The sequence below is a fragment of the Mixophyes fleayi genome, chromosome 1 (genome assembly GCF_038048845.1).
Source record: "Mixophyes fleayi isolate aMixFle1 chromosome 1, aMixFle1.hap1, whole genome shotgun sequence".
Taxonomy (NCBI): Eukaryota; Metazoa; Chordata; class Amphibia; order Anura; family Limnodynastidae; genus Mixophyes; species Mixophyes fleayi.
In genome coordinates this window covers 428,329,462-428,473,640 of record NC_134402.1, presented here as the reverse complement: position 1 = coordinate 428,473,640, position 144,179 = coordinate 428,329,462, and the positions used below count along the sequence as shown (strand labels likewise).

Below are 144,179 nucleotides of genomic sequence, written 5' to 3'. Positions count from 1 at the left end.
GACACAACCCTGGGGCAGGGACAGGTGTGGAAGTGTCTTAAAAAACTGAGACCAGTTACAACAAGATGTCAGTTTCTTGGGAATCAATCTAATTGAAGGACTGTCCCACTTTTCTGCCTGCCCCAGGCATACAGATTATGATAAGTAAGTTATGCTCTGTACTTTCATCCCATTCGTTTTTCTAGCTGTTTGCAAGTTTTTACTTGTATGTCAAATCTTTATCTAACTGTTTTTTATTCTCTGTAAGCATTGTACTTTTTCTATATTAAATCTAACAATTTCTGTCCTTATTGCTCTAAAACAAATGCATTGCCTGTTTAGAAGAGACAGATTGCTTGGCTGGATTAACTCTTTAGAAACCAGTGTGTGAAGGGTTAACTGTTTAGCTTGCAGAGCACAGAGTGTGCACAATTGGGTGATTAAGTCATAGGTTTGCTACGGGCCTTATACATAGCTGGTGGCAGTTGCTGAGAGGTGTGAAGCATGCATGTGTGTTGGGAATCTGTAGCCTTAGAGGGAAAGGTGAATGTGAGGTTTGGGCTGGAATCTTGTGTGTTCCCTTACAGTAAGCTTCCAAGTCACAAGTGCGCAGAGAGCGGTTTGTGACCGATAAAGGGGTTCAGGAGCGGTTTCCTGACAAAATAGAGGTGATATATTGTACGACTGTTGGAATATATGATAAGATATCTAATCAGGGAGTAGCTAGGGGGGGCTTATCTCTAACATATATCAATAAATAATGTTTTTTTTTCTCTTATCCTCATTGCGCCTCAACCTATTCTGATTTAACCAGCAGTAAAAGTTTTATGAATCAATTCAGTGAAAATAGAATTATAGCTCCAATATCACAAGTAATTTAGTAAACCATGGGAGACTGGACTGACTGTAAATTTCATCAAGTACTCCCAAATGTACCTTTTCTTTTTTCTTTTTCATCCATACAATAAAGTTGTTTTGAGTTAACGTTAACCGAGGTAAATATATCTGAACTAAATTCCTTAAATGTATCTTAGGGTCCTCTTATATACCCCATGGTGTCATACATTTAGAAAACCTGCTTTAAATATACCTAAAATTAGATTTATTATTAGAATACATCAAACAGAGATCCGAAATAACCCTCATAAAACTGCCTGTATTTGGAATGTTTATAATAGGGCTGAGGTACAGCATATAAACCAGCACAGATGGAGTGTTATCCTGACAAAGTAATAGAGCTTCTGGGCCTGAGTAGAACACAAGTGTAACTGTCATTTGAAACAGTCTCCCACAAGTGTATGTCCGCCATATTCATCATCATAATCATCACCATTTATTTATTTAGCGCCACTGATTCCGCAGCGCTGTACAGAGAACTCACTCACATCAGTCCCTGCCCCATTGGAGCTTACAGTCTAGGTTCCCTAACATACACACACAGACAAAGAGAGAGAGAGACTAGGGTGAATTTTTGATAGCAGCCAATTAACCTACCAATATGTTTTTGGAGTGTGGGAGGAAACCGGAGCACCCGGAGGAAACCCATGCAAACACGGGGAGAACATACAAACTCCTCCCAGATAAGGTATTCAGAGCTGATGATGCGTTCAGGTCTGAATGAGCAGCAGAAGCAGACAATACACCCCTCAGACACTTATGTCCAACTTGCGAATATGTACAAAAAGTTTTTATTTTATATGTTATGAATGTTGCTATGTAGCATCAATTTATACTTGAATAACCTAGCTAATATAGTAGGCACAACTTCCCGAATCGCGTATGCACGAAAAAAAGTTATCTTTGCTTCAACACACTTGGCAAATTCTAATCTATGGCCACGCAACTACTAAGTTTCAATAAGTGTCTGTGAATCAGTAGCAAACCTCTAATTACAAGCAGTTCAATAATTCGGTTGTTTCTCATCATCATCCTCTACTTACACCAGCCCCTGACCAGCCGCAAATAGAAATGCTATAAATCCCATTCTGAATCCATAAGCAATTATACAGACACATCCTTACTGTACATTGTCTACGTCACAACCCTTCCCTCCCCTGTCACACCTCTTCAGGCATAAGTAGTCGTCTCAAAAAGTTGCAGGTCTAAATAGCCGTTGTGTACAGTGGCATTAGTCCAGATTAATAATGTTCTGTCTGTATTATACACAGGTAAAGTCTCTTTTATACTCAGATCAATACCTTGAATCAGGGGCGGATCTGGAAAAATGTTCTACCCGGGCGATATAGGGGATACGATTTAGGCCCCGCCCCCTTTCTGACTTCTAAGGCTGCCGGCGGCTGCACACTACGTGCAGGTCCGCTCGGCAGTGAGAATGTGCTGCCTGGCTGCTTTGATTGTGTTTAAAACACAATCAGAGCAGCCGGGCAGCACACTGTCACTGCTGAACGGACCTGCACAGTGTGCAGCTGTCGGCAGCAAGCCCCTGCTAGGGGGGGGGGCGATTGTCCCGATCGCCCCCCCCAGGATCCGCCACTGCCTTGAATAAACCCTGCTACATTGCTCACCACCCACTGTATTCTGTGTTGATTTGTGAAGTGGATATTTTAGAACTGATACCCAGCAGATGCCAAGAGTCTGATCCCAGCTCCCAGTGCTAAATAGGTTTCCCACCATATGGTGACAATCTGTATGATTGATGGTTTTATTTCACTTCTGCCTTTATAGTGTTTCTTTATAACACATTTTGTTATATTTTTCTCTTGTAAATACAATTACATTGGTCTCATAACAAATAAATGTCAGCATGTATCTTACAGTTATGAAATAAAAACCAAATATCTAATTTCTTTGGGCCACAATGGAGTTACATTGTAGCTATTTTATACGTACTGTCATTTACAAAATACATTAGAGCGGGAATATCACAATTTATATTTAATGGTTTGCAGTTCACCAGGTACAATGTATCCCTTAATGTGCAATTCCAATTTAAAATGATTGATCATTCTACAAACAAATTAATAAACATAAAACAAAAGCCTATATATCCTTGATTATGATTCATATATATAAAAAAAAAACATAGTGTTTTATTGATGTACTTGCTTAGCTTAAGCATGTATCCTTAGGGTGGTATCACAAAGCATGTATCCTTACAGTGGTATCACAATGCATGTATCCTTAGGGTGGTATCACAAAGCATGTATCCTTAGGGTGGTATCACACAGCATGTATCCTTAGGGTGGTATCACAAAGCATGTATCCTTACAGTGGTATCACAAAGCATGTATCCTTACCGTGGAATCACACAGTATGTATCCTTAGGGTGGCATCACAAAGCATGTATCCTTAGGGTGGTATTACAAAGCATGTATCCTTAGGGTGGTATCACACAGCATGTATCCTTAGGGTGGTATCACACAGCATGTATCCTTAGGGTGGTATCACACAGCATGTATCCTTAGGGTGGTATCACACAGCATGTATCCTTAGGGTGGTATCACACAGCATGTATCCTTAGGGTGGTATCACACAGTATGTATCCTTAGGGTGGCATCTCAAAGCATGTATCCTTAGGGTGGTATCACAAAACATGTATCCTTAGGAGGCACATGATGGAGGGGCAAATAGAAGAATAATGGATGGTACAGGCACAGTATCTAACACCGGGGTGGGGGGAACCAAAAGCATGATGACGGGGACAAATAAGATAATAATAAAGGACACAGTATCTGATACAGGGGCAGACCAGAAGTGTGATGAAGGAGGACAAACAGGAGCATAATGGAGGGTACAATGTGTGAAATGAAGGAGACATGAAAGGGGACAAATGCAGCTGATGTGGATGTAAGGGTCATATGGAGAGATCTGATGGGCATGTAAGAGACTTTTAGTTAGGTTTGATGTCATATGGAGTGGTGTTATAGGTATATTGGCCATTTGTGACCTTTTTTACCCCCACTTCAACAGTTCCCTCCACAGCGATTGTGAAGTACAGTGAAGAGACTATATGTAACACTTAGAACCCTCCTCCCCTGGATACAGCAGCGAGGTAAGAGTTCCACTGATTTGATGATTATTGTGAACATTTTAGCATTGTTGGATATTTTCTTTTTCACTTGGCAAGTTATTGTAAAAAATATTTATGTGGATTAATCTCTGTAGTACAGCATGTTTTTTTAATGTTTAAATACTGACTTTGTTTTGCAGGTAACAATAAATATAAACTTAATTTTATCGATAATTTACATTTTTATTCCTGTGAGTGGTTGTGTAAGTAGGGGCCCCAGTGCACTGCTGTGCCCAGGGGCCCATAATACTGTTAAGATGGCCCTGCATGGCTGTACTCCAGCATTCCTGTGCATCTTGTGGCTGATTCCTGGGATCTCTGACCTAGACCATTCCTGACCTCTCTTCTGCCTGTCATTTGGTACAGTGTATGTTCCTGATTGTTGATGACTTGGCTTATTCTGATACTCCTTTCTGTTATTAGACTTGACACTCCACAGTCCGTCCAGGTACCAGTCCCGGCTACATTGACGACTCAGTTCAATGCCAGCTGGACACACCTGGAGGCAGAGCAGAGGGTTCTGGTGAAAATAGAATGTTCACAGTCACCGCACCTCTGCTACTGCCAGCGCAATTAGAGATTGACGAAAAATAAATTCACTAAATGTGCTAGAATGCTGATCTAACACTAAAAGGGAGGTCCGACACATAAAAACTGGACTCCGGATCCGGTACATGAAATGGCTCCCGCAAATGTTATTCAATACTTTTTTAAGAAAAATGTACAAAAGTTGTTTGCATCTGAAAATGTGAAAAGCGCACAATGTAATAAGCAAAATAACTACTGAAGTTTAGTGTAGAGTTCATAAATACCACATAATCTATTCTTAAACTTATGAGAATTTGCGAAACATCTAGAATCACAGGCATGTAATATGTTGTAGTATTGTAATACAATATGTTGTTTTCTATTCCCACACAATTAGTATTACCCTAAGTATTATTCTGTGACTTCTTATGTTTATAGGTTTACAGAACAGGGGAACTAAAGGTTTTAAATAAAAGGTTTCATGTACTTTAGTTAATAATCATATGTGTGTGCATTTTGATGTATGTTTTTGAGGTGTAATTTTGTTGATTTTTTTTTACATTTTTATTTATTTTTGCTATTCTCCCTATCATTTCTATTATAATTATCTTTTTTTTTTGTTTTATCACTTTTCACAGGGGAGCATGATCTGCTTCCTGTTTTATGTGTATAAAAGCTATCAGAGATCGATTCCAAAATAAGTAGGCGGCGTGCACTTTAAGAGCCAACAGGGTTAATTCAACATAATTTGGGTCCTAAGGTTAAAAGAACATAACCCCCCACACCCAAACCTCCTCCCCTCAGTTCCATTTCTTTATTGTTTGAAACCATTGATTTTAAACATTACAAAATAAAGCCCTGTATACACAATTACCTATTGACATCTTTGGAATGAAATTCACACTCAGCCTAAATTAAATGTAAAAATATTAATATGGATATGCCAATTACATATACACCCTGAGGCCTAAGGCAATTGCCTCCATTCAATAGTCCTTGAGCCAGCCTGAACTTGAAATGATTGATTTATGCCTAATAATGCTTTGAATTTGGTAGCTCAGTGTTGCCTCTCTTGCTGATTCCCTCTCCAGATTTTTTGGTTCTTAACGACGAACAAGATAAAAATAAAAAAATACATTAAATAACTTATTTGTATCATGCCACAGCCGTAAAGGGCTACAGTTTTTTTTGTGCCAGATATTATTAATATAGAACTTTATATGGAAATGTGATGGAAATCTATGAATGAATACAAGAAAAGGCTATAAAATCATAGATTTTTTTCCTGCAGAGAAAAAAGCCAAATGAGCAAAACTCATTACCCCCCTGCCGCTGATGGCATTAACATCTTTAATTCCCCCGTAGAAGGAGCATAATTTAGAAAATGCTAATAGTATAGCTTCTATAGAATCCGTAAAAGCGCTAATGTAGAAAAATGCTGATTTATTCCCTGTATCTGCAGTTTAATTCGTACACATGTGACAATTTGAACTGTGCTCTATGATTAGAGAAAGGCAGAGAAGCACTTCTGTGAATACGCAGGTGGCTTTCTACTCCAGTTGCAGGATCGGAGATGCTTTTCCCAAGCTCTCTCCATCATGCCATGATTAATTTATACTAAAACAATCAAACACGAGAAGTCTACTCGAATTTCGGAATATAAAGCAACCCCTTTCACGTTCATTTAACCAAATTTTTTACGTGTTTTACTCACTGCTGATGGAAAAAAATAAAAAGACATTCTCACCTCAATGATTTCCAGAAATGGGATTAGTTCTTGCAGGGATTTATTTTGGCAGAGCATCATCGGAGACGGCCGTAGTATGCAGGAGAGGCTTCTGGGTCTGTGTGAAGGCCACATTGGTCCAGACCTAGGCCAACATAATTGATGGGGCACCCTGCTTCCCTCATTTTTTATCACTTACCCAATTTTTTCTTAGAGAATACACGTTTCTTTAATAGAAGGTGGTTGGGCCCATAGAGCTCTAGGGTGATGGGAGTCAGAGGGGGTGTCAAAGAATGCCTAGGGGTGGAGAAGACATGTTAAACCCAGGACTGAGGATGGCACCCTCAAGGAAACCAAAACCGTGGGTCCTAGAAAAGTATATAGCACCTGTTTGGTGGCAGCATGGCAACATCCCCCGAAAAATCTTGCATTAATTAAATTTGATTTATGCCAATTTAAATGAGATTGTTCATGTTGTAATTCCACTTAGCACTGTATGGGCACTGTGTTTGCGCTTTGCTTTATAAACTTGAGTGAAAGTCAATGGAGGTCTACAGGGGGATTAGCAGGATAAATACTCTTCCCTTCCACTATGTTTACTAGGCTTTTACAGATGAGTGCCAATACTGACAGAAGATGAAGTGTCCCACACAAAATATATGGAAGATCCTGTATGAGGTTACATGACTGTTACTATCAGGGCTAGATGTGAACAGTCACACTGCAGATTTCCCACAAGAAGGTGCATTACCTCCTGTAATAGACTATTAATGTAAACATGTGAGATGGTGCTACTAACCTTCTAGGGGAAACACTACTACAGATCCGTCAGTGAAAGTTCATTGACATTAAGATCACTCATTTACTACAAAATGATTATTGGTTTGGCACATTTGAATGTTCTGTGACGTCCTCTTAAGAGCTTCAATGTAAAAATCTATATGAAAAGGCTGCCAGTGAGCACACGGTATGGAAGCCGGTATGGGAGAGAGAAAGTTTGCCTTAAATTGGCCAAATTCGTAACAGAATGTGCATACCTAATAAAAATTATGTTTTGTGGGAATTACTTATCAATATCCTCTTTTATGAAGATAAAAAGGATACCAACTGTCCTGCAACATTTCCTATTTCCTGATCTCCTTTTCAGGAATCCATGATCTCTTCCTCACTCTCACTATTGGCCACAACATGAACATGCTGATGGCAGAGTAGCGCGAGATCCCCATCTGCTAGAGCCGCTTCGCGAGATGTTCACCATTAGCAGCCACCTTTCCAAGGAACTTGGAAAGGTGGCTTAAGACAACAATTCCTATAAACAATCCGGGTCAAACACTGATAGGAGAACAGGTCAGGATACAAGGCACCCTAGGTCAAGCAGGAACTATCACCAGTATTGGTACCAGTATTGGTATCCTGTCAGGAAGAGGTTTATAAAGGCAGCAGCACCAATCAGAACTGCAGGATAATTAGCTGCAGGAGTGTGGTAAGTGACTGCACGCCTGCTGTCAGACTGAGTGCTGAATCGAGCTTGTAACTATTTGCCTAGCGACCAGCAGATAGCAATATCAGAACTCAAATGCATACTCCTCTATGGTTGGTGTCACGCTAGCCATGAGGATAGACCCAACTTCTGGCATCGGCGCTGCTACTCCGAGAGGTGTGAAGTCTAAATGTGCCCCTTGTTTGGAATTCGCGGCAGAGACATGCAGGTGCCAGCCTTCCCAGGTAGCCACCAGAGAGGCGGAGGGAGGGATAAGCAAGGTCGTACTATCCAGGTCAGAACCGTGCAGGAAGATAAGAACCAATGGAGCAGACTGAGGCGGAGTCAGGGAATGCCGAGGTCAAAATAGGAGATCCAAAATATAGCCAAAAGGAGATTCTAAGAGCAGGGTCAGGAGAGCCGAGCCAAAAGCCAAAAGGACGGTCAGAATGCAGGAATGCAGGTATAAGTGCTGGAGCAAAGGAGGACCTTGATACTCTGGCACCAGAGGGTGCTAGAGCCTCTTTTAAATAATGAATGATGACCTCTCATTGGTGACAGCGGGATCGGCGGTCAGAATCAGCTGAACGCCGGCAGGAAGCTGAACCGAGCGTCCCGTTGCCTAGCAACGAGGATGCTGAAAATCCGTGAATGCGCCGGGCATAGACGTGTCCCGTTGCGAGGCAACGGTACACGATAGAGCTGCACAGAAATGCGCTTCCTGTCTGTGTGGGGACAGCGCCTGACAGTTGAGAGCAGTAGGGCATGACAACTTAATCATGTCAGAACGGCCCGCCCACTATGCACAATGCTGCGATTCATGCCATAACACAGTGGGGGTCGGTGGGATGTGATGACGTGTGATCATAGTCCGGACGGGATCGGGAATTGTATCCAGCTCTTCAGAGAGTCCAGTAGAACTCACCAAAATTCTTGGGTCTCCCGGACATTCGGAGAGAGCAGGCAAGTATGCTCAGCATAGTATAACTAGAACATTGCACTACTGAAAACAACCTAGTATGATGCAAAACTCAATTTAGGTGAACTTTAGCTGCCATTTTAGTAGAGGGAGAACCTTTCATGCAAAGGAGAGGGTGGTAATGTGTGACCCGTGCTATTGACCTTTCTCATCAGGTGGTTCTGTGGAGTGACATCATGCTAAAGGAGTTACTAAGAACCAAAATATGAAAGAGGAAATAAGCAAGGGAGAAAAGAAACATAGAACGCGATAAGCAAAGTGTCCGAAAGGCACATAAAAAATGTACAATACAATAGCTGATTTTTGTTTTGTACGATACAATGTCTTATAAATAAAGAGACTTTACAGTGATAAAATGCAATTATTATTATTATTATAAACCTTTATTTCTTTACTTATTATAAAATATTTTTTAGAATATATAGTTCTGGGTACAGAACAGCATTTGTCTCCTCCTTTAACAAATATATATTCAAATGTTACAGTATTTCAGCACAAACTCTTCATTTTGGGAAACAATTACGATAATCTTGGTACTACTGTCATTTCTGCCTATGGAGAACACTTAATATTACTTCTAATGAGACAACCATAGGGGTTCCATAATTTTGAAAGAATTGGTACGCACAGGAAGCCTAGATAAGAAATATATGAAATAATATCCATATTCTATTTTGTTGGGATGCTGCTCAACTAATTTATTTGGCACATATGACTTAATCAACTCATCAATATAAATGTTACAAATCACACAGGCTTGATTAATAGTGTATGCTGCAACTCATCATAACCAATCAAATGTTTGCTTTCATTGGTCTAATTTGCATTACAATAATGCTAGTATCTGATTGGCTGAGTATAGCTTATTTAGAGTATTAGCAAAATATAAACAAGTAAGCCATATGGGACCTGATACAGCAGTTCAGCTCATGGCTGGATCACTTCCAGCTCCGTGACGGTCTTTGTGCAATTGAAATTCACAGTAATTTTTAGAATAAATAATAGTTTAAGCTCAAGGCTGTTTGGGGTTTAATTAATAGATTTTCGCTGCAAATGCATAATTATTTTTGGCTTTGGATTGTAGACAAATTTGTGCACAAGTCACGAGCTGTAATTTCACCCTTTGGGAACAGCAATAAGAATCACTTCACTTTTCATCAACACTGACAGGTTCACAATCCAAGCATCATCCTTTATAATGCATCAGAAAGGGTGAAAACCCAGTACCAAGCCTCTCCATAGTTCGCCTCAAAAGTCACAAAGTGCTGAGAGGAAAAAAACACTGGACCGAGTCTAGAGGGTAAATGTATCAAACCTTCTAAAATGGAAAGGAGCCCCCGTAACAACCAATCAGATTCTATCATTTATCTAGTACATTCTATAAAATGAAAACTAGAATCTGATTGGTTGCCATGGACAGCACTTCAACTTTTCCTTCTTAGACAGTTTGATACATTTACCCCCAAGGGTCCAAATATTAATTGCCCATCTTAGTCATGTAAAATTCACTCTTAATAGTTTAAATAAATTGCATTTCCATGTATGGGCCAGTAATGCTTTGCTCCTACAACAGTGATAGTAAATTCCTAAAAAAAATTCACACAGTGTATCAGTAATGTTTCCTGTGTCCCACACTTATATAAGCAATACCCCAGTGTCCTACATATTACACCAGCCATGCCTCCTGCAGCCTACATATCACACCAGCAATGCCCCAGTGACCTACATATTACACCAACAATCCCTCCTGCATCCTACATATTACACCAACATTGCCTCCTGCATCCTACATATTATACTAGCAATGCCCCAGTGTCCTACATATTACACCAGCAAAGCCACCTGCATCCTACATATTACACCAGCAATGCCTCCTGTGTCTTACATATCACACAACAATGCCTCCTGTGTCCTACATATTACACCAGCAATGCCTCCAGTGTCCTACATATTACACCAGTAATGCCACCTGCATCCTACATATTACACCAGCAATGCCTCCTGTGTCTTACATATCACACAACAATGCCTCCTGTGTCCTACATATTACACCAGCAATGCCTCCAGTGTCCTACATATTACACCAGTAATGCCTCCTGCATTCTACATATTTCACCAGCAATGCCTCATGTGTCTTACATATTACACAACAATGCCTCCTGTGTCCTACATATTACACCAGCAATGCCTCCTGCATTCTACATATTACACCAGCAATGCCTCATGTGTCTTACATATTACACCAGCAATGCCTTAGGTATCCTACATATTACACCAGCAATGCCTCCTGTGTCTTACATATTACACCAGCAATGCCTCAGGTATCCTACATATTACACCAGCAATGCCTCCTGTGTCTTACATATGACACCGGCAATGCCTCAGGTATCCTACATATTACACCAGCAATGCCTTAGGTATCCTACATTTTACACCAGCAATGCCTCCTGTGTCTTACATATTACACCAGCAATGCCTCAGGTATCCTACATATTACACCAGCAATGCCTCCTGTGTCTTACATATGACACCGGCAATGCCTTAGGTATCCTACATATTACACCGTCAATGCTACTAAATGTACTAAATAAATGATAACTAGAATTTAATTGGTTGCTATAAGCAACATCTCCACTTTTTCAAACCAGCGGTTTAGTAGATATACCCCTTGGTCTTAAAATGAGTTTTTAAATATGTTCGCTAATTGGTCTTTATTGGGGAAAAAATTTTTTTTAAGAGTTAAAACTAATTTTCTTAAAGTGGACCTTTTTATAGTCAAAGAATGACATTTTAGATTACAATAAAATATATACTTTGCTCTTTCTTACAGGGCCGCTAAATCCCAAAACTGAAATGTTTTGATATGAACCATAAAGGTAAAAATACTTTGTTCAGTGTTAACCTGACATTCCAGTGCACCCGTGTACAAAGTAAAGTATTACCTCCATACTCCACTACAGAGAGCTGAAGATCTTACAACTTTAACATAAGTGTTAAAATAGTGTCTTGATGGGAACTGACTCAGGTCAAAAAGTTGAAACTGCAGTCATATCAGTTACTGTGACATCACAAGTCCAGCAGCAACCAACACAGCAAATCTCTACAAAACAATGCTGTGTCTGCTCTATTATTCAAACACCTTCCACCTATCATGGTAACCTTTGCAGAACAGCGAACGCAAGCCATTGGACATATTAGTTCTGTATTTCATGTATATTTCCCAGATCCGTGATACACAACATATATATTATTTATAATTTATTCCTAGTAAACTGATTCCTGCATACTGATTCTGCTTACAAAAGGGATGTCTCCACTGGAGGTAAAAATGACCTAGGTGCAGTATAGAATCAGCGTTGGCCCCATTGTACCACCCAGTTTGTGCAGGGCCTAGATCTTCCAAAGTGTATATGATTGTGCTGCAAGAGGGCAGCATCTGCGGAGGAGCTGAAGTTTGCACAGGCCACAGAGTAGGTGGAGCGATGGAACTATGACATTTCATTTGGTGGAGCGAGGTTATTGCAATGAGAGGGCACCCCCTTGGTTAGTTGACTCTTAGTGGACCGAATAGTTATGCACACAAACCTCAATTTTTAATCTCCCTCGGCTTAATCCATCCCTCAGTTCTAATTTCATTATTTTTTTCTTTTAAAAAGTTAACAGCAGGGAAGTAAAATGACATTTTCAAAAATTCCATTCTTAAGCTGCATTCTAATGGTTCCGCCCACAAAATGGCTATCTACAGAGTGCGGAGGCGACGGGTCTGGACTCCAGCATGTAAAATGTAACATGCAATAGAACGTTTATTTTTTGTGATAGATAATTTGAGGATGGAAATGCATGATTAAGCTATGCAAGAAAACATCTGTCTTGTTTTCCACAGAAAGCTTTGTTCTATAGAAGAAAGCCATACGCCTTTCTTTTATGTCTGCTGCTTATAATAATGCAGAACTAACATTATGAGCATTCACCGCAGTGATAAATATACACTATTAGAAGTGGAAGAGGCTGAACTTTGATCATTCCTTTCATTGAATCCCTATTCACATTCATTTCTGTTGTTCATGGTTTGTTTCTGTGCTTGCAGATCTGGTGACAAACACGAAACTAATCTGAGTTTTCACAATAAGACAACAAATCACCATAACAACCGACTCATACGAGCTTTGGAGCATAATCATTTGTTTTGCTAAATAATTCAAGTTTTACCCTTTTTGTTCTCTGAGATTTATGTCTGCAGTTGAGGCTATCACAGAGATATCAGCATTCATTGGGAATTTTTCCCCTATTGCAGACTAATAACGTAATATTGATATACGACATTGTTTAGAAAACAGGATTTTGAGCTTGTTGTTGAGTGATTAAATTCTGCTACTTTAGATGATTTGCATATTCATTTGCAAAGTAAATGAAACATGTCTGGAAACTGAATGTTACTAAATTGCGGACTGGGATTGCAATACGTTTATGGTTTGCTGGAGACAGAATGGCCATTTAAAACCTGCACTTGCCATATGTTTGCAATGGCCTTTCCCCAGGGGTGGAAATGGCCTGTCCCGCCAGCCATAGAGTCCCTGTGAGGCTGCTCCTCCCTCCTGATGCCCCCTCTCATCTCTTAATATAGCGGAGCAGGGGCTTCTCTGAGCATGCGTGGTCTAGCACATGTGCCACGGGTGTATTATCAGAAGAGGCCTTTGCTCTGGTCTATAGAGAACAGAGCAGGGGCATCAGCGAGGTTCTCAGGGGAGAGTAGGGGGCTTGGATGTGGGGTGACCCAGCATCCGGGCCCCATAGCTGCCACAACCATCATCAGGGGCTGGCTGGGCTGGTCCCATAGTGGGCTACCTTGGGCTCTGTCACTGGGCCACCTGCATTTTTTTTCCTTTAAAAATAGGCTGCTAAATTGAGTCTTGCCCCCGGGGCTAAAATTTGCCAGCTCCCCCCCCCCCCCGCCCACTATAGTTATGTCCCCGGCCTCTCCCTTATAATTTACAGGAGCAATAAATTGCTGCAGCGCTATGATTGAACTGGTCTAAAATCAGTATCAAGTCATTTTAAAAATGACTTAAGTTCAAGAGCACTTCTTGTCTATACACAGTGGAGGATGTAACCCAATATTGTTAAGAATGTAGCCTCTCAGATCGTACAGAGTGTGTTGAAGTTAAATAATTGGATGAAGGTAGGGCAGCACGGTGGCTAAGTGGTTAGCACTTCTGCCTCACAGCGCTGGGGTCATGAGTTCAATTCCCGACCATGGCCTTATCTGTGTGGCATTTGCATGTTCTCCCTGTGTTTGCGTGGGTTTCCTCCGGGTGCTCCAGTTTCCTCTCACACTCCAAAAACATACAAGTAGGTTAATTGGCTGCTATCAAAATTACCCTAGTCTGTCTGTGTCTGTGTCTGTGTGTGTGTGTATGTTAGGGAATTTAGACTGTAAGCTCCAATGGGGCAGGGACTGATGTGAATGAGTTCTCTGTACAGCACTGCGGAATCAGTGGCGCTATATAAATAAATGGTGATGATGATGGTGATGAAGGTGGTAAGCAATAATATCTGTACACTACAATCAGTTGCAATGCAATTAACACGCAACGTAAATATCATCACAGCAACATTTAAATATGTCTAACATATTTTCTATCTTTTAATATAAAATATAAAATGGTGAAGATGCTAATTAATATTTCCAACATTTAAATTACATTAACTTTGGTATCATTCAGTTTGCAATTGCATGAGAACGTTTCCGGTATTATTTATGTTGTACATTGTGAACGCTAGTTATAAATAATAGCACTTTTCATACAGCAAATAGCAAGTTCAGAGATGTCATAAAAGAACCAGTTTATAAAGGTCTAGAGGCGGGAGCCTGAAGGCGGACACCTGGCCACCTCAAAGAACAATGACCAGACGAATCAACCAATGGCACGTCAAGATCTTAGGAGGTCATGACACGTCGACCTATGAATGTGGACCTTAATACTGTAACTGTGTATCTTTGTGATGCTACTGCTTTTTAGTACTGTATGTGTATTAATTGCTCACCTCTGGCTTTGGAAATCAGAGCGTTCTGATGGAAGCTTGTGTTGGTGCCAACGGCGCAAATGTACGAATGACAAACTTTGTCTTGTATTATCTTGGGAGTAAAACCTTTTGTGCTTTGGAACCACAGCATCGCATCGGAGAATCTTTATTGCAAACGATACATACGGACGTAACAAGTGGCACACCTTGGAGACTACAGCCTATGAGATCGCTACAGAATGGCATAACTTGGAGACTACAGCCTGTCAGATTACTATGGAGTGGCATAACCTGGAGACTACAGCCTATTAGATCATTACAGAGTAGCATACCTTGGCTGCGGAATTAGTAGCGCCATATAAATAGCTGATGATGATGACTACAGCCTGTCAGATGACTATGGAGTTTCATACCTTGGAGACTGCAGCCATTCAAGTGAGGGCACGGCTGCATGTGACGGGAAGTGTCATGATGTGAGGAAGGAATGAAGGTAAGCAGGAAGCCACAGACTGAAAGTAGGAAGGTAGAAAGAGCAAGGTACCCCAACAGTACAGTGTAAAGTAGTCAAGCTCGTATCAAACTGGTACAAAGTGCAACTCTATATGAAACAAAGCTCATACTTTCCTTGTGGCAGAGAACAGGGAATGAACACACAGGAAAAACTGCTTAGTGAAACAATGGAGATGAGGCAAATGCTATTGTGCCATGTGTAGTTGTTGCTCTGAAATTATAGGTTAATTCTAGATAATTTATCTAAAATAGATTTTTTCTGATGTCATTTAAACAAATCTCATGGGAAAATATTGTCATACAAGATGTCTAGCAGTGCTCTCTTTGTACTGCAGCAATTTTTTGTAATTCACAAGTTATCAGCTGAGTGAACTGCAATTAGCTCTTAATTTTGAGAAAACATAACACAGAGCTGACTTATTGTTCTCAGTATTTGTATGGAAAACTTAATTTGTGACTGTAATGAGGCACCTGAAATATATACTTACTGCATTTAATAAAATATGAGCAAACAATCATTGCTGGCATGTCTGCTCTAATACTAGGTCCCTTTTATTACTACCCCAGAACATTTCTAACCTTGAATAGCTTGATAGATTTAATTACTGCAGTAAACTTCCCTCCATTATTTACATTCTGTGCCAATATGTGAGCTGAAACCATGCTCAGCCTATCAATTCACTAGACATGTCTGACATCACTGAAACATGAGGTCCATAAAATGGGTTTCTCCACTGTACTCTTAGCGGATAGGAAAAAGAGACATTACTATTTGTCAGTACATGGCAGGCAGAGTAGATCTCACACAGTGTAGAACACCCACATCTCTGAGGAAATTGCAAACATGCGGTGAAACGCGCAAGGTGATTCAGTATTCACGATCCTTATTGCTGAATATCATATTGCATAAGTGATATTCACCTCTATGTATAAGTAGATAAATGTAACTAGAAGTATGCCACAATCCCAGAGCCTGATCCTGCATTAATCTTGGATTACCCTAAACAATTTGTATGTGTTTTTGGTTTTTACAAACAGAGGTGGTAGAATGAGGTCCAGCTCAGTATCTTGCCTAGCACCAAATGGAGTCTTAATCAGGCTCCGCCCTGTACTGATATCAAACTTATTTGCAGTGTGGGAGGATGCCGCTCCTCATTAGATTTGAGAGGAGCTGTTTACACCTAGCTGCTGATTGATACATCGGGCTTTGAGAATGAGAGATTGAGGTAATGCACTTTGAGAACCGGATATGCATTCATTACTCTAGTGGACCACCGTGGACATTGACCACATGCATCATCACACAGAGGGCTTAAATCAATCCCATTTTTATTAAAAAGAAACAACTAAGGGAGCACACCTTATTATACAGACATATCAAAAGCAGTCTTTACGATCTTCGGCTGTGTATTGATGCATACTTTTGCAGAGTCCCAATTCACACTCTATCGTGACTATTTTAGAACTTTGGACAACTTTTCAGTGCAAATTAAGAAGCTGTGGGTTCCATGCACTCTGTGGTCTGCTCCACTTGATTTTTACTTACTAAATTATTACTATCAGTGTACAAGCACTTGCAGACTTACTAGTTTCATTGTTATTGGTTTATCCTCATCCTAAATTTTTTCTTTCTATTTTAGTACTATTGGAAAGTGTGGTGGAAGGTTTTAAGTTTGTAATTGTTTCTCTTTATATTTTACTCAACAAATGGATGTTTGTAACCTCTTGTGAGATACGTTACAAGTTATTAGATCATTTTACTCTATGTCCTCTAAACATGATTACCACGGAGTGTTGGCGTTTTACTCCCTGATTTTGTTTCTATTTAAAGGGGACTGCCAATTCTTTGGATAGAACTGTCTCTCTCTGGGGTTGTTTTATTTAAGTTCATTTAAATTGTAGCGCCATTTAGAATGGGCTGATATTTGTTGCAAGAAGTTTAGATACCACACACTAGTGCTGATATGTGATTATAGAGCGCACCACCTCTCACTTCCATTGCCTGTAATATGCTGGAAAATTGATGATCCTTGTTATAGAAGAAATAAGTTTTGAGATGGAGGGCACTACCCATTTTTTTATCGTTTATTATTTATTTTTACACTGTGCATTGTACATGGGTAATGTTTAATCCCATTTAAAGTATAGTACGTGATCCAATTTATGTTAGCACTGAGCTGGTGTAGAAATATAGGAACATCCCTAAAAATGTGCCCCCCTCTATCCCCTTATCTCATTACAGTCTAGCTCTGAAACTTTGTTTGTACGCTGCTTAAGAAACTGAGTAACACTTTCCCTCTACCCATTCTTCCACCGTATAAACTAGAGATGAGTGGTTCAGAGAATCAGACAAATCAGAAATTTGGGATTCCGAGTAGATACAAAGCATGACTCAATTCTTTGTGAAAAAAACGGAACCGAAAACGAGGCAAAACATAATTTTCAGGAAAATATGGATCCAAAGTGCATGTTATAGAGGAAGTGCATTTTTGTAATGCTTAGAGCTGGAGTGTGCATTTTGATAGTGGAGTTGCATTATTGCACTTCCTCTGTACATGTCTTAGGTACTCATGGAGAATACACACCTGCTAGGTAGGTGTCCTAGTGACTCCCTAGGAATCGCTGCTTTTAGTTGTTATAGTATCACATTTGTGTACTTCTGCTTTTGGCACTGTTTTAGGCATTCCAGGATAGAATGCATATTGTTTGGAGTGCTTCATAGAGAATACAAGGGAGCTATTGCCTCATATATTTTGCAATGATACGCAGACTATCACCTTTTGATGAATCATGAGCTGCAGCTGAAGACAATATGGGATTGCATAAGAAGTCAGGTAACTACATGATTGTTTTAAATATCTGTCTTTTCTGTTGTTCTGCGTGATTGTCTTGACAATGGTCCAAATGTAGGACCGAAATGTGAGATATGGAATTTAATTAAAAGAAAATGACAGCAGAAATGGTGATTGTATCTTTTAATATTCTGCCATGTATTTTGGCCGCTAATCTGTAACAAAAACAGCACAAAATCACATAATTTTACCTATTTTTCACAATTTTTAATTAAATCCAGATCCCAAACCAAAACCTTTAGGGTTTTGGGCAAAACCCGTAAAACAAAACCATTACAAAAAGATGTTTTAGAACCAAAACCACATCCAAAACCAAAATAAGGGGTTCAGCACACATCTCTAGTGTATAAACCCGTGTAGAGATCCAGGTGCATTGCGCAAGCTGTATTAGCACAGTAGAGAAATAGGGACACTTTAATATCGGCACAATGTACATTGTAAAACATCACACTGGATTTGTGGGAAGCAGTGATAGATTTATAAAAGGAAATTGATCTTCTGTGTAGACCAGCAAAAATCAATAATTGCTGATTTCAGTTCTGCTTTCTTCAACAAGATTAGGAAGTCACTGAAGGCTGCACAAGGATGAGACCCCAGGTGTCAGGCCCTCAATGGTACATCAGCTTATATCCATTATCTGTGAAACAAACAATCAGATGAACTATTGATATGTTCAGTTTAGTGACATGCACTGTATTACAGAGAGCATAACGTGAGTGTCGTAAGGCCTGTGTTCCATGACTGAAGATATGTTATGCCATTTTAATAATATACATTCCATCTTTGTACCATGGAAAGAGAAATTCTTGCACAAAATAATCTGTTTAAAGGGGCACACACCTTCATTGAAGTTTGTAATATTCACTTGGTAAATGCATAAGCAAAAAATTACAAGTTAAGTTTCTCTTGCTGCACTGTTTCCAAAGTAAACATAAGGTGGTATGACACTAGTTTACTTGTTTTTGTTTTCTTTTTAAAGTATTAAATCCAATAGTAATAAGGATAACAAGACTGATGACGATTGACCTTTTTGGGCAATCTACAAACATCCAGCAAACAGTGAAAGATATATATTGACCTGGCCAAAGTAGACCAGTACAACCAGATTTAGAGAGTTACCACTCTATTTGAGTAATACCATTAGTGTATAAATGTTGCTAAGTGAGTGTTTAAGGAGAGTGCTCTATGATGTGTGCTACTAAACTTTGCCTAGTATTTCCAGCAGTGATGGTTTATCTGCATAACTTTTAGTAAAATTATGTGTCCACTTATGAGAATTTATAGTTTGCATTGCACAATTGTCATCAGTTGCAGCTTCAGTCCCAGAACGATCAGCATGTAGAACATCATCACAGAACTGTAACTAGAGATTTTAGTGCCCTGGGCGAGAGAGCCCACTGCCTCTCCCCCCTATTTTATTTGGAGCAAATGCTGTCTCCCAAGGTGCGCACTGCTGGAAGAGAAGTTGGGGGTTGCCTATTCTTTTACATGTAACTCTGTCAACCCTGTACAACTTACTCCTACCTGTTCTTGTAGTTTGACTAGCAGGCGCTGCTGCTGGTGTTGGGGTCCTGTTTGGAAATAGATAATAATTATTCACCACAAGGAAAGCAAAGCAACTAGTGAACATTCTAGGACTCCCTCCTCTAACCAGCCCTGACATTAAATCAAAGTACCCATATTTAATAATCAGTTCTCCTTCCCAATATTAGATTAATATTATTCACATTTAAAAAATGGGCATATTTACCCCCTACCAGTCCCAACATTAAATTAATAGCATTCACATTTCACAAATAGGTCTTCTTCTACACCAACTCACGCCTATATTTAATTAAAAACACCCAAAACACCCCAGTACTAAACTAATAGCCCCCACCACCATCATTCCACAAGTAAAATAATAGCCCCTATTGATAAATGAATAGCTCTTATCCCCATTAAATTAATAGCCCCACTAATAAATTAATAGTCCCACCAATAAATTAATAGCTTCCACTACTACTAAATGACTAGACTGTACCCCCCATTAAATTAATAGCCCCACTGATAAATAAATAGTCTTTACCAATACATGAATAGCCTCTGCTCCCATGAAATTAATAGCCAGCGAGGATAGACAGAGAGACTCATAGGCTGAGGAGAAGACAGAGTGGAGAGAAGAGTAGAGGGGGGCTGAGGGAAGACAAACGGAAGAGAAGGAGGGAGAGACAAACTTACAGGTTGAGGGGGAGGCAGAAGGGAGGGAGGGGGGAAACACTCATATGTTGAGTGGAAGACAGAGGAAATGAAGAGAGATTCACATAGGGAGAAACTCACATGCAGAGTATTACTAACCGAAATAGCTGGAGTACAGACAGAAACTGGTTAGTTATCCAGGGGGTGGAATGCTCTTTGCTGAGTACTCAGCATAATCATGCAGCAACTTGCTGGGCTGCACTAGCTGGTGGGCTAAGGGGGAGGAGCGCCTTGTCCAGCTTGCCAAACAGCACTATGTTGGAGGGCCGGCAGACCAGCCTCAGGGAGGAGCACTCTGTGCTGCACTGCACAGGAGCTGCTTAGTCCACTTTCTTTATATGATGGCAACATCAATAGCAGACGGAGCACCTCTGCAGCTGGGCATCCTTCCCCTCGCCTCTCATACTATGATCCACCAGCTCTGATTCAGCAGCAGTCCCAAGTATACCTGGGGTTGTGATTTGTGTAATTACAGAGGGCTGTGGTGCTCCCTTGGCCTTGCGCCCTGGGCGGCTGCACCGCCAATACCGTCACCATCGACAAGGACAACACCGCTAGATGAACAATTAACATCCTAATTTGTATGTTTGGAACCGTTATCTGGCTTGTTAGGTCTTAGGTTTCAAGGAAGACTGTGATACCTTTGGAACAAAGCTGACGCTCCTTTCACTGGTGACCTTGATTAGCTTTTTGTACACATGCAATGCACAAGATATTATTATTATTATTATTATTATTATTATTATTATTATCTTTTACTTATAAGGCGCCACGTTTCCAAAGCAGTATACATAGGGGGTTAGAATAAACAATAAAATTATATAAATGCAAATAAAAAATTTCAATCATTATAAATCACAAATTTACATAACTATATAAAAAAAAGACTAGGAGAGAGGGTCCTGCTCATGGGAGCTTACATTCCATAGGGGATGGGTGGACACAGAGGATGGAACTGAGCGTAGGAGGCTGAGGTGAGAGAGTTAGGAGGAGAGCTGGTAGGCTTGACTGGAAACAGTTGTAAGATTGCATTTGATGGCTTACAGACAGGTGGGTAGTCTAACTGGGAAATCCTGAAGGCAGGAATAGGAAGAGGTAAGGGGTGGAAGGTGAGGTCATTGGCAGAGCGGAGTGTGCCGCAGTGTATGGAAGTGAGGTTGGATATGTAGGAGGGAGAGGTGTAGTTGAGGGTTTTGTAGTTGAGGGTAAGGAGTCTGAATTGTGTTCTGAAGTAGACAGGAAGCCAGTGTAGCGACTGGCAGAGACAGGTGGCAGAGGTAGAGTGATGAGAGAGATAAATGAGTTGAGCAGTAGCATTGAGGACAGATTGAAGTGGGGGAGAGATGGGAGAAGAGAAGGCCATAGAGGAGAATGTTACAGTACTCAATGCAACAAATAAGGAGTTAGTGGACAAGAGTTTTAGTTGCATCAGAGTGAGAAAGAGCCAAAGGTGGAGGAAGGAGTAAGAGAGGGACTGAATGTCGGGGTTGAAGGAGAGGGAGAAGTCGAGGATGACACCCATGTGAGTCTAGAAAAGTTCTCTCGTCATCAACACTTAATACAAATTTGCCTTTCTTTGCCCATGTCAAATTTAAGTTTATCATTTGGTGATAAATTTCCATTCTCCTCTGACCACCTTTGAGCAAAGGACAAGAGCAAATGTTTATCCTGATTATCCTTCATATACCTCACTTTGGGAGTACTTTTCACGCAAGTAGCCTCTCACGGAATTGCAGAGATGGACGCTAACCGCTATTGGCGCATCTGAACAGGGAGGCGCGGAGTCTAACGTACACCCGGTATTCACCAGGGACCCCCGCAAGGGGGTTTGGGCTTAGCTGCAGAGGGTACACAGGTTGCGGTTCTCCAAGATAGTCACCGGTGTAGAGACAGTAGTAGACAGGCGTAGTCTGGCAATCCAGGTCAGAGCTAACCGAGCGGTGGGGTACACAGGGAAGATCCAAAGAGAAGTCAGGTCAAGGCAAATTGTCAAAACAGCCGGGCAGCGAGGTACCAAAACGAAACACAGGAGAATAGTCACAGGAAGCCAAGTCAGAACCGAAGAACACTGCATCAGAAAACGCTGGAGAAGGAGTGAACCAATACTCTGGCACTAGAAATGTGTCAGAGGCTGCTTAATGTATCATAAGGTGCATCCTGATTGGGTTAGGGACATTTTGGTGGTCAGACATGCTACCTGCCGACAGGTGAGCGGAAATAGCGTCCAGCTGCTAGGCAACAGGACGCGGATGTCGAGAAGGTGCAGGCGTCTGTCACCTACACCAAGTGTCAGTGCGGAGACAGTGCCTGACATAGTCATTCTATAGAAAGTAACTGTAGACAATGAACAGACCAACTAGTGATCATAACAAGACCAGAATATATTTTGTGCCAGTCCGTGCATTGCAAAAATACACCAGTTGAGATGCCAATATATTGACCATGTATTTATATGCTTAAGTAGCAAATGTCACTAATAGCAAGTGAAGAAAAAAAACAGAAAATATTACACCATTCAGTGTGTCAGTGACGGCACTAATGATAAGTGGTGAATTTTATTTTTTTTTGTGCCAGTCAGTGTAGACAGAAAGCATTGCATTTGTTGGGTATTTGAACACCTATATGGGCACTGACAAGTTGCGGAACAATGGCCTTTGGATTTATTGCAGTACTGAATGTTATAAAAAGATATGGGCAATGTATAATTGAATGGCATATTTTTAACATGGAAAATAAAACTGCACAGAACTCTGCTGGAGCGTGAGTCACTTTAGGACTATCTAAATACAATGTAAAATAAAACAGTAAAATAAGCCAATGCTGCTATGTGGCAAGTGTGCTCGGAACAGAGGAGACTATGCAGATTGGAATAGGCAGAGGTCACTGGTAAGTCAAAGCTCCGTCACGTCACAAATAGTAGCATTTACAGATTGCCCTAATACAATCCAGTGGAGTGAGAATCTCGTTCAATAAAGCTGTAGGCATTTGGTATTTCTAAACCTGAATGGCTTCTTTACATTTCATGTACTATGATCAACCCAGTTTCCCAGCAGGCTTAAATTATTCTATGATTATGGGTAAATCTGGAACAATTCACTAATTTGCAAATTCCTGAAATCAATTAGCCCACATCCATTAATAACTCTTGCTCTATGTGTAGTTAATCACATGCCCTTGTCCTCATCAGATGTAGTCCACAGCAGACATCAATCCTCTCTTGATACAAAGTAGTCGTCCAATGAGAAATAAATCTTTCTTGAACCACCCTAGTCCATGGTACCATTAAAAAAAAAAACATTATGAGCCCCTATGCACTGAAAGCTTTCTGTCCCTGCCCCAGTGGAGCTTACAATCTAAATTATCTACCACACAAACACATAGGGCCTGAGTCATTAAGGAGAGCAAAGCATAAAAAAGGAGTAACCTTGAAGCCTGGGCAAAACCATGCTGCTTTGCAGGGGGGGGGTCAATTTATAGTTGGGATAGGACATGTCCTAGATCAACTTTAAATTTCAGTGTGAAAAAAATATCTAGCACAAATATTTATGTGCTAGATGAAAAAACAGCCAGTATTTTACTTATGTGCAAAATAATAAACTAATTTGCACCCCTTGCATTGTAACATGGTTTGTCCCCAAGAACATTTACTCCTTTTTTTGCCTTATTGACTCAGAGTTAATTTCACCAGAAGCCAATGAAGCTACCAGTATGTTTTTTGAATAGGGGAGGAACCAGGAGCACCACACAAAGATGGGGAGAGCATACAGAAATAGCGCCCTGGTCTTAATCAAGACAGCAATGCTAACCTCTGTGCCACGTGCCGCCTATGTGCACATTAGAAACAAAGCGATCACCACAGAGACATTCAAGCTGCCCGATAAAGGACGCACTTGTTAACCATTATATATTTTTTTTTTTTACAGGATCACAGGGGTATGATGTCAGATGACTATAAATATGGATCCCTGGGGGAAGAGGATATCAGAAGTTTCATTTGCTTTATCTAAACTTGCGTAACATCTTGTGTTTGTCAGCTAAGCGGCAAATCACAACATGCAACATCCAATCTGCTGCATCTGTTCACACTGAGAACGATGTTGAAACAAGCTGATATCTGCCATCTGCAAGGTGTAGGCTGAATATTTTACAATATTTATAGTGCTGCCATGACCGTAGCAAATCCAGTGGTTGTGTTATTATTCTAGTGTGGAGTGTTGTTGTTGTGATCATCACTAGGGAATCTCCTTTTGTGCCTGGTTTTATAGAATTACGGAAGTACAGATTTTTAAATTGTTGAATTATAACAAACAAAACACAATAAATACAGTAAAATATAAAAAGGTACCATAAACAAAACTAAGCGATTTCACATTAACTTTGCCTAAAAAATAATTTTCCCTTACATTAGCTTTCTGCCGAACAAGAAGAAAAATAATAGCAATCAACGCCTGTTCTCCATCAGGGGCAGGCTGGACTGGGGGGCATGGGGACATCTGCCCCACCGGGCTGGTTCCATAGTGGGCTACCCTGGTCTGGGTCACCTGCATTATTTTCCATTTAAAATGTTCCTAATAGGCTGCTGAGTCAAGTCGTGCCCCCTGGGCTAAAATTTGCCACCCCTCCCCTGTTCTCCATCACTTATTACCTTACAAACAAACCTCAAGAAAGTTTCCAATTCAAGGAATAAAAACCATACACTATGTAAAAAGCTAGTTGCCTTTGTACACCAAAAATCATCTCTTTTTTCCCCCAGAGTGACATAGGTAACATGACATTGGTCAAGTGCATAGTGCATTCATGTGGCGTTGAATGCATTTGCATGCTGAGCATATGCAAAAAAAGAAAGAGCTGTACAACACTAACGTTTGCGCCAAGTCGGAAGTAGCAAGTGTGTATACTTTCGCTAAATGTAGAAAGGTGGCTCGACAGTGGTAGTAGTAAATGTTGTACACAGTATAACAATGTAACAGAGCGTCACATAGACAAGAGAGTATAGAGTCTGGACACTATTAATATATTTGCACTAAGGTCTTAAACAACCCCAATTATCTGGTAGAGCTATACTGAGAATCTTGACACTCTCCCACTTAAAGAGAGGGTGTGCATAATTTGTGTCAACGCATTTCTACACATAAGTGACAATGATGCACAAATATACAAGCGCACAGATTTCAGCTCATGCTTCTATGTAGAACCCCATGTGTCAACAACATTCACTTTGCCTTCTGTCACCAGCCTTGCAAAAAGCTCTTACTCAAACTTCCAGAAGGTGCTCTCGCTCATCCCCGTGAAATGGACATCTTGAAACTTTGGCAGCTATAAATAAATTGTCCTCTGTTAATCGGTAATAACGAGGACTATGTATTTCAGTGGAAGTCACAGAATTCTTTTTTTTCCCCCACCAAAATGTGACGGTTTTAGAAATCATTTTGTGGAGTTATGAGTCACACACCTGCAACAAAATCTACAGAATAATGTCAGCATTAGCCATTGAGTAGACTATAATGACAGTGAAACACAACATCCACTGTCAGTTTCTGAAGCAGTATAAAAGGTGTAAGTGTCTATTGGAGAATAAAATACATATATATTTTGGATGAGTGGCTCAGGCATTGCATTGGTCATTTATTATTAATCTGCTGCAATTTTTAGCTGAGTGACAAATCTATATAAAGTACATTTCATTTTCTTTACAGAGAATTTTTAAATGACCGATTTAAATTTAAACAAAATATACGCTGAGTTCATATAGATGATATTATTCTTGTTTTCTTCTTGCATGATACAAAAATCGTATCTGTATTATTCTAGAAGGGAAAGAAACATAACTTTTAATGCAATGTGAGATAAACTAATTAGTACTGGAAGTCAGCTGGGACAAGTGGAGCAGCAGCACACAAAAAACACAATATAACAGTATTTTCTAAAAAAAAGTGGAAATGTCCTCTTCTGACTGATTGTGAATTCACCTCTGCAGCGGATTTTAGGATTTTTTGGGCGTTTTTTTAAATAATTTTTTTTTGCTACTTTCATTTGAACATAAGTGTTTTTCACTATCAAAACTAAAGTTAACAAAGTTTTCCTATGCTTATGACCTGGTTGTGTGTATGTGGGTGTATGTATGCCCAATGTATATTTGGTGCATATGCTACAGATGCAGCGCTGGACTCATCTTGCCTTGCGTGCTACTCAGCATATAGGCGTTAATGCAGTATTTTTTGGGTGGATTTTTTGAATGTAAAGTGCTGCCAGCAAACCTCCACCTCTTCTATATTTTGGTACTAAAAACCATGTTGCAATGCAAGAAGTACAAATCACTTATTCTATTTATGCATGTGTAGAAAATAGAGATGAGCGGGCTCGGATTCCGCTAATCCGAGCCCACCCGAACAGTGCGGATCCGAACGGGATCCGAGCACTGTTCGGATATTTCCGGCGGGCAAAAAAATGAAAACGAGGTTCTGTCGTCCAAGTCTCGCCTCGAATCTCGCGAGGGGTGGGAGGGAGGGCCCAGAACAATTCCATCTTGTACCTCTTTTTTTGCCCTCATTATGTGCTCAAGCTACCTCGGTGCAACCTTTTGGCCTAAAACAATATTGTGAGGTGTTCAGAATAGACTGGAAATTAGTGGAAATGATTGTTTTTGAATGTTATTGAGGTTAATAATAGCGTAGGAGTGAAAAAAAAAACACAAAACTGGTTTTTAGCACTTTTTATGTTTTTTTCAAAATAAATCCGAATCCAAAACCTTAAATCCGAACCAAAACCTTTCGTCAGGTGTTTTGCGAAACAAATCCGAACCCAAAACCTCAAACAAATCCGAATCCAAAACACAAAACACGAGACACCAAAAGTGGCCGGTGCACATCCCTAGTAGAAAATAATGTCTGCTTCTGCATGCAGCACACAGATACTGGACAGCTTTATTTTTATAATTTAGACTTGAGCAAGAACACGCCGCCACCTCCCTACCTCGCCCTCCCTGCAGTACAACATAATTTTGCCAAGGTGCAAAGCTGCTCCTTTTTTGCTTTGCTACTAACTCTATATGACGCCCATAGTGGCTACAACCAGAATATCACTTATTACTACATCTCTTTCCTTTACTATAGAAAATGCTGGAGTAACAAGTTAAACAAATCCCATATAACACATACACGCATAATGCCAGGGTGGTTAGCACTTCTGCCTCACAGCACTGGGGTCATGAGTTCAATTCCCGACCACGGCCTTATCTGTGAGAAGTTTGTCTTCCCCCCATGTTTGCGTGGGTTTCCTCCGGGTGCTCCGGTTTCCTCCCACACTCCAAAAGACATACTAGTAGGTTAATTGGTTGCTAACAAATTGACCCTAGTCTGTGTGTGTATGTGTGTGTATATATATATATATATATTAGGGAATTTAGACTGTAAGCTCCAATGGGGCAGGGACTGATGTGAATGCGTTCTCTGTACAGCGCTGCGGAATTAGTGGCGCTATATAAATAAAAATGATGATGATGATAAATGTCCTACTTGGTAATGTTATCCATCAAAAATAATACTTTGGTCTGGCTTCCTGATAATCCTGCCTGCTATGGACACATTTAGTGTTTCTTCAACCGCTTGTGTTATTCCTTCTCATCATGGCAAACTAAAGTCTATTTATTGAGCCCCACGTAGCCCTTAAATCACGATGTCCATTCTGTTGGTGCCTTCTGTTGTGGCATCATTTGTTGGACAGTCATTACCCGGTATCAGTCTGCTTTCCAGTCCTTCTTCAACGTCTCCTATTTATCCTCACACACATCCCTTCATCAGTAACAACATAATAGGAACAAGTTCCTGGGTTCTGCATAACTTTCCCTTTTCTTCCACTCTTTGCTGTTTGTCCATTGGTTGAATTAGCACAATATAATTTCTATGGAGAATAGATCAACTTTTTGCAGATTTCCTATAGTAATAGGTCAGGAGACGTTGACTCTCCTCCTGTTTGGTTCTGACATTATCCACAAACTTTAATTTTAATTCCTTGTTTGTCTTCTCATGAGTCTCTGTGCGGTTTAACTGTTCTGGCCTTGGGCTGGTGTGTTTCATTCATCCAGCAAAGACAGATACATATCTGTGGCTGCTCCATTTGTTTTTCTCATCAGCCTCTTAGCTGTTTTTACTGCCGAGTCTGTCACCGTTACTTTGACAACATCCAGCAGAGGAGGTGTGATGTTCAAAATCAAACACCCTGCTAAACTGTTTGAACTTCTCTGAAGATAACGGTGTTGTATGATCATAATACACAATATCTGGAAGTCATATCTTGAAAAGTGTGCTTTTAGCTTTCTAATCAGTCTTTTCTCTTGTATCTTCCAAATAATCCCCCTTCCAGAAATTGGAATAGTAAACCACTGTTTTAAGGAACTCTCTGTCATCCCATCTGTGCCAGAATTCCATGTGAATGTAAGATTTCCTTTGGATGCTTGTCATCAGCAGCTATTTATTTATCGCCACTAATTCCGCTGCGCTGTACAGAGAACTCACTCACAGTCTAAATTTCCTAACACACACAGACCGAGAGAGACCAAGGTCAATTTAATAACAGCCAATTAACCTACCAGTATGCTTTTGGAGTGTGGGAGGAAACCGGAGCACCCGGAGAAAACCCACGCAAACATGTGGAGAACATACAAACTTCACACGTATAAGGCCATGGTTGGGAATCAAACTCATGAACCCAGCACTGTGAGGCAGAAGTGATAACCACTGAGCCACCGTGCTGTTATATCAAGATATATCCATTTCATATGTCCCAATTTAGGCAGAACAGTCCTGAATTAAGGGCTCTGTCCTTCTGTCACGCCGACAGACAACATTGTCTCACAGATTGGAAATTTGGGAGCGTGTGTGGTGTTGAATGAGTGCTGTCAGGGGAGGAAGGTAAGAGACAGCCTAGCAGTACCTAAGCACTAGACAGGTCCCCAGGTGTGACCAGACTCCCATGGTGATGTGTAGAAGAACAGTTATATCGCACTAGGACAATCCTATATTATCCAGGAGATGGACTTAATGATAAACTTTTAATAATATGTCCATCTACCTGGAAAAGGTGCACTCACACATATTACTAAATGTAAACATAGACAAAGAACAAGTATGTGTATTAGGAGCACTCAAAGGATAATAGGAATATTATAAAATTTAAAGTTTATTGATATACATTAAAATAATCATACATAATGAAATGATGATAGGAGTAGTGAAATATTAAAAACTAGAAATGGAATAAATGACCAAAATACACTATATCTGGTAAAACTAGCAGACGTACTGCCAGAACGTGCTAACCCTCCTAGAATAATATATAAGTTGTCAATGGGTGCTGGATTTAGGATCAACCCAAACACCTAACATTCATAATACAATGAAAGGATTAATATACTCAAAAGGTTGATTCCATCTGAATAGAGTAAGACATTTTATAGGGACTCTCAAATCTTATAGCAGCAGAACTGTATAAGCAGTAATACTGATTATACAGTAATACTGATTATACAGTTCTGCTGCTATAAGATTTGAGTGTCCCTATAAAATGTCTTACTCTATTCAGTCTAGCATGTGATTCTTAGGGCTCTGGTTGTAAATCTTACAGGCTGCTTGACCTTGTCTTAATTCAGACCTGCTTCTGTGGTATCCCATTGTTCTACCCGGTGGTAGTTATATCCCCGTTGGAAATGCAAACACTTAACCTGTCGACACCATACTGTCTACAGGCTAAAAATGTAAACATTGTGATTGTCTATGGTAGAAATCTGGTGATGTCTATGCATTCCAGACTTCAGGCTGTAATTGACTGCATAGGATTTGCAACAAAGTATTAAAAAAGTGAAAGTTTGATGTAGGATTGTTTAGTTTGTCCCATTACTTTTGGTCCCTTAAAAAGTGGGAGGCACATATAGAAACCGTTGTAATTCCTACACTGTTCACCTGATTTGGATGTAAATTCCCTCAAATTAAAGCTGAAAGTCTGCAGTTAAAGCACATCTTCTTAGTTTCATTTCAAATCCATTGTGGTGGTGTATAGAGCCCAAAATATGAGAATTGTGTCGATGTCCCAATATTTATGGACTTGACTGTATATCTGCATACTGGAATTGTGGTGGCTAAAAATCGATTTTTAGAACTTGGCAAAATGTCAAGTCTTTATGATCTAAAACTGTACTTTTATAAAGCCCATAGTCTGCACTGATTGTACTCCCAGCAAACAGATTTTCTCATCTACTTTCACAACTATAATATCCAGTCTGCAACTTTTTTTATTACAAGGCTTTGTAATTTAGTCTGCATTTGACTATAGCTTTCAGCACTTTTTCACTGTACACCAACAGCACCTGGTCAGTAGGCTCTCGTAACCGGTTTGTTAATCAGAAGAAAAATAATCACACTGCAGACTACTCCACAATCCACCTTGAGACTAACTGGACATTAATCCAACAAAACAGTAGATGTTGCTCAATTTATAAGTTCATAGCAGGTGCTTGAAAGGGCAGGAATATCCTGAAAGGAACAAACACAGAGAAAAATTCCCCAGCACACTGCTATAACCAGCAAAGAAGCTTCTATTTCTACATAAAAATGCAGAAATCTCAGTTGTACACTTTTGCAAATGCATGATAAGCCACCCGCCCTGTCAAGGCGCTTCTGCTAATAGGGTGGTCCTAAAGCTAAACAATGAGAGTCCCTATTTTTGGGCCATACATATGTGTGTTTTTAAATTGAGAACTAACTTACCAAGAGGTACCCCAAACTCCTCCTGGACATTTATCTAGTAAGAAAGATGCAAAAACATCTAGTTGTAGAGAACATTATTATTAGAACCCTGGACCATTATAAACGCAAGTAATTAAGTGACTGGATACAGATACGCCTTTGGGGGGGTCAAGTTGCCTGAAATCCCCTCTACCCCAGCGTGGGGAATGGGGTGGTCAAGGACTCAGACCGGGGCACAGTTTGCTTCCTGGAGGCTGGTCTTTCCCCCAGTGCCAGTCAACTTTACTGTATGCCGCTGATCATCCTAATCAGTTCATCCCTTCTGTGTGTGCCCACCCAAGCCTCCCCATGCTGGACGGGATGAGCTCTGAGGATGACGGTCTCCTGGAGTAGACTGTGGCACACATAGCAACAGTTATACAGTAAAAAGTCACAGTCCCGCAGATCACAACTGGCTGCAGCCAGTTTTATTTAAACTTAGATGTAGAAAACAAATCATGAATCAAACCCCTACTGAACATGCAATTCTAAATCATGCAATCTTTGCTCACTTTGGAGTAACATTACACAATATGTAAAATAAGAAAATTATCCTGGGAATTTAATTTATATAAAAATGTACAAACCATTCACAATCATTTTATTTTACATTAGTTACCAGTGGGAATGCTTTTTTAACCATAATAAAGCAGGTAAAGATGCCAGTGTTGTGCGTTTTGGGAATGAAATAGATTGCATCACATGAAGGCAATGCAAAGCAGCATTTTGCTTTCATAAATCCTGGCTAATGTCTCCTGCGTCTGTAGTTTCCTCTCTGCCTGCACAATATATATTATCCAGAACTTAATCAGGAATGACTGCATCATTTTCCTACAAATAGATTCAACATGCAAGGAGACACACGCAGGCGGTGGTTTATTTTAATGCCTCCGCTCAACAAAGCCATCCTGTGGTCGTCTCCTTTGTTCTATTTACAGCTCACCTTGTCCTATAGATTACTGCCTGACTCTTTAGGAATTAAAGGACATGGACGCACGGGAGACAAGGTGACCTTATGTGACATTGACAGGCTTTGTTGTTGGAATCACATACATATCTTTGCTTCTAAAATGCAAGTTAAAATAAAAAGTCAGTACTATGCAATGCCACGGTCCAAAAGTGGACTTCACCTTTAACCATAAATTCAATTAACTGACAACATTTAGGCTTCATTCACATGGGTGGTTTTCATCCACCGTGGTGCATCGTGAGGGCTCTTTAATTGGAGATTGCTGATTTCTAAGAAAACCAGTGAGCATTCAATGCAAACAAAGGGATGTGCTCTGTCTTGGTCATGCAGGTCAGGTCAAAGCATCACAGGTGGGTAAACCATCTGTCTGTACTTACCCTTAGGTAGAAGTTCTACTGTCAACCAGGAAAGTAACTATCAGGAACAGGGTTTCTTCTCATATTGTGGTTGTGGCAAGAGCCGAGTATTAAAAATCAAGGTTAAGCCCATCTTGCATCCGCTCTCGCCAATACTAAGTAAATAGGAAACTTATCTTTAAATATTGTATTATTTGTTTCAAGATTTACCAGTATACGTTTGTTACATTTAGCCAGGTGGATTCTCTATGCACCACTAGATACTTTAACATGTCCCCTAAAGGATCAACTATTTGTCACGAGCCGCGGCGGCTGCTCGCTTCCTACCTGCTCCAGTGTCCCGGCCGTCACCATGACGACCGGGACGTCACTTCCCCTTCCTACCCGGCCGTTGCCAAGGCAACGGCCGGACGCCTGTTACATAGCGCTGCGTCCCGGCGCTGTTGGAAGCCGGGCTCATGCGCAAAAGTGGACACAGCCTGTGGGCTAATTAGGGGACTAGTTACAGGCATTAGCCTGCATCTGGGTGCACCTATCAGGGACTAGCCCTGATTGGTCTGGTGCTATGTTCTCATTAGTCTGCAGGGGTGCATGTAAGTTTTGATTGGGCCAACTATGTATTTAAGGCAATGAGGTCTGCTGCCTCATTGCCGGTTATAGCGTTCTGTCCTCAGTCCTGCTGCCTGCTTGTGCTATCCATTTAGGTTCCTGTTACCTTAGATTTGACCACCCGTGTTTGACCCCTGCTTGTTACTGGACCTTTGACCCTTCTCTTCTGACCTTGACCTTTTGCCTGGAATTCGGATTTCGCTTCTCTGCCTGTGAGTTTGAACCTTTGCTTGCCCTTGGATATTGCTTCTGTGCCTGTGACCTTTGGACCTTGGATTTCTCTTATACTACAGTCCACCAATCACTCCACTTCTGGGAAACTCCTTTAAGTCAGTATACGCTACTCGACCCTCAGTCGGCCCGCAGCCCAGTCTGTCCCCACCACTAGGGGCTCCAGCGAACACCTGGCCTTCTGAGTAGTTCCCGAGTTTCACTGTACTGACTTGGGAGTTCCTAACATTATAACCGGCCAGGAAGATTGGTATCGTACGGCCATGGACGGAGAGGAGTCGAATCTGTCCCCAGCCCAGATTCTGGCTAACCAGATACAGGCGGTTTCTCAAGTGGTGCAGGCTTTATCCCAGCGCCTGGCAGTCCAAGAAGAGGCTTCCAGAGGCCGGCAGCCCCAGCAAGTTCCCGCTGGTGACACACCGGAGCCTAAGATGAATTTGCCTGACCGATTCTCTGGAAGCAGGCCAGCCTTCCGTAATTTCAAAGAGAGCTGCAAGTTGTACTTTCGTCTGAAACCACGTTCCTCTGGTTCCGAACAACAGAGGGTAGGGATCATCATCTCATTACTCCAGGGCGACCCTCAGTCTTGGGCCTTCTCCTTGCCTTCCACAAGTCCAGCCTTACAGTCTGTGGATGCTTTTTTTCAAGCGTTGGGGTTATTATACGATGACCCAGACAGGGTAGCCTCAGCTGAGGCTCATCTCCGTACGCTAAGGCAGGGACGTCGCTCAGCGGAAGAGTATTGTGCGGAGTTTCGGCGATGGTCCACGGATAGCGCTTGGAACGACCCCGCATTGCGAAGTCAATTCCGCTTAGGACTTACCGAGCAAATTAAGGACTCTTTAGTCCAGTATCCGATATCCGACACGCTGGAGAACTTGATGCAACTTGTCATAAAAATTGATTGTCGGATCAGAGAGAGGAACTCTGAACGGGAGTCCTCTGTTCCGATGGACGTTTTCACTAGCTCCGATAACACTCTGCCCGATTCCTCTGAACCCATGCAATTGGGCGCTTACCGCTTGCCTCCGGAGGAGGAGCGCTCCAGAAGACGCTCACTAGGCCTGTGTATGTATTGTGGTCAGACAGGCCACTTAGTTCGTTAATGTCCCAATAAACCAGGAAACTCCAAAGCCTAAGTGCAGGTGAAGAGGTGCGCTTGGGTTTTCAGATTACCTCTTCAGAAAACTCTTTATTAGTCCCTGGACGTTTAACTTTCCGTGGGAGATCCATGGACCTGAAAGCTTTTCTTGACAGTGGTGCGGCTGGTAATTTCCTGGATATACATTTGGCTCAGACGCTTGATATTCCGCATATCAGGTTAGGATCAAGCATCACCACGTGTGGTTTGGATGGTAACCCCTTGCCTGGGGGAAGGATTCTCGCTAGGACTCCAATGGTTCGGTTGACTGTAGGAGTTCTCCATACAGAGGAGCTCTCCTTCTATCTCATTAGTTGTCCCTCTGCTCCTTTGATATTGGGGTATCCCTGGCTTCGCAGTCACAATCCCCTTATCAACTGGAAAAGTGGAGAGATTACTCGTTGGAGTCCCGAGTGTTCCACGTCTTGCTTGACCCTGCTGCTTAGAATCTTACAGCTTAGTCCAGACTTGTTGCCGGTACCCTACCAGGACTTCTCTGATGTGTTCTGCAAAAGAAAAGCTGAGTCCATTCCACCACATCGAGAGTATGACTGCGCCATTGATTTAGTCCCGGGTTCCAAGTTGCCCAAAGGGCGGTTATACTCCTTGTCCATTCCAGAGACTCAGGCCATGGAGCTATATGTGGAGGAAAACCTGAAAAAAGGATTCATACGTCCTTCTAAATCTCCCGTAGGCGCAGGTTGTTTCTTCGTGTCAAAAAAAGACGGCAGTCTTAGACCGTGCATCGATTTCCGTGGACTGAATAACATCACTATTAAGAATATGTATCCGTTACCATTGATTTCGGTGTTGTTTGATCAATTAAAATCTGCCACTATATTCTCGAAGATTGACCTCAGAGGGGCGTACAATCTTATTCGAATCAGGAAAGGGGATGAATGGAAGACTGCCTTCAATACCCAGTCGGGACATTATGAATATCTCGTGATGCCATTCGGGTTATGCAACGCTCCGGCGGTTTTCCAGGACCTGATCAACGACGTTTTACGAGAGTTCCTGGGTAAAACGGTAGTTGTGTATCTGGATGATATTTTAATCTACTCGGAGTCTTTACTTCAGCACCGTCAGCATGTTCGACAAGTTCTGCTGAAATTGCGGGAACATCACCTTTATGCAAAAAGGGAAAAATGTGAATTTGAGGTGGGCACCGTGTCATTTCTGGGATAGATCATCTCCTCAACAGGATTCGCCATGGACCCTGCCAAAGTTCGAGCAATCCAGGATTGGGTCCTCCCGACTAATCTGAAGGCGATCCAGAGGTTCCTCGGATTCGCAAATTATTACCGTAGGTTTATTGACTCCTTTTCCTCATTAGTAGCTCCTATCACTGCTCTCACTCGAAAGGGAGCTATCCCAGCGAAGTGGCCTTCGGAGGCATTGGCGAGTTTCTCGGCACTCAAAGCCGCGTTCATTTCTGCTCCAGTGCTGAGACATCCTGATCCGGAACTTCCATTCATTGTAGAGGTGGACGCTTCTGACATCGGTGCTGGCGCTATCCTTTCTCAAAAAGACCCAAGGAGCAAAAAATTATATCCTTGTGCATTCTTTTCTAAAAAATTTCTAGCGGCCGAATGTAATTATGATGTCGGCAATCGTGAATTGTTGGCCATTAAGTTGGCACTGGAGGAATGGCGGCATTGGTTAGAGGGAGCTACCCATACCATCACCATCTTCACGGACCATAAAAACCTCCAATACATTCAAACCGCTAAAACTCTGAATCCTAGGCAGGCCCGCTGGGCCTTATTTTTCACCAGATTCAACTTCATTATTACATACCGTCCAGGTTCAAAAAATACTAAGGCGGATTCCTTGTCCCGAAGTTTTTTGGCCCATCATCCTCAGTCTCCGGACCCGTTGTCTATTGTTCCTACAACTGCTGTTCATCTTGGTCTCACCCAGGACCTAGGAGCAACCATCTGGCGCTTCCAGAGAATCGCTCCAGTTCAGACACCGGTCAACAAATTATTTGTCCCCGTCCATTTAAGGAAATCTGTTCTCATTGAAGGCCACAACAACTGCTCTGCTGGCCATCCGGGAATCCGTAGGACTATTGAGGTTCTTTCTCGTTGGTTGTGGTGGCCCACCTTGTCAAACGATGTGGAGAATTATGTTCGGGCTTGTCCTGAGTGTGCTAAAAACAAGACCGATAGAAACCGTCCTTCTGGGCTACTGTTACCTTTGCCGGCACCGAGCAGACCTTGGACACATCTGTCGATGGATTTCATTGTTGACCTACCAGTATCCGCAGGACATAACACCATCCTGGTAGTTGTCGACCGGTTCAGTAAGATGGCACATTTTATATCTTTGCCCAAGCTACCGGATGCCAGGACCCTGGCCACCTTGTTTTTGACGCATATTTTTCGTCTTCATGGGACTCCTGAAGATATAGTATCAGATCGAGGATCCCAGTTTATTGCCCGGTTTTGGAAAGCCTTTTGTAAGTCCATCGGGATCTCTATCAGTCTGTCTTCAGCATATCATCCTCAGTCGAATGGACAGACAGAGAGGACGAACCAAGCTCTGGAACAGTTTTTGCGCATTTATGTGTCTAAATTTCACGACAATTGGTCCTCTCTCCTGCCCTGGGCAGAATTTGCGTACAATAATTCTTGCTATTCTACTATTCACACATCCCCGTTTTTCTGCAACTTCGGGTTTCACCCAAAATCCAATTCATTTTCTACTACTGTTCCCTGTGGAGATTCCGAAACGCCTGTTTTTACGGCCAGGCTAAGGTCCATTTGGAAAAAGGTGCACGCTGCACTAGGTCAAGCTTCCCGAAAATCCAAGATCTTCGCTGACCGTCACCGTAGACCCTGTTCATTGAAAGTGGGGGATCATGTTTGGTTATCCACACGGAACATCAAGTTGCAGCAACCTTGTAGGAAGCTGGGGCCCCGATACATCGGACCATTTCCCATTGAGAGGAAAATTAATCCAGTGGCATTTAGATTGAAACTACCCACTTCCTTGAAAATACCTGCGACCTTTCATTGTTCCCTTCTGAAGAAAGTCGCTGCTCCCAGCAAGTTTAATCAGTCCCTCTCTAACAGGCCCAGGCCTCTGATGGTGAACGGGGACCACGAATATGTTATTGAAAAAATCCTTGATTCTAGGAGGGTTCAGGGTCAAGTCCAATTCCTCGTTCATTGGAAGGGTTATGGCCCTGAGGAGCGTTCTTGGATACCGTAGAGACGTCTGCACGCTGGAAGACTCATTAAGGAATTTTTTAGGAAGTTTCCCACTAAGCCTGGATGTCGGGGTTCCTTAACCCCTCCTCAAGGGGGGGGGGGTACTGTCACGAGCCGCGGCGGCTGCTCGCTTCCTACCTGCTCCAGTGTCCCGGCCGTCACCATGACGACCGGGACGTCACTTCCCCTTCCAACCCGGCCGTTGCCAAGGCAACGGCCGGACGCCTGTTACATAGCGCTGCGTCCCGGCGCTGTTGGAAGCCGGGCGCATGCGCAAAAGTGGACACAGCCTGTGGGCTAATTAGGGGACTAGTTACAGGCATTAGCCTGCATCTGGGTGCACCTATCAGGGACTAGCCCTGATTGGTCTGGTGCTATGTTCTCATTAGTCTGCAGGGGTGCATGTAAGTTTTGATTGGGCAAACTATGTATTTAAGGCAATGAGGTCTGCTGCCTCATTGCCGGTTATAGCGTTCTGTCCTCAGTCCTGCTGCCTGCTTGTGCTATCCATTTAGGTTCCTGTTACCTTTGATTTGACCACCCGTGTTTGACCCCTGCTTGTTACTGGACCTTTGACCCTTCTCTTCTGACCTTGACCTTTTGCCTGGAATTCAGATTTCGCTTCTCTGCCTGTGATTTTGACCCTTTGCTTGCCCTTGGATATTGCTTCTGTGCCTGTGACCTTTGGACCTTGGATTTCTCTTATACTACAGTCCACCAATCACTCCACTTCTGGGAAACTCCTTTAAGTCAGTATACGCTACTCGACCCTCAGTCGGCCTGCAGCCCAGTCTGTCCCCACCACTAGGGGCTCCAGCGAACACCTGGCCTTCTGAGTAGTTCCCGAGTTTCACTGTACTGACTTGGGAGTTCCTAACACTATTGGGGTTGATTACCAGGGCAACACGCTGACTAAAGGCACCCAGAAAAGTTGCACTGACCATTGGCATAAGACTAAGTGGTACTTCCTACACTAGCGGTCAGCCATGTTGTTCCAGAAGTGGTGGTTAGTCCAAAAGCAGCAAGGCACAGAAAAGCTTACATAGACTTAAATTGGAGCTTGGTTGAAGATGTCCAGGGACTAATGTGATTATACGTTGTTTTTTTTGTCTGGTAAGGTGAGTGTCCATCATTTAATATCAGGTACAGCTAGACTCCTGGAGCAATTAACCGCAGGGTGCCTGACATCACCTGAGGGGAGGCTAAGTAACAGACCTTCAATAAGCAGATACCAATCCAGTGTAGGTTGACATTCTTATGATAGGATTGCCCTGCTAAAGCCACACCACCATGGGAACATTACTCAGATATCCCCAGTGCTCTCTCCAGCACCATCTTCATAACACTCATATGGATGTCTTGTATCCTACTCATTAACAGCTCTGTAATTATGTCATATGGCTTCCTACTTGAGAACAGTCTGGCATTTCTATAAAAAGTTCTCTTCTTACTTCTCGCAATAGAATAATAGCAAGTCTCTAACGCTTATACTTTCCAGGTCAAGCTGTTCGCTTGCTACAAGAATTTCTATTGAAGTCATGGAACATTCATTCCATCTATACAGTTGTGGCAACAAATATTGGCAGCCTTACACTTTTTTCAAATAACTCATAATTTCCTCTAAAGAAAAGTTGATATTAAAAACAGTATTTGGTCTCTACAATTGTTATTATTAAAAAATCTTTGCATTTTATTCTGAACGTATACTGTATAAAGTGCCCTTGAATTTTAGAAAATGAAAATAAATAGCATTGACACCCTAGACTTCATATTTGGGAGCATAACCTTTGTTCAAAATAACTGCAAATCAGCCACTTCCTATAGCCTGGTAATATCAGGATGATGCCATGCAAATGTTCTAGACACTTAGCGCCACACAACAATAACAAAGCATCACTGAATCTCCTCCATGTTTGACTGCTGGGAAGGTGTTTTTTCTTTGAAAGCTGAATTTTGATTTCCGTAATTGGTCTCATCATCCACAGGATTTCCTACCAGAAGAAATTTGGCTTGTTCAGATGTGTTTTGGAAAACTCCAGCTGTGTCTGACGCAACGGGGCTCATGCGGTGTTGGGTGTACGCCTGTTTGCATAGCAGAAAGTATGCAAATTTGTAATGTGCATGCCACTTGTAGAAGAACAGTGAAGGAAGGAGCGTGCTAATGCAGACCAGGTGCAGAAAGGGCGCATTGGGAGGTAATGGTAAAATGCAGCATTCTCGCGTGGAGACACAGATACTTCCCCGATAGTGACCATATCACTTCCAGACCTGTGGGGGGGGGGGGGGGGGGTGCAAACACATGCCAATGATGATGGTGCCAGCACTAGCTAGCCAATTCTGATTGGCTGATTCAATTCTGAAGCTCATAGTGCTTTCTTCATTGCTCATCCATATATCATGTTTTTGTGGGGATATTTTATAATTTATTGCTACTATCATTCGTAAACAAGGGGAAAGATTACACCTGCAATATCATAGAGGTTTTATTTAAATCAAACCATTTCTTGCTCATGACCTGGTGAGGTGTAAGTGTATATAATGATGCCTGACGTAAACCTGGTGCATATGTAACTGGTAAATAACTGGTAAGAGCTGGATGAATTTTGAGGTGACGCTGACACAACATATGGGGCGGAAATTCACTATTTTTATCTGCAGCTTCTTAACGCTTATTATTTGGACATATATCAATTCAACTCAGAATGAGCCTATTTGTGCATCGCATTGAACACGTTATTTGATTAATAACCAGGGCAGGCAGCGGTCTTAGTGAAAAGGCAGAACGTAAGTTGTATCTTCAATATTTTTTGTAATACAAATTAATCCAAGCAGTAAGATTTCGGTAGAGCGCAATGGGCACAATAGGTTTGTTCGCAAATATTTTGCAGTGTATAGTAGAACCACAGATATCAAGATGTGAGGACCAATTAACCGTTCCATATTTTCCATTATTTAGAAGACTTCCAAGTAAATGTGTTATATGGATTAGTACCGGAATCAATTACTGTAACACCTACAAATGGCAGAGTTGGAGAAATGACTAGTGTGCTCTGTTCTGGGTTGTATTAATGTTCACAGGAACGCAGGCTACCAGTACACTAGGAAGTAGTTATATTATTGGGACATCATGAGCCAGAGATAACACAATGTACTAGTGCAGTGGTTCCCAAACTTTTGCCGTTCGCGGCACCCTTAGAGTCTTCATAATTTTTTCAAGGCACCCCTCCAAAATAATTACCGAACAGTCTCGTTTTATAAGTAGTTGGGTCAAAAAAACGTAATAAGTATTTGTCAGGACAGAAATACTTATTTAGTTGTATGCCAAAATAATACACATAAATCAAAGGGAAAAGAATATTTTTATATATTTTTTTCAATTATATTTCTGTCAAAGAATAATTTACAGCTAACACACTGTGCTCCCTTCATCCACATACTGTGCCCCCTTCATCCGCACACTGTGCCCCCTTCATCCGCACCTCTCACTCTGTGCCCTCCATCTCCATCCATCTCACTCTGTGCCCTCCAGCTCACTCCATCTGTGCCCTCAATCTTGCTCCATCTGTGCCCTCCATCTCACTCCATCTGTGCCCTCCAGCTCACTCCATCTGTGCCCTCCAGCTCACTCCATCTGTGCCCTCCAGTTCACTCCATCTCACTCCATCTGTGCCCTCCATCTCACTCCATCTCACTCCATCTGTGCCCTCCAGTTCACTCCATCTCACTTCATCTGTGCCCTCCATCTCACTCCATCTGTGCCCTCCAGCTCACTCCATCTGTGCCCTCCAGCTCACTCCATCTCACTCCATCTGTGCCCTCCAGCTCACTCCATCTCACTTCATCTGTGCCCTCCATCAGTGCCCTCCAGCTCACTCCATCTGTGCCCTCCATCTCACTTCATCTGTGCCCTTCATCTCGCTCCATCTGCGCCCTCCATCTCGCTCCATCTGCGCCCCTCACTCTGCCCCCTTGGCCAGGAAGAGGGAAAAAAAATACTTATCAATCCGGAGGCGCCCGGGACCCAGCATCCTCCTCCCTCCTGCCGCTTGTCACTGACTGCCGGGCGTGATGACATCACGCCCGACGTTCAATGAGAAGCGAGGAGGGAGGATGCTGGGTCCTGGGCGCCTCCGGATTGGTAAGTATCTTTTTTTCTTTCTTTTTTTTTCGCTATCTGGCCACGGCACCCCTGTGACAGCGCCGCGGCACCCCAGGGAGCCGCGGCACACACTTTGGGAACCGTGGTACTAGTGAATTAATAGGCGGAATACTCCACAGTATGCTACCGCCACTCTACGTACCTGCTTATGAAAGAGGACTAAGTGAGGAGACAAGGTTCTGACTGAACACCAGGGGACATATAAATATATAGTGCTAAGAATAAGGCTTTGACCAGATACAAATCTGTGTCAGATCATTCTATTTCAATGGATAATTTGTCGTTCAGACTTTGTAATGCGCCAAAATTTCCTTTTCTTTTTCTCAACAAAAAAAAAAAGTGATGAATGTTGACTTCTCAGATCACTTTCTTCCAGGTATCCTTTGGAAACACCCTTTCTGTAAAACAAATTCTTCAGCTGATCACTTTTCAGTCTTCCTCCCTCTAATTTAACAGTGAGAACCCTGGTTCTAGAAATCTTAAGACAATACTAACCCCTAGGACTACTCTATAAGGCCGATGCAGCTCTGCAACTCAGGTGCTAAGTCCACTCTTATACAGTGATCAACTTTAATATTGTCACCTCCTAATGAACTCCAACTGGCAAATAAACTATAAGTAGCCCAACAGCTCTAAAGAGCATTACTACAAAACACACACACAATATATATATATTTTTTTTTAAACAAACAAAAGATATTTGTGGTGTTCCAATGGGCACACCGTAAACACCCACATATGATTATGGAGGTCTTACACACTCTTCTATAAGCATGAAGAGAGTATAGAGCTATCTGCCATACACTGACTGTCAACCCAACATCATATCCATCCGGCAAGTACTCAAACACGCATACATATTGTGCATGGATGGATGGATATTCACCTTACATTTAGCACAGCATTGTGCAGTTGAGATTACAAGTGCATGAAGTGTGTTAGTAACTGATTTTTAAAGTGCAATCAGATCACATAAAGTCCCCTGTATCAGGGGAATATGGGGAAAGGAATAAGCCTTAATTAAATCTATCTAGAAGGGTGAACAACTCTTACATTCAACCCATCTCAGTTTTCTGGCTTCTGATGTTTTCAGAATGCAGTCCCTGGTGGAGATACTACAAACTGAAGAGGGAGAAGTAAGGCTAGATATTCCCACGGTTGCCTAGCCGAGCCCACAGCAACCAAACTAAACAAAATACCAGGCCTGTACTAGCAAATATATATATGTATGGGTCTAATATATTTAATGGAAGCCCTTTTCGTAAAAGTGGGAAAATTTAAGCCCTACAAACTCCCAGTACAGCATTGGCCGCAGGTGGATGGACAGACCTCGCAGTACAGACTCTAGTTGTCAGATTCAATATAAACAGTTTCAATGAGTACTCACAGCCATCAATCCATAAAGTACAAATCAAAGTTTAATCAAATATTTTGTTTATTGACTACTATGGCCTAACTCCCTGTAACAATTCATCAGTGATAATAAAAAAAAAGCACTGGTTGGTACAAATTCAATTTTTTAAAATAAAAAAAAATAAAAATCAAAGGCAAATGTTGTTCATTTTGCATCATAAATATCAGAGAGAAGAAATCTTAATCACCGATCTGCTGCAGCTGTTTGAGGGCCGGTGAAACCTGGTGGAAAAAAAACAAACCAGAGTCATACATTTCACATGCGCAAAACAACCCGTGTCACAGTCCAGAGCAAGTGTAACACAATTAAAGGTTAATTAATGTAGTCTTTCTGCATATAGGTTCATGCGGGAGATCATGTGACAAGTGCATGAAGGGTTGTGTAGACCATGGCCCTGCCCCCCTGCTATTAAATACCGAAATTCACAGCATTGCATAGTGCAGCTTGATGACGCAAATGGCATCATAAGCCCCGCCACCGTTACAACTCGGGAGGATGCCTCGAAATTCCGGGAGAGTAGGCAAATATGTTATATCCCTGACCAGTAGGAAAGGTAACTATCCACCCAATTCAGATTCTCTACACAGCGCTGCAGAATATGGTGGCGATATATAAATGATAATAAATTTGCGCCAATGGTCAGCTGCCGAGGTCTGGCCAATGTGGGACTGAGCAAGGCTCTGCTTTGAAGATCAGCACATGAATGTTCACAGCAGCCCCATAGTTAATATTCAAAACTAGAACACACTGGACAACAGATAGCAGATTAGATTTTCCTTCAATTGGAAATATATACATATTACCTTGGCCAAAACACCTGGTGGTGACAGTGTAATTGGACGCGTGCGGTGATCTGTAGATCATTTTTCATCCTCTCGAACCCCCACAAGTAGAAGCAATTTTCTCTTCCATTAGAAATGAACCCGATGCTGTTGTGTCATATCATGGGAAGCGCAGTAACAGAATGCAAGGTCATTTAACCCAGCGTCATGTGACTCAGGATGAGTCTACACTATGAGAAGCAGCTCCCTAAATGTACCGGTATGTTTACCAAGCGGTGGTGGGATGTACATTCTCGAGGCATAGGCGCCAGCTCTGTGGGTACTAGAGCACCCCCCAATATTGTGCTCCCGCAGGCCATGGCCCGGTTTATGCTTGGCATTTTTCAGTTCACATGGGAGGAGTAACATGAGAAGGGGGGGGGTTCTCATGTTACTCCTCCCATGTGACTGAAAAATGCCAAGCATAAACCGGGCCAGTGGCTGCGGGAGCACAATATTGGGGGTGCTCTAGTACCCACAGAGCTGGCGCCTATGCCTCGAGAATGTACATCCCACCACCGCTTGGTAAACATACCGTACATTTAGGGAGCTGCTTCTCATAGTGTAGACTCATCCTGAAGTCACATGACGCTGGGTTAAATGACCTTGCATTCTGTTACTGTGCTTCCATGATATGACACAACAGATCGGTCATTTCTAATGGAAGAGAAAATTGCTTCTACTTGTGGGGGTTCGAGAGGATGAAAAATGATCTACAGATCACCGCACGCGTCCAATTACACTGTCACCACCAGTGTTTTGCCAAGTAATATGTATATATTTCCAATTGAAGGAAAATCTAATCTGCTATCTGTTGTCCAGGTGTTCTAGTTTTGAATAATAACTATGGGCTGCTGTGAACATTCATGTGCTGATCTTGTGGGAGACAGTGACAGGTCCACTGATGTGATTATATTAGTGAGGACGGGGGTGCATGTGACAGAGGTAGGAGTCATGATATGAGGAAGGGACTGGAAACAAACCAGAAGCCACAGACTTAGACTGTGGAAGGCGCAGGGTCACCCTGTGTGAGGCGCCAACTGATGCAGGAGGATTGTGGGGGCAAAGCACACCTGTATAACAGTCCATGCCTCCTACACTACATTGCTCAATAGTGGTGTCCAAACACCAGCACGGCCGTGTTGAAGTGTGTGAAGTGAGAATATAACAACAAAACAAGGAGTCCCTTGGAGAAACGTATAGCGTCAGAATGAAAGTACCTCCGTTAAAGTACTATATACAGCTGGTATTAAGGGATCTCGATACATCTACAAACTATACAAAAATGGCCGTGCCTTAACTTGTTCCAAATTGTGTTGTTTTTTATTTTATTATAGGTGATCTGCCTAAAGACCCACATAGCCACAATTTAGATTTTATATAAATAATATAAGTAACTCATCCAGGTGCTGGATGGGGAGGAGCTCCCATACTATATTATATATATATATATATATATATATATATATATATATATATAATATATAAAAGCCTAGCGGCGTGTGTTAGTGTGTGTGTGTGGAAAAAACTACCGAGTGACAGAGTGCTCAAGATGCAGCGCCACCTGCTGGGCGGAGTTATATACTACACTGACCTACTAAATTCTTAGCATTATCTAATATATAAAAGCCTAGCGGCGTGTGTTAGTGTGTGTGTGTGGAAAAAACTATTTTCTCAGAAAGGGCTCATCCAATTGACCTGAAATTTGGTATACTGACATTATTTGACAAAAAAATTATAAAAGTGAAGTCAGTTAACTTCCATCATCCCGCCTTCCCCCCATGAGAGGGGTAGTAAAGGCTAAATTTATGAGTTGAGGGCTCAAACTCATTTTCGTGAGGTAATTTTACCTCATAACCACACATGCTGTGTTAGTGTATGTGTAAAAAACTACCGGGTGACAGAGTGCTCAAGCTGCAGCGCCACCTGCTGGGCGGAGTTATATACTACACTGACCTACTAAATTCTCAGCATTATCTAATATATAAAAGCCTAGCGGCATGTGTGTGTAGCGATGAAGATGACAAGAAACTTTTTAACACCTTAAATAGCTTTATTTGACTAGAATGCATGAGTATCATGCATGGGTTAATTTGTGTATATATATATATATATATATATATATATATATATTTTTTTTTTTTTTTAAAGTGTGCCCATACAGTGGAAGCAGCCAATATTGTTGCCTGAACCAATGCTCGGCCTATCAAATCACTAGGAACTAGTGACATCACAGAGGTACAGGTGCCTCAGGGCTCAGTGCTCTCAATGCTTGGGCTGAACATTGGACAGTCGTCTACATTTTCAGCTGCATTTTACCACCGAATAAAATATATTTTTTTCATAGATAATTCACCATAGAAATCTTCCTTGGCTGCCTCGGAGGGGTTATTAAAGACTCAGGCAGAAAATAATTCGATTATGGGGTTTGGGAAGAGAACATGAAATAAATAAAACAATGGTACTTTGTAGAATATATAAATTAACAACAGACATTTTAATTAACAAAAAAACGGTCAAAACGTTTTGATATGAGCAGACATTTCCCTTGTCTGCAGTTTATTACACGGTCGTTTGGGATAAATGAAACAAGCAGCAAATACAAATAATGTTAATTCCAGGTACTCACTGAGAAGTCGCTGCCGGTACATTTCTTGATGTCGTCTACAGATAGACCTTCTCCAACTTCAATCAGAGTCAGCCCATTCTTCTTGTCCACGTCAAAGACGGCCTATTAAATACACACATAGAGATACCTACTGGTTATGATCAGATTGGAAATGGTCAATAAAAATATATCAGCCAGACTTTCAGGAGGTCCATTTCCTTCTCTGTGAGCAATATTACACCGCACGCAGAACCATGATTCAATAACAAGATAATAATCTCACCCTCCTCACTGCTGGCCTGTATAGCACATTGAAATGAAGCCATTAGCATGCAGAATATAGCCTCTGCGAGCCAACATACACTGTGCCAATATCCACACTGCCGTTATGCAGCCTTGACACAAGCTTATCATTCCTATAGGCTTTTAGCATATCTGACATCTATTTATGGGTTATGTGGTGAAATAAATCTAAAGTTAGGTCACACACAGGGAAAGGATACACACTACAGTTTATTGTATTTCCTTCATTAAAATATTTCTATAAATGCAATCTGTCTAATCGTCACAATCACCCAGTTTTAGAGAAGCTCTTCCCGGAAATGTTAGTCCCTGATAATGTCCCTGTAACTGTGCTGCTTCTGTTCCCGTTATTGTGTTATCCTGTAATTTCTAAAAATATTTTCTAAATATTTATAGAAGAAAACCATAATTCCACTCAAAATTGGAAACATAAATCTTTTAGGTGCACTTCAAGGGGATAAAATAAAAAAGTAAATGTTCTAAGCTTCAATTACCAGGATCTATCTTATTCTTGCAGAAGTTTACTCGCCTCCTACCAGTCGGTCTGTAATACATTCCGTACACAAACACGAGAATGGGACGGTGAGTCCCATCAGGGACCCTGCTAGATCTGGAGAACGGCGCGTTAGTTTTGTCTCATCGATCTCCACCAAAAACAACATTTTAGTTTTAGCTGAAGTTATCCCTTATGATAGCTGGCAGTGGTGAAGGAGACCTTTGAGGGCTGGCATTGGCTTTCCACTGAACGCACCTTACATGGTGCGCAGAACTTCTACATGTCCAACGGCAAATTGTCTTTGAACATTGTGCACATGACTGCAACTGCGTAAATGATGATTAGAACACATGGGCATACTCTGCAATGACAACCTTCTGTCTCAGGATACTTACAAATAGGAATGGTAGTTCCCATTTGGCAGGTCTTTAGAGGTAAACTTAAATATTATGTAAACCTAATTCTCCAACATACCTACAGTGTGCCAAAACGATGCCTAACATGATAATATAGAGACAGCCAGCAGGGTGGGTATGACATGCCACCACAGTGCTGGGGGGAATGACATCTGAGACTGGTAGGATAGGATAGGAGATAGGAGCTGACAGTACTGGACACACCATACATGGGAAAAGGAGGTATTTATACTAAAAATACATTATTAAAAACATGGCTCTCTGCCTCATTCCTCAGTGAGGTTATTAGTTCCTAGTGAAACGACAGCCTTATCTCCCACTCTACTGCCCCCTACATCTCTAACCTCCTCTCCATTCACACTCCTGCTCGCTCCCTACGCTCAGCCAATGATCGCCGACTCTCCTCCACTCTTATCACCTCTTCCCACTCCAGAATCCAGGACTTTTCCCGTGCAGCCCCCCTTCACTGGAATGACCTCCCTCGTTCCATCCGCCTACCAACCATCCACATAACCCCCTCATCTCCTCCACTCGCTCTTCCTTCTCTCCCTTTGCCTCTTCCGGGTCCCCTTGTGCCTGGTTCTGTCTACCCTCCCTTAGGATGTAAGCTCACATGAGCAGGGCCGTCTTCCCTCCTGTCTCCTCACCTGTTCTTCTACTCCGTGCTTATTGTATTAACCTGCCTGGAGTTTCTGAAGTATTGGTATTTTTGTTTATTGTTCTGTACTGTTTCACCCTGTATAGTCTACTATTTGTACTGTGTACGGTGCTTCGGATACCTTGTGGTGCCTAACAAATAAATGATAATGATAATAATAATAATAATAATAGAATCAGCCCACAAACACGGAATGGTTCCTAAGATAAGTGTTCCCTGACTGCAATTCTCCTTTAAGACTCACAGATTGGATAACATTAACAAAGGTAAAACATTATGCATTAATCCACATACAAATGATAAATGACTGCATGCGGACTGTCACAGTGACTGGCCAGCGTATCCCACCCTTAGGACGCTTGTCATATTTATTTCCAGGGAATGTAGCTGACCATATCTCTGCTATTGATTATACAGCACAGGGATTTTAGACACTTTGAAGACTTAAATTCAACATTGCCAGGTACAATCCACATACTTCAGGATGAACGGGATGGTAGTAAGAACCAGAATAGGCAAAAATTAAAGTGTTTTACCTTCTCTGTAATGATCCGATCCACGCACTGCTTCCCAGTAAGTGGCAAGTTGCATTGTTCCAAGATTTTGTGCTTTCCTCCCTGTAATGAAGACGCAGAAGTGCTGGGGTTACTGTCTGCAAACAATTCAGATATTTTCAATGTAACACATTTCGAAACAAAGAAGTTTATTTTTCAACATGTTTTCCTTTTTAAAGCTGTGTTTTAATAGGGTCTGATCATCGTATTATACTACGATCAGCCACAATATTAACCCCTGACAAGTGAAATGAATAACATTGATTATCTTGTTAAAATGACACCTGTCAAGGGGTGGGATATATTAGGCAAGTGAACATTCAGTTCTTGACGTTGATGTGTTGGAAGCAGGAAAATGGGCAAGTGTAAGGATCTGAGCGACTTTGACAAGGGTCAAATTGTGTTGGCTAAACGACTGGGTCTGAGCATCTCCAAAACGGCAGGTCTTGTGGGGTGTTCCTGGTATGCAGTGGTAAGTACCTACCAAAAGTGGTCCAAGGAAGGACAACTGGTGAACTGGCAACACGGTCATGGGAACCAAGGCTCATTGATGCGCATGGGGAATACTGTAGCACATATTGCTGAAAAAGTGAATGTTGGCCATGATAGAAAGGTGTCAGAACACACAGTGCATCGCAACTTGCTGCGTACGGGGCTGCGTAGCCGCAGAACGAGCAGAGCGCCAGGTCCGGTGGTTTTAATGTTGTGGCTGATGGGTGTGTATTCTTCGCCTCCGGATCGTCTGGATGTCCGCCGTTTTACAGTGGATGGGGACAGAGCAAATTCTAACCAATCAAATTATCGGAATGGTCACAACAGCAGATGAGCGGAGTGTGCTGATCTTGTGGGAGATAGTGGCCTGTCCACTCTTGTGATTATATTAGTGAAGACAAGACTGCAGGTGACAGTGTCATGATGCGAGGGGAGGAAAGAGTAAAGGCAAAAAGTAATCCAGTGGAAGGTGCAGGGTCCTAATCAGCATAAAACTGGTGCAGGAGAACTGGTGTCAAATGCACCTCTGTTTAAAATGTCCATACATCCAACTCGTTTACTATCAATCCATTGTGTATATTTTTGTATTCGTTGTGGTGATGTGCTTCTTTGTGAACTATAAAATAATAATAAAAAAAAAAAAAAACTGAGGGAAAAAATCCAGAATGTCTTCAAAAGTATTGTTATAATTTAGTTACATCTTGTGGATCATGACACAAACAAATGACATACAATGATATGAAACAGAAGATAAAGATGGTACTTTATCAGTACTATATTTAAAATCCATACACGTAATAACTTGCTAAAAAATGCAATACTTGACTCCACAGCATTTAGTCAACAGGTACTCTCCCTTAAAAGAGTGTTTTATTCCCTCTCTCTATAGGTGTGTGTGTATATTAATGTGCATATATTACATTTCACAGTTATGTTATCACCTCCCAGGCTTTCAGGTACCCATCTCAGCCTGAACAGCTGAACAACAAATATATTTAGGGGAAATAGTTGCTGAGATGTGAACAAACAAAAAAAAAAAAACCTTAAGAGACACAAATTACACGAGAAGTTGTCACTCTTATCTCTACTCAATGCTGTCTGTCAGAAAGTAGGCCACATGTCACATAAATCAGATCCCAGCAAAGATTTCTCACAAATTAAGGTAATAAAACATGTCTTTCCATCGTAATGAGGCACTATAAATCATAAGGCAGAGGACCAGGAGGCCCTGATCTGACATTAATCAGTATTTCTTCATCTTGACAAATGAATGTGTATCACAGATGCCAATGCTAGATGTGTTAGTGTCTTAGATCGTCGCTTAGTGATTTGAAAGCTCCTCTTAATGTCGCATCAGACATTCTGTCTGATCCCTTGTTGACAGACGCAATATTTGTAAAAATAGCAACTTGATATTCTGGGAGTTTTTACACTTAATGAAGTTTCATTTCCACTTATTTGAATAAATACAACTCCCTATATAAACCCCAAATTCCTTTGGCCAAATATACTTCATGGGGTTTTCCACTTTTAGATATCTTTAAATTATTTTTGTTGCATACAACATAGAAACGCTGTATGGATAGAGTTGCGTTGAGTGCATAGAACAATGCTGATCCGTCTGCTTTACAAGTGTACCAAAAATAAATGACACTGTCTATATAGTAATATATGTATACAGTGTATTTAGCAGAAATTGAAGGAAGACATGCCAACAAATTAAAGTTGTACAAGTTGTTTACACATTAAAAGGCTTGTTGACGAGGGGTGGGCAGTTGTTGATCTCTCCCAGCCCTGTTGCCTCCACCTTTGAAATAGTGCTAGAATATGCTCTTTCCTAGCCGAGATGTAAGCAAAACTCTTATCCATTCTCTCATCGTCTCCCACATTGACTACTGCAAACACATATCTGGCATTCCCCCGCACCCATCTATCCCTGCTTCAATCTGCCCTAACTGCCACTTCAAGACTTATCTTCTGTTCAGCTGCTCCACATCTGCAGACCCAATCTGAAATCCCTACACCAGCTTCCTGTATCCTCCAGAATGCAATTCAAATTACCCACCTTCACCTACGGAACCCTCAGCACCACCACCCCATCATAAATCTCAAATCTCATCTCAAAATATTCTCCTTCACACCTTGTTAGATTTACAGCTGACCTGCTGATAACCACCTCTCACTCCCTCCTACAGGACTTCTCCCATGACACCATCTACTAACGGAATTCCCTACAATACCTGATAAGACTCTCACCCAGCCTTCAAACCTTGAAAAGCTTTCTGATACCCACCTGGTATTAGAACTTAGCCTACTCCCACTGGTTTACTATCACAACTGTGCCAATCTCCACTCTGAGTCACATTCACTGCTCTAGTCTCAGCTGTGTCCTTTTCCCATTAGATTGTTAGCTCTCTTATGAGCAGAGCCTACATTGTAGGTCCCTGCTTTATCTATGCCCTGATTTACCCACTGTCAAACATTGGGGCTCAAACCTCCCCAGTAAACAAGCAACCACTTTAGAACGGTGAACCTACATGCAGAAGATGTTCCTTCCAGCCTCTTACCACAGGACACTCCTAAGTTTAAACATTCACCATCTACGCCAATTCTCACCCATGATTCATGTTATGCAACATATGCTAGCTCTCTGATAATATGATCTAACTAGAGATAGGCTCCACACTGAGAAAACAGAGGAAAGAAATCACAGAATTGGGGGATCTTACAAGCCACAGTGAAACCAAGTTAGAAGAAATGGTCTCTTCTCAAATCAAACTAATATCCACTCATGAGTCTATCTATGAAGGCAAACTACTAAAATATACTTGCCAATTTAGAAAATAGACGTTGAGGTGGGTTCCTGCACTTCTGAGTTATTGGACAGCGAGTCAGAGGACCGTTTGACTTAGTTGGGAAAGTTAGGAACTGAAGTTCACCACAAAGTCCTCATTGTTGATTATGTGGTGGACGTTACAAATGGTTTGAAGTGTCTTCTAGAAATGGAGCATCTCCAGGCAGCACAGTGCAAGCTAAAGCATAACTATGACCACCACACCAGGAAGAGGGGAAACTGTAATAAAGCAGAAGGTGCTTGTTCTGGTGGCCACACACTTACATTGTGTCCTTTAGACCAACTGGTAAGACGACTCTGACCTACCATAAATACCTATCTGTTAAAGACCTATCTCAAGCACGAAACATCAGTCATGGCAGTTTTCTATGCGCTGATTGAGGATCCAGAAACAGACTTATTCCCTGACCCCATGAGGAGACCAAGCAGGACCAGGACTAACAGGACTAAACAGGAAAGCAACCTGACCCCCTGCAGAAGAAGCAGCTTCAATAGATTTTGGAAATCAAGTGGGGGTTCCCCTGCTGACCAGGGAAACCATTCTGAAATCTCCCATCCCATAGGTGATGCACAGGGGTATAGGTACAGAGCTAGAGGAGATGATCACACTAGGGGCAGTGGTCCCATTTCTTTGTTCCTGGGATGTAAAAAGGATAAGGTCACCTGGTTCTGTGTTGACTATAGGGGGCTCAATGAGGTGACTGTTCCTAATGTCTACCTCATGCCATTGTGCACAAGTTTTCTTTATACATCCTTGGATATAAGCAAGAAGAATTGGCAGTTGACATCAACCAATGAGACACATGGGCAGTAAGCAGTCACTACTCTATTTGAGCTTTAAGAGCTCACCTTAAAGTAAACCACAACCTAGTAGGAGAGTTCAGATGACTATTGTTATCTTTAATAATTCTTGGGCAAACTACCCGACATAGAAGGCTAGGATGCTAAACTGAATTCAAAATGAGGCATTACCATAAAGCATGACAAGTACCTGATGGGGATGGCTCACATGCAACATCTCATACATATGGTTGGGGCAGGTCAGGTGCGTCAAGACCCAGCCAAGGTAGAGGCCATCAAAAAGGGCCATGTCCCATTAATCAAAAGTAGATTAGAGACTTTCTAGAGACAATGGAATACTATAGTTAATGTGCACTTTAATACAGCACGCTGGTCAATCAGAGGCAAAAATAGTGCACACACTTTGGTACCGGTACCCACTGCTCCCCTCACTACCCAGATACATAAACTGCAGGAGTGTTGCTTACAATCAGAGCAGAATTGCCAAGCTCCAATCCTGAATTGGGTTCTGGTGCTGCAGCCCTCCAATCCCACTTGTGATAGTGCATCATGGGTTCCACTGATCCAGAAGTCTGAGGAGGCAAAGCGACACTACTGCGTATCGGCAGAGGGACTGTAGCCCTGGGACCAGCTTTCCAGTCTCCTCAAGATGACTTTGGCTTGAGGCTAGCACCTGAATCCATTGGAGACCAAGTCAGTTGGGTTAGGCTAGATAGGAGATTTAAAGACAAAATCTCCCAATCCAGACTTAGAGGCCATAGGGCAGTATAGTATTTAAAGAATGAAAAGATTATAATGGGCAGGTGCACTTTAAGTAATCATACAATTTCTGCAACGTCAAGGGGAAATGACAGATATACTTTTCCATCTGGTGGTATTTTATTGTCTGAACTAGAGATGTCATTAAAAGCGTATATGTTTGAGTATTTGACCTTAATAACAATGGTTTGCTGGCATTTGCTAAGCTCCTGTGTTATCGATTATTTCCAAGAAGTGGAAGACACATGAAAGCAGCCTAATCTTGAAATTAAAAGCTAATGCACACAAGGGGCATTTCCAGGGCATTTATAAGTGGTGTATTCTAATCTTTCTTTACTTATTTAATTTGTAATAACAGAGAAAGAATGCTTTAATTAGCCATAAAGAGTTGATAAATAATTGCAATCTGATTAGTTATGACCATAGAAATTTAGGTATACGTTGACCTCCCCATAACATCACTTTTCCATGTTTAATGAAAATTATAATTAAAATTAAACAAATAAAACAATGGTACAAATCTAAGGAAGAAATTTACTAGCAGCTCAATAAACTGAAGTCTGGTATCAACAGGGTTGATTAGAGAAAAACAAAGAAAAATGTAAAAAAAAATTAAAATGGTAAATAAGTATTTATCCAGCTAAGTGGTAAAAAGACCAAAGTAAAACAAACACTTCATTGAAGAAGCAGGCCGATCATGTTCCCAGCCTCCCACAAGGCACAGCTGCTAGTTACCATTCAGCGTTATGACCTCTAACTTAATAGAACCAACTATTCCCAAGATTCCAAATTTAGGTTCTTAAAAAAATAAAACACTGACAATTCTATTTTTTTTTTAAATAGCTGAAATAAATGCAGGAAAGAAATATTTTCACTGGCTACAACCTCAGTAAACACAAATTAAATGGTTTATTGTGTGTTTATAAAAAAAAAAAAAACCCTCATAAATTCTCCAGAAGTCTATAAATGACAATGACTGCAATTCAATTGCTCAAATAAAACTATAGTTTTATCAATCCCTTGTTAAGTGTGTAATTCATACATACAATTAAATAATTCCTCTTGCAAAGTCTATGTGGTCAGCAAGGGTATAATGAAAGGGGAGTGAGCACCGTTGCTGAATTTATAAGGGGTAACCTAGGTTAAAATACAATTCCAAGGCATACTACTTTTATTGCTGTCAAAATCTCTCCTCTCCACATTATTTACCCATTAATGCAGTCATTTAAAGATACACCATTAGTCAGAACGCCCCGAGTGTCTGAAGTCGGTCTGTGCAGTGCACACAAGCAACTGTGCACCCTAAGTGATTTATAATTGCAATAAATGGAAGTATTGGCACAAAGCATTCTGGGAAATTGAGGTTTTTAAGCCACATCTCCTAAAGAGATGGGACGATTAACTGGCTGTTGGGAGTTCAAAACAGAAATGTCAACCAGTGCAGGTTGTTCTAAAGGACCTAGAAAAATGTAGGTCAACCCTGGTCGAAATAACACGAAGGGCAAAAAATAACAACTTGCAAAGCGATAATTCAGAGAATGCAAAAAATAATAAAATGGTTGAAAAGACTTTAAATGAGCATAACAGATTTTGAATGGGATGCTTAGCAAGCAGAATATGAACAGATTGAGGACATAGAAAACAGGCCCCCGAGCACTTAAAAGTTAAAAATGGAACACACTAGAAAAAAAAAGGGACCAGAGTACAATGCAATACAATTATTCAATTCTACTATGCTTTTTTGTCACATATTGCCTTAAACCAGATTACAGGATGCAAAGATACAAGACAGGCATTCTGAAAATGAACCGTTTCCTTAGCAACAGCAATGGCTGTACCTAAATAACACATCCATCTCCGTTTAGCTATTCAAGCACTGGCCATTAAACACTGAAGCCTTAGACTTTGTGTTTAGATCTGGGTTCATTTTCCATTGTGATTATTTACTGCGTGTCACTTAGATAATATTAGCAGGTCAGCCCTCCGTGGCTGCAAAAACTCTTCGCATATGCAGTAAAAAGAAATAAATAAAAGTGTTTATGAAATAGAAACTATTCCAAGGTATAATAGAAAACATCACTGATTTGTGTCACATTGCAAAGAAAGTTCACTTACCATAAGCATTGGTTATGCAGGATAAAAGAAATGTATATTTCCCTTTTTACTGTATACAATATTTGTGCTTCTTTAAGTCTGTCACACTTAAAAATGTATTTCCATTTTATTAGACTTCTATGTAGCAGGTAGTAAGTTTTTATTCTGATACTAATAAGAAGATAAGATAAGAAAATCATCAAAATACATACTATTCAGTGTCATTTAAATATCCAACTGTTTTGCCCCAATAAATGTTGGTGTCTTATGGTATGAATTTGACGAAAGGCCCATTTAGTGACTAGATAGAGGGCATACAATAGGATGTCCCTCCGCATGCACTGCTAAATCCCTCTCCTCCACCTAACCAAGTATGTATGGGTTTATACACGATTCATTTATTTCAAGAATTAAATTAGTAATCTTCCCATACTTGCACATTGTATTTTGGGTTATGAATACAGAAGAGGCAAATCTTTTTGGTCTTCAGTATTAGGTTTGCGTGGGTTTCCTCCAGGTTCTCCGGTTTCCTCCCACACTCCAAAAACATACTGATAGGTTAATTGGCTGCTAACAAATTGACTCTAGTCTGTGTGTCTGTCTGTGTGTCTGTCTCTGTGTGTGTCTGTCTCTGTGTGTGTCTGTCTCTGTGTGTGTCTGTCTGTGTGTGTGTGTGTGTGTGTGTGTGGGTGTTGGGGAACTTAGACTGTAAGCCCCAGTGGGGCAGGGACTGATGTGAGTGAGTTCTCTGTACAGCGCTGCGGAATTAGTGGCGCTACATAAATAAATGGTGATAATAATAAATAATAAAATTAGGCTTGTGATCTTAAGTATTTAGGTGGGCTCCTGCCCCCACTGAAAGCATTGCTGTTATTACAGTATAGCACCTTCTGCAATATTGAGAGTAACATAATTTATGCATGTATGATATATAAATATATTGGATCATTACGGAAGAAGCGGGTGAGGGATCTCCTATACAACGGGTGTCCCGTACATCATAATGTAATAAAGTACTGCGGAATATATCAGCCTTATTTAAATAGAAAAAAAAATAATGAATGGCAGCTTAATTATAATGTAACATTTTCTCAAGGTCACAACCTAGGGATTAAGTGTTGTATGCCCCCAGCATCTAACTGTAAGAGGTCGTAGATACAGGACAACACGGATCAGTGCATGGACTGTCAGTGTAAATGTGCCCAATCACATACGTCACTGTACAGACAAACAGATGTGTCAGCAGAGTGAATTCTAATGATTCTGTACTGAACCACAATTAAACTGAATTCATATTATCAATTACAAGGACCCCTTTCCTGAACGGAGTGATCAAAATCTTATGTAAAAGAAAATAAAATCTTAAAATTGACAGATACATTAATTTTGTGAAATGGATGCTAAAATCCACTTAATCACATCATCAATATATCTGTTTTATATATTCAAAGGACAGATGTTTAGGGTTTGCAGGATGGGACATGTGCTCTCTGGTTTCACACCGCTGAAACCACCATCAACCTCTGTAAAATTCTGATAATACGGAGAACACATAAGGAGCGGACAAAAATTTTTTTTTCTGGGAAAAAGTTTAAATAAATCAATAAATCAAACACCCATAAACAACCATTCGGTAGGAAACAGAAAATAGGAAAACTTACTTTGGCCGAGTGTTCCATGGTGACAACGACTTTTGTTCCTGAGCTAGAAACCAAATCCATGGCACCTCCCATTCCTTTCACCATCTTACCCTGAAAGACAAAAAAAAAGTAATATAAAAAACATTCCAAAAAACAAAAAAATGTACAGAAAACGAAAAAAAAAAAGTGCTTTTAATTAGGATAAGTAGCATTTTTTTTTTTTAACCAAACCTCACCCTGTGTCTGATGACATCATTGGTTGGCTTTCTGCAGCCTAAATGATGAAAGCCTCATCTTTATTTTGTAGGCTAGGAATGAATGTGTAAAAGCTGAGGTCTGACTGACATTATAATAAGAAAATGACAGGTCAAGCATGTATAGTATCTTACCCAACTGTTGAAGTACGGAATCCATAGATCATGCGTTACCAAAGATTCAATTTGCATTGATTATGCTATTTAAATCAAGATAGTGCTACACCTTGCTGGTCCATAAAAGGAATAAGAATTTCATGGGGATCTTACAAAGTGGTTAACTTGAGATAGGGAGGAAAAAAAGTTATGATGGTAGATCTGCTTCAAAGGACCACTAAAACACCAAAATGGACGTGTCAGATATGAACCATTTATCAGTGTAAACGTGACAGTCCACTGCAGCTCTATTAAAAAGAATTACCTTTTCCCTTCTTTACAGATCGCTGAAGCTCTTCCCACCTCTTCGCGAGTGTCCTAATGAGGTCTGAGAAGGTTGAAAAACTAAGAGCGCAGTCATGTGAGCTGCTGTGACATCACTGCATTTGCTCCAGGAGTATGAATCCACATAGAGCAGAGGATTGAAATAGAAATGAAGAACATACTGAGTTAAGTATGAACATTCCAGTTATTTTGTGGCTATTATTCAGCTCAGCAATGCACAACCTTTCATAAAGATTAATGTCAAATAGTGGCTTTACTGATTCTACATTTATATAAAACTCTCTCAAAAATACCTACACAAACTGTATTAAACCGCTTTCACAATTACTTTATTAGTTGGTAATGTGCAACAGATTTTCAAAAAGAAGTTTAAGAAGCATTTAAATATTAAAACAGCGCAGGGACCCATTTTTGGGTTGCAACTCGCAGATTAGCAAATCCTGATTTGACCAATTCAATTTCAAGGCAGCTAAATTTCTAAACTATATATGACTAGCAGAAAATAATCAGTAACATTCTACTTTTTCAGAGGGATTTTTCCATTTGCAGAAATGTTAGAGCTTCGAGATTAGTGATACTGTATAACCAACAGGAGGAAACTATCCAATATGACCTCGTCGACTGCAATTTTCTGCAAGGTCGCACATCAAACCGTGACCTATGTTTTACAACCACTATTCCCAATACAAACCATTTCTAAGCACAAGTCCAGAAGGCTGTGTTGCGACTACAAGTCAAATCAGTCAGAAATCTTACAGAAAAAAAAAAGAACTTGCTGCTTTCTCTGAAAGACATAATCCTTCTGTTATAAGAGGGTCAACATGAATGTCGTGCCTCTCTTCACAATGATAGCTGCCAGCCATCAGAGACGGAATTCTGTAGAGGTTCCAGGCTGAAAAGAGCTAATCCCAAATACTGCCTGAGATGGACAACAAATGGAGAGTCATGTAGCTGTGCAGATAATGCACTGCTAGACAATTCCCTTAGTCACGAGATAATTCCACTTACTGCAGGGCAATATATGCTCCTATAATAGATGAAAGTGGTATATGTGGGGCTTCAAAACACACACACATTTTTTAATGTTATTTTTTCTCTTAGGTCAAAAATGAAACATGTCTCTCTCTCCATTAACAGCGGTTACTGCTGCAATATTGTGACTCCAAACATCATTTACTTCTTTTCTTACTGCGCTTAGAGTCTAATTATGAATCTCTGAATACTGTAGTTCCTTATATCTGTAGGGCACATGAAATTGTTCTCACTCAGCCTATGTGAGCTGCTTGAGACGTTGCAGCATTTTACAATAAAAGGTTAATAAATATTTTAGAATGACTTGTGTCCGAACATTTGTCCGTGTGCGTACGTGTATACAGGCACAACCCAAGGGGAAGAGAAATATAAGTGGTTTACATTTAAACCACTGGCCAAAAAGTCTCTGCTTATGGCAAACGTATATATATTTATTGACGGAACCTATTGGCCGAGGACTTGGAATAGGTGTTAGCGGAATGTGAGAAGGATGTTAGGCCATGTTAGTAAACTTAACCAGGTTGATGGTTTATTTGTAGTACAGGATATAGTGAAGTATATGCAATTTGCAGGCACTATTGTGGAATATAGGTAAACTTTCTTAGATAGGTTATGTAGGCCACGGGACCACGGAGCATAGGGCTCCCTATTCAACAATTCTGGCTTCCATTCTCTATATTGTGTTTTAGTACATTGTGGCATGTTTGTGGGAAGTAAGCTGTATTTTATGATAATTTATATCGGAACACCTTTTAAGCAGCATGTGCATGTCTAGGACTATAAGAAAGGGTATCTGCTTAATGGATAATTCCACGCAAAACTGAATATCCAGTTTGGGGGGTGTATAGCATAAGAATATCCCTGTCCCTAAGACTACTTAGCTGGGTGTCCACATAATCGAGCAAGTCCCCCGTTCCTGTCACTGCTCAGTTTCCGCTGACAATGTTGTCGCTACACATTGCTTGGCAGCAGCAGGGCGAGAGCGGCACAGAAGGCAAGTCTCTACTTCTGGTGTAGTAATTATGGCTCACAGACCCAGATGGAAAATAACATTCACACAAGAATGTTCAATGTATACCACGAAAATATACACTTCTGTGGCTGGATCACCTGACCCCAGCAACAGATACAGCAGGTAGATGGAGATGGCTGCACCTAATAAAACAAAGTATTCCGAATTGGTAACTGTGCCAGGCATCAGGCAAAAATAATTAAACAGAGTGGTGCCAATAGTGCCCAAATGAAAAACAATACAGTGAATAATATAAAGAGAAGAGAACTCACCTCCAACGCTGGCCAATATATAGCAAATACCTAATAGATTACCAGGCTGGAGATCAGGAACGGCGGTGCGCCTGCATGAGGATGGCAATGTAGCGGGTCTGTTTACCTTTGCTATGCTGTCACACCAGATATACACATGAATGAATGTTTGTGGTACAGGACAGTGTGTATCAGCAATTATGACAAGAGAATAGTATACTCCCATCCTCTATTTGTAAATCGTGGCACTACAGAAGTGCTCTGTAAACTCTCACGGCCACAATGTAAGCGCTAACGAGCACAATGAAAGCTCTCAAGAGCAGGTCCATTTTTCCTTGTGTTCTCCTTCTACATTCCACCACCCTCTGTACCTCTTGGCCTGCTTCCTTAGCCCTGTTTCCTTAAGCTCGGGCTTACTTCATGCTGGTCACCACCATCACTCTCACTCACTGCCCTGTAAATAATCTGATCTGCATTCACGGTTTATATGTATATTTGTTTATTCTCTCAGTCTCTCATTGCAGCCCCCCCTAGAGATCTCATTAAGACCCCTCACCATGTGGTCACCAGTGCCGTTCTACAGCACCGCTCCACAGATTGATCAGTCAGGAAGTGAATACTTCCTGTTCGAGCACATGGTATTGTGGGACCCCATTCAGCAACAGCCAGCCTCACAATTGGCTCCCTGATGCTTCCATTGACCACCAATGCATTTCTTCACGATTTCCCTGCCCAGTGGCAGAATTAATAATAATAAAAAAAAATGATGGTGTTTATGCTCTGGCATGGGCTCATTTCTACACATATGGTGGGACTGTCCGAAATTGATCCCTTTTTGGTGTGAGGCTAAATCCCTCAGAGTCTGTTATTCAAATTTCCGTTGAACCTAAATTTTTCTTCCTACCCCTTGGATTCCCCCCGGCAACTAAACACCAAAATAAACTGACACGCCACATTATTCCTGCCGCCACTTGCCAAATTGCCATTGATTGGAAACAGCTTCCCCCCTCTCTCATCAATGTGATTACCAGAATATGGCAAATTCATTGCATGGAATACATGACTAGCATTACGGGTAATTCCTCCAAAACCTTTAACAAGGTATGGAATCCCTGGATGTCCTTCTTCCTGTACCGCTCCCCCTTTATTTAGCTTGCAGCACCTCCCCCCATTCCACCCCCTTCACCCCCGGGGAGATTATTGCCACACCACCCTCCCTACCTACCTTCTTCTATTTCTTACTTTTCCCTGCTCTTTTCATAGGACTCAGGACCGGTTTTTCTTCCTTTTCTCACTTTTTGTTCCCTCCTTAATTCAAGAAAACTACCGGTCTTCTCTTTTTCATCCCTTTAAAGAGTCTGAATACTGTCATCTCCATTGTACAGAGGTCTCTTTTACTTATTCACTCTACTTGATGGTAAAATTCATTAGATTTTTGTTGTTTTATATTTTCTGACAGTTAATAAATATTTGTTTCAAAATAAATAAATAATACGGCCCGGCGGTGCAGTGGCCCCATTATCTCGATGGGCCCCGCTACCGTACACCGGCCGCACCACTGGTAGTTCCGCCCCTGTTGTAGATGTGGGTGTGGCAAGACTGGAGTGACAACTCTCAGGAGTGAAACACAATGTGACCTACATAACTATAATGCAGAACAGAAACTTCCCAGCATGCCTAGCCAGTGACCTCACCTCCTGCAGGCTGTGGCAGGACATATATTTACACGTCATGCCGATTGTACTCTGTGCATGAGAGTTCTTTATTTATAATATATATAATTCTCAGACAGTGTTTCTAAATCCAGTGCAAACACTAAACATATTGCACTGTACAAGACAAATTTCTAAAAATGATGTGGATTTATCCCTCTGGTCAAGAAAAGCTCTACTGCCCTCTACTGAGGATTTTTCGTGCCTGTATTGGGGGGCACTTATGAAAAGGTGGCGGTGGTGATGCCATTTTTCAACTAGTGACAGCATACCTACCAAGTATGGACACAAAACAGCTCCTTCCCATAACCTTCTCTGCCCTTACCATGCCCAGTTCTGCACCCCGACCACACCCAAATATCACAAGGTCACGCCCCTTGGGTCAACGAACTGGGACAAACCCAAAACAGGGCTGTGGGGGGTATGCCATGGGCAACTTCTTGCAAAGTTACCTAAAGGATCAGTTGTCATAAATGTTTCTCATGTACCTTAATATTTAGCATTTAAAGGGAAAAGAAAAAAATATTAAATAAAAGATTGTGGAACTGTGACATTGCTCTTGTAAAGTGCTACAAAAACTTAAGTGAACCAGCGCTCTATACCTAGACTCCGACCCACACCTGAGAAATAATCAATCACATGCAATATCCAACAAGATAAGACGATGGAGAGATAATCTCCTTTTTGTTGGATGTTGCCTGAGAATTACATAAATGTTATATTTATAAAATTGGTTTAACATCCTTTAATCATTTCACTTATACTGTAATACACTATGATATGTTTTTTGTTTTTTTATAGGTATCTCTGGGAGGATATCTGAAAGAACAAACTTCTGAATCACTAGTTTATGGAGTGTGGCACAAATATAATTACATCATCCATAGGTGGGCAATGAAAGAAACCAGGACTTGAGGAACATCCGATATATCAAGTACTGTCAGTTTTGTGTTTACTTTTAGCGGAATACATTTTTTCATTTTTTATTTTACTATTATGTTATTTTGAGAGGTATTATTAAAAGTTTTTCATTAGTGCCACTTCTGTTTCTAATTTTGTTTTAAGTACTGCTCTTGTAAAACTGAAATCAATCCTGTCTACATAATTATACACACACACATACATTCTGATTAAAGTAAAAAAAAAAAAAAGTACTCGCCCATCCCCTAGTAATCGTCATTGTTGACAAAATCAAGCTTCCCCCAGTCCCCCGTGCAAAAACTGCCTTGGTGTCCTCAGCTCAAATATACACATCCTGGTCCTCACTTTGCTTTAAGTTTAAGGAGTGGACAAATATTCCAAGTGACCATTGGAGGTCTCCGTGAGGGTGCAGGTTTGGTGGATTGACAATTAAAACGATCAAACATGGCCAATCCATTCTGTTCTTTGTTAAAGCGAGATCTATCTATATGTTAGGTTAGTTGTATAAATATAAAGTACATTTTTGTGCCAAACTTCAAATGGACAATTATAGAGAGTAGTTAAAAAAAAAAAAATCAATGTCATAAATTTAGAAAGAGTTCAGATGTTTTGTAAATTTAAAATCAGATGACAGCAAACACTTAATTTTCAAACTTTCTTGTTGCAACATGGCAGGTCGGGGAGTAACTCTGTAACATTGTAAGCTTGTGAGCAGGACCCTCTTAGCTCTCTGTCTGTATTACCCAGTATTGTTTTATTACTGCATTTGTCCCCAATTGCAAAGCGTTACGGAATTTACTGGCGCTATTTAAATAAATGCTGATGATGATGATACGCAGCAGCTTTAATTGTTAAAATAGACGATTACATTTCAAAGAAAAAGCCAGGAAAACTGGCTAAGAGCTGCAAACCCCATAGCCATTGAAGCAACTGGACGTAATTAGATAAATATGCTGTTACTGCTTTCCAGATTTTATCCTAATTAGAAGAAATGAAATAGAAAAACGTTAATGTTAAACCCAACAAATGGTAGGTCTTCTATTCACTGCAAAAGCTGTTCAAACCTGGAGGCTATTACAAAACAGGTTTGCAGGGGACAAAAAAAAAAAGTGGTATTCTGTCCGTCTACGGTGGGCTGTCTATCTATAGTACATTACGGACTCTCCTTTTTAAAGGGAGCAAATAAAATTGGATTTTGATCCTCTATTATATTATTAGACTATTATATCATCCGCTCAATGCTTATTTCTTGATGCCAAATTACCCAAATAATTGTGTGTGTGTGATATATATATATATATATAAATTTATTTGGTATAAAGCTAATGTTTTTGGGAAAACTGGGAAATTCGTCTAACTGGAAGAGGGGTTGTAAACTGGAACTTAAAGGTTAATTACATGGACAGCAAAATCAGTGAGCTGAGGACAACCGAGCGCAAAGCCCAGTGTCGGAATCCAGATGCCCGTGTCTCAAAGATTCATATAAAAATCATCCAACTAACAAGTAAGCATAGTATAAAATTAATACTTTAAAGCAATATGTAGCAAAAGGTAACCGGAGCGGTAGACAAAACCTATAATCCATTACTAACATCTCTAAATGACATTATTATTGAGACGACATCAGTTACAATCAGACCACTAGCGTCATCATTTCAGCTTTAGATACAGAAATGCTTTATAACGACAATCACAACCCATGACTTACTGGAAAAAGGAACAAAAAAACAATAAATGGATGTCACCATGCTTTTCGTTCATAGACTTGGAACTACACGTTAACTTGTAATACCCTTATTATGTGCAGTAAAATTAATTATTATATTTTATTATTTGCATGTTTCCGATCTAAAAAGCAGGGTCTAAGTCAGTGGATCCCAAACTTTTTCAGTTCAAGGCATCCTTAGGGTTTCCATAATTTTTTCAAGGCACCCCTAAGCCAAAATAAATTACCAAGTAGTCCCTCGCCTCGGCCCTGGCCGAGGCACCCCTGTGAGATCGCCAAGGCACCCCAGGGAGCCTGGGCGCACAGTTTGGGAATTACTGGTCTAAGCTATAATTGCTGTATTTCAAAGTACACACACTAGTAATGATTACAGCAGAGGCTCTCCGGGCTCTGTAGAACTACAAGACTACAACAGGCTGCCCAGTAAATGGAGTATTTACCTAATGCCATATTACCCATGTATTGGCGCTCATCACAGTATCTATCTATACTTTTGTGCAAGTAATGAAAGCAGCACTTTTGGGGATATATAATTATAGTGCCCCTGTATGACTGCAGTTTTGTGAGAAGTGTTTGCAATCACCATGTTTTACAACTATGGCAGTGTTAAAAGATGACAGAGAGGTAAATGTCAGGGTCATTATTTTCTTCATTGTACAACAGATGCTCTGTAAATGCCTCTCACAGAAACATCTCAATCTACAATACGTCTCTCTGTGAGGCAGGATCACACAGTCACAGTGAGCTACAGCTAGAACCAAAAGAGAGAGGCAAAGTGTTATATTATTTTTTGGCTTCCCCCCACCTCCTATAATTGTATTGGAGCGATTCCATTACACATTTGCAGTTAATTTGCGAACAGGTGATGTTCACTTTCCAAAACAAAAACAAAAACAAAAAAAAAATCAAATACCAAACGAAGAGTAGATCAATTAAGATGGCATATAAAACTAAAACTCCTTCCTTGATTATGGCTGTTGACACGGAAAACTTCATGATGCAAACCCTGGCTCATGTGGACTTTGAGGGTAACTTTTAAAAATGGCATTCTAGCCTTATATACTCCCTCTGCATTCGTCTGTCAATGGATTCTCGGCAGCTCCATTCACAACATTCAACGCACGAGTCAGGTCTGCCCTATTTTCTCCCCCCTTCTTTTTGCGGAAATCTAGCATCAATAAGTATGTCCAATAGGAAAAGCTCAGTCTCCAAGCTATGAAGCACAAAATTGTGCAATACATTGGTAATATAATACTAACACTCTAACGTCTGTTGGCTTTCAGAGAACCAAAGTGCTTGCATCCGATTACAAGAATTCCAAAGACAAGACAGAAATCCAGGACCTGATTATATCCCGCCCATTCAAAGGCAGTAGGAATTTATTTTTAAATAAAGTATCTAGGCATTTAACATCACTAAATTATTCTACCAACTACATTCAACAAACCAATACGAGAGCAGATAAAAAAAAAAAATACCTCATCTCCTGGGTTGGTTGCACCAAACTAAGATGACCCTCTGCTCTCGTCTGTTATACCTCTTTCAGACTCTGCAGGTAAAAGTCCCAGATAGCTACTGACAGAGTCTTCAAAAATAGATCTCTGGATTTTTGTGGGCAGGTAGACGACCATTGGTTAAGAACTCAAGTACCAATTTCACCTCCTACGTCTACCATTGTGTACAGATGGACTAACTCCCTGGTGTCAAACCCTGGGTTGGCATCTGCTCTAAAAATAATCACTATAGTCACTCTATAGTGACTCTGCAAACACTTAAGGCCATCCACCCTAATGCATTATCCCAGTACAGATTTCTCATGCCAGATATGGGACCAGGCCACTAAGAAGTAGCCTCTTCTCTCATCGCCAAACTCAATCTTCCCGCTATGGAACAATCTGCAGTCATCCCCCTCCGCCCGCCCAAGGATGACTCCAACTTCTTTGATCTCTAGTCCCATACTCAGGATTTTGGACCGAGGTCAGGGACATGATCCACCAGATAACATACGTTTAACCAACACACCCAAACAGGTTCTATTCCCACTTCCCATTCCCAGTACCCCCATCCACATGCATAAATTAATCAGGCACATACCGAGTGCAGCGACCTATCAACTGGACGCCTCTTGGGGAAACCCCAATCCTCCCGTGCTTGCTACGTACAACATGGAGTATTATCAGTCTTGGTAGTGTTGGTCAGAACTCAGGAATGCCCTTCAATAAAGTATGACTCAGATGGAATCATAACAGTATTGCGTGTTATTTAATAGATTGATTTTCTATCGCATAACTGCAACACATCTTCCCCCTTAATTTCCTCTCTGAGTCATTTCAGACCACTCTTGTTTTTGATCAACATATAAACGTGAGATGTGCAACTCCCTCCTGACTCGCCCCTTCCCTCTCCCATCCCACCTGACACATTTTTCTTATATTTAGTGATTTTTTAGCGTTTCCTGCGTGTATGTTATATAATGCATTCTAATACCCGATAAACTCCGATTGGAAAAATAATCTTATTTTAATCAACCCGAAATAAAAAGCTTTAAGAGACAACACAGCTTCTCCACTCGGAGCCTTCTGCAGAATAATAAGAATCAATTGACCTGGCTGTGAAGGGAGACCTGGGGACTGTGATCACTCATCAATAGAGATTACTTGAACCTGGGGAATATATATTATATATACATATCTATCAAGCAGGGTTACTCTGCACTCTCCAAATGCATAATTAATGCTGTACTAACTACTTTTCTATATTAAGCACAGGGACTGTTAGTTCCACATATTACAATATATGTTAAGCTGACCAACTTGCGTCAAAGTCTTCCCAATCTGGTCAGTCCTAACATGATCAAATGCTATGATTTTATCTGGGCTAAAGGCTTACCCTGCACACAGCTTTTATAGGCAAGTCTTTCCCAAGCACTAGCAGCCATAGCATTTGATCCTGTTAGGACTGACCAGATTGGGAAGACTTTGGCGTGAGTTGGTCAGCTTAACATATATTGTAATATGTGGAATTAACATTCCCTGTTTTTAATATAGAAAAGCAGTCAGTACAGCATTAATCATGTAATTGGAGAGTGTAGAGTGACCCTGCTTTCCTGTTTTTTGTCTGTAAAATGTGGCACCCCAGTTTATACATGGAGAGTGCAGAGGATCTATGTCTTTTCTTGTCTTTGTGTATTATTTATACACACACACACACATATTATATATATATATATATATATATATATATATATATATATATATATTTATTTCAGAAATTGAGACAGGTGATTGATGTATAGTAAGGCAAGTAGAATGTGTTTGCAGTATTGCCTTACCAGTTTCTGTATTATTATTATAACTAACTCTTGAAACTCTCCCAAGTCTTATGCAGCAATAAATCCATTTTAAGAGCTCTGACAGTGTTGGACGGCTACAATATTTCAAGCATTAATCCCCTAGCAATGTCCACTTTATGCCAATAAACTAGGCTCAGGATCACCCTGAGACCCAGGGAGTGTGTCAATGCTTGTCAGGTATATGGCTGATCTTTACTACTGCTGATGCCATAATGATAACAGAGTCCCCTGTAAAAAGTTGAATCTGACATTATTAAAACTGGAAACAACAATGGTTTAGATATGTTTTATGAACATATTTCACTTACTGCTGGAGGAGAAACAGAACCGTATGAAAAATGACTTAACTAAACACACACCTTCTTAGACCTATTATAGTTGGTATGATTGGATGAGAGAATCTTAAATAGAACACCACACATACGATAAACTGCAAAACCAGGCTGGACATAAACCAATGCTACATTAAAAATGACGGGACAACCGTACCCAAATTTTTGCATGGGGATGAGCTCTGTAATTTTGCCATAACTTTCCATTGTGGACCTAATAGTAGTAACAGAACAGTTCACCTGCACCATCATTGTAACACCTGCAGCAGTAAAACAAACAAAACATCAAGCGACATTTCTGATCATGTGATAGAATTAACTGACCAGAAACCAGATATCTGCTGCCTAGATAACAGACCTGTCCAGCTTCACGCTGCGTCTGTTTTCTTACCCATCCCAGTAAAAGCCTCGTTAAGACAGTATTCACTTACACACTACATATTTGTTTATACGGAATTACAGTATACATTTTTTATCTATATGTACATTAACAGGCAGTTTATGCAAACAATCAGACAAAAAAAATAAACTTGTGTATCTGTACTAACAATCTCTTGTAAAGTTTACATCTCTAAGCCTTTAGATAGAACGCTCTCATGAGCGAGGCCCTCTTCCCTCTCGTCTTCCTTCCTCCACTCTCACTAGCACGCCTATGTCTTCCCTACCACTAGCACGCCTATGTCTTCCCTCCTCTTCTCTTTCAAAGTCTCTGATCCTGTTTACTGCTCCCACAATGTGGCGCCTTATAAATAAAGTATAATAACAATTCTTCTCCTTTCTTGTGAAGCACTGATCTTTTATATTACCGAGTCCTTCCTGTTTTAATCCGGAAATACCGGCATAGAGTCATCCGATATCAAAAATATCCTTCTGGAAAGAAGTGGTTGTTCATAAAGACTACATTGACTCATTAATACCGCTTTCATACTGCCGCCCCGGCAATATCCCGGGTTTTTCAAGCCGGGTTTTTGCCGGGGCTCTGAGCGTCCCAGCTCAGAAACACCATTCATACTGCACCTCGGACCCGGGAATTTCCCGGGTTGACCCCATTCATACTGCACAAGTCTGTGCCCTGGCAATTTGTGGGAGTCATCACCAGAGCAGTTTTCATTGGCTGAAAAATGGTGATGTCATTGAAAGGTGACTGGTTTTTTGACGCATGAAGATGATGCAAAAGTGGAAAATCTTCCACGGGCTCCCACCGATGACATCATCCTCCAGAGACAGGCAGACAACCAATCAGCTTGTTTTCTGTGCAACCCGGGTTGAAAAACCCGGGTTGCACCATTCATAGTGCAGGCAACCCGGGTCCGACCCGGGAATTACCCCTCGATAAATCCCGGGTTGAAGACCCGGGTTTTTAGACCCGGGATTTTTGACTTGTACCATTCATACTGCACCAAGACCCGGGTCGTTTGAGCTCGCCCCGGCAAAAACCCGGGATTTTGGTGCAGTATGAATGGGGTATTAATGTTCTATTGGTTCAGGAAAGTATACATTGAAGGAATAGGTTGTGTGTGTATATCTTGGTTCTCCAAGATGTTTGGAACAACCTCCCTGACAAGTTCCTTCAAAAACTGCGTGCAAGTGTACCTAGAAGAATTGATGCAAACGGCGTTAAGTGTCTATGCGAAAAATAACCAAATGAGCTCTAAAAAAGGAAAAAAAACTATGGATAAAATAGCAAAATAAAAAAATCTAAATCTGTGAATCAATAAAATCCATAAACTTTAATATTTAGGTATTATAAAATACATATAGCTGTAATAAACAATAGCATTACTGTGGATACACTAGAATAAGTAAAAACATATTATAGATAGTCTATAAAATGCTTCAGGCGGTATAAATCAATCTATGCAATACCAATTGAAAATTAATGACAAATATGGTAATTAGTGCCAAGACTAATTATTAGGAATATAAATGTTCCAGAAAAACAAGACCAGTGTCTCCTAAGCACAGTCTCCGCATCAAAATTCAAAGTACTCCTCTGAAAATGGAAGGTCCAGAAAGTGCAGGAGATTAGCAAAATATTGGTATAAACAACGATATAGCCTCAGTTGATCTAACATATCAACAATTGTAATAGGAACATTGTAATCATTCCTACATTTTCTTTTGCTAAACTTCAACTCCATCTCTGCTGTGTTTATGAGGGTCCGAGACATCTATAAACTGGCTGGAATGTCGATAAGTCAAGCAATTAGGTCTTGGTGAAAATCTGCTTTAAATCACACGATCAAACTTAAAGCTGGGAATTCAACTGCCGGCTACGTGGCGCACGGACATTGCGCCCCGCACATTGCCGACAGTTACAGTGAAAATCTCTGTTCGTTTTACCTGGCACCCTATGAGCGGAGATTTCTGTTAAAATCTCGGTCGCAAAGTCACTCCGGAACATCCGTGAGACACTACGCGGCTAATTTTACTCCCCCTAAAGTGTTATTACTAAATCAATCTGCAAGACTATCAGTAACAGGACTATAGCTTCCTAGTTGTGTTTAATCACATGGAGAGAATATATCAGAAAAGTCATTAATAGATACATAAACATAGATGTTACATTCATAATTTGTTACAGCCTTATGGGTTCTACATTCACATTGAGGTATAAACTTAATTCACATTGATAAACATTGAGAAGTATCAATGAAAGTTTAAACAGAATAATTAATAATAAGAATATATTTATTAATAATAATAATAATAATAATAATAATAATAAAACTCCACCAACTTACACCTTTCTAACTAATGGGACAGGAGTACGTTCTATTTCCTATCCCTTAAAGTAGGCGGACCGGTCTGGTTCACCTAGAGATGTAGTCAATGAGACGTAAAGACTTTCCAATGAATTCTCCTACTGTACGTAATTATACATTACATTGTATCACTGGCTGTCTACAAATAAATGTTATTATGTCAAATGCAATAAGAGTTCATATGAACATCACATTGTATTTCCATGTATCTCTGGCAGCAACGAGACCCTAGAAGAATATTTTTACATTCCCTAGTAATCACTTTTTTAGTTCTCATGACTCCACGGATGAATTCATTTTTTGAAGGGATTAATTCATCAGTTACCGCTTGAACGGACACAGTTTCCCACTGTATACAGCAGTTGACCTATTTCTTAAGTATTGACAGTCTTTTTAGCTGTTGTTTACAGGTTTTTAGTGAACTATTTCTGTAAGTTCATTTGTATCAGCATATAAGTTTGATAAACTTCAAGTTCCTTTGCAGAATGGCTGCATCGGACGGTGCCGTCATATTACAGGAGTGATAGATGGATCCAGACTCTCCTATCAACCCCCAAAAGTCCTCAATTTTATACTACATGCCAGGGTGTCCCAAATACAGTTCGCAGAGAGCCCTAACAGCGCATGTTTCCATATCTCCCTGTTGGAGCACAGGTGTATTCATTACTGACTGACACATTGTAACAGATCCACAGGTGGTATAATTATTTCACCAGTGCTATGGTACCCCAAGAACCGGATTTGGGAAACCCTTCAATATGCTAAAACAATAGGATATTTAATTTTGTTTGAGTTTTCGGCTGCCATGGTAACAAAACTATCAACTTACTTCTACAAAATCCATATAATAGGATGGTATCAGTCATGAACCTACACATTTTAGAAGAAAGCAAAACTGCAGGACCTCCCGTGCAAATAAGCTGTGTGCACATCCGACAGGGACTAAGTTAATGGTTTGGGTCATGAGTTCGATTTCCGACCATGACCTTATCTGTGTGGAGTTTGTATGTTCTCCCGTGTTTGTGTGGGTTTCCTCCGGGTGCTCCGGTTTCCTCCCACAGTCCAAAAACATACTGGTAGGTTAATTGGCCGCTAGTAAATTGACCCTAGTCTGCGTGTGTGTGTATGTTAGGGACTTTAGACTGTAAGCTCCAATGGGACAAGGACTGATGTTAGTGAGTTCTGTACAGCGCTGTAGAATTAGCGACGCTATATAAATAGCTAGTAATGATCTGATATAATAAAAACAAGGAATCAGGATCATGTCTGCCAACCACCTGCTGTGCTTTCTTATGAATACATTTACAATGTCAGCCGAAACCTGGAGGAAAGTAAACCACAAAAATGGAAATTCTCACCTATGCATATAAGGAAAATGTATTGTTCTGTATTACCCGGACCATCAACTGACTCATGGCGATAAAGTCATTGATGTCACTTATACTTGGCTACGTCACTGTACTTCAGACACAAAATTACTGTTTCAATAAGACTATCCTGAAGTTATGGCGAATGGTCCACGAAAAGTTTTGATTATCTCCCAATATACTCTGTCTCTTGTGGGTAAACTTCATGTTAATGACTTCAGAGAGGATAGGCTGCTACTTTCTTTCATTGACCAAAAGCAAAACTCCTAGGGGTTCTCAGGCTAGAAGTAAAAAAAAAAAAAATGACCAGTTTACTATAACACAGTCCAAGCTGCATTCAGAGGAAGTGGTAGATATAAACCACTGTTACACAGCGGCAAAGAGCCTAAATGTTGGGATGTCACCATATGCAGTGCTGCAGTGGGAGTCTATGGGCTCAATACATTAGGTCACGTATTTTGAGCACAACCCGTCTTCAGTATTATACGCATGTATTTAGGCTTTGCGTCCGCCCGAATTTAGCAAGGTACAGATCTCACGATGTGTGCGATATAGAAATCGCTGGCAGGTCTGCTGTACTCTACTACAGTACCAGTAAAACAAAAAAGTGTTACTTGTGTTCGTTATCCCCCCCCCCCCCGCCCCATTAAATACTAGAAAGTTGTTAATGTTTACTGAACATAAAATACGTCTTTACAGTTGCTTGTGATTGCAAACACATGTTATAGGATGCATAGGAGACTGTCATCCCTACTGATCAGGACTTAGACTAGCCCTGTAGCTGGAGCAAGAGATACGGCAGAACAACAAGTAAATGAGGCGCTCAGAGCTGGATTAGGCTGTGGCTGCGTGCGCTTGAGTTTGGCACGCCCTTACTGTAAGCTCACTACGGCAAAACAGCCCTCCCCCGCCCAGCTCACTCCCCGATATCGTAGGTTGTAGTAAGTGTCCTTTGTGCTCGCAGGTGTATGGATCAGGACTGTGTTCTCAGATGTTTCTGGGCAGAGTGATTATGCGCACAATGTGCTCAAAATCGGCAGATTCGTGTCTTGATGAATCAGGCCCTACATCCTTACTACCTACAGCGCACAAGGTAGTACATATATATTGGTCTATGCTTTGGTAAAATAAAGCTATACAAAACATCACTGACCTTTTGGGCAACTGCAGTTTCAAAAAATATTTAATAAGAGGAGTACAGGTCAAGTAAAAAGTATTTGCAATGTACAATTAATAACACAAATAATACTTATGTTTTAAAACTGTGTCCTTCCTTAAGTATTTTACTTCCTGCAAAAATGACTTTGGAATTACTTAAAATGAGCTGTACCTGTTGGATGAAGGTTCTGTGACACTAACCTCACGTGATCATTGAAAGCCAATCAGGAGCCTTATTTTTTAAAGCTGGCAGACTTCCTCCAGTTTGATGATGTCACAGACAAATCCCAGGGACCACAATGAACATGGTTCTTTCAGTCCATGGGAGTCACACCATATTTGTGGGGGTGTCTGGATGTCTTCATTTAGAATATCCCCCAACTAGGAGAACAGCAGGGATCTGATGCCCTGGATCCCCACCCTCCACAAAGTACTCATCCCCTGGCAAAAAAGCAAGGGTCATATTCTGCTGATATAGGAGACACGAGAATTCTTAATTCCAGCGTCTCTTGCACCTCACCGCTCTTTTGCTTTGAGAATACTGAATGGATGGCGACAGCCTTTAATGCTCTCACCACAAGAGGCGGTGGCTGCTCTCCAGTATAAAATGCTCCTGTCTTCCTAACTATGAACAAATCCCAACCAAAAATAAAGGACAACAATGGGGCCATGCGAGGTCCACATGAGCGTAACCTATAGCCAGATTTTATACCAGTGTGTCAAAGATGTTTTATTTTGGATGAAGCCAATTTATTACCATGAAAATATTTACATTGTTTTATCCTATTTTTAGTATATTATTTATATTTGATGTGGTTTCATTATATCAATTGGATCCTTGCGTGTGAGCTGATGAGAGGAATGAAGGAGTTAATTCAAAGAACAGATGTTTCTAATCAGAGTTGGTGAACAAAGACTTTCAAGAATTTCTCCCAAATCTCCATTTCATAGGAAATTACAGAAAATTATAATTTATAATTTGGCCAATTGTGTAAAATAATAAAGGAGGATCGTGGATTTTTGGAACAATCGATATTGCTCAAGAGGTCTCCCTCTAGCACTTTGCCCGCAAGGTTTTGAGCTCATACCCTCTCTCCCTTCCTGAAAAATGCACAATCCCTCCCTGCATTATAAAACTACCTAACCATCAGATCAGCACGTGGCACTCTAGAAAAAAAAATCCAATGTATTAACCGTGGAGATGTCAAAATGATGGTATTTTGTATAAAGCAATTTAATATTTATCACTCATTAGCTTCAGGGCTTTCTTTTCACTGGTCCAATGATTTATTTGCTCCTGTATCACATCAGCACTGCAGCTTGAGATATAAATATTAATGAATCTCTAGGAGGCACCATTCATCATATTTATCAGTTTATATTTATCTTTTTATGCTTTTTTTAAACACTCCGTTTAGGTGTCAGAATTGGACCCAGCAGTTCCAAATGTATCATAAGTCAAAAAGATGTTGCATTTAAAAAGGTAATAGATGGAAATGAGCAATGTAATAGCAGAGTTTAAGCAATTAATTATGTCAACTAAAGGAGAATTACAAGTCTAGTATTTTCCCTTGGAAAATAATGTGCATGGGACTTAAGGGGAGGAGCAATCGCTGTAAAGAAGTCTATTGAAATTCCCAACCCAAGCATGCAGCAGCGCCACCTGCAGTCCTAACAAAGAACACTTCACCCATACATTCTAAAAATGATATTTTGCGCCCCAATTATTTTGGAAACAATAAGCTCTAAGCTAAGACTGAACATTACTTTTGCTTATCTATATAATAGTGATATAAAGTGGACCATAACAACAATACTCTTCTTTTGGAGCAAATGCATTCAGCGCTACACAGAACGGCACATTAAACAGATATCTGAAAACACAACACATAACGAAAAACTACAAACGTTGCACCAGATATCAGATATGATAACTTTATTCCAAGACATATTACTTTGCAAATATTCACTGAGGTAAAACAGTCATGTGAAGGTAGTAATAGTACATTTACTTCAGAAGGAAAACGTGGATTAAGCACACGGACAGAATCTGTTATGAAGAGTCCATTAACATGACTGGTATTATGTGATTTAGGTCAAAGTATTGACCTCTTTGGCCCACACGGGCTCTGTGAGTTACAGAATAGGTTGCATGTTCACCGTTACGCTGCATACTAATACCTTGACATGTTTATTTCAACAGTCACTGTTTTAGGGGCATATTCAATTGTTGGCGTTATAGCCAAAATTCGCGTGGCGCGCACACTAATACCATAATGACGGTAATAGTGCGGTATTACGGTACTTTTCCCGCTGGATTTCAGCTCGCGGCTCAGGGAGCTGTGAGCTGAAATCCAGCTTACTATTACCGTAATACCGGTAATAGTTTTTCCGCGACGGAAACCGCGGACAATTGAATATGCTCCATAATAGGGTCTTAAATATTTTTCATGCATGTGGCTTACATAGTTGCTACCATCAAATTTCTCTGGATACTGTTTGCCATTTGATACACGTTTCACCAATGTGCTGCCTGGATAGTTTCTAGCTTTGATGTGTATTTAGGAGACTGGAAAACCAGGATAGTAATCTTCAATTGACAGTTTTCAATGTTATACTTTTGGGCATTGAGAGGTTTTAAGTGCAAATCACCAATGTACACATTTACCTAATCGACCACGAGGCCAAAATGTGGCATAATCTTTATTTATTAACAGTTATTATATATAGTGCCATAATATAATGCAGTGCTGTACAAAGAATAGCTAATCATTCAGTCCCCGTCCCCAATGGAGTTTACGGTCTAAATTATCTGACACACACACACACGTCTATTTTTTAAATTCTGATAGGTGTTTGAACTGTGGGAGGAAACCGGAACACCCCAAGTAAATCAGTGAAATCATATAGTTGACATTAATTGCAATACTTGCTTCATTTTAAAAAAATCTATTTATCAAGCACAGACACTGTTACTATACATACATACATACATACATACATACATACATACATACAACACTCTCAGGGTTTGACCATTTTAAAAAAAGTAGTTTGTTTTTACAGCAAGTTTAGTGTATTATTTCCATGTGGGATTCATAGTTTTCTAGTCATTTGTGCAAGGTTAAAAGAAAAAAAATAAGTTGTGCTACATTTGTCGAATTACCTTGTGGATTTGCTATAAAGAACTTCTTTCCTCTGATGAGTTTCACTATCACAGCAATTAACAGTGCTCTAACCCAGTGGTCAGGGAACAGGGGTAAATTACCCCAAGGGGTAAAAATGAAATTCCTGGGGGTAATGCTGCCGATTCACATGCTGTCAGTTGGATTGTAGACCCCTTTAAATGTGAAATTGCTGTTGTACCAGAAGAGCCTCCAGGGTTGACAGAGGCACTTCTTGAGCTTCGATGCAATAATGAAGCACGTATTGCATTTGAAAACAAAGCAGATCTGTCATATTTTTGGATGTCAATAGCTGCAAAGGCATTCAAAATTGCACATGAGGAGGCAGTCAAAAAATTGCTACCTTTTGCAACAACCTACCTTTTCACTCTAACGAACATATAAACAAAGCTGTTAAATCAATTAGACGCTGAACACTGTATCCAAATTGCTCCGACATCAAAATGCCCCAATATTGATGCTCTCGAATCAAAAATGAAGCAACATAATTTCTCCAAAACCTGAAGTTTTAAAGTTGAAGCTTTCAAAGAAATTTTGAATAGATTCAATAAAGTTTTGAATTCCAATAATTAATAATATATGATTTCCTTCCTTTCAAATCAAGAGGCTAACATCGGCGTATCTAAATATATTTTGGGGTAAAAGGTAAAAAAGTTCCCTGATCCCTGCTCTAACCTCTTTTTTTTAGCTTTTATGTTTTTTTTTTTGGGGTGCATGTGCCTTTAACCTGTTGGCTATTAAGGGTGGGTGGTTGTATGGTCCTCACTCTCGCTATGCAGCACAAACCTGCAGAGGGTGTGTACCGCTTCCCCTGTAGTTAAGGGGTTACAAGAAAACCCACCAATCACTGCCCGCCGTGAGATGCACTCTTCATGACGTCACAACGTGCACAATCTAGGCAACGAGCACTTAAACTTCCAGTATATAGGGCAGCTTTTGAAAAAGTTTGGGGTAAGTAAATACATTTGAAAAAAAATAAATAGATTTCAATAATTGATAGTGCAGCTTTAAATACGTCCAAGCTGTAGTATAATATATATTAGACAATAATGTGCATTGATTTCTGTACAAAATCTTCAGTTCTCACAAGCTGACTAATTATAAAGTAATTCTAAGGATATTAGAAGTCGTTTAACATTTCTGTGAAATTTTATAATGTGACTTCTAATATGCTTATTATTTATAATGCATTGTCCTTCTATTTATTAAACAACTGTACGCATTATTGAATAGTGTGCAATATATCCTTGTATTTAAATTTACTGGTTTTGCTTATACAAAGTTTTTAAATGAATCATCTTAAAGTTGTCAACATGGAGTATATTTGTTTCACAGAAACATTCAGGACTCAGCAGTGTTAAATTCTTTTCACAAGAGAGGACATGCAAATGTACAAATATTGAGGAGGAAATGGTTTAAAATGCAAACGGTCTGGCAAAGGCTGATAGGAGGAACAGCAGCTTATCTCCTGAAAGCATTTGTGCAGTGAGATAAAGCAGCTCTACATGTCTAGAGAACTTCAAGAACATGCTTGATATATGCAGTGATTTTATTTTTCACCACTATTTGGAAACCTGAGAAACTTAGTGTGTGACATTTGATCTCTTTGTTTTAAACATTTCACAATTTATGACACGTGTTTGAGCTAAGCATGGGTACACACTACAGGGATTTCAGACGATTATCGGGCCAATCAGGTGATAAACGACTATTCTGCCCGATGTCACATTAGTGTGTACGCTCCAACGATGAACGATCATCGTTCCAAAGCACATTGTGTCTTTCCATTTTATTTTTAAAATCGGACTTAAAAAACTTGTTCAATGATGGAATGACGACGTTCCAATTCTGCAGTGTGCATGCGCTCTATGGAGTGTGCAGAGTCAGGATATATTCAGCCGATGGTTATGACAGATGAAGAACATAGATCTTAAGGTAAATCTTGCAAAATGTGTACAGTGTCTACACATGAATTGGTGGTGATCAGGACTTTTTTTTTTTATTATTCCTGTCGATGGTAAAATCTCTAAAGATGTCGCAAGTATCTTGTGAATAGCATTATGGATTAAAACAAGCTTCTTCCTACATATACATTATAATATTCCATCGTTCTGGGGCCCCACAAGGGACTTCCCAGTAGAAATTGGGGAACTCCAAAATCTAACTTCTGTTTATATATCAGTTGTACTTTTAAATCCATATTTACATCACTAGTGATTTTCTAAGTCCACTTTCTGAAACGGTTTTGTGTCTAAATGAATGCATTTCATGTATAGTAAATTTGACTTTTGCTGAAATGTTGAATACCATGTTACTTCTGTTAGAAGAGGCTGCTGTCATCTACAAATCTATGAGTAACATAAGAAGCATTTCTGAATCATTCCAAATGTTAATCAATGACTGCAAGTCCATCTTAATAATAAAAGTATGCTGGCAATAAGCCACTTAGTCATGCTGCATAACTAATGATTCTATTTCCTAATCACATTAAAAAAACGTAGCGGTATTGGACATAACAAAGACTGCAGTTAATGACCAAGTCATGTTTTCCTGAGTAGTGCGACACACTGTCCTCAGCACAAGGACAAGGCTTGCATTATATTAATGATGATGGCATGCTCTGTTCTGATTGTCTTATGCAGCAACTCGAAGCCCGTGACCAGCCCTGCTCTGACCCTCTAGTGATCGGAGCTGGAGGACTTGAAGAGCTCCGGCTCTATTTCTGCTGCTAATTACATGACCTTCTCTGAGAGTGTCACCGATACCTCCCGCATGACTCACAACAGGCACCTGAAATAAGTACACGGAAAACTGCAGCCGACACAAGTGCGTAATCGCCTTTAGGCGGTTGGAGCCGGAGCAGATATGCGAGTAAAGACACCATGACCCTTTTTAATGTTCTCTGCCGGATCCTCAGGGATTTAGCAGGGGGGGAAATGTAATCTGCATCCACTGACATGCAACTGGAGGATTTTGATAGATTTTTTTTTTTCTACAGATTAGTTTAGTTAAATGAAAATAAAATATGTGAATAATCATAAATGCTGGTTAACAGGTAACGGAAAAAAAAAAAAAAAAAAGTGTTGGAACCCAAAGTGACCAATCTTATTTGTCAGCACAGTTATGGTTGCTATGGGTTATAGAACTTTCTTTCTATAACCCATAGCAACCAGAACTGTGCTGACAAATATATTTTTTGTGGGCATGGTTACCTGTGCAGCAGTACAAACATCCTGATGCATACAAACTTTCGCTCACTCCCAATTTATGATAATTTCCGTCTCAATATCTTATATATCGATTATTGGTTATGCTCCACATATTAATATTCAGTGATATATGAACAAACAGGAAGACAATTATTTTGATTTGGGGCACTGCAAAGTATAATATATGATTAAAAATGACACTTTATTTATGTATAGAATTAATACACTTTATTGGTCCCGCCTGAAACTAACAAGTCAGCGAAATATTTAAAAACAATGCAATTGTGATGTAAGTGCAAATAATCTACTTGATAGTAGTCTGCCTCTCTCAGGAGTTAATAGTAAAAAATATTCACTATATTTTTATTACCATATGCTACCACCAAATTGGATATTAGAATTTGAGGACCACTAGTATACAAGATATGCATTATGGGCCTGATTCATTAAGAATCTTAACTCAAGAAACTTCTTATTTCAGTCTCCTGGACAAAACCATGTTACAATGCAAGGGGTGCAAATTAGTATTCTGTTTTGCACATAAGTTAAATACTGACTGTTTTTTCATGTAGCACACAAATACTTGATAGCTTATTTGTACACTGAAATTTAAAGTTGATATTTGTGTGCTACATGAAAAAACAGTCAGTATTTAACTTATGTGCAAAACAGAATACTAGTTTGCACCCCCTGCATTGTAACATGGTTTTGTCCAGGAGACTGAAATAAGATACCTCTTCATTTAAGAATCTTAATGAATCAGGCCATATGTTCTTATTTTGTGAAATGCCTCTGGGAATGATCTGTTCTAATAAATCTCCTTATAGTCAACAAGTCTCACTCTAAATGTAGTGGTTTAAGTGGCTGTTGTTCCTCTATTATTTCACTCAGCATTTGATTGCATAGTTATTATTGTTGTAGTCCCGTTCTTTGTGCCGCTAGTTCAAACACTATAACAGATATTCTAAAATCTGTCTAATCTCATTATTTTCATCATTATTCGGTTCACTGATATTTTTTCCCAGTCATGTCGGCAATGGCTGGCCAACAAACTAATATTACTCCCTGGCACGCATTTCACTACACTAATAAATCAGTTGATACAACAACGATAGCGAAACGTTCGGTAATCATTTTATTTTGGTGTATCATGTTCCTGGTTGTCGATCCTAATGCTTTGCAGAGGTCTTCATGATGAACAAACAAGTACAGTTCTATTTCTGAGTTATTCTACAATAACCCTTAACGATGTGTCCACTAGTATTCCCTGTTCTTCTGTAGCACATAGCAAAGTAAAAGTGTAACTGATGCCTACACCCCAGCGGTGGCAGCTATTTTTTGTGGAGTAAACCAATATTCAGCCAATCAATTCACTGAAAACTAGCAACAAATTGCCTTGTGCTTCCACAGTGTATCTAGTCCCTAGTGAATGGAGATATAGTTATGGCTCCGCCCACAAAATGTCTGCCTCCACTGTGGTTACGGCACAGGCACACTTTCATTCTACTGCAGCCAAGCAAGCACCAAGACAACCCATACTAACGTACTAACACAGATAAATGAAACGTGAAGATAAACCATGCGCCACTTGCAAACACATATATAATGCTATATACATTATACTAAAATATATACATAAATATATATCAATCACACTTGCAGATTTTGATGGAAGGTGGAGTGTGTGGACATAGTGGGGCAAGACATGGCAAGCTGCGTCAATTTTGGCCCCTGTGACTGATGACTCGTCATTTTACCGTGGGAACAAAATAACACGATTCCTTGAGAATCGGGTCATAGCGGCTCTAATCCAGATGTGGGAGGATGCCCTGGTTTCCTGGGAGTCTGGGAGACCTACATGGAATTCGGGAATCTCCCGGACATTCCAGGAGAGTTGGCCAATATGAGATAGATAGATAGATAGATAGATAGATAGATAGATAGATAGATATGTGACCATTAACAAGACAAAACACATTTGTGTTGCAAAGACAAATTAAAATTTGAAAGAAAATTAAATTAAAAAAATTGCATATCTCATGGATACATTGAAATAAATACTGCTGATAATTATCCTAGCACATAATGTCATCTCAAGGGGGAGGGAAAAAAAAAAAGAACTCTTGGTCCTAATTAGTGTTTTGTGGTTTTAAAGGAATCACAAAGTCATTAAGAGAGAAAATGACGCATTATCCACAGAACTGATGTCTCCGTTGTATAAGGCAGAACACGGTTTGAGACTAGTCAGCCGGGTAGAGTGTAAGCTGCTAGCAAGAGAAGTGACATCTCCAACAGTACATTACAGAAGGAAAGTGGCTGATAATGCCAAGAGATTAGTTGGTTTAACGTGGACAAGAGCAAAACCCTCAAAAGCTATTAAGAGAAATTAAGCAGAACAAGGAGGTCAGCGCCCCCCTCACACACATGGAAGAACAGCTCAAGTGCTGGTATAATGATCAATCAAATATGTAAATGTGGTATAGGAGTATATTACAGACTGTACTGTCATTTTAACCCAAAGTTGGGGAGAATTCTACAACGGCATCAGTACAGTGATACATGGAGCAGACAGTATACAATGTGCTGGATTACTTTCAGTACATATTAATACAAAATCAATACAGCAGCAATCTGTAACAATTACAAACTTAAATGTAATGGATAAGCTCATTATCTGCATTTCAATTCACATAAGGACAATCTTAAGCCGGTCAAATACACTTAGAGAATGTCTAGATAGTAAGTACTAAGGGCATTTTTAGGCTGATTCCCATCTATCTATATGTCCAGCAGAGAGCTGGAGAAAGAGAATTGCATTTTATACATTTTACATCCCAATTAGTATTTTAGGTCTCCTGTGTTAGTATGAAACACACTCAGACCTGGCCAACGTCCAGTGAGAAAGGAGCGCGCTCACTAACCAGGATTCTAAAGGGGCTTGAGTATCAATGACTGAATCACCAGCAGGGGTCAGTAGAGGCAGTTATCACAAATATACAGTCTGACAGTGGTACCTGACGGTATATATTGTGTTCTATGGCCTGTCTTGTATCATGTGTAAATAGGGTTTTATACCAGATTTGTTGATTTACTTTATAATAAAATATAGTTACAATATTTTTTAGGTTAAAATAATGCTTCTATTTTTTAAATGATAATTGCATTACTAAATAGGAGCTTTTGGACTGGATAATGTCAATATGATCCAGTTTACAGCATTCGGTAAGATATAATTTAAATGTCTTAACTGTACTCTTGTATATACCAAAATATTATATAGATTTATGGAATGAATGGCAAAATTAAGTATAAGACAACATTACCCAGATTTAACTATGATACATAAGTCTATAATTGTACAAAATTACTCAGGTCTATATTAAATGGATTATTAATGTGTACATGGAAAGCACAGTGTAAGGCAGTACTTACAGGAATCATCCAGTTTGCAAGATCTCCATATTTTGACACCTGCATTGCTCCCAACATGGTCAAATCCACATGTCCTCTAAATAGGAGAGACATAATATGTAATGGAACAAACAATACAGAATATGATCACTAAGAGAATATGGTTTATTTTCAATGCACTTTCTCTCCTATCTTTTGTTCTGCTGGTCATGTTCTTAATACAATAGAAGACACGTACAAAAGACAGATATATTGAAGTTTACGTCAGTGATGGCCAACCTGATTATTATTTATTATTATTATTATTATTATCTTATTTATATGGTGCCACAATGGGTCCGGAGCGCCGTACAGACAGCATGGACAAAACAGAGATGACATACAGAGCAGTACAAAAACAAAGTGCAATTAAAACCAACTCAGCTGAGAACAGGTGCACAGGGCGAAGAGGTATAAGTGAATTCTAGAACACTTAGTAGCTAGGAAAGGGAAGGAGTGAACTAAAGCTGTGCCCAGCTGGGTGAGCAGACTAACAGGATCAGAGGAGAACCAAGAGCAGGGACCAAGTGTGGAGGTAGATAAGTGAGGCTGGGGAGCTAAAGGCAGAGGTAACAGGCAGAGGCGGACACAAGGATAAGAGGGCCCTGCTCATGGGAGCTTAAAATCTATATGGAATGGGCATACTGATTGGAGACACAAGGAGGGGAGTCTGAAGAGAGAGATGAACAAGAATGGTTAGTAAGAGGTGCAGAGGAATAATTAGGGTGAACTATACTATGATAGTGAAGCTAGGATCATGAAGAGGGGAAGAGAAGGCCAGGGGAGAAGTTAGACTGATGAAGGGGAGGCCTTCCTGAACAGGTGGGTTTTAAGGGATCTCTTGAAGATTTCCAGACTAGGGGAAAACCTGATTGAACGAGGAAGATTGTTGCAGAGAAGGGAGCAGCATGGGAAAAATCTTGCATGCAGGAGTGAGACGTGGTGACCAGATGGTAGCTGAGGCGGTGGTAATTGGCTGACTGTAGACGGCTGGAAAAAAATATGAATGGAAATGAGGTTGGAAACGTAAGGAGCAGTGGAGTTATAGAGGGCTTTGTAGGTGAGTGCGAGGTGCTTGAAGAGGATTCTGTAACGGAGGGGGAGCAAGTGCAGTGCTTGATAGAGAGGGGAGGCAGATGTAGACGGGAGATGAAGATAATTCGGACTGCAGAATTACGTATGGACTGAAGAGGAAAGAGACGGATGCGAGGGTAGCCAGTAAGGAGGAGGTTGCAATAATCAAGGGGGGTGATGATCAGCGAATGGATGAGAGTTTTGGTGGCATCAATGGAGTGGAAGGGTCTGATACGAGCTATATTGCGATATGGAAGCGACAGGATTGGGTGAGGGTTTGGATGCGGGGGGTGAAGGAGAGGAGGAGTCAAGGATGATATCCAGGCATCGAACTTGGGAAAAAGAGAAGATGTTGGTATTGCCAATAGTGATGGAAAGGGTGGGAGTGGAGGAAAGTCTTGAACGGAAGACTATGAATTCAGATTTGGCCATGTTAAGTTTAAGGAAACAGGAGGATTAATGAATAAGGTAGACATTTTCTGGTTGTGGAAGGGGTGAGAGGACATAGAGCAGATAGCATGTCTGCGAATCTCAGAAGGCTGCTTGTGCTGTGTGACCTCCCTGCTTTGTGTGGAGGATTCATTGTTATACTAAGGAGTGCATTTGCTAAAACACACTGACTGCCGCTGATCACTTTGTGCTGCATTAATCATTGGTCAGCCTGTCCATCAGCTCTTAGTGAGGCCTTATAGTTAAGACAATCATCATCATCATCATCATTTATTTATATAGCGCCACTGATTCCGCAGCGCTGTACAGAGAACTCATTCACATATGTCCCTGCCCCCACTGGAGCTCACAGTCTAAATTCCCTAATATAGACACACAACTCACAATAACCAATACACTTGTATTGCCAGACGGTTACCCTTAAACACGGTCTAATTGCTGCTGCTTCACACAACTGTACAATGATTGACAGGAAGGCTTGGAACAAAAACTGAGCTGGTCAAATCACCGTTTTGTCTTTATTAAATGCAATGGGCAGATTACAACATTTTTTACATTGAATTCAGGCAAATTAGCGCACATAGACCCCTGCTACTAAATGGTAAAATACAACTTTCTCCCACAGTTCTCCCTAAACCTGACCCTACAAAAGGAATTCAGGGGGGTTACCTACCCTCTAATCATGGCAAACGACTCATCGCTGGAGAAGTACGAGGCTCCGGGAAGAACAGTGACGGTTTCTTTACCTGACAACATAGAACAATTCAGGATTACTGCTGAGCAATTACGGACTAAAACTATGGTCAATGTTGTTCTTGTACTGGGATAATATAGCGGTAGGATTGTGCAATGTACTGTGTTGTAAAATAATTGCATTTGTTTAATTTGAAATTTTTTAATAGCATGCAGGGGAAAGAATACTCCTATGGCTTACTGAAGAGCTGGAAAATCAGTACTACTTATAAACCCTTTGAAGCATAGTCACCGACCACACACACTGGATCCCCAGGCATCTCAGAGGCACCCATGCCCCTCCGAGGCACCCACGCTCCTTAGAAGCACCATAGCATCTGCGAGGCACCCACGCACCTCCGAGGCACCATAGCATCTGCAAGGCACCCACGCACCTCCGAGGCACCATAGCATCTGTGAGGCACCCACGCACCTCCAAGGCACCATAGCATCTGCGAGGCACCCACGCACCTCCGAGGCACCATAGCATCTGTGAGGCACCCACGCACCTCTGAGGCACCATAGCATCTGTGAGGCACCCACGCACCTCTGAGGCACCATAGCATATGTGAGGCACCCACACACCTCCGAGGCACCATAGCATCTGCGAGGCACCCACGCCCCTCCGAGGCACCATAGCATCTGCGAGGCACCCATGCACCTCCAAGGCACCCTCGCACCTCTGAGGCACCATAGCATCTGCGAGGCACCCACACCCTCCGAGGCACCATAGCATCAGCAAGGCACCCACGCACCTCCAAGGCACCATATCATCTGCGAGGCACCCACACCCCTCCGAGGCACCATAGCATCAGCGAGGCACCCACGCCCCTCCGAGGCACCATAGCATCAGCGAGGCACCCACACCCCTCCGTGGTACCATAGCATCAGCGAGGCACCCACGCACCTCCGAGGCACCATAGCATCAGCGAGGCACCCACGCCCCTCCGAGGCACCATAGCATCATCGAGGCACCCACGCCCCTCCGTGGTACCATAGCATCAGCGAGGCACCCACGCCCCTCCGTGGTACCATAGCATCAGCAAGGCACCCACGCACCTCCGAGGCACCATAGCATCAGCGAGGCACCCACGCCCCTCCGAGGCACCATAGCATCAGCGAGGCACTCACGCCCCTCCGTGGTACCATAGCATCAGCGAGGCACCCACGCACCTCCAAGGCACCATAGCATCAGAGAGGCACCCACGCCCCTCTGAGGCACCATAGCATCAGCGAGGCACCCACGCCCCTCCGTGGTACCATAGCATCAGCGAGGCACCCACGCACCTCCGAGGCACCATAGCATCAGCAAGGCACCCACGCCAGTAAATTCTATTAAAATATACTGCAGCAATAAACTAAGTAACGCAAATTTTACAAAATCCACAGTGACAGACAAACACCATTGGGAGGTTTAATGTTAGACGTTACAGTTATTTACAGGCAGTCAATGAGCTACTATTTGTACAGTGAATAATTCAGGCAATCTTTACATAAACATGCAGTTCAAAAGGTTTCCACCATAGCAATTTTTGCACCATTTGCAAAGTGAGGTATTTTTACCTGCATTGATCAGATCGGGATCCACTTCTTCTTCCGTGGGGTAAGGGCCCTGGAGAAAACATGACATTTATACAAAACGTAGTATTTTGCAGGTTTCTTCTCAAACATTTTATTATTAAGGTGGAACACTGCAATATTTTGTTAACTCTACAACTGAGACAAATATTTGGTTTATTGAGAGAAGCAGAATGTATGAACGCACCAGAACAATCAATAAAGGCTAAAAACCTGATATTTCTGTAGGAGTGTGGAGAAGTGTAAACATCTGGTGTAATTGATGGTGAATTAGAGGTTACCAAAGAACTTCTCATCTTTTAGAACAAAAACAATGCCAGGCCAAGTGCCTTGAAACAATGCACAATGCTCTGTTAAACCTTATAATACACAGTTTTCTTCTCAAATGCTGAAGTAATGTTATCAGGTACAGCGTGGCTGACGGTTGTGTTCGAGTGTAATGTCTGGCTGTGGTAGAGAAAGAGAACGAATGTAACAGAAGCTGTAAGTATTGTCCAAACCCTTTATAATACAGTGAAGTTTTTCTTTCACTTACAGGTATGTCCTCCCATAGCCAATGTAGTAGTGAGTCCTTTATATAAGTACTTATACCATAAAAATTGTATGGGAAATGGGGTAATGTATGCCCTACTTTAAGTGATAAGGATATGCTCTAAATGACCTGTTTTTATACAGGTCTTGGACTAACCAGAGGATGTCTAATATTCACCAATTACTGAAAAATTACATTATTCCTTACCTCACACTATAAGAATAATAAAAACAAAAAACAAAACATACACAAGAAATAGTAAAGTAGCACATAGACCCAATCTTGTACAAAGACACACACTGAAACCCACAGAATTCTTACTGGCACACAGTTATAGAATACACAGTTTGCGTGTTTCCTTGGTTACCATTAACACCCAGCCAGAAATCTTCCTTAATGTCCTGTGAGACTATGCATCTGGGCTCCACCAGTATCTCCGACCCCTCACTGATCCGGGCACCGTACCCTTATTCTATCCCACAGACCGCTACCCTCTGACTGCTCTTTGATAGGAGAGGTGCTCACACAGAGACCAATGAGGAGGTGAGAGAAAATGGAAGCGCTCCAATACATTCCGATATTCGATGGTTACATCTTCTATAGCAACATCTCTATAGGGAGGTCACTATAACGTGCGTCAAAGTCCATTCACAAGTATTATAACAATACTTAGACGGGTTGTCCACTGCCTGTGGCTTTTGTGCCATTAAATGGTCAGGGAAACCTTACATAACTTGTGATATGTTTTGCATTCTCACACATAAAAGGTATTCCATATATTATCAAAGAGCCGACTTACCAGGCCCAAGACTCCATTCTCACTCTGAAGATGAACGGTGATATCTTTGTTGATGAAGTTACTTGCCAACATGGGAATGCCAATACCCAGGTTTGCTGGAATTTTAGTCTATTAAGGCTGAATAGATGTTTTTGATAGAACGATGGTTGTGCCACAGGTTTTACCAGTAGCTTTCATAGAAAAAAGAAACAGTGCTCCAAATTTACATGTATTCAATCCTTGTATGATTTGATCCTCATTATCCAAGTATGTTCACCGATTTATACAATCTATCCGAAGTTATGTGACCCAAGTGAGCAGGACCTAACCTTAAGTATAAGTTGAATGTATGAACTACATTTCATAAAAATCATCCAACATCAGTTTTACGGGAGCCTCACGCTATTACACTGTGCTGTTGGGTGACCCTGCTCCTTTCCCTATCTAACTCTCAGTCTGTGGTTTACTTCCTGTCTTCAATTCTTGTCCTTACATCATGACACTGCAGCTACTGCACGTAGCCTTGCTCTCACTAATAATTATATTAGGGACCAACTCAACCCTTGTAGCCCTTTGTGCTGATGTGAGTATTCTGCGTATCTGATTGGCAGGAGGTTTCTCTATCCTGGCTACTTTAAAGACAATAAGAATGATAATAAAAATATTCTCAGACCCTTGTCAAGTGCACCCTAAGGAGTCAAAAGACATGGAGCAAAGGTGCTTTGGAAATCAAGAAAGAGCTATCGACAGCTGTCTGGCCATGCGAGTTTGCCTTGATATGAATGGATATAATGTTCCGGTGATAAGTAATAATACTTTCACATATTGAGCATTTCTCACAAACAGAAAGGATACCATACATTCCATCTTGGAACTCCAGAGCGGCACGGCGGATGATTTTCTCTCTTACAATATCAGAGTCTTTTTTAGGCTTGGGTTTGGAGTTTTCAGATTTCCTTAATGTTAGCCTCTACAATAGAAACAACACAATTCATGTCCTGAAAAGTATCAAATAAAAAGCTTCCAAACTTTTGATATGCTTTGCAAACCTCCACTCTACATCTGCATAATGCATAATACCTTTCTACTCAAATACAAAAAGTGCATGAAAGTCAGATGTTAAAAGCTTTCAAAAGTGTTTGTCAAACAGACTCTCATTCAGAGTATACATGTCAAGGATGTACCATTGCAGCCGAAACAATGGCAAGATAAAATGCATGGAACGAAAAGATCACTGGATGAGTTATAGGAACTCGGTCAGCAAAAAAATTAGACAAGTAGTGCGCTGTCTCCCATCAATCAGAGACAGCTGAGATGAAAAAAGAAATAGAAGTGTAAAAAGAGAATAATGGAAGACACTGTGTTTTGATCACTGTTGTGCGACAGATTAGATAGATCGCATCTATACACATCTAACACACATTTGTTTCTGCAATCCAGCATATAAATGTAGACTGTACCTCAATTTTCTTCTGATAGCTCTCTCCTTGGATGATCCGATCTACGTAAATGCTGGGAATGTGGATGTCTTCTGGGGCAAAAGTCCCAGTTTCAACTATTTCCTCCACCTGCGGATACAGAAGGACAAGTACTAAACAATATAAACAAGACATCGCTTAGAAGCGGTTATATCAGTACATGACAAGACACACAAACATCGTTCATCCACTGAGACCCTCCTTCAATATAGATAAATATTAATAAGAATTCCCTTAAAAATAATGCCTTACAGACTAAATCAATGTAAAATCTAACACACACACACTTCAAACGATGCTCTTAATATTGTTATATTGAACCAGTATGTTAGTGTTGGCAGTAGAAAAAAAAAAAAAAAAGTAATACACACAAACATCATCATCATCATTTATATAGCGCCACTAATTCCGCAGCGCTGTACAGAGAACTCACTCACATCAGTCCCTGCCCCATTGGGGCTTACAATCTAAATTCCCTAACATAGACACACACACACACACACACACAGACAGACAGAGAGAGAGAGAGAGAGAGACTAGGGTCAATTTTTGATAGCAGCCAATTAACCTGCTAGTATATTTTTGGAGTGTGGCAGGAAATCGGAGCACCTGGAGGAAACCCACGCAAACACGGGGAGAACATACAAACTCCACTTAGCCACCGTGCTGCTATATTATATATATCTCAAGAATAAGAATATGTTAGCAGATCAGCTGGAGGCATAACTAGTTTCAGACCTCTGCTTACCATTTTCATTCTTCATAAACAAACTCCAACACACTCTAACAGAAAGTGGATAGTCCTCCAGTGGAAGCCTACATGCATCCGGAGTACCAGAGTTGCATAGTACAATGCTTACAGTGTACACTCGCTACTCGCTCAGGCTCAGGGTACACAGCACTGGACTAAATGTACAGTCACCATACTGGCTAAAGGTTCTTTTTGTTGCATTTTGCCACTATGGTCCCCCAGTCACCACTGCACAGCATTCTCATAGTGCAAAGCCGCCGTTATCACATTCTGCGCCCCTCAGAGAGGTCAGTGGTTCCCAAGCCTGGGTACACAGTACAGTGTATTCAGCCGATTATTGGGTCAATCAGATGATCGGTCGGTTGGCCCGATATCACATTACTGTTTACGCTGTTTCTGGGGACAGGCTGAGGCTGTTCTAACTACTGAATTTAAATAGGACAACAGTTCATGAGTGTTAAGTAAGGGTGAGTGAAATAATGAAGGGGCAATGTGGACAGAGGTGTGTGTTGCAGGGAGGGCGAAGGAGGATATAGCTCTAAAGATAATGCCATGAAAGGAAGAAAAATAATTTGGCAAACACTGGTACACATCTATGGATAAGGGAAACCTTGACAAGCCATAGAACAATACAAGAATGGGCCTCAAAGCTGCCAGAAACAGAGCAGAATTCAGGCGCAACTTCAGTGACAATGAAATGAGTGGGATATTTTTAGAATGTCAACAGCAAATATTGTGAAACATAAGCTTAGCTAAGAAACCAGTTGGCATATGGGAGAAGTAATATATGTTGTCAAATCCCTCCTTTTCCCCTCTCAAACGACATCAATCTGTGTCCCGGGAACAGGCCTGGCTATTTTTAGATCTTTGCTTTTTATTCCTTGCTGTTTAACAAAGCTTAATATTTCATACTTTGTGCAATATTTTCTAAGCCTCTTTAAATGAATGTTTCTCAGCTGCCTAAATCATATTCAGTCTAAATCATTCTCCAAACGGCTGGATCCAGGCGTAAATACGTGAGAGAAAATGAAATATGTGCCGTGGTTGTATTTCTCCATTACTTTAATGCTGTAGCTGCTAAACGGAGCTAGGAATTTATGGCCACTTCAGGGTCCAATCCATATCTTTTACCCTCAAGCGCGACATTCTGCTTACGCCAAATATAATTTTATTTATAAGCTCTTCTTTTCTTTCTAGCACAAAACATTTAATGTGCTAAAATTATGTTCCAAGATGTTCTCAGTCCCTTTTTCTGTTTAATGTGTGTTGTCCGAGCAGATTTATTTTGTCGTTTTAATCTAAAAGTAGCAAATATTTAATTTTATCTGGGAGCCCATATTGCTTAACCCCTTCAGTGCTGAGGCTATTTTGACACTTTTTGGGCTGATCACATTTCAAAGTTACTATCAGTCCTTTTCTTTATGCTGTACCCACACAAATTATATCTTGCTTTTTTCTTTTCTCAGAAGACTTTGAATTTTCAGAAAATATTACTTTGCTTATACCTTCTGTCACTGCAAAAAAACACCACCAAAAAGTGTTTGTTTGTTTTTTAAAAGGGAAATAGCAAGAAAGTGATCTAAAAGCAGTTATGTATATTAACACGAAGAAAAACTTTGTGGTTCTTCCTTTGGCATCAATTCACCTATCCAAAAAGCAAAATTTAGGATTCTATACACAGGTTTTTATAATAAAATCCGAACTTCAAAATGATCAAACATTTTTTTTTTTACTGGTTTGCATCAAATGAGACACATACAATGTGTAGGAACAATAGTAGTAGCCCAACAAGAAGTACCATTTTGAAAACTAGACAACCTGCAAACTAAGGTACCCCTGAGCTTACTGAAGAGGGGATGTGGGCATTATAACCCCTGTGGAAGTCAAATGATTAGATGTCGTTGTTCTAAATGAACAAATATCCATTATAATAGTTTTCCGTGTGATTGCGATTAGTACGGTACGTCATAACAGGGTTAATAACGCAATCGCACAGGAAAACAACACACACCCACTTACACTTACATTTGTAAATAGTACACATTTAATAAAGTTCCAACTCACATCAGTTTATTAGTAAAACTTATTTATGGTTTAGGTATTTATGGTTCAAGTCCTACGAAATGTATGGTGTTTGGTCTTATATCATTCCTCGTTTCACCAGTAGAATTGCGGTGTTAATAGAGTAGCGATCACACCTTGAGATCGCTAGGTATGAATAAAATAAGATTGATACTCTATAATACTGTAGGCAGCGCATGTTTACAGGTTGGTTTAAACTGGATTAGGTCGGTTCCCTCAGACACAACGTGTGCTCAGCTGTTGGTGTGAGCTGCCCCCACCTTTGGAGAGGAATTCTTTGAACTGACCTATGATTTGCATTGTACTGGACTGACCTGACCCCAGGACCAATGAAGAAAGACCCAAGTTTAACTCTGTGTACATTGTGACATCATCACTGTTGTTTTGTAAACTCAAACTGTATATAAGCAAGTGCCTGGGCCTGTATTAAATCTCTCTTCCTGACTGCAGATTACAAGACTGAATCTGTACCTGGGCCCAGGGAGCGCTTGCGTTATGTATTCGGAAATACTGTCCTGTAAAATGCTATAACTTTTATGCATCATCATGGTTTGCTGTTATCCTGCTATCTTTTGCTATTAATTAATAGTTATTGGTAACGACAAGATGAATATTACATCCTCCTCTCTGGACTTTCTGTAGTATAGAGTATTAGTGTCTGGTGATCATAGATAACTAACTAAGGGACACCTTTTTTCAAAGAGGGGTTTCCTCTCTTTTAAACAATGGTGTCCCCGAGTCTCTAGTTGCCAGGATGGGTAAGATCTGTGCATTGCAAAACCCCACCACCATCCTGGGCTCCTTAATGTTTTCTGCAGTGTAGGATGCGAAGGGGCCATATCATCTGAAAGAGGGGACTCCCTTGATTTTTCTGAAGCCATGATGGGGGAGATCTATCCCTACTCCACCATTACTCAATGTCTAATTATTTATGTAGTTTAGGGCCTTATTGTGTGGTAATCACCAATTAATACCTATTTTTACAATGAGGGTACCCCTGAGTTTCTTTGTGCCAGGATGAACAAAAAGAGCACTTTTATTGCCCTGGCCCAATAGACTGGCTCTTCATTATTTTTCTGTAGGCAGAGGGCAAGGAGGCGGTGCTTAACGATGTAATCACAATGATTACACTAAGCCATGCCTCCTTTCCCATCAACCACCAACAGGATATAGCTGTGGGGGACAGTATAATTTTTACTTCTTTATACCCCTTGTGTGCTAAGGACGAGTCCCACTTGTCCTTAGCTCTGAAGGAGCTAAAAAGGCAAAAGTTTAAAAATATGGAAATCACAATAAGACAGACATAAACCACCAGATAAATTAATGATCATTCCTCCTTTTGGTTAGAAAGTTTGAGAAAAAAAAAAATTAACCTAGTCACCTGGTAAAACTCCGCCTGTGACCCCCAATTCTCTAAGCTCTTGGTGTCCCATGAAAGTGGGCACAGTTTGAAGAAGGATGCAGCCCCAATTTTTTTAAAATATTACAGCACAAATGTGGAATAATCCTTCATTTAAGCTCACAGTTCACTTATGACTTTCTATTGGAGGAGCTTTGATTTCCACATACAATGCCAAAATTATGTATAATTCTTACATATGAAAATATGTAGTGGTAAAGATATTGTGTCATTTCTAAGGAAATGTATTAGACACTCATTTACATGGTATTCTATAGGTTGTGGTCAAAAAATAATAATACAGAAGTGTATAATGGTAAATGAGGAACAATAAGCTTGCTAAATAACAAAACCTGTAAACACCAACTCAATACTGTGTTATTTTAATTTCAAGTGTCCCCAAGTTGAACTGGGCCAAAATCATAATCATGCTGCAAAGAAATCAGAAGCCCTGGGACCGGCCACATGCTACCAAAATTCGAAATTGGGTCAAATCATACAAACATCTCTACCAACAACAAATCGGACAACTACTTTCACTACTAAAATTTGCAGTAAACAGATAAAGCAAATGTTTGTTTAGTTCCTATATCTTACAGCACAGAACATAGAGTTATAATTGAAACTCTGGTGGTCTAGCGAGGAGGTAGGCAGCCTCCAGCTATTACTAATCTGTCAGTCCCAGCATGTAGCAGTCCCGACACTGGAGACCGAAAGGCTGCTAAAGCCCAATGTAAAAGAGTGGATATCTCTCTACCTTTTCACGGCAGCTTAAAAGCTCTTCTTCCAGCAGTGCGGATCACTGGTAATTAACAAGAGATGTGGTCACTGGCCGACCTCACTAAACAGGCCCCATATCATTTGGTGATTTGGACAGAACAGTACACAACCAAATCTGCCAAGCTTGTCTTAACACGTGTGTGGTCAAACCAGGCAAAGATCTGATGGCATTGCACTCATGTCTCAAATCATCTGCCTTATACAGGAGGGCGCCCAATGCAAATAGCATTGCCCGGAAGTTTACCTTCATGAATAGGAGAGTTTTTAGGGAAGAGCTCCAACAACAACAATAAAATAGTCTGTCTGTTGGTGGCTATTCTGTGTCAGTACGAGCCCGATACATGCTGTACACACCCCATGGCTAAAGCGTTGACGAAAAAAAGGGCTGTCATCTAGTTGGCATTATGCACAGAAGTTAATTCTGCTGAATAGCGGTCATAGGGCTTGTCCACTTAAGCGAAATATGCAGATACCAATGTATTACTCATCAGACTTATTTACTGATATTCTTCTATGGCAATCTATTTGCAACGCAACACAACAATTCTGCTACAGTCTCTATTTGGATATTACCCCTAAGGAGTAGTTTACAGTGGATTCATCGCCTACACACAGTGGGTTTAAGTAATATTCAGGAGTATGTAGCCTATTCTCACTAGAAACTAGTAGTTCATGAACATAAAGTTAATGTATATTGGTCAGGTAGGATATCCCTGGTACCTAGCAAATTGATAGCTGCATATGGCTGCTTCCACTGTATGTTAGAGAGAGGGGCATTTTAAACATCTCCCTCTTTTCATTGTTTCAGTAAGGTGAACTATACATACAAATGCTGCTGCAGATCATCCCATTAGAAGAAACTAAACCGCAAAATGACTATTAACTGCTGTGAAGCTGGTCACCCTCATGATAGCCACACAATGTTTGACAACATGCCTTTAGTCAGGCATTATAATACAAAATGAACGAGGGGTAACGGGGACTTTATCAGGTTCATTACCCAAATATAATGGCAGGCACTGAAGTAGACTCCAGTCCTGTTTCTAGGCAACAGTGGAATGCCACGGTCTATAGGAGTTGGAACGTTATCTCAGATCTGGTTGCGGGTAGCTGACAGTACAGGCTGTGACCAGCACAGTTATCTCGGCTATTTAAATGCAAGGTAATCACTTGCTATGTAATTGCATTTCAGGATTACCGATATAAAGGCATTCCCCTTCCTATAGATCAAGTAAAGGCATTGTGTGGCTCTCAGATTGTCGCAGAACTACAAGACCCAGCTTGCTTTGACTTACAAATAGAACAGACCGAAAGTGACAGGTGTATGAAGATATAATGAAATGTCACTTGGTGGAGATCAATATATAATGTTTGATCAAAAATTCATTCTGGGGAAATAGTACTCTGTTCCCCATAAATCTATTGTTGCCCTTTTATATTAGCTGATCAAGAAACATGACACTGGTTAATAAATTCAAATCTACTAAGAAATCTGGGGATTTGCTGATGGCCCTTTTAAAAGGGAAACATTTTCTATTTATTACTAAGCTTATGTTTTACTACACTTTACATTCCATGTATATGTTATTCTTCACAAAATGTAATAATTTACAGTATATTTTAATAGATTAACATGAGAGCAAGTTGCATTCTTGGTCTAAAATAAAACCACTCACAGTCTCCAAACAGTGTATCACATGATAATCCTAGTCATTTTTTTTATTCATCCATAGGGATCAGTGATAAAAGGGTGGTCTGCATTCCCAATGTCTATACCAACATGCCCCACTTTACCCTCCCCCCAGGAGCCACCAGAAATCATCTGGCAGACGGCTCCCGGCACTCTGATTTGTTAATAGAGCCAGGAGGCGGAGACTTCTTACAAGGGACTCTAGGAGCCAAGCAGAGTCCACTATACACAATTTCCTGTCTGACACACTTAACACATCAGACAATTGGGAGTGTCTGTAAATGTATGCCTGGCGGAACTTGCCCCTAGATGCGAAGACGATGGGCAAGGAGCCCAGGAAGTGACTAGGTGGAAACATGGAGAGAAAGTAGATTGTCAGCTCTTTCAATGGCTCTAAACCTGTTAGTTGCTAATGGCCAAAGATTTGAGCCTGCGCTGAATATATACCTTGCACCCCAGTAGCTGTGTTGAGAGTTGCATTGTTATTTCTTTACTGTATTGTACTGTTATACCATGTACAGTCTTATTGTTTGCCCTCTGTACGGCGCTGCGGACCTCATGTGGCGCCCTATAAACGATAATAATAATAAATTGAATATTGCCCACTAGATTAAGGATCTGCTTTATATACTAGCCAAAAGACTATGGACTAGATTAGAGTGCTTGCTCCTAGGCCTTCTCAGGAGAGACCATAGAGTGCTGAATAAAATGCTCTCTCCGGGTGAACAGAGTGTCGGTGGAACCTCGTTTTTTCACTTACTAAAAAAAACAAAAAAACAAACAAAAACAAACCAATAATATGGTGTCCGGTCTCTTTTCAACTAGGAACATCACAAAACATGTCCTTTTACAGGACTTCTGGCCAAAATTTATTACAAAATAAAAAGTAATGCAGGAGTACAACACCTAAACAACTTTACACCTAACGGACTATAAAAAATAAGTGTGTTAAATAAACGTATTGATAATAAATAGTTTAGAGTGGCCTTCTAAACAATACACCGGATTATAAAGTAGTAGCTTTCTACTTCTAACTATTCACCTTGGCAAAGGACCCCTCCCGCTGCTAGCTCATTACAGACACCAGATGTGACACACTCTGCCTAATGTACGGCTTCTGTTCCGTCATTTAATAACCCAAACCTTTGGGAAGAAGCACTGAATTGTAGCAGCCAAAAGCACGATCAACCATCCCCTCAACCAGTCCAAAGTCTCCGGGGTTGTAACAAAACCTAAACAAGGGGCCAGCAACCTGCGGCTCTCTAAGTGTTGTGCAACTTCAACCACCAGCCTGTCCGTATAGGTAACTATGAAAATAAAAGCATTTGAGTTACTGTGGGATAAAAAGTATATTAAAAGTGCTGTCCTCATGGTTGGATATTTCCACCGGCAAATATAAAAGTGTCACATCCACCAACAGAGTTCCAGGCACTTGTACTGTAGAATCTATGCCAAGGTGCAATAAAGCGGTTTGGGCAACTTATGGTGGACCAACACTATTGTTAAACACTATAATTTTTCTTTATTTCAATAGCTGTCTGTATCAAAGCTGATCTTCGATAGGTCATGCACATGACATACCTAATCAATGTGCTTTAAAGGGTATCACTCCCAAATCACAATAAGCCCAATCCCTAATATTTAATCAATAGAACAAAAAGAAATTTCAATAGATGTTCCCTATCATGTCATTCGACAAGTAATTGACTAACAACGCCAGTCTTATAAGCCAGTGTTTGACAATGGCCCATCACATCTCCGGAACGGAATGCCAACACTGAAATTCTTACCATGCACAATTGCTGACAAGACAGCCGGACAGACATTGGTTTCGCCACTGGAAATCTTCCATCCATAAGTATTATTTACACAGAATAGACTTATGATAAACGAAAATCCACATTAATCATGGGAAAAGGATTCCATAGTTGTTATATTGCTTTTACAACTCAAATCAAAGCAAAATAAGTCACTAATGGACTAAATAAACAATGTCAAATGGGTCTTCTAGTTTTTAGCCTTGAGAATCTGGGAGCCTTATAGTTGCTAAACATTAAATAATATAATATATATCTCCAACTTCCAGCCTTGCTGCTAGTCTCTATGGTATAATTATTGTAGTTAACGGTCTATTTGCAGCATTTATGGGCGGTCACAGGCAGTCCTGTCCTGCCAGTGTCTGTTAAAGGCACAAGGCTTAAATACAGCCAATATGAACCTGGGCCCATCTGGCCAACAAGGAGACAGCTGACTGTGAGATGTAGCACCCCTAGTGGCAGAAGAACAGGAGGGGAGGAGAATACGGAGTCCTGGCACTCAGGATTGCCCGGTATGGTGAGAGGAGATCTGCAAGCTTGGGTTAGAGGAACCTTAATCAGCTACCCCTCCAGCCACAAAGGAGGGGGGAGAGAAATCAGATGGGAGAAACCCCAATATACAACTAATAAGCGTCAGAATTAGCATCACCCGATAAACCTGAAATGGTGACGGATTGGTTAAGCAGCAGCTTCTGAAAGTGCTCATGGGATTTAGGTTGAAACCTGCACTTACGGTGACTTTGGTTAGTGGATTCTAACCTATGTAGCCATGACAGTATAGATATTGAGCAACAGCAGGTGGTCAGCTTAATGGTGATATCAGATCCGAACCACACCACTGTACCTCTTTTGGGTTATCTTGGCCAGCGGGTAGCTACGTCTAACAGACTGCACTGGTAGGTAGTTATGAGAACGTGACTTTCTTTCATGTTGTTTCCTCTTAAAACAAACATGTTGAAAGCAGCCCTACGATAGGCTGTATGTATAAATTCATACATGCCAACTCTCCCGGACATTCCGGGAGAGCTGGCGATTCTCCCGCATCTGCCCACTTCACTAAATTAGAGCCGGCATGTACAGGTGGAGAGGGTGGGGCTTCACGACTTGCATCATTTTGGCCCCGTCCCCAGTGACGTAATGCTTGTTTGGGGTCTTCTTACCACAGTAAAAAGACCCCAAACGGGCATTATGTTACAGGGGGCGGGTCCAAAATGGCGCAATTCACGTAGCCCCGCCCCCTCCGCCAATACACCCCTCGTGCCCTCCAGGATCTCCCGGACCCAGCCAACATAAGGTTGGCAAGTATGTATAAAATATTGAACCTCATTTAATGAAAGCAGTGGAGTTGTCAGGTAAAACGGTCCTGTGGCTCCTAGCCAACTGACCGTATCAGCCCCGATACTGGGCCACAATATATTTGCCAACATTATTCATTGACAGTACCAGCTCCATTACTTCCAAGACAGAGTGTGGGGTAAGGAGTAGACTAGCCCAGACGCCTGCATTCATCATAGAATCCCGAATAATAATAATATAACATTTAATTGAAAAGCATAGGAGGTTTCTGTACCCTTCACCCAATCCTTTCAGACTTGTCTCACCCAGGACAGTTTACATCAGTCAACATTATTCTGGTTCTAACACATTTTATCAAAGGGAAAAAGCACTATTTGTAGTCACTGAGACACCAATCAGTTCTTAAAATTCAGGCCAAATTAATTTTATATGTGTTCCATGGTGGAACGTTAGTGAAGGTAACCACATCACCCAAAAGTATTTAGTCTGTTTGTGTGGTTTTTTTTTGGTTTTTTTTTTAAAGACAAGTGTGCAGAATATTTTAGCTCCTTATAAACCAAGTGACGCTACTCCTTATTTGCTGTCTTACTTCTACATGACTGCAGAAAGGCAAAATAAGCGGAAAACACAAAAAAAAAGTAGCAAAATAAAAACTGCACTTAGTTTTCACCACGTTTCTTGACCCCATTCATAGAAAAATATTCAAAGACAAAAACAAAACAGACCAGTAAATCAAGCTCCACACACATACTTATTGTACAGGAAATGGTGGAAAACAATTCAGAACAGGGAAATGAAAATAACTTTTTTGATAGTTCAGATGTTTAACTATGTGTTACTGTGTCTTCAAGAACATGGTTTGTGGCTAGTTTATGCTACTACCATACACATATTAATTGACAGATTATCATCATCGGGGACGTAGAAGAGCTGCAGGAGTGACACCTAACCAGATGAAAACATAATTAGTCCGGTTCCCAAGCAGCAGCTATTTCCCAAGACCACCAGACGTAATGGATTTATAATTATATAGACGATTACACAAAGTGTTCAGAGACAACACTCGCCCCCTCTACCAACACTAGAGGGACCCGCTACTATCAGACTGAGCGGAATAAAGATATCCTACACTTGTATTACAAGAATCATGTCATTCGCCAGCAGGACCCAAAGGAAAGTGTTACCCACCTCAACCACTGTCACTCTGGCTGCTTTACACATTGGCTGGTTGAAGTTTCTGGCAGTTTTTCTGTTTAAAACAAAAAAAAAACAATTTACAAAAAGTTATTCAAATATCATAACAATAACCGATTCAATGTGACTTTGTGGCCACAGACAGCAACACTGTGTTAATGTTCACATATAAATGAATGGAGATCTATCCGTTAATGTGCTAAAATACAGCAATGATGGTGTGTAGTGAACAAAGTTTGTTGTTGTTGCTTATTGTATTTTTTTTTATCACTAACATTACTTTACTTCATTCATCCCTAAATAAGCAAAGGACAGACAAAAAGCAAAATATTTGGTCACCAGATAACAGAAGTAATTAACATAACAAGAGAAAACCAGAGTTAATGCGTCTACTTTTGGGTTTAAATATCCTCCCTGTACCCGACACTCGGGCATTGGTGGGGGCTCAACAGGAATCTAAACAGCTCAATACAGCCCCCCCCCCCCCCAAAAGAAAAAAGAAAAGAAAGAAAAACAACTGATGGACAGTCTTGTGTTAGAACGGTGGCACATGCCTCCAGTAATGTTGGAACTTGTACAATTTATGGGGGGGGGGGGGGGGGGGGGATTGAATTCAGCGCTGAGACATCTCAGATGCCTCACCCCCCATAGAGGAGTGAGGAAAACTGAGCAGTGGTTCCTTACCGTAATGGAAGGCAATGTGCACAGCTGGACATTGCGGCCAATTGAATCTCCCCGTATATCATGGTGGCTTAAGCTTAACAGGAGGAGGAGGGTATACATTTACTAAATGTTCTATAAAGGTAAAGCTGAGGTGTTGCCTATAGCAACCAATCAGATTCTAGCTATCATTTTTCTAGCACATTATAGAAAATAAAAGCTACAATCTGATTGGTTGCTATGGAAAAAACCTCCACATTTCCTTTTAGAAGCTTTAGTAATCCACCCCTGCACTGTACACAAAAAGGGCAAACTTGTAGATTTAGCAGTCATTTACACACAGTTATCTAAGTAATGACTATTGAGAGCCAAAGGTGACATATTTTAAAAAAAAACCCTCAATATACTAAACTTAATATACTAAAATGTAAGCATGTTCTCCTAAAAGAAGTTATTTTATTTATTTTTTTGTCTAACAAGTGTGCATTTGGAATAAACTGGCTCATAATTCCTGGCTTCCATTTCTGTATCTAATGTAAATATCTCTTGTTACAAAAAAAGGATTGAAATATGTCTTTTTAGTGCAAGTAATTTGGTACAATTAACCAAACTGTGATTAACTCGCCTGTGCTCCAGTGGGGATATCCTTAAAACGTGGCCTGTTTAGTTAAAGAAGAAAACTATATTTGCTAATCTAGTTTGCTGCTCACACATTATTATAATAGCATAAAATATTTGCAGGGTGTTAAGGTCCATCACAAACTACATATTTAAGCTGCGAGGAGAACAAAACTATATATTTACACAATGACTGGCAAAATTATTCTGAACCGATGCTTTGCTGAGTAAAACAAGAAGAGAGATCCGAAGCAAAGACTCATGGGTAAGATTGAGTTATTGCTAAATGACCAGCTGTGCAAAAACTAAATTGGTTTTTGGAGAATTCTACATAAATACATTTTTATTTTGCAGCAGCTTATTGACAAATCAGATGTCCAAATAGACAAATTAACAAATGAATACCTAGAGTGTGCACGGAACCCAAGAGAAGGCGATGGTGCGAGAGGCATCTGTCAAGAGGCTAAGCCATGCTGTGTTTCCCTGGTAACTACATTATGTTGAGTGATCTGAACTTCCACAAGACAGTTGGGGAGGAATAAGAAAATGTAATTCTCAGGCTGACAGACGTGAAACAGATATGTACAAAAAGGGCACGAGCATCAATTTTACAATGTTTTGATCCAAACTGCCGGCAGACTTTAACAAGGTTCCACTTTAGTCAATTAAGCTCTTCCTGCTGCTAATGTGCGTATGATCCAATCACTTATTCCCGCCATGCTGTCATGTGACATTTGTCAAGTTATAGGTGTCCTATTATAATGTGGTGCGATGCTACAAAGATGGAAGTGCAGCCATTGCTGTCACGTGGTGGAGGCAGCCGTTCTGTGGGTCGAGACAACACTCACAAAAATGCAGCCCAGTAGTTCACTAGGAACCAGCGGCAACAACGAGAAATTTACGCCCCGTCAGTGAGGGCGCCATTGCCATCTTGTGTCAGTCGCCAAGTCATTTAGGGTTATTAACAGAGCATGATATCCCTTGCTACACAAAGAGTCAGACTAAATGGAAATCTGAGCCACAATATGCAAGGTAAAATTGTAATTCGTTTAATGTGCAAGGAGATAGAAATGTAGATGGAATAGGACTTAGGAACACGAGCTGGCAGAAAGTGAAGTTGCAGCTCAGTGCCAGGCAGCAGCTGTAAAGGAACATAAAATCCTGGCGTTGATAAAAAAAAAAAAAAGGGGGGGATAAATGCAGGGATGCAAGCAAAATATTACTAGTTAGACCACATAATGAATAAGGGGCACTGTTTTGGGTACCTCACTGTAAGGATATCGAACTCTAGAGGATTCTGGGACAAAAAGGGGGGGAGGAGCATTTCTTTGACAAAGGACAGTAGAGAGAAAAATGGGTAACTAATTCTTAACGGAAGGAGTTTCATCATCAGCATACGGAAGGGTTCTTTTCTGTAAGAGTGATTTAGCTGTGGCATGAGGTGGTGATGGCAAATGGACTAAAATAATTTAAAAATTGATTGGAGCTCTCTTAAGAAATGCTTTACATAGATATACTTAGTAGAGGATACTATGGGGTGGAGGGTTGATAAACTCCCTAGCTCAGCTATTTTTGGGGTACGGAAAAATTATTCTCCTTGTAAGGCAAAATGGTTACCCATCACACTGGTTGTGCATTCCTCTTGATCCACACAGTACAAAGTTCTGAAAGGTTGAACTTTATAGACGTGACTTTATTCAACTACAGCAAGGCATTTCCTTGTACAAGTTTTCTATCATGACTAAATGCAGAAACACTCATCGGAACCTTCAGCATAAGAAATACAGTTTATGGAAGGTCTATAAGAATGTAATATCCTCCCACAGAATGTTTTGATTGTTTCTCTGAAGTACAAAACACTAATGGAGCAAGTTTCATGTAGATAACATTCACGACAGTGCACTGGTCACATAGAGCTTTAATTGCATTGTTTGGTTATATTTGAGTTGCACTTTGTTAGGTATTCCGTGGTGATGTTACTACAGCCTGATCCAGCACATAGCTCCCGATGACTATAAGTGTAACTGACACGTTCAGGGTATTTAAGAAGAAAAGTACTGTATGCAGTGAATTGTGAGGCTGTTCGCTCTCTGCACCGAAACATTAGCTCCTCCACATTTTCACACACATACAAACATTTATTGTCCCCCACTTGCTGGTGCATTAGAGGGACGAGAGTGTAGAGTAACTTCACCTGAACACAACATTCCCGGCACGATCTGCTTTCCAAGCTTTCACCAGAGCAAAGTCTCCTGTGATCGAGTTCTCCATAACGAACTGACGACCATTAAATTCCTTGACCTAGATGAGAAGGACGGAGAGGTAACGTGTTATGCTAAACTAAGTCTGAATATCAATATATCATTGTAAAACGAACACAACTTATTACACCCATGAATACAGTGGTATTTGAAAATGGAAATGGTATTTAAACTTTTGTCTTTTCTCAGAATACAATGTAGTAACATTAGCAGAAAAACATTAACAAAGGAAGAAAACAAGGCAAACTTGTGTCAAGTACTGTTAGACCTACCCAGGTCTCCCGGCCGCAAACTTGGCACATATTATTATTATTACCATTTATTTATATAGTGCCGCTAATTCCGCAGCGCTGTACAGAGAACTCACTCACATCAGTCCCTGCCCCATTGGGGCTTACAGTCTAAATTCCCTAACATACACACAGACACAGACTAGGGTCAATTTGATAGCAGCCAATTAACCTACCAGTATGTTTTTTTTGTGTCGGAGGAAACCGGAGCACCCAGAGGAAACCCACGCAAACACGGGAAGAACATACAAAGTCCTCACAGATAAGGCCATGGTCGGGAATTGAACTCATGACCCCAGTGCTGTAAGGCAGAAGTGCTAACCACTTAGCCACCGTGCTGCACATATGGATGCAAACTGTCCCCACGTTCCAGTTACCGCTACAGGAGGCATCTCAGAAAACCCAAGGGCTTCTCCCAATTACCTCGGGATTTCCACCCAACCTCAGCAAAACCTGACTACAGTATAGACTACTTGTCGTCTATAAGCCTAATGGGGGCCTGCAGAGATCTCGATAGGAACTTAGTAAGACCCTTTCATGCGCTGTCATCTGTTTATCAGAGTAATCTTGCGTCAATGTGCCCTGCCAACTCCTTTTCCGTAGGGAGTGGGGCATACAAAAAAAATTACATTTATACAAATCAAAGTTTTAAAAAAAAAAAGAAAAAAAAAAAAGAGATTTTATTAAAGTTTATTAGTTATATTTCATGCTTCTGCCCTGCATGTGGGAGTTGTTTTTCATCTTTACCAGGAAGTTCTTATTCCAGTCTTTATTGAAGTCATTAATTTGTCCTCATCAGGGTTATACTACAGATATAGATGAACATTTATTTATCAAGCTTCAATTAGTAAGACCATGTTAGAATAAAGAACTGCAATGGTTATAATGTATATTTAAAATAGATTTCATTCACACAGAATTGATATTCTTCTAGTAGTGAGTAGTCGGTTACAAACATGGACAAGTGGGACGGTTATTCTGTTACAATAAATTTGCAATCCGTTGTATATGAAAGGCAGCGAGGTAATCTAATCGCTTTCTGCCTGAAAACAATGACTATACAACACAGAATGCAGGCAGAGTCAGAATATACTTAATATAGGATGGTTTCACTTAGTTTAATTGGTAATATGTCCCGTTGAAAAGCACCATGGGACAGACGGACTCCGCTTCTGATGACGCATCAAGCTATAGTAATAAAAGCAGGGTGGTATTGCAATATTTGCTGAAAGACTGAGATCCACGTCATTCTCATAAGATCAATTTGGAGAGAAATACTGATTGAGCCACCCCAGATTGTGGACTGAACAGCGAGCAGTCTAACCGCAGCTTGGACTGACAGATAATGGGGCATATGCAATTAAGACAGGAGATCGTGGCTGTGCACATTAAGTGCCAATACGCAACATTGCTGATTTCCCTTTGTAACCCTATGAGGAAATCCGCAATGTTGCGGTAACGGAAGTGTGCAGCTGCGCGCAACCGCGATCTTCTGTCTTAACTGAATATGCCCCATAGTGAGCAAGTTTTGTATTAAATCTATGTCTCCAAGTGCAGGTGTGAACTATTCCTAAAAGTGATGGGTTTACCAGCTCCGTGTCTGCTTAATTTGTTCCTAAAAATGGAGTATTTACCAGATCTTGATAACATTGCTGTCTGTTTAATTTGACTAGATTTATAGGTATCATTATGGAATACTAAGATCAACTCTGATATTAGACTTGTCAGCCTGGACAGTATATCTACTAACTTCCTGCCGGTACCGTCAAACTAGTACGTAGTAACACTTTGCAAAATTGCACCCGGATGAATTAAACTCTTTGGGGCATATTCAATTCCGATCCGATCCGCGGTAACGCGCGTTACCGCGGAAAATGCGCACTACTGCCGGTAATACGGTATCGCAATAACGCGGATTTTCGTACGCAGCTGCGAACGAAAATCCACGTTATTGCGGTACCGCAGATTACGTTTGTGGCCGTTCCGGCGCGATCCCGCGAATAGGGATCGGAATTGAATATGCCCCTTTGTATTATATTCCTTTTACAGAATCTTGCAAATGTTTTTACAAATTAAAAACTGGGCTATAAAATACTAACCTCTCCTGTCCTCAGTTTAATTGGTTGTGGATTGTATTAGAGCGGACTCGTTTCCCTTTTTTTTGGCTGCAGGCAATATAGCTACTAAAACCATACAGCTTGTGGCTAGCTTTGTAAAGCAGGATCATTGCAGGAGTGCCTACTGATCACATTACCAAAGGATGGTGCACATTTTTCACACATGCAAAATTTTAGTAAATATGGATAGATTATATATATATATATTTGACACAAACACTAGGAAAGTGATAAATGTCAGGTATATATGTCCTGAATGTCTGTTGTATGTGTATTAAAAAAACAGGGAAATTGTTTGTATATGGGAAGGAGGTCCCAAAGAATTTTCTGGCTGTAAAAAAAGCCGGTATAGGGGTCCCTGGGGATATGAATGGAGAGAAACAGGTGGGCTCCATTCATCGTGGCCAATTCGGGTCTTCCAGGGAGCTAGCAAGTTGCTGGCTAATCAGGAGTTGCACGTGATTTGGTGCTGTTAAAAAGCCATGAGTTTGTTTCCGCGGTCTTTCTATACCTGGGGAGGAGGTCGGATGGCTCCTGAGAGACACTGCAGTTTATGACCAATAAGTTCTGTTATTTGGCGTGTGTGGGAGAGTAGGTCCTTCACTTTAGAGAGGGTATTCCTGTGTATTAGTTAGAAGCCGGATATGCAAGGATTTTGTTTATTTTGATGCTAGTGAATTAAACTAGCGGAGACTATTTGAACCAAAGCACTGGTCTGGTATGATAGTGGCTGATGCGTATGAAGTGAGGCCGTCTACCCCAGGAGTTGGTACCCCGAACCCGATCTTGCAACAAAATATATTTATCTTTTATAAGAGCGGTGACCACGCAAACTCAATCGTCTCTATGGTAAATACAGGGTTGGTAGAGACAGACTTTTGTGATCAAAACGTGCTGAAAATGGAACAAGGAACATTCATGGTGCAGTCCGTCTCTGCTAAAGTTCAGTCTGTCAGATTATTGAAGGCAAATTGTTGCATCCATTCACCACGTGGTAAACGGAGACGTATTCAGGCGGAGGGGATCCATAGCGCTTACATCACTTATGAGGTCACTCATGCTATATGAGGATATATTATGATAATTCATCTAATAATGCTGCTGGTATAGCTCACTATTTAGTACAGTCCCATTATTTGTTTTCTCTTCCCTATAATCCCTTTATCTTCTTCCAGACTCCGTGACAATGTAATTGAGGATGACCGCATGTCTTTGTAGGTACTATAATATATAGTATATCTCAGCAGCAGCCTGGTCAGGTTTGCTATAGAGAATACTCATTATAATACTCGCAGCTACAGAACAGAGTAATTTTCAGAGAACAGTCATATCATTTACAATCATCAATTCAGCACCCACTGTGTAGGCAAATAACAGAATAGAAAAAATAAATGTCTGCTCCCCAAGATAAGCAAACATTGATCTATGGATAATTCTATGTGGGATTACTTTGTATTTGACGTTTACTTAGTGGAGACATTGCTGGCTACTGGAATATAAGTAACATTGGCTAGGGATGAGTAGGGAAAAAAAAAAATCACAGCTTGCGACCAGAATTATATGGCAGTTACTTGTATCCTGACAGCAGTGCATAAAGCATTTGTTACATTCATGTTTTAAAACATCTCAAAACATCCTGCTTTGATCTATTAAATGCAGAAGCCTGTTCCAACAGCATCACCTAGTGGAGAAGCCATAAACTGCGCACCACTGAATATACACAGAAACAGAATTTGATAGGAAACAGCCAACATGTCCATTCCGACAGAACCTTATATTTATAGGAATGTAAACGCCTGCCATCACTGTAGGTGACAAGTGCCCTTACAAAAGCATTATGCTTGTGTTATATTGTTTTTTTTTAATTCCATCTACAGCCAGTGGTGGAAGCGGAATTTAGAAGTGGTGCTATGAAAAATGTGAGTGAATAGAATTCGATAGATTTTCAATTACAGCATTAGGAAAAGTGTTGGTATGCCATGCCACCGTATACCTGCCCACCTTGACCACCGCCTACAGCATCAATGATCTGTTAATAAATGTAACTAGACAAGGGCAATGTATAGGTACCAATCAAAAAATTGAAAACACCAATATAAAATCACCTAATTGGGCGTTGGGCTGCCCATGTATGACCAGTACTGTCTGCATGGAGTCCACCATTGTCTGGGATTCTGCAGGATGGGTGCAGCATTATTCTTACACAAGAAAGTCATTCAACGGACGCTTGGTTGATGATGGTGGAGATTGCTGCTTCAGATGTTGTTCCTGAATAGCCCATAAATGCCCCATTGGGTTCCGCTCTAGTGACTGAGAAGGCCATGACAGGAGAGTATCAAACCATTGGGTGCTCTGTGGATGGGGACACGGTCATCTTGGAAGACTCTCTTCCTGAAGGAAACTTTTCGTCAGGGGAAGAAGATGATCACTCAGTACCATGAAGTATAGATTGGCAGTGATCTTGCCTTCTATGTGAATTACTGCACCCAAACCATGCCAAGAAATGTGCCCTTAACATTACAGAACCACCAAAGCCCTTCACTTTGGAAACAAGCACTCGGGGTAGGTCTTTAGATTAGAACCACACATGTACTTGTCCATTTATTGACTATGGCTGAGGATGATCTGAGAATGTCACCTGCTCGGTAGTTCATCGTACATGTGTATTACCAGTCGTGATGAGCAGTCTATGCGCTGCTATCTGACTAATATCCTGCACAGTGGGGTTCTTGTCGGACCATTGCATGAGCTGCTTGTGGACCTTTGAGCTGCCCATTCTGGGATGTTATTTGCTTCATTAACACATAAGCCAAGCATGCCAGGAAGCCCCTTTGCTTGCAGTATGTCCAGGTCTTTCCATTTGGGTCCACTAGCTTAAAATGCTTTAGGTTTCAGCTATCGCTCTATAAAGAATTCAGCCAAGTTATGGAATTTGTCTCCAATAATTATCAGACCCTGGTAGTGCCAGCTCCCAATGAGCTCACATATCCCTTGTCATTAGTCCACATCTCTAAACTATCCTCAATTACATTGTCAGGGAGTCTGGAAGAGGATAAAGGGATTATAGGGAAGAGAAAACAAATAATGGGACTGTACTAAAAAGTGAGCTGTGCCAGCAGTATTATTAGAGCCACCATACTAGATTAAGAAGAATATTTTTATAGCCATCCCCTAGTATTTATGTGAGATACACTGGGACTAATATTAAAAAAAACAACAAATACCAATTGTCTTTTGGGATGTTTTATATTGAAGATCCCAGTTGTTTTCTATTGTCTGTGAAGCGGACCATACAAGGGCTGATCTTGCAGCTTATCCCTATTGTCTGTGAAGCGGACCATACACGGGCTGATCCTGCAGTTTATCCCTATTGTCTGTGAAGCTGACCATACACGGGCTGATCCTGCAGCTTATCCCTATTGTCTGTGACGCGGACCATACACGGGCTGATCCTGCAGCTTATCCCTATTGTCTGTGAAGCGGACCATACACGGGCTGATCCTGCAGCTTATCCCTATTGTCTGTGAAGCGGACCATACACGGGCTGATCCTGCAGCTTATCCCTATTGTCTGTGAACCGGACCATACACGGGCTGATCCTGCAGCTTATCCCTATTGTCTGTGAACCGGACCATACACCGGCTGATCCTGCAGCTTATCCCTATTGTCTGTGAAGCGGACCATACACCGGATGATCCTGCAGCTTATCCCTATTGTCTGTGAAGCGGACCATACACCGGCTGATCCTGCAGCTTATCCCTATTGTCTGTGAAGCGGACCATACACCGGCTGATCCTGCAGCTTATCCCTATTGTCTGTGACGCGGACCATACACGGGCTGATCCTGCAGCTTATCCCTATTGTCTGTGAAGCGGACCATACACGGGCTGATCCTGCAGCTTATCCCTATTGTCTGTGAAGCGGACCATACACGGGCTGATCCTGCAGCTTATCCCTATTGTCTGTGAAGCGGACCATACACGGGCTGATCCTGCAGCTTATCCCTATTGTCTGTGAAGCGGACCATACACCGGCTGATCCTGCAGCTTATCCCTATTGTCTGTGAAGCGGACCATACACCGGCTGATCCTGCAGCTTATCCCTATTGTCTGTGAAGCGGACCATACACCGGCTGATCCTGCAGCTTATCCCTATTGTCTGTGAAGCGGACCATACACCGGCTGATCCTGCAGCTTATCCCTATTGTCTGTGAAGCGGACCATACACCGGCTGATCCTGCAGCTTATCCCTATTGTCTGTGAAGCGGACCATACACCGGCTGATCCTGCAGCTTATCCCTATTGTCTGTGAAGCGGACCATACACCGGCTGATCCTGCAGCTTATCCCTATTGTCTGTGAAGCGGACCATACACGGGCTGATCCTGCAGCTTATCCCTATTGTCTGTGAAGCGGACCATACAAGGGCTGAACCTGCAGCTTATCCCTATTGTCTGTGAAGCGGACCATACACCGACTGATCCTGCAGCTTATCCCTATTGTCTGTGAAGCGGACCATACACCGGCTGATCCTGCAGCTTATCCCTATTGTCTGTGAAGTGGACCATACAAGGGCTGATCCTGCAGCTTATCCCTATTGTCTGTGAAGCGGACCATACAAGGGCTGATCCTGCAGCTTATCCCTATTGTCTGTGAAGCGGACCATACAAGGGCTGATCCTGCAGCTTATCCCTATTGTCTGTGAAGCGGACCATACAAGGGCTGATCCTGCAGCTTATCCCTATTGTCTGTGAAGCGGACCATACAAGGGCTGATCCTGCATCTTATCCCTATTGTCTGTGAAGCGGACCATACAAGGGCTGATCCTGCATCTTATCCCTATTGTCTGTGAAGCGGACCATACACCGGCTGATCCTGCAGCTTATCCCTATTGTCTGTGAAGCGGACCATACATCGGCTGATCCTGCAGCTTATCCCTATTGTCTGTGAAGCGGACCATACACCGGCTGATCCTGCAGCTTATCCCTATTGTCTGTGAAGCGGACCATACACCGGCTGATCCTGCAGCTTATCCCTATTGTCTGTGAAGCGGACCATACACCGGCTGATCCTGCAGCTTATCCCTATTGTCTGTGAAGCGGACCATACACCGGCTGATCCTGCAGCTTATCCCTATTGTCTGTGAAGCGGACCATACACCGGCTGATCCTGCATCTTACCTCGACCTCAAATCTGGTAACACAAGTTTGTGGCCACATTGGACAAGATCCTACAAAGAAGCCCTCAGAACAAACCTCAGCGTCACACAAGCGCCTGTTCGTGTGGTCGGGAGATAGCAGCAAACACAGACCAGACCGTCATCTTTACACCATATTTTCCAAAATATACTGACCTATTTCAATCATATATTTATCTGGCATCGTTTTGGGTAAAATTAATACATATTTGCAGCACTTAAGGACAACTTTCATCACTAGGTATGCGATTTGTCTCTTATGTGAAATTCATTTTCCTTAGTTCCAAAAGCAAACTACCAGAAATATCACGAATACAGCCCACAAACAGTACGTGGCTTTGATTTGTAAGGTGCTGCCAAGGTTAAGGGCATACACATCTCTTTCCATCTTTCTAGCTTCCGCCTGTACATGACAGCCACATATTTATAGGATCAGGAAACGTTTATTTTCATTGTTCTGGGATACAAAACAAAGTTCAACACAACTGCACAGCCGTGCTGTAAACAAGGGCGACATAAATGGACAACTCTGAAGAGTATACATTAAAAATGCTGAAGAAAGCAAATGCCTATATTGAAATACAGGAATAGTTGAACTTTGTTAATACATGTTTAATTTTAATGTTCTGTTGCTGGTCTTGATGTTAACGTGGTCATTACCGCATATGACCTCCAGGTGTCAGGGTTGCTATTACAGTCCATGACAAGGTCTAGTTAGTGACTAAGTTTCGCATAGATAATAACAAACAAAAGAGGCCGCAAAACAGTCAATTACTATAAGACAAATATGGATTTATTTTGTTTTAACAAGATACATTTACAAGACGTTTAAAATAAAATTGCTGCCTGAAAGAAAACTTTAAAAACCCACCTTGGATCTTGTATTGGAACTTACAGCTAATTTGACTAAACCAGAAATAAGATGGTTTTAAGAACAATTAAAAATATAATTGTGCAAAGAATACAGTAACTGATATGTGACTGCCTGTAACAGGTTCTGAAATCAAACAAGCTCTCGGCTATCTGCAAAGCTTCACAATACACATAACCGTCCACAAGGGGGAAGCATAGATCCTTATGAATTTCTACGGCAGTACTGACATCACATCATCATCATCTATTTATTTATATAGCGCTGCTAATTCCACAGAGCTGTACAGAGAACTCACATCAGTCCCTGCCCCATTGGAGCATACAGTCTAAATTCCCTAACATACACAGACAGAGACAGAGAGAGAGAGAAAGACAGACACACAGACTAGGGTCAATTTTTGATAGCAGCCAGTTAATCTACTAGTATATTTTTAGAATGTGGGAGGAAACTGGAGCACCCAGAGGAAACCCAGGCAAACACGGGGAGAACATACAAACGCCTCACAGGTAAGGCCATGGTCGGGAATCTAACCCATGACCCCAGTGCTGTGAGGCAGAAGTGCTAACCACGAAGCCACCATGCTGCACCGAACATGAATCACATGAATTGCCATTTTGTGTAAGGGAACGGAAAACACAACTAAGAGGTTGTTATTTGTATTGCTCTCTTGGCAATGAAACTGCAAAGATGAAAATGAGAAAATATAATGGAGAATTATTTTTTTCTTACCTCTTTAGGCTGGCTGGCAATGGCAATGGAACCATCTTTATTATATTTTATCGGAGCGCCCCCTTCTTGGATTAATGTGCCGTAACCCGTGGGTGTATAAAACGCTGGAATACCTGCGCCGCCGGCTCTGACTTTCTCGGCAAGGGTTCCCTTGGGGGAAGAAACACATCATTTCTCAATGAAACATTTATTTTTCTGCAACAAGAACTTAAAACTTCCATTGGACAAGTTTACAAAAGATATTACATTTAACTGGTAAAGTTTTGTAAACCGTATTTTCGCAATGTGTTTTTGACCAGGTTTATTCATCTACGCTGCTGGCTGGCAATATCATGGCATATGTTTAGCTAAACGCTGTTAGATCTGAGCACGGTTCTTTACAGGATGCCCTTGGAAAGAAGGTCACACGTCCCATATGTTGCATTAGAAGCAGCCGGCTGCTTCCTTGCTGTGTGATTGCTCTTTTTCTCAAGGAGACAATCAAATGACACATTTAGTACAGCAAGACTGCAGATCTGATAGACTTGTTCATGCTGAGCAATGTATGAGGAGTAGCAATGACACTAGTTTAACCCCAATACAGGCAAACCCCCCCTGAGAATTAATAGGGCTGTGTGCTCTTTATCATTTGTCTGTGTCATACTATATTTACTCCTCTCTAGGTTGCCGATTGATCATTTAAGGTCTGTTTGGACTATGCCTCTGCTATATAGATCTGGGTCATTTTACCACTGGACATCAAGCAGTATTGCAGAACATGCTCTTTATAAGGACAACTACAGTCTCCAGTAAAAGTTTATCCAAAAACCAACTCTGACCAACAAGCTGAGCTACAGGGACCCTGCCATTCACCTAATAAATGCTGCTTCAATTTTCCAGGCCTGTATGCCTGGAGAGAGCCGATAGTGGGCAGAGTGTGAGATGACATCACAGGATGCATCCTGTCAGCTCTCCTCACTTAGACAAGGATTGGATAAATGTCTCGAGGAACAGACCACCATAGTTCAGTTAGTTTGTAGGAGGGCTTTGAATACAGTTTGACTGTAGATTTAAAAAACATTGATTTTATTTCACATAGACTCATGTTTACAGGTCTATTACTAGCATTCATTATTACATTATTGTGCTGGACTACAGAATGTCAAATTTACACTAGATGCAATAGGTTCCTGGGGATAAATGTATTATTAAGTAGCGATTCTAGCAAATTGGCGATATTCAGTGACTTTGCCGGCCTAATTTAAACCGCCAATGGGTTTAAAGTCAAAATTTGCCAATTTGCCATTAAACTCATTGTCGTTTTAAATTATGTCGGCAAAGTTGCAGGAAATCTGTGATTTGCTAGAATCGCTACTTAATACGTTTAGCCCCTGGTCTCAAAATAATATTTTCAAAAAATATTCATGGGTTTGCTTTTATATCATTTCCTCCTATTATATATTCAGCTGTTGGACAAAGTTGTTGGCAAAACGCAAGTCAGAGCTTTAAACATGACCTATTCAGGCATGGCATACATTTACTGATTCTCCACCTTGTGTCTCCTTTCCTGAGGTTAGATGATCGTTTTCATCCTTCCCCCTTCAAAATGATGTATTTTGTTCTTAGGGCAGGGAAATTTTTAATAAGCTGCTATTAGTTCAGGTAAGTAAGTTTACCGGCCTATTCTTTCCCATACGCATATGTGGAAACAACCCTCTTAGCTATTTTCACTATTGATTTTCCTGTAATTGTCTACACATATTACATACATTTCAATTGAGCCTGTTTAAGTTCTTTGAGGTTATGCTACACATGGCAGCAAATTAAACAGATATCTCAACAACCCCCATCTAAATAATGTTATAATGTGTTATAGTTAATGTGTTACAGCTGCACTGTTTCCTCTACATTCTACATGAAGCTAACCATGCTCTGTGCAGCTATGTATATTCATTAGTATTAATGCGAGCCCTCCATGTACTGGCGGAGCATGCTCACTGCGCTCCTAAGAAACATCCTGTGACATCACCAATTCGCCAGCTTTCAGCACAGCAGAGCAGGGTCACAGGAACTTCCGACATGGATTCAATTAATAGCTGCGTCATTTATGACGTAAATGACAAGGGGGGGGGGGGCACATTTTTATTGCTTTTCTCAACAATGGTACAAATTTACTCAGGATGCACTATAATAGCAGATTCTCAAAATGAAGTACACTTTATTACCTCTCCATTCACACTCCTGCCCGCTCCCTGCCAACGACCGCCGCCTCTCCTCCACTCTTATCACCTCTTCCCACTCCAGAATCCAAGACTTTTCCCCTGCAGCCCCCCTTCTCTGGAACGACCTCCCTCGTTCCATCCGTCTCTCTCTCCTACTCTGTGCTCCTTCAAACGTGCACTCAAAACTCACCTCTTCCTCAAAGCCTACCAACCATCTACTTAACCCCCATCTCCTCCCTTTGCTCGTCCTCCCTTCTCTCCTCTTGCCTCAACTGGCTCCTCTTGTGCCTGGTCTGTTTACCCCCCCTTAGGATGTAAGCTCGTATGAGCAGGGCCCCCTCCCCTCCTGTCTCCATACCTGTTCTTCCGCTCCGTCTTTACTGCATATGACTGGCCGGAGTTTCTGGAGTATTGGTACTTTTTGTTCATTGTTCTGTATGGTTTCACCCTGTATAGTCTACTGTTAGTACTGTGTGCGGCGCTGCGGATACCTTGTGGCGCCTAACAAATAAATGATAATAATAATAATAATTATGGACACCGTGACGTGCGCTGCGGACATTGCTAGCCATTACGGTAGGAATCTCCGCTCACTTTCCTGCACACCTCTACGGGGTGTGAGAAGAAAAAAAAATAAGCGGAGATTCCTGTAAAATCTCAGACACGAGGTGTCTCCACGGACGTTCCGGGGACACCTAGCGCCGAATTGAATCACCCCAAAAGTTTTTAGATGAGTGGGTGTAAAGGAAAATAAGTGTTGAGTGGCTCACTGGCTGACTATGGATTGTCTTTGCACTAATATACAAATAAATCCCAGACAGGGTATAAAATTTATCGAGCATAGAGTTGATTACATAGCGCAGTGCAAGCGGACAGCAGTCTCGCATTGTGCGCTAGCGGAGCATGCGCGGACATAACGTAATATACCTGTGGCACCAGCTCCACTTCCAGCTCTCCTTGTAGATATTGTCTTTCAAACTCTGCATTCTCCCCAACGTATGAGGACACCATGCGCTTAATTTGTTTGGTATTCAGCAGTAAGCCCAGGCCAAAGCCATCAATTCTGCAGTGATAAAAAAGGAAACCATGTTAACTGGCACTGAATAACAGCAAATAAAGTTAGGACACTTTTATAAATGAAAAAAAAAATGATGTATATATTTTTGTGAATCTAATAAGCGGACTAGTTTGCCAGACATGAGGGGATATTATATTAAATGTACTGTCAGTTTTGATTTTAAGTAGATAAATAGAGGAGGCAGAATATTATGTCAGTGCAATAATAAGATGGACATTTAACTATCAGAATAGGAAAGGGTTCTTTACGGTTAGTGTGATCAAGATGTGGAATTCCTTACCACTAGAAATAAGAACATTTTTCAAAACAGTAGCATGAAATATAACCCTAGACCGCATTTAGTCAAGGCATTTTGCAAGTTTCTTTACCGAAATTTAGCCTTAATTGTCCTGACCCAAACACACAGCACAGTGAATTGTCCATCATGTTTCTACTCTATTCATTCAGCAAAATGCAAATTCTGCCCATCGTGAGTTGGTGGTGACCAATTCACTAACCAAATGTAAGAAGGGATTGAATGCTTCTCATCAGAATGATCTCTACTTAGTAGAGGACGTTGGGTGTTTATTGATCCAGACAATTTATCCATTTGCCATTTTTGGGGGTCAGGAAGGAAATTTCTCTTCTTGTGCAGCTAAATTGGCGAAGAGGCGCTGGGGGTTTTTGCTTCGCCTTCCTCTGGTTCAACATAATATTAGAATTTATGAAAATGTTGAGCTTCTTGGATATGTGTTTATTCAACCTTACTACGAAGCTAAAGCCCCTTTACTAATACGTAGGATAGTGAACATTTACGTATGGAATAATCATGCAATCCTTAAGTTATATGGATATGAGGAGTCGGAGGAGTTCTGTGGCCATATAAAAGCACAAGGTTATAGGCCGTGATGTTATACAGTTCACAGAAAGGCGAGGTCATTTCTAATAACCATAATAAATGTGAATAAACACGTGCTTTGTAGAAGACGACCTGTTGGGAAGTAGACACCTTGGTGCACAGGAGTACAGGGTGTGCCCAGCCTACTGTATAACAAATGTAATGTACAACTTTTGGGTTTTTTTGATGACTGGCAAGACGGAAGCAGCAGAAGCCGCAGCTGATTTCTACAGTCCTGACCCCATTACTAGTGAGATTCAAGCTCAAATCTGCTCAGCTCCTATTGTAATAATCCCTCAGTTATAATCTCATGGTCATGCATTGTATCTTGTAACAACCCACCCTATAGCGTCTCCTCCCATCCCAGACACCACAAGCACCACACTGAAACAATCTGGGTGCTCTACCCAACGCCCTGGGGAAATCTGTAAGATTGGGGCACCGCAGTGGTCACATTATACTGGACCGGACTCCCTAAACCTGGACTGGGAGACCAAGCACCCCCACTGTGTGACTGGCAGATTTAGGGGGCTATTTCCATGTATACATGAGAAACTTACAGATGCAATTGAATAGGTCTTTTGCCCTTTACTTTGTACATGGAAATACAGGAGTGAATATAATGCACCTTCGCCCATTACTAGTAAAAATATTTGGTTTTGCTGAGTGGAACTATAATACCGGCCAACGTCAGATCTGTGGTCACCTTCCTTTCTGATATATGAAGACACAAAAAAAAAAATGAAAAAAAAATAATTGATGAAGTAATCAAATTTATGGAAGTTTTTGTTTTCTAATAGTATAACCAGGCAAAGCACATGCTTTGTATCCAACAAGGTAAATAATCCAAGCTAAATGAAGAGAAAGAAATGGCTGGACAGGGGGAAAAAACCCGAAATCACTGTGGGTTACTCACATGCTGCAAACCGGTGGGAATAAAAGGAAGGGGCTTCAACCCCCGCTATCTGTTTTTTTTTTTTAAAAGAGTCTGAGCATGAGAGGGAACTGTCCGAGGCTTAGGGAACCTGCCAAATCACAGGACAGCAGGAGTACAGGCATGTAACCGTTTCTGGCTGTGGAACTGGCACTGAACATGCTGGAGGCCCAAGAATAGCTTCCTGCAATCTGGGATCAGTAATTATGTTTTCCTCCTATCTCAGAAACCGAAAATAGAAAAATCCAACAAACAGCACTGTTTAAAATTGTAAGTCAAGTAATAAGAAAAGTAAAGAAAGACAAAAAGTCCCAGGCACCATTAACCTCAAATTGAGGCCTTTACTAGTTATAAAGCAGAAGTCTGGTCTATGAAAAGCCTGCACTAGTCTAGATGTCCCAATCCCTCTAAATAAATAACATTCATTTAAAAATAAGTAGCAGAATGCTAGAGCTGGGTACACACTACAAAAAATTTCTCATTGTTAATGATACCAGAGGCAAACGCAGGATTTGTAGAGGGGCGTTTTCACACCAAGCCGCCAGTGGGTGTGACCAGCATGCATGGGGGCGTGGCTATAATTTTAGACAGTGCTTGGCTGCTCTCCAACTCTTCCTAGCCCCATAATATGTGCACGCAGCTCTCCCTTTTCAAGCAGAGCCGTGTGAAGTGGAAGCAGGGTCCAGCCACCTAAATTATACAGTGCCCCAGCCTTGGAGGGGGGTTTCCGGGCACTAGGAAACCCCCCCCTCGGTTTGCCTATGGATTCCAACGCCTGAAAGTCCTGATCAGCATGCTGATTCATGAGTGCACACTATAGACATTCTATCGTCCAATCTGTGCACACTGCAGAATTGGAACAACATCATTCCATCGTTTAATGAGATTTTTAGTCAACTTATAAAATCAAACAATATGATGTGCTTTGAAACAATAATCACTCATCTTTGGAGCGTACACACTAATGCGATATTGGGCCAAATGGTTGTTTATTGTGTGGTTGGCCTGATAATCAGGTGAAAAACCTGTAGTGTGTACCCAGCCTAACTGTACTACTCTCACTGAACTCCGCTATAGGAGCAATGTAAACATTTGCATTTTTTTTTTAAGCAAATAGATCCAGACATGCTTTATCTTATCACCCAAGTGAGATGTCAATAGCAGAAATGGAAGAACCATAGGAGAGGTTAATGTTTAATCAGGTAATTGAAATGACACACACAAAATTACACCACTGGAAAGCAGCCAGGAGTGGTACACATCGTTTACTAATCACATTAGATTTTCACTGACTATAAAATTATTTAAAACTTAAGAGAAAGTGGGTGGAAAAAAAACATACTTAGAATTTATTTTCTGACATGTGAAAACTGTGTTTTTTTAGTTCGTTTTTTTAAATGTGTACTGAAATTTATATATGAAACTAATACCCTTTACACACTGCCTAAAAGGCCAGGGTCTTTTGGAGGGTTACTCCCGGGCCCGACCCGGGTAGCCTGCCGTGTGAACGGCGAGACCTGGGTCTCACCGACACCATTGAAAAGTTCAAAGTAAAAAAACCTTTGCAAGAGGAGCCAATCAGAGCTCCTCTTGTTATGTTGCCAGTGAGATCCGGACAGACCTGGGTTCAGTGTGAACACGGTCCTCACGGGTATTTGCCTCGGTCTGAGGATCTGTGTCCGTCAATATCCCAGGTTCATATACCAGGGATATTGCCAATCTGAAAGGGGTATTAAAAGGCATTTTCATCGAAACAGGCCCAACATTGCAACATGTGACCAAACAGATGTTCTGAATGAGCAACATTTGTTCCACAGTAAAGCATCCTGTCAGCAAGTGATTGCATTGTGCTAAAGCTCAGCAGCCACTGGCCACACAAGTAGTACCCACTATACCTTTGCAATCCAGATTTTCAGCGATCAACGAAAATGACTGACTGGACCTATATGTGGGTGATTGATGATTATATAAACGGCACCTTGGGAGAGTACCAAGTATACACATAGTTTTGTGACAGACAACCACGATAACTTTGATGCCAGCTTTACAGGTTCACAACTTAAAATTGTTACATATGATGAATATGTTTCCCCGATTGCTCATCAGAGTTATGTTCCTACTCTCTAAATCATCATTTCTACTTCCAAATATTATGAGCACAAAATTCACTGCTTAACATAAACATTCTGTTAGAACAAAAGTCACTGAAATGCAAATACAAATTAAAAACTAAATCTTAAAAAGGGATAATAAAACAGCAAGAGACATCGGGGAAGATTCAATTCTTAAAAAATATCTGCGTGATGTGTCTTGTCGCCGTTCCGGAGGCACCTCGCACGGATAGATATATATATATATATATATATATATATATATATATATATAATCCAACATTTCATAAACAATGACTGTGAAGCAATGAAGGAAGCCCTGGAAATTTCTCATACTGGCACTTCTGTAAAAACAAGAGAAGCTCGGAGGGCATCTACCCCAAGTCCCATTTCTAGACCTCTCCTGTAGGATCACTGTGGTGGGAACAGATGGAAGGTGTATTGTGCTGAGAGCACAGTACTGATATCTACTGCTACATCCCTAGAGATGCCATCTGTACGTAAAGTAATTAGATGGAAACAACTATCTAGATTTAACTTACAAGTAACATCTTTCAGAACCATCCTTTGAAACCTGAATAACTAGTATTCCACTATAGTTGGAGTACTTTACCTGGATCCACAAAAAATAAATAAGTAAATAAATAAATAACCCAGAGAGGGGAGCTTCTGGCCAGATGGGTATTGCTGAAGCCTTTCACTCATGTAGAAACTGTCCTCACCAAGAGTAACTGAGCTGGAACTTTCAAAATAATGACAACTTATCCTCTCCTGATCTCTCACCATCTGTGCACTCTCGCGTTACTGACTGTCTTTCTGCCATTCCATCTTGGATGTCTTCTCGCCAACTCAAACTCAATCTTTCAAAAACAGAATAATATTCCCCACCCAATAACAGAAGCTTCCTGTCTGACATTTCTATTTCTGTTGATAATATGACCATAAATCCCACCCCGCAAGCTCGCTGCCTAGGTGTAATCCTTGACTCACAACTATCCTTTGTTCCCCATATCAACTCTGTATCTAAATAATGTTACATACACCTAAAGAACATTTCCAGAATACGCACATATCTCACACAAGACACTGCAAATATCTTAATTCACGCACTTATCATCTCCCCCATCGACAATTGCAAATCAGGTCTTCCCAAAATCAGACTCAAACCCCTACAATCTATTTTGCAAGCAGCGGCTAGATTGATTTTCCTTGCAAATCGTTTTACATCTGCTGAGTCACTCTGTCAGTCTCTACATTGGTTGCCTGTTTTTCAACAAATCCAATATAAAATTCTTCTACAAACATACAAGGCCATCAACAAAATTGCACCGACTTACATCTCCTCACTTGTCTCAAAATATCTCCCAAATCGATACCTCCGTCCTGCACAAGATCTGCGTCTCTCTTCCACTCTCACCACATCCTCCCATTCTCGGTTACAGGACCTTTTTCGGGGTGCACCAACTTTATGGAATTCCATCCCTCGCACAGTAAGACTTTCCTCTAGTCTTCAAACCTTCAAGCGTTCACTGAAAACCCACCTCTTCAGACAAGCTTATAATATTCCTCAACCACCATCTTAATCTCCCTAGGTTACCCTATTACCACCCTCTACACAGCTAACACAAGACAACAACCCTCTGACCAACATTGCTGTGTGACTGATCACACAGCCCTCAATACTTTTTACCTTTGCATTCTAGCTGGACCAATGTGCAATATGATGCAGCACGTACCGTTGTGTATGAAACTTCCATTGTCCCGTAGATTGTAAGCCTGCGAGCAGGGCTCTCTAACCTCTGTCTGACTGTATTACCCAGTATTGTTTTATTAATATTTGTTCACAATTGTAACGCGCTACGGAATCTGCTGACGCTATATAAATGTTGATGATGATAATGATGATGAATAAGGAGGCATGACGTGACAGTATTTATTTTTATACGTGGAAATGTCCTTTAAACATTCATTGTACTCGAGTCGATTTAAAGTCATTATTAAAACAATCAAAAACCTTTATGCTAAAAATGTGTCATTTTAATGATACTGTGCTTTATGCTTACACATACTGGAAACAGCTGCTGCATACCCTGTACTCAATACTTCGGCATCAATCATTAAACAAAGATGCAAGGTGCACGGGTGTCGGGTGAATCTACAGTCGTAAGAAAGTTGATATTGTAAAACGTCCATCATTTCTAAGTCAGTCATTTGCCATTAAAAAATGTAATTAAAGTCAATAAATTAGTTTAAAAAAAAATCTATGCAAGATCCTCTTTAAAAATAAAGTCAGTCATTCAATGGAAAGTTCATTAAATATATTCATCAAAATAAACCAACATTGCAATGGTAATCTGACGTTAAAATAGAAGGTAATCACCATCAAATACTATATACTAAAGAAAATAGAGTGTTAATAAGCTTAGATAGAGCTGGCGATGTCTCAGCAGCAATGCACAGTTTAGTCCATAAGACAGAGAGTTGTTTTTACAATACAATGTTAGTTCTCGGAATGCACAGGACATATACATAGAACACTGGTAACTCGATCTCTACAGAAATAATGAAGCCAGGGACATATAACCATGTGACAGCCTTTCCTCGTGACCAGCATTGTGAAGCCCTGTTAAACTGTAACTATGCACTAGGAAGGTCAGTGAAGGATTTTCCATTAGCTGCGTGTATAACGAACCAATCAGTGTGTGAGGTGGTGACATAACTGAATAATTACCAAACTGCTCCACCCCATAGTCTATGTTTTTTTTATAGCATATAGTAAGACTCTACCATGTTACCAAATTTAGTCTTTATCAAAGAACAAATGCATTTCTGAAGTAATTACAAGTTACAAGCAATTACAAACGCTCCATTATACACTACACGGTAAAAAGTACGTGGACACCGAACATCCCATACATGGGTGCATCTCATTCCACAACCATGGGTATTAATATGGAGTTGCCCCTTGCCCCCTTTGTTGCTATAACACACCCCACTTTTCTACTACATTTTGGAAGATGGCTGCAAGGATTCACATCCATTGAGCCACGAGAGCGGTTAGTGAGGTTGGGCACTGATGTTGAGTGATAGTCAGCATTCTATGAGGCAGGACTTAATTCATCCCAGTTAGATGGGGTTGAGGCCAGGGCTCTGTGCAGACCAACCATTCTTCATCACCAAACTTGGGAAACTCATGCTGTAACAGAGGTTTGTTGGCACAAAGTTGGAAGCACCCAATTCTCTAGAATATCACTGTATGCTGTAGCATTAACATTTATCTTCACTGGAACGAAGGCGAACAAAGCATGAAAAACAACCCCAGACCATTGATGCTTCTCCACTAAATTTTACAGTTGGTAATAAGTGATCTCCTGGTAGCCGATAAAACCAAGATTCTTCCGTAAGACTGCCAGATGGTGAAACACGAATGGTCCCTCCAGAGAACGCCTTTCCACTGCTCTAGAGTCCAATGGTGGTGTACCGACACCACTCCAGGCAACGTTTGGCATTGCGCATGGTGATCAGAGGCTTGTGTGCGGCTGCTAAGCCATGAAAACCAATTCATGAAGCTCCAGAAAACAGTTCTTGTATGGACTTGTACTTCCAGAGGCAGAATGGAAGTCAGTAATGAGTGTTACAACCGAGGACAGACCATTTCAGCACGTGGCGTTCTCATTCTGTGAGCATGTGTGACCTACCACTTCAAGGCGGAGCTGCTCTCTTGCACCTAGACATCTCCACTTCACAATAACAGCACTTAGAGATGACCGGGACAGCTCTATCAAGGCAGACATTTGATGAACTGACTGGTTGCATAGGTGGCATCCTATGACAGTGCCACGTTGAAAGTCACTGAGCTCTTCAGTACGACCCATTCATTCTACTGCTCATGTCCGACTATGGAGATTGTATGGCTGTATTCTTGATTTTAACCACCTGTTAGCAATGTGTGTGGCTGAAATAGGCAAATATTCATTAGGGGGGGGGGGGGTATCCACATACTACCATGTAGTGTACACTACTCCTTTCAGAACATATGGCTTATAGTGCTATATCCTACAGTTTTTAATGTTTAGTACCTTCATACATTTCGCTGTTCAGGCTTCATTCTTGATGTTTTATCATGATTTTAAAACAAAGTTTTGTTTATTAGTTCTATCAAAACTAACAAAAGAACTTTTGCCGTTAGCAATCAAGGACTTTATCAACGTAATCATTTACCCCCTGGGTATTACGTAACAACCATTGGGCTTTGATTCTATTCTTTATTAAAAGATGCAATAAAAGCAATCAATCACTGTTTTTTCTGAGTAAGTGAGCATTAGCATTGTGAAATATTTATGGTGGGGACGTCACCAGCAATAAGAGCGAGATGGGAGCACCCTGCATGGAAGAAGAGGGGCCTTCTTACCAGAGTCCAGGCCCCCCTACTAGTGCCCCCACAGCAAGCGCTAGCTCAGTGTCGCACTTTGTTGCATGTTATATACACAAGCTCGGATTGATCACTGTGGGCCTTATTTAGCATTCATGACAAATCCTGCTAAAAGGTGCAAACGCAAACCATGGGTGCAAATGAGACGTGCAGCTTTATATGAACACTGCGATTGAGAGTTGAGCTTGGACATACACCATCAACTCTATCTCTGCCCTGCGGTACAATATGGTTTTACCAAGTTGAATCTTCTAGTTGGATTTACTCCTAACTGTGGATCATGCCCAGCGAATGTACATAATGGGTAATGTTATTGCTCCATAGCAATTTTTTATTACAAAACTTAAGATTTATCTGGCAACATGGAATAAACAGATCATTTAGCCAGTCTCACCTTTTATAGGTACAAGAGTGGTATTCTACTTAGTCCTGCGCTTATCACGTCATTATAATCAGAGAGAACCATCTATATCTGTCACAGATACGCACAAATTCACAGAGAAGATAATTTGATATATTGTTTAAAAGGTGTATTCCTCCCATTTATTAGGCGAGTGTAAAGCTAGGTACACACTATAGGGTTTTTGTCAAATAATCGGCTCAACCAGCCGACATACGACCGCTCGTTCAAAAGTCGGGTCAGTGTGTGTAGTGACACGATGGTCGAAAGTCTGACCAAATGGACGATTGTCACCTCATTTGGTTGGTTGTACCGTTTAATATTTTCGTTCCAATCTCCTTTCCGTTGTGTAGTGTCTATAAATTTCCGACCGATCCACGACAATCCTTCGATACTTCCTCGACCTGGGGGACGTGTGTATGTAAATTTGTGATGCCTGTACCAGTCCCACGTGGTGCGGTATCCGCACATCACTGACTTGTGTTTTGTATAGATGTATATTGCACCTATCTGGCTGCAGACCATTACACTTGTGTAAAGCACGTGTGTTATTACCCGTTGCATCTATGTTGGGAACCTATTCATATTTACCCTTTATAAACTTACACTTTTATAAACTATTAAACTTATAAAGTCATATTAACCTTTATTAACTAATATTTCTAAAATACCCAGAATAAACCACACAGTGTTCATGCAACAGTTTTATTGCAGGACAAAGTACAAAAATTTTATTGTAGAATATGACAAGTGAAAAAAATAGTATTACACTTTAGAGGTGCTACTGGTTTGTGGCAGAACAGTTCTAAACATCATATATATATTTCAACAAAAGTATTCAAGGTTTTTAATTTTTTTTCTTGATGTTGGTTATATTTCCTTTCATTTCTTTAAAATAATCCTGGAGCTTTAGAACTTTTTTTTCCTCCCTCAGAACTTTCATCGGATAGGACGATGGTATCTAGGAAACAAGAAAATAAAAACTGTTTACCATTAAACTTCTGTATCTGTAATAAAGTTAATAAAAGTCTTAATACAACACCAGAAATGGTCTCATTTTCTCACCTTGCACACTGCTCGAGATCAGTTTATGTTGTGGTCCCTCTGGCACAATCACAAGAATAGCAGGCTTAACCTCCATAGATTCTGGAAACAGGAGCCATTTTGGTTATTATAACAGTACAGGTATGTGCCCAGAGCATTTAGTTGTCTACACATGAAATAGCTTTGTGTACAACTTCTTTCATATCTTCATATTCATCATCAATGTTTTCTTGTTTGATAACAGGTGTTACACTAGTGGTATCAGTGGTATCTACACAGGCCTTCTCACGGTTAATTCTTCGTTCTGAGTAAAAAAAACATCTATGTTACAAATCAGGCGTTTGCATTGCTTCATGTGAAACTAGAATGGAATACATAGGGGGGTATTCAATTGTTCCTCCGGGCGCCGCCGGAACAAACGCGTTAAAACTATTACCGTTTATACGGTAATATTGCGCGTAATTACCGTTCATACGGTAATTTACTCGCTCAATTTCAGCTCGCTGCGAGCTGAAGTTGAGCGAATAATTACCGTATAAACGGTAATAGTTTTAACGCGCTCGTTCCGGCGGCGCCCGGAGGAACAATTGAATACTCCCCATAAATTCCTTCAAACAGGTACACTACACGTGCTACTCACTTTTTTTTAATCTTTCTACGAATTCGCTCCAGTCTCCTTTCCGCTTTATTTTTAAGGTCCGACCACCTCTTGTGGGCTTGGAATTTATTTCTTTTCTTTCCAAGTTTTTCCTTCAGTAATCGCAGCAGTTTTTGCATTATCACTTCCTTTCTATTAACTTTTCTGTACTTTCTCTTTTAACAGTCGTACTGGTCCAGTAACTTTTACCATCATCTCCATCTCTATTGGGCTTATTGACTTTGCTCTTTAAACTGCAGTAAATTTTATTTCTTCATCTTCTTGAATATCTCCAACCCCACCTTAACTTCTCCAAAATTTTTAGAACCTTCCAGCACCATCTCTGACTCTGTCTCCATAGCTGCAACCCCCCACTGACACCTTCTCCTCACCCGCCATCTTCTCACGTTCCTCGGCGCCAGACAGGCTCCTCTGTAATTTTATACACTCAGACATGGGCGTTCGTTTCTGCTGTGGACCAATCTGCGATGATGCCCACAGAGAATGGAGCATTGTGGACGATGCCTATTCGTGTATAATAACCTTGTGTATGGAGATTTTTTGCTATAACTTTAACCCGTACGGGACCATTACATACGAAAGGATTTTACGATTGTTATTAGCTGTACATTCGTTCGCATATAAGGTAAGTTCTGATAGGTGAATACATGTGTACTTGCATTGCTTTATTGTACACCACAGATGTAAAATTATTGTAGCCAAACAGAACAAAATGGCTTAAAAAAAAAAAAAAAATGACCTAATGAAGGATTTCATTGAAATCTGCATGGCTCACCCATGTTTATGGAAAGCCAAATCTAAGGATTATGCAAACAGAATAATGCATAACGTGGCGATGCAAGAGCTGGTAAAAGCATATTTGTCATATCACCCTGGAGCAACTGTGGAATAGGCAAAAAGCAAGATCTTAGGACTGTGTATAAAAAAATTTTTTTTTAATAAAGTTGATGCCGCCAATAAATCAGGAGCTGAAGACGTGTATGTGCCAAAGCTATGATACTTTGATCGGTTACACTTTGTGAGGGACCAAGAAACACCACGTATGTCCACTAGCAGCATGCCCACAGACAGCAGTTCATCCACAGAGGTAGAGCAAGCATATGATATACCTGCAAGCGGCACACTAAGTACAGTACATTATGATGTTGTTATGTAACAGGTTTATTCATGTTAAAAGAATCAACAAAAACAATGAAAATACATAAACAAGTATATAAACACTTGTCATAAGCAATCATTGTACCATGGCACGACACCATCCCCGTTGAAATACGTAAGGTATGCTTCCCCATTTAATTTTGCCAATGTACTACTATTTCTAGAGTGTCCACACTCTAGTGGTGTCAAGCCCACTACCTCCATGTCCTCTGCATTAGTGTCCACATTTACTTGAGTGGTACGTCGGCTGTTGCTTTTACGCCGCAGAAAGTTATGCAGAACACAACAGGCCATTGCTACTTTGTCCAAACGCAGGTTTATGGCAGAATGAAAAACTCAGAACCTGTTACTTAGAATCCCAAAGGCATTTTCAACTACACGCCGAGCACGTGACAGTCTGTAATTAAATATACGCCTTTCAATGGTTAGATTTCTTTGTGGGTACAGTTTTAATACATTGTTGTGCAATGCAAAGGCGTCATCTGCCACAAACACAAAGTTTAGTCCATATTTTGTGCAACTCCGAGATGGAATGTTACGGGCATTGTTTTGTAGTTTATGGAAGGTAGTATGCTCCAATGCACCTCCATCTGAAACTCTTCCATTTTTCCAATGTCCACAAATAAGAATTCATAGTTCGCATCCACTATGTCCATTAAAATAATGCTAACAAATCCTTTATAATTGAAGTAGAAAGATCCACTGTTTGATGGTGGCATAATTGTGACATGTTTGCCATAAATGGCACCACCGCAATTTGGAAGATTCCATAGCCTCTCAAAGTCTTCCGCTATCATTTTCTAGTCTTCCTCTGTCGATGGAAACTGAAACATGAAGACGTTTTAATAGGTTACATTTGAACATGCATGCAATTGCATACACATTTTATTTTGCTATTTTTCAGCCTGCACTCGTGTCTGATGGCCTCTTGCTGGATGCTGCAGGCCATGAAGCTACAACAATATAATAGCACTGCACGTGAAAGCCGGCTTACTGCTGATAGCCAGGACGTGACCTAAGCTGGTACACTAGCAAAAAACATTCAGAAGCGAAAGAGATATAGAATAAGGGAAATACAAGAAAGTGATGCACTAACAGAAAAGATGCTTGATTGCGCTAACACTTTGAAGACAAAAAGAAAGGAACAGGACACATTTGATTTCTTGGGAGCGACAATAGCTAGCAAAATGAGAAGTAGTAGCAAGCGCACACAAGATGCGACCTCATCTGTAGGGCAACCGCTGAAGATTTGTGGTCGGACAGTTATTTTCCCCATCTAACCGCAGACACAAATCATACACATTTCACACAGCACAGATGCAGCATGCTACCATGGGCGGACAAAGCGTAATGTCTCATCCGTGTATGACATCCACACCAATAGCATCAGGAAGGATGCCACATTACGCTGGGGACACATCTAGAATGAACACAAGCAAAATTTTGCACTACCAACAACTAAAAACTGTTGCTCTGGTACAAATAATTATTACATTGCACTTTACAAGTTAAATGTATTTAAATTTTATGTATGGTAATAAACCTCTATTTTTTATTTTATTTTTTTAATGAATACTATTGCTTTTTACCAACCTTCATATACTGATCACAGAGAACTTTGATGATAGCATCACAGGTGTCTGGTATTATCATACCAAGAGCTTGAGGTGAAATAGCTGTGCTGTATTTCAGATCTGCCAGTGTCCTCCGTTGCCAAAAATCTTAGCGTTGCCACCAGTCTTTGCTCTGGCGGTATGGGTCTCCTGAAATGGGTGTTCTCTCTGGGTGAGAGGGGTTACTAGTTGGAGCAGTTCCTGAAAAGTAGTATCATTCATACAAAGAAAATTCTTAACGTCATTCGGGTTGTTGTCCCGTATCTCCTGTAGCAGGGGCATGAGAGAGAACGTGTCTCTCCTCAATCTTGGCTCCAACAAGATCCATTCTTTCTCCTTATTTCACTTTGGTTCCGTACCTGCAGTCTTCTTGCCACAGCAAGCAGGAAAAGTGCAGTTGCTTTTTCTTCTTCTACTGTATCCATTGTAGGTTATAAAATAAGAATGAATGAAGAGACAGTGTTGCCTTCTCTTTTTATGCGGGTTTGGGTGTTAACTATAGTGCCCTGCAAATGTTGCTTCAGTGTGTACGAAATTAAAATTATTGCTCACAACAACATGGCTGTAAAAAGTGGCTAAGGGGACGTCCGCTCTTCCCTTTATCATCCTAAACAAGGCTAGTGTGTATGCAGTCCATGGACCGAGCGATCGGACCATTGATCAGTATAAAAAGTTGGTGGAAAATTCTGTAGTGTGTACCCAGCTTTAGGCATTTCTCATTGTTTGGTCACCTGTTGATACCCAGGCCTGATTCATCAAGGAACGCAGAGGCAGCACAATTCGCTTTTCTTTTTATAATTGGGCAGAAATTGCACGCAGGTACGCCTGTATTCAGCAAGAGCATCTCAAGAAATGGACAGATGTGAGTGGGCTCTAGCTTGGCCCCCCCTAATGTATATTTACTACATGCATACGCCCTCTCCTTCCCCAGAAGTGTCAAGTGCATTCAAAGATTAATAGCCTACACTTGAGATCTCTGGCGTATAGTCTGTTTCTGGGCTTGTACAGAGCCATTTTATGCAAAATACGGCACGTATCAGCATTTACGTTCCTTAATTAATCAGGCTCACAGGGAGCAGTATAAATTTAAATCTAGTAATCTTTTTTTGGGTTCATAGTGACTTGCACTATAGAGAATAAAATAAAAATACATATCACATATTAACAACATTTTGGATGAAAGGGACATCTCTCTCTTAAATAGGTGAGAGCAAAACTGCACATCTGAATCTGAGCACTTTATTTTGCATTACACAATATATATTATCTATTTTTGGTCCCTTTGCACCATATTGTCTCTTTCAAATGAATTAAGAAACGCTGGCAATAAGTACAAGTGAGTATCATCACAGTCGCCCGCCCCATCACTGGGAGCTACAGTTCTTCTGATTGGTTCAAACAAACACCGCACTGTCCTGTACAATCGTGCTCTCGTCCAGTCACTAGCTGAGAGAGCACTGTGAAGTAACCATCGCGCGGGAGCAGCCAAACCTTGTACAACCGCACAAGGGAGATGAAGACTTAAAACGGGTAAATTCTTAAACAAAAGAACACAGAAAATCAGCTTATTTCTGCCCATATACAGAGCCACAGGCATCTTGAGATGCCTTCGTCTCTGCATTGGCAGTATGTGTGTCTAGTTACAGTCAACAGCGCGTATTTGCACCTGTGATTCTGCAAGTCTGCACGAGCCGCATACACGTGAGCAGACCTTTAGTGCACTGGACCCGAGCATGCACACCCCCTCTCCATCCCCCATCCCCCATCCCACCTCTCCAGGAACAGGCAGACGTAAGTGCAGAATCACACAAGTCTCCATATGCTTGCGCCCACTTCCTAGGCATACGCAGAGCGACTTCACGCAGGAGCCGCCACACAAACTGGCGCACATACCGCTCAGCATTCTGTCTAGAGGTTTACACTGAAATTAATAACAGTATAAATCGGCAATGTCACAAACACATGCTTTCATTAAACAAAATTAGACCATGACAATATATCCATTTTCTAGAGGTACAACATTAACAATTAATTACTTTTTAAACACAAGAAAGAGGGCGTAGGCAAGGAGAATTAAAGGACAAATACCCCCAGAATGTGCCATCTGTACATAGTGACTACAATAAGTAGGAGACTACAAGCCAACCACACTGATCTAAGAAGTTTGAGGCTTCTGTGCACTGTACACTCCCCATGAACAGCTTATTAAAACAATGTTAAACCTACCCAGGCACTATTATTACATTTAATGAGCGACAAACACTTCAGCTGACACAGGTAAACTACTTAGCTCAGTAATACACACATTTGATATACTTATTCCCAATAGTGTTGACTAGGGCTTAAAAAAAAAAAAAGTTTCAAACACAGGATGACTTGTACCCTCAATCTCACTTAAATATCAATACCTACTATATATAATTTGTGTATAAGTAATTGGTTCAAAGGAGGCTACTAGCATTTTATATACACTTTACTCTTAAAGCCTTATGTAAATTCACTTCGAACAGCTTCTGTACTTATCACTAATGCAGTTATTGTCCTATCCTTTATCTACTCACTATCACTGATTGTATCGCCTGAGCTACCTCATTAAGTCCTAATGTACAGAACAAGTAGTAAATTATTAATAAAACACTAGAGGAGTTTAGCTACTTTGTGTGAGGAGAGTGAGAGGGTTCTGTTTGGTTCATTAGTTCACAGATGAAAGTGCCTCAATTAGAGATTAGTTAGCCTTAGCCTTAATGCTACCTGTGTTATTTTATCACAGAGGAAGGAAACTGCAGTATATTGGGCAAAACACAACCTTGTCACACATACATAAAGACGTATATTTCATAGATACGAGCGTTCTATAGCACGTGCATATGTTACGACTGGTAAATATTCCCAAGTTATGTTGTGTTTTCAGAAGTGCCTAAAACCTAATGTGAAACTTTTTCAGCTGTGTCCTTGTAACAAATATGCATCAACTCATTCAAACATACATACGTATAAAATGTGAATTTAGGCTAAATCTGTGTTTTTTTTTATGCATGTACGAAAGTGACAGATTTTCAGTAGCTTTTGTATCGTCTTTGTGTTAACAGATTATCGCTTTAAACAGGAATGAGTTCAAGAGAAGTGTGAAACAGAATGTTGCGAGGTAGTGAACGATAGCCAACCATACACCACTTTGTCCATCCGCTATTTAATCAAAGGCTCTCAAATGTCAGATTAAATTTGCATTTATAACCCCGCCTCCTCAGAGCATGGATTGGACTGTGCAAGTTACATTCACAGGACGGGATTAAACTGCAAGCTTAACAACTGAGGCAAGAGCTGGCTCGGCAACCAGGGAGAAGTTTTAAAAAACAATTGTTGCATAAACTCTGTACCCCGAGTTGACATTCTGCAATGAGAAAAAAAAGCCATGGATTCTTCTTTACTTTTGTAATAGGGCGAATCAAAGAAGAACTCAACTTCTGAATATCACAGGTCATTATAGCAGATACAGGAAAGAATTGGGTCAGAGATATAAACTAGGACAGCCCAACATGTGTTACCATTAAAATACCATTAGACCCTAAAATATTATTTATATTTGGCCTCGTAACACCAGAGCAGTTAAGGATTTGTCAGCAAACACATTTTACTAACACCAAAAAGATCTGGCACATTGACATGGACACAATATAAAAAACACATTGGCTGGCAATAATCAAAGCGAGTCTTTCCAAGTCAAACAAACCAGCGCTAGGTGTCCTCAGCGCACTGGATAACACCAGTGGGCGATGTACTCACCCTGCATTGTTGCTGACGGCTGTGATTCCTTTAACACCAGTTTTAAGGAGCCCACCTATAAGATTCTCTGGAATTCCACACAGACCAAACCCTAGGACAGAAGAAACACGGCTATCAGATGCGGCTATCAGATGCGGCTATCAGATGCATTCATCCTGCTCATTTTATTACAGCATATTTCATAAACTTCTTTGATTCAAGGATAACCTGTATATAAGTCTTGCTAAATGAAGACCATGGATCCCACTTACATCTTTAGAAGGATTTCTCTAGATATTGTGTACTTCAGAGAAAGGAACGGCTGTAGTAATTTGTTCTGTCCTCTACATAAAAGCCCAGTGGCAGCATACATATATCCTGGTAACTGAGGCAGAACTAGCGAGCTGTGGGCCCCCGGGGCAGGGAAGCGGGAACCAGGGCCCACAGTTCGCTAGTTCCCCGTGCAGCAGCCCCATTATCTACATGGGCCCCGATGCACCCATGGTAGGTCCGCCAATGCTTGTTATACAACTAGAATGCTCCTGAATTATATACATGTGTGTGTGGCTGGATCACTTCTAAATAATTTATTGCATCACTTTGTATAGTTTCTGAGGTGTATGTCTGATGCAGTAAGCATTTATTTGAGGAGTCTATTGTGTAGCTTTGAGAGGAAGTCCTCATTAAGTCTATTCATGTGAGTAACCAACATGTCCTATTTAGTCTAAATGCACCACAGTAGGTCGTTACTGTTGTTCCCGAGTGTCCTTCTGTCCAGAATGTTAGAACCTGTCGGAACATTGTAAACAGTACCTGGTGTAGGATGTCACAGATAAGTGTAATTTTGTTAAGTATAAACAAAATTTAAATCCATGTTTGGGGAAACATATTGCATCCCGATACTAAAAATAACTCAAGACTTCTTGGGGCCACCAAAGAGTTCAGGGGGCCGGCTTACCCCCTGCTGAGCTGTGTCCAAAACTGTATAAAACAGCACTGGTTTGTACTGAAATTTATCATTATAGTTCCATCTGACTTTCTGATCACTGGTACCTTCAACCAGTGTGAACTGTTCTTATCAGGGCACTTGAGCTAAATAAACATCACTTGCTTCAAGACCTGCTTGGCAACTTCTTCCCTGCTGTAATTTCCTGTGACCTACAGATTAGACCCAAATCTAATCCGTATCCGGCTGTTCTGAGGTTTGGACCCAGCTTTCTGGTGCCACCACTCTGCCCGCTACCCAGCAGCTCTGGCTAGTGGGATAGGCCAGGGGGGATCCATCCACAGCAACCCTGATCTATAGGAAGAGGTCAGGGGGAGCTAGCAAGGGGGTACACTAGCAGCAACAGTCACCCAGAAGAAACGCAGTTCTGGATGCTGTGAAGGAGTCCAGTAGTGGCAGCAGCTTAAACCCCTTCTACTGTGGTTAGAGGGTGCAATTGGGATAAAGAAAGGGAACGGTGGCAAAGTAAGCTCAGCCGGTTCCCAGCAAAAACAGACAGGGTGGAAAAGGCAGTCCATCCTGTCACAGAGATATATATATATATATATATATATATATATATATATATATATATATATATATATATATACACACACACACACACACACACACACACTGATTTTTTTATGTCAGAAACTGGTACACTGCAGTTTCAATAAGTAGTTAATGTATTAGCAGATTTGTTCGGATAAGTACTGCGTATAAGAAGTGGGTGAAAAATGCATCAGGCTAGATTGGTCATTATATTAATCTGTCCAGTTTCAAACGGGCCCTAAAAACCCACCTTTTTCTTAAAGCCTTTCTGTCTCCCACTTAACTTCCTACCTTATCTTCTGCCTCTGTCCCCCTACTCTCCCTCTCTCCCCTGCATCTCTGTCTGTCCACCCCTCCCCTAAGATTGTACGCTCCTCTGAGCAGGGCCATCTCTCCTCCTGTTTCCACCACTTCTAACTCTGCTCTCCAGCTACTTAGCCCTCCTCCTCGAGGGTCCTCCACCCCACGTCCACTCTCGCTCCCTCCTCCCCCCTGGGGGTCTCCCTGTCTTCCGCGCCCTCCTTCTTGGGCCCCGTCGTTTGCGGATCCTCCCTCCCCCTTCCACGCCCTCTCTAGCTGTGCATTGAGCTTACTGAGTTGCTGTGTTTACTGTACTGTGCTGTCTCCCATTGTATTGTAATTTTGTTTGTCTCTGTACGGCGCTGGGGATGCCTTGTGGCGCCTTATAAATAAATATTAATAATAATAATAATAATATTATAAGTGTGATGAATACTTCACACTGTTTGTTCCAGAAAAAAATTAAATGATAAGCAGCAATGGGCAGTTTAAAACAATTCCTAGCCCAATTCCTAGTAAATGTATAGGGAACCTCGTGCCTCATGTGCTTCATTGATGTCACAAGTAACAATGGCTGAATCTACTGTATGCAGCGAGGGGTCACTGACACCTGTGCTGCTGAGCAAGCATAAGATTGGAAAGTGGCACAGAACAAAACTTTGAAAACTCGGGTTTTATGCCAACAGTCATTTGTTATGTCTAGTGATGCCTGCCACAATTCTCAGAAAGGACTTTTAGGAACAAACTTTATATATTAACATTGGACTACACTTTTACAAACAAAGGTCTTTTTTTTTTTAACCCAAGAGGAACGTTCACAGAAAAAGCAAGGTTCAATACAAGTTTTGTTAAGTAATCCGTACAAATCAAACAAGTTCACATGATCACCGGGCAACTGAATAAACAGATTAAACATTTGTTGGCATTGTCCGTAAAACACTGCCATACAGACGCCAACTGAACCCAGAAAATATCAAAAAATAAAATAAAAAAAAAACACAATGATATTTACCACCAACTAGTAGCGTTGACCCATTAGGGATGTCTTTCACTGCTTCCACCGGATCACCATAAAATTTAGCATTGTGAGAAGTGGATGTAGAAAAATAACAACCGCAGCCCTGCAATAATAAAGTCAGTTAAATTTAAAGTAATTAGTTTAGCACAGAGAAAATTAAAAATATTATTTAACAGACATTCAACATTAGACTGCTGACCTTACAAATGCAAGATGGGAAAAAAAAAAAAAAGGATTTACAGTTTATTAAGACCAAACACTGTGTTTCTATGTTTTTAAGAATGCATGGAATGTGTGTATATCAGAGACAAGGCTGTTGGTGTTACAATCACCGTTTAAGGTGACCTTGCATGAGGCCATTTCAAGCAGAAACAATAAAACTCAAAGTGACTACAATAATTACTGTGTCAGCCACTTGTCACTACTTGTAGTCATTGGGCTATGACAAGGAAGTTTCCACCAGTCCATGCAGCTCTCTGACTTGGAGCTACTGGTCCCTGAGCCTCTCTGACGTCAAGGTCACAGTCAGTGCCTCTGTCATACAAGACACCATAATACAGTATAACATAGAGGGCGCCAGTATGCACAGAGCTGCACAATGCATACAAACGAAAGGATTATTATGCCAGCATGCTGCACTATATACATATAAGGTACAACATTATCATGCTGCACTATATACATATAAGGTACAACATTATCATGCTGCACTATATACATATAAGGTACAACATTATCATGCTGCACTATATACATATAAGGCATAACATTATTTTATTTTACACCAGCAAGCACAGTGAAGCTGCATAGGATACAGAGGACTGCACTCCTATCACTAGGCCAGCAATCCCAGCAGCACTGAGCGGAGCCCATGCCAAGAAAAGTGTAAACAGCCTGCAAGGAGATGGGCACTGCTCCCTGGCAGCAGCTGGCATACCTTGCTCTGTACAATCCACGTTGCACTTGCACCCACTCTCCTGTCCCACTTGGGCTGCAGGCTGAGGCTTCTTCTGAGAGCAGGGAGATATTTACACGCAGACATCCTCCAACACTAGCGGGGCTGCAGCTGCCTCAACAGTGAAGTCAAATGAGGAGAGGCCGTGGCTGAGATCGGGGAGGAGGGAGAGGAGATCTGCTGTGACGTATAGGAGTGCCAGGGGGAGGGGACGTGCCACATGAATGGCAGCTCTAGTCTGCTAAGAGGAATGCCAGGTGACTATATATATGAATGCTCTGTAAATTCTTACACTTCTGAATTATATCTTCCACACACTTATTGCTTAGATATTTAGTCATGTTTACATGTGGATTGACATGCAATTACTATGGAATAACAGCTCTGTTTTATACCCAGGTCACTGCAGAAATGTAAAAAAAAAAAAAAACTGTTCTGTCATGGAAAACCCCCTCCCAGATCCCCTAATCACACACACTAAACCCTTTGCATATGCACCCAACCCCCCCCCCCCACACACACACACACACCACTGAACCCCACTACACAAGTGTCATAGGGGCACATTTATCAATCATCGGCAAAAATGAAAAATAGTTATCAATCCTTGTTGCATGTATAAGGATTGAACTATTTCTCAAATGTATTAAACACGGATCACAGAAACAGCAGTTCCGATAAACTGCTGTTTCTGTGATAAAAAAAAAAAATCACACTTACCCCCCTCTTCGGAACGCGATGTCCTCCAGATCCTCTTCATTTGTCTTCACACTGGAACTGCGCATGTGCAGTTCGAAGAACTACACATGCACACAGACATCCCCGCTCTGTCTCTGCAACTATAGTTGCAGAGCGAGTGGTGAGTGACAGGGAGGGATCATGTGATCCCTCCACACATGCGCTGTCCAGCTCTGCTCTTAGGAGCAGAGCTGACAGCACTGAAATCTGTCAATTTTGATAATAAGCTGGCGTACATTATCAAGACAAGTTACCAAAAAAACTTTTTTTCTGAACTTGTTAGATTGCGGCCAGGAGCAGTCACCATACTGTTGAATGGTGACTGCTCCCAAAAATGAAGAGGAGTGCAAAGCAGCAGATATCCATGATATCTGCTGTGATGCACCTTTCATAAATATGCGAAGGACACAGAGGGACCTTAATTTCCCGGTAAGAGCACTATCGTGCTTTCTTAAATATGCCCCATAATATGGTGCCACAGAGGATTACTATGGAGTGACATTTGTTTTATACGCCATCTCCATGCAGAAATATCAATAGAAAGTTGAAATTCTCTCATAAAAATACCTTTATTTCTCCCAGATCCCCTAATCCCACACACTAAACACTTTGCATATGCACCCCCCCACCACTGAACCCCACTACGCTAGTGTCATAATATGGTGCCACAGAGCATTACTATGGAGTGGCAACTGTTTTATCCGCATCTCCATGCAGAAATATCAATAGAAAGTCGAAATTCTCTCATAAAACATCCCTATTTCTCCCAGATCCCCTAATCCCACATACTAAATCCTTTATATATGTGCTCCCACATACGTATACCCCAATATTCAAGTGTCGTAATGTGGAATGACGGCTAATTACTATGTGTGCTACTGGTGTGTCACATATGCATAGAGTTTAGCGTGATATTAATAAAAAAATAAAACATTGGTATTTACCACCAACTGATGGTGTGGACACATTAGGTATGTCTGTCACTGCTTCTACTGGACCACTATATAATTAGTATTGCGAGAAATTAGTAGCCCTGAAATAATAAAGTAAGTTAAAGTAAATAGTTAAATGAAGAGAATAATCAAGGATCATTTCACTGGCATTGAACCTTGTACAGCTGACCTTAAGTTACAAAATGCAAAATGGTAGATTTACAGTTTCAAAAAAATAAAAAGTACACTGTGCTTAAATACTCGGTGTCAGCATCTTGTCACTAATTGTAGCAGTGGGATATGACAATGAAGTTATCACAAGTCGATACTGTGCCCCTGACTGACCTGCAACCAAGGGCAAAACTACAGGTGGTGCAGCCGCTATGGGGCTAAAGGTGAGGGGGCCTGGTAAAGGTCCCAGCTCCCCCCCCTCCCCGAGACCACGCACTGCTCTTAGAAGAGTAGAGCGGAGACCTCTTCCATGCATTTGCCAATCCGCTCATGCTCTGAAGAGGCTTCAACTCTGATGTTTTGAGAGGAGAGCAGGGAGCCTGGGAGGCTAAATTGGCATTGCTTCCCAGATTTAAACATGGCTCTCAGCGATGTACTGTTCCACCCCTGTTGGGAACTAATCACTGGTCCCTGAAGCACTCTGATGTGATGTTAGGATCACAGTCAAAGCCACTGTCATACAAAACATACATAATAATGTATACATAGTACTGCACTATGCAGACAAACTAACTAATTCCATTTGGCATAGTATTAATATATCATTAAGATGAGTAAGTTTTAATGCACGTCAGGTGCACTGAAATGGAACAAGAAGCATTCAAAATAACTCAGTGCAAATATAAAAATGCAAATCTGTACGGTCACATTTGGTACAATGATTCTTATTTTAACATCATTATAAAATGCATAATTTTAATGGCAGTGGGAACATAGCCTTAATTAGTTGATAAAAAAAAGTATAATTTGTTGATTAAGTTAATTAAGTCCAGTTTAAATCACTCAAGGGACAATTCAATTCAGCACGATGTGTCTCTGGAAACAGTCGGCAATGTGCGCAGCTGGATATCAACGCCGATGCCACTGACTCCCCCCCATAATATACGTAGGAATTCGCGATCATGCCTCTCTCTTGGAATGGGCATATTGCTTTGGCATGTCTGTAGTGTAAGTGCAACCTATGCATTGTAATAGAACTTGTTTGTCCAATACGTAATGTTTTCATTTTCTTTCCTCTCAGTTGCTGAACCTGTACTCTAAAACTGAACACTCCCATGTGAAGGATAATGTTACCACTAGGACAAAAGGCAGAGCTTTTAAAACTTCAATGTACTGCAATCACACAGGTGTTTATAAATCATTGTGGTTTTTTTCTTAGTTACCTAGTCAAGGGGGTATATTTACTAATCTGTGGGTTTAAAAAGGGGAGATGTTGCCTATAGCAACCAATCAGATTCTGGTTATCATTTGTTTAGTACATTCTACAAAATGACAGCTACAATCTGATTGGTTGCTATAGACAACATCTTCACTTCTTCAAACCTGCAGTTTAGTAAATATACCCCCTAGACTCTGATTGGTTGCTATAGACAACATCTCCACTTCTTCAAACCTGCAGTTTAGTAAATATGCCCCAAGTAGATCACTAATATAAGAAAAAGAAAATCCCATATTTTAAGTCAGTCCTGGTTCTTATTCTCTGTGTGTGGATAATTGCCAAGTGCCTTTTCTCTTGTCCCATATGTTTGGCTATGGGAGAACATTATGGGGCTCATTTAAAGGTGGAAGGAAGCATTTGTGTCCAAACATATAAATAATATAATAATATAAATAAAAAGCGTACATTTGTGTGCATATTTTCAGTCGGAAGCATCTCAATATATGACCAGCTCTAGAACAGTAGCATTGTGTCATACTTATGCCAGGTGCAAATTTGTGTATACGTAGAGGTAGCGTAAGGATGTGGTATTACAGGGTTAGTATTAATTGCTATATTATTTTATTTGTACACAATGTAATAATGTAGAGAAGATTGTCTGCAGTTATTAATAAATGTGAAAGTTGCATTTGTCATATAAAATATATAATAAATATAAACAAGTGCAAAATATAAAAGTAAAATAAATACAAATACTGCTGTTTTTCACTTTATTATTATTATTACCATTTATTTATATAGCGCCACTAAATCCGCAGCGCTCTACAGAGAACTCATTCACATCAGTCCCTGCCCTATTGGGGCTTACAGTCTAAATTCCCTAACACAGACAAACAGGCAGACACACACAGACTAGGGTCAATTTATTAGCAGCCAATTAACTTACCAGTATGTTTTTGGAGTGTGGGAAGAGGCCGGAGCACCCAGAGGAAACCCACGCAGACACAGGGAGAGCATACAAACTACTCACAGATAAGGCCATGGTTGGGAATTGAACCCATGACCCCAGCACTGTGAGGCAGAAGTGCTAACCACTTAGCCACCGTGCTGCCCCAACTTTAAAACTGAAATGTGAATCTTCTTTTCTGCAGCAATCCAATATCAAAGGTCAATTAAGTACTGAAAACAGTGTTTAATCATACTAGATTAATCTAGGTACTAGAATGGCTTTACATGAAACTGTTCTTTTTGATCACATTCTACTTCTGAAAGGGTTCTAGAATGGTATGATGGTGTTCTGATGAGCCTCCGTTGTACATCAAATTGTGGGCTTTGCATTAGGTAGTAGTCAGCAGAATTGGGCTCTGGTGTACCGATCATGTCACCTTTTTATAATGTTTAAGATAATGTGGCTTTTCATTTTATACTGGTCACCAGTATAGACCTCTGCATTGTATACTGGTTCAGATGGAGCTGTGTCCTATTTCATTATAACTATTTAAAATCTTTCTTTAATCTAAAATTCTGCTAAACAACATTAGGCTCCTTATCCACTGGCATTAAAAATCATGATTTTACTAGATTTTTTGTAAGGCTAGTAAAATCATATAAATGGCTATGGGAATCGAACTTATTGGTATTGGTGACCCCCATATCCACTTGCGGTAGGAGCAGCAGTGACGTGGTGGTACTTCTGCTCTACTTACTCCTTCAAGGAAGGCAATGAAGTGTCCTTAGTGGACCCTATCCCAAATAGTAGTTATCATTGCATGGTCAACACGATCACATGTAACATGCAATGTCATTGGCATTTTCTGAAACGGATAGTCAGCCTAAAGTTTGATTTAAGACTTGATTGACAGGATGTATATTGTTTTCTCCAAAACTATTTATTTAAAGCATCACAGGCAATACAAGTGAAGGTTACAGTATTACAATAGTAACAGACTTTCATCCAGAAATACAGATCAGTTTGTAGCATAAATCAAAATGCATGAATTCACACAGTAGCTGGCTATGCAGATTTTACCAGCAATATGAGGAGAGGGGTAGGGTGAGGGCCAATGAGGGCTGGCGGTCGAGATGGATGAAAGGGAGGGGTAATAAGTCACATGGGTTTTGGCCTAGAGGGACAGAGGCGTTTCACAGGATGCTTGATATGTGCCCCACACGGCTGCAGACAGAGATGATTGCAGGTGACAGAGGATGCTGTTTGGAATTACGCAGTACTCGCTCTACGTCTGAGCAGCTTATACACGTGCTCAGGGACTTTCGGGGACAGGGCAGAGAAAGCAGAATAAAGTAAAATTAATTCCTTTCAAATAATTGAAATTTAGGGCAGCCCCACCAGACATGCAGGAAAGACCCTGGTTGGCCACAATTCCTCCAGCATCGTTTGATACACATGAAAAACTGCCTCAAAGCCTAGTTGGAACATAATACCACTTATAAAGTAATTTTACAGGCATTATCTCTATTGCAGACATTAGTGGATCATCTATGTCGGCCTACTCCTTTGGGAGTCACCAAAATCGGCCTCCCATTTCATTTGGTATCAATCTTCACCATTCAAGAGCATTAACAGAGTGGAAGAAGTGTCTATCCTGCAGATAATAGTGGAACTGCCCCTTTGGAAAGCCAAGTAATTCACCTAGCTCAGAGAATTGAGGAAAGATGCCCACCCTAGAGAGGTTGTTTTGGGCCTTGGTGTCCAAGATCTCGGGCCATCAATGAAAGAATTCATATTAAAAAGTAGCACTTTACAAAATCCCAGGTCTT

The 144,179-nt window shown here is 40.9% G+C and overlaps 1 protein-coding gene across 1 annotated transcript; it reads right to left on the bottom strand.

Moving 5' to 3' along the window:
- Positions 1-43,345: 43,345 nt before the first annotated feature.
- On the bottom strand, positions 43,346-138,428 carry OXCT1 (3-oxoacid CoA-transferase 1). Its single transcript, XM_075184094.1, has 17 exons — positions 138,324-138,428; positions 137,381-137,489; positions 134,550-134,640; positions 117,389-117,524; positions 114,261-114,410; positions 104,989-105,095; positions 101,511-101,571; positions 90,490-90,597; positions 89,885-89,999; positions 89,051-89,145; positions 87,705-87,753; positions 86,083-86,155; positions 83,868-83,943; positions 57,740-57,829; positions 49,061-49,141; positions 46,673-46,774; positions 43,346-43,443 (listed from the first exon to the last, which is right to left on the bottom strand). The coding sequence occupies exons 1-17, from the start codon at positions 138,426-138,428 to the stop codon at positions 43,402-43,404; spliced, it is 1,590 nt and encodes a 529-aa protein (XP_075040195.1). The 3' UTR covers positions 43,346-43,401.
- Positions 138,429-144,179: the final 5,751 nt, after the last annotated feature.

Bases quoted from the DNA above. Each gene is read 5' to 3' on its own strand.
- OXCT1 (XM_075184094.1), bottom strand. From the start codon at position 138,428: ATGTCTGCGTGTAAATATCTCCCTGCTCTCAGAAGAAGCCTCAGCCTG. The intron at 137,490-138,323 runs GTATGCCAGCTG...TTATTATTGCAG, and splicing joins CGTGGATTGTACAGAGCAAG to GGCTGCGGTTGTTATTTTTC. The intron at 57,830-83,867 runs GTAAGTACTGCC...TTTGTCTTTCAG, and splicing joins TTGCAAACTGGATGATTCCT to GGTAAGATGGTGAAAGGAAT.